Source organism: Siphateles boraxobius, unplaced genomic scaffold (genome assembly GCF_051911475.1).
Source record: "Siphateles boraxobius isolate OS27281-9 unplaced genomic scaffold, OSU_SipBor_1 20, whole genome shotgun sequence".
NCBI classification, from domain to species: domain Eukaryota; kingdom Metazoa; phylum Chordata; class Actinopteri; order Cypriniformes; family Leuciscidae; genus Siphateles; species Siphateles boraxobius.
Genome location: NW_027508811.1, coordinates 12,794,576 through 12,902,144, shown reverse-complemented (window position 1 = coordinate 12,902,144; position 107,569 = coordinate 12,794,576). Strand labels below are relative to the sequence as shown.

Sequence of the window (107,569 nt, the reverse complement as noted above, 5' to 3'; positions counted from 1 at the left end):
TTTGGCATATCTTTAGAAATGATCCTGGTCTCTAGTGCTCCTAGTTTTCAACATCAATTCATAATGTCTTAATCCCAAAATGGGAAACTTCACAAACAAAAACTGGTTATGAAAAACATTAATTGTTGCAAAAAAAATGTGCAATAAACAAGCATTAAATTAAACATTTCTTGTGTATTCAGCATATACAATTTGGATCCAAGTACTATCAGATAAAATTAAATCAAATAAAAATTATAAATTAAAACAGCATACCTTTAGAATTAGTAATTTCTTTAAATTATAATGACATAACACAAGAACCTAGTAAATAATATTAAAGAACAGCATATATGCATTTAATATGTAATAATTTCCTGTAGCAGGTTATTATACACATTATTGTTAGCCCTACCTCATGCAGTATGTGTAATATGAACACTGAAGTCTAAAATCTTCACTCAAAATTGTTGTATAGAAATATGAATGTGGCATTTCTTTTTCCACATTATATTAAAGTAGCATTCAAAACATTCTAGAATGACAAAGGTACAAAGACATTTTAGGTGTCAGAGATATGAATTGTCATTCCCATGTCTCATTTTATTTGTAAACTGATCTAAATAAATAAATAAATACATTCATGCATTAATTCCCACAAAGAATAAGAACTTTTACCAAAGATATTTTAGGTATTTTTGCAACAAATTTTTTTTCCCGCATGGTACGTTTTTTTTTATCTTCAAACATTTTGTATCTTTGTCTTCAGCCAACAAAGTTTAAATCCCTTCAGGCTAGAGTGCTTCCTATTATGTTTACGCGTTAAATCAGAGGGTGGGGAGTAGGTGGTCTTTTGTGGCTGATCGAACGCATTTGACCACGAGCGATCAGACAACGAAAACAATCGGGTCGAATGCGTTTTTAACTACCTCTGGAAGTGGTTGAAAGTGGACAACCTCAAAACGTTTTAGACTCCATTTACACCTGTATTTGGCGCTGTCAACTTGTGATCAGATCGACAAAAACTTATCTTAATAGCCTACCAGGTGTTAACGGGGCCTGTGTGTTCTTTAAAAACATGACCAAACACAATCGCAATCAACAATATCAATGATAAACTTTGTTCAAATGAGTTTTCTGAGCCTTTATAGAAGCCTAGTGTATGCACATAAACATCTTCGTTCTCGGATCAGCCATGGGAATGTAAGCTCATCCGATTTGCTCCAGCAGGTGGGAACTGCTGGCCTCAGCATTTTCCCCAACTGAGACTCACTTTCTTGGGCACAATCCCTCAAAGCGTGTTCACTGCACCACACGCATACACAGACACGCCAACTCTCGCACGCCCACAGATTTTGTCCTCCTGAAGAACGCTTTCTCTCATGCAAAATGTCTCGCTGTCTGTGCTAAGCACCCCACAAGGACAGACCACACATTTTTAACACATCAACAGGAACAGAAATTTGCTCCAGACTTATGCAGTCATTTCAACAAGCCAAGCATGACCGGCTCTGAATGTGCTGCAGTCGGACCATATCATGTTCAATTGACACCTCAGATCCCAATGACGAACCAATTTCGGAATTTCTTATATTCAAAAGTTGCTCTGATCAACCCTTCTGTTGACACCCAACATTTGGTTACCTTAAATTTTAGTGTTCTAAAATTCTTGATCATGATTGGTCATGTGTGGCATTTAGCGGTCTGATATTTCCTACGATTCACTCTAGTTTCATACAAGCACATGTGGCGCCATCTTGCATCTCATTTATCGACGATTGTAGTGAACGTGACCTCATCTTCATTGCATTGTTTTGTAAATAATGGAGTATTTTCGAGATTTTGTCAGGTTAGCGCCAATCTTTTTAATTCTTTTTTTTGACAGGAATGAAAACGAGGCTGTGAGGGATAAAATACAGTATGTTCACTGGATTATAGTACTGTTATTTAACAACATACCGATTGTTCAGCTAACGGAACATCTTTATGAAAAAAAAAGAATTCAGTAGACAAAAACTCCATAAATAGTTTTGAAAGTTGTGGGTCGTGGAAATTACATGATAGGACCTTTATACAGTGTGTGCAATTGTAAAGACTGCAAGTCTATTCCTCACAGCCTTAGTTTCATCCATGTTAAATTGAATATGGTGTCTACCCTAACTAAACTAAAAAAAAATGATATGTTGGCTTTAATTTTTTTTTGTCAACAGGTTCCACATAACTGGGTTACGTTAAACAAACATAATTTGTTCATGTAACTTCAACATCATGGAATTAAGTCATTTTAAGCGACCCAATTTAAGTAGTCTCAGAGTGAAATTTTAAAGACTTCCTGACATGATTTAGGTATTTTATATATTCATTCATTCATTTATATTTAATTTATTTTTGTGACACATAATTAAATTGATAGACTATAGCTAGCTATTTGCTAGCAGCAGCACATATTAGCATCTTAAATGCTAAGAATTACATGCTTCTTCAACCAAAGCAGTAAATATTTTTAAATCAGTCCAAAGTCAAACAAACTGCTCCACTCTTCTCCACAATGGTAACCCACTGTCATTTAAATGGTTCTAATAATTCCAATGTAATTGAACATTAAACACAATTACACAAGTAATTATCAAGTCTTCCCATTTCCTCAAAAAAACATAAAATAACAGTTAATTTTAACATTTATTCTCTCTCGATTCAACCATATGCAAAGCATGCTGGGAACTAACAAGCACAGCCCAGTTTCAGTTAATCAAACACAAATCAATCATGTAATCCAACACAAACGGATTAAGTAAACTTAAATTTTGCATATATACAAGCAGATTGAACACAATCAAATTAAGTTAGGGCAAAATGGAAGTTGGCGTCGCACTATACTGCCACCCTCTGGATGTAAGAGTTTTTTACTTAAAGGTCCCATATTGTACAACTTTCTGAAGTTTTATTTTAGTTTTTTTATGTCCTTAAGAATATACATTTGCAGTATAAGTACCAAAAATCATCTCAATATATTTTTACAGCTCCTTTCTCAGGAGCTCTGTCAAGAACAGGTCGATTTTGACCTGTCTACTTAATATTCATGAGCCTCTCTTCTGATTGGCCTGTTGTTTTCTGAGTGACCCACCATTGGAGGGGAAGGTGACTGAAGGCGGTGACTGAGTAGTTCTGACATCCAATTTATACAGAAGTCACAACAGCTAGTGAAAAGGCTCAGCTACTTTATGCAGGCTGTGTGCATTTGTTTGTGGATCGACTGTTTTGAAACTTATATGGTAGTTTCATAGCCCCTAGACCTCTGTTATCATGAAAATAGTCAGGAAATTTTAGTTTTGACAATATGGGACCTTTAAACATAAATGGTTTGTGTTTAGACAACGCGTTAGGATTTTGTACTGTTAAGTTGAGACATAATTACGTGGACCTTAATAGAAAAAAAAAATGTCAAGTCAAAAAACACAATTATTATAAGTAAACTATAATTAAATATATTATGTAAATTGCACAACCTTCCTCGTTCATTTTTTTGAGTGAGACTATTCTTAGCGAAAGCTTTAAGGTAATAAATATGTGAGTAAGTGGTATAATACACAAGTATTTTTTGTCATTCCCTAATTAAATTAAATTTAAATAAAACTCTAGAACTGAAACTACACATTCAAGAAATCTGCTAGGTTTTTCCTTCCCGGCATGCACAAATCAATAGTCTAATTGCTTAGAAAAAAACAGTAATAGGACATCCTACTACTAACAATGATTACCTTCACTTTTAAAAATAAAGGTTCCAGGTTTTTAGTAGCGAATTTTTTTCATTTATGGTTCCCCTAAAGAACCTTTCAGTGAACAGTTCAGTTCAGTACAACAACTTTTTAAAAATCGAAATAATGTTTTTCCCCAAATAAATAACCTTCAGTGCAATGGAGTTACTATGGTTGTTGAAGGTTCTTGGAACCATAGATGACAATACAGAACCTTTATTTTCAAGATTGTTGTTATTTTCAAAGGTCCTGGTGGAGCACATAGAGATCTGTGAAGTGGGACATTGTTCTCTCTTTCCCAAATATGCACGTCAAACTGGTGCCGTTGAAACACATAGCAAGTAATAGTAATACACAAACAAACAAGTGCTACAACAGTCAAATGCACACTTAAACCCCTCATTAGCCATTCGAATCCGATGAGAGCAAAGAATCAGGGGTAAACAGGTGACGCAAACTGCTGACTGTGATCTCTAGGATGGTGAACAATGTAAAACTCGGCCTGCAGTGAGACACACTCTCTCTAATTACACCAACCCAGGATTTTCTGATGGGCTTTATTTAACACACACTTTGATGTTGTGAATTCCATGTGCAGAGTTTAACATTACATGTATTACTTACGTATGTTGTTGTTTAAATCACCAGAAAATTCAGACAAACTAGAATTAAACAGCTGGAATATTTCGTCCATAAGTATGCAGCAGCGCAGTAATGTTACTGTAACATTAAAGTGCTGGAATCTATTTGTCTGCGCCATCGCTCTCTATGGCTGAAGGGTAATGGGATAAGGGTTAATCAATGCATCTTCATCTGACAGACGCTGGGCTGGTCAAGCAGGCATTACCCGGACTCATCACTAACATAATGAGCCATTTCCACTTCAGGATTTACCTCTTGCTGCGTGCCTTTTTTTCTTCTCTTCTTTCAATCTTTCTCCTCTTCCACAGAGCAATTTATTCATAAATATGAAAATCCTCTTCAGAGTCAGCACTTTTCTTGTACAGTAATTTTGAGGCATGTCCATGGGAGTTCCTCTTTAAATGATGCAGTGTTCTCCTCAGTGGCAGAAGCTCTGACTTGGCACTGTGGTTTCAGCTGATTAGGGGGAAACGACTGTGGCTAGTGTCATACTATTTACGGTCTCATCTTTATTTCTATAGCAGTACCCAAGTCCTGTTGGTGCGTGAATTCATGCTGTGCAAATACAGGAGCGCACAAAGTGACAAACTTGGGGGTAGTTAATTAGTTAAAGGGATAGTTTACTCAACATTTACTCACCCTCATGTAGTTATGAATTTATTTCTTCTGAAGAGCATGCAAGTTGTTTAGCAAAATGTTATTGCTTCTCTTTTCCAAGCAGCAGAAATGAATTGGGAAGGACGATGTCAAGCTGCAAATATGGCACAAAAAAGGATATTAAAAGAGTCTTCTGAAGCTATATGATACAGTAGCTCTCACAACTAAAACTATCCTTTTAAAATTTTCATCAAAACACTCTCAGCTGTGTTACCCATAAGATGAAAAAAACTCCATCAGAGCAAAACACATTACCATTCAAATGTTTGGGGTCATTAATACTTAAAAAAAAAATGTTTATTATGTAAGAATGCATTACATTTATCAAAATTGACAGTAAAAACGTTTTATAATACAGCAGTTGTTTTTTTGAAAAGAATCCAGAAATAATGTATCACTGATCCACAAAAATATTTAGCAGCACAACTGTTTTCAACATTTATTATTACGCTAAAAAAAATTTACTTGACCACCAAATCAGAATATTAAAGTAATTTCTGAAGGATTTTTTTGTGAAGCTAGTAAAGATTCAGCTTAATCATCACAGAAATAAATGAGATTTTAAAATATTTTAAACTAGAAAAGTTATTTTAAATTGCAATATTTCACACAATATTACTTTTGAATAGTAGTGTTCATGACACTAAAAACAAACATTTATCAAGCCAAAAAATCCAACATAAAACTTTTTTAAATATACATAACTGAAAACAAAAGAAGAAACAATATAACAGAAACAACATGTTATCAAATTGTATGCTCTTCACAGGGAGAACTGGGAGTGAACTGTATTATCCTGTTGAATACAATTTTAGATTTTGGCTAAATTATGTGTTAATTTAGATTTTTTACTTGCAAAAACATAACTTTTATAGTATTTTACTTTATCCAGTTAAATCTAAGCTTTTCCACAGTATGTATGGTAATCTACAGTCAAAGCAATGAACATAATTAAACTGTATATTTAAACTGTATAATTAAAAAAAAATCAATTTAAATTCAGAGGGGGAGAATGGAACAATTTTACACAACTTGTTAGCATCTCAAAAACTATGAATAACGTAATTATAAAGTCCACTGAGGTCAATGGAGTTGTTATTTGCATAAACCTCATGAAAATGGGCATCAAATTTTTTTTTACTGCACTGCACACATGGCCAAGTACGCAGTCCTAAACTCCAGGCTAAGTTTATAGTGTTCTGTTCAGCAGATGAAGTGGCATTCAGGCAGGCCTGTTTCTCTTCTTCAGTGCTGAACTAAAAGTGAACTCACTCTGCTATATATAAATACAGCTTTGCAGCCAATCAGTGGCGTGGCTCCGGGGCATCATCTTGCTGCGCTGACTTTCCCATTACGATAATGTGAATCTCTCGCTCAGCCTCATAATACTGGCAAGCGTGGATAAAATACTGTCTCCCCTCTGCTCCACGCCGGCCTGCTCTCGCTCCTGCCACACACACACTGAGAGACTGTCTGTGCATACTAATGAATTTGTGCTTCAGGGCCTTGGGACTGGCAGCGCACGGCACTGTGCAGGTGTTTCCTGTAGGGGGCGCAATATTAACCTGACATGGTGACAAGTTGCATTCAGCAGTGGGATGTGGATACATTTTTTTTTTTTTTTACAGTGTATAAGTGCAAAACTTGCTTCTGGGTGCTCTTTGAATGGTGCACCAAACATTGTAAACGTCATTTTCTTAATCAGTACTTTTGGTCCTGTTTTCAGTAAAACACCAAAACATCATTAGTAGAAGATTAATTTACTTGCATATGATAAAGATTTAATTCAAGAAGTGTTTATTTTTCTTCCTGAAATTGGCACATATTTTTCTTCTTTTAGGCGTAAGTCATTGTTATATTTTTGTTTTTTTAAAAATCAAGAAAAAATTTGTGATATATTCTCTGAAAAAAAAACTTAATATGCAATTTTGATTATCTTGTTTAAGAATATTTAGGTGTTTGTACTAGAAGATAAGTACAATAATTCTTAAGTGTAAATGAAATGAAAAGGATGAATAATACTTTTTTTGTTCACTAACAATTCAATACAGTAACTAATCATCTCCATAGCATTGTCAGCAGTTAGGTTACATTTTGCTAAATTTACATATAGTTTAGAATCATAATAATCCTACATATTTGTTATATAGAATATATAATCCTACCTATATTACCTGCACATTTATTTATTGCAAGTTGCTAGAAAGTCGTCAGAAGTGCAGTTAATCTACCAAATCTGTTTTAACACACAGAAAACCTGAGCTTCAGTTCTCATTCTACTCCATAATCTTCCAGAAATCTGAAAGCCAAGACAAAAGTGTCCATTACCTGGTCACCTGTACCAACCCATACACACACACAGGTAAACTCACGCACAGAGAACCCCAAACACATACACACACTGCAGTGGGGGTGGAGTTGGGGGACTCGTAGAGCATGAACGGAAAACATGAAAAGAGCGTTTTGATGGGGACACTCTGTTTGCCATTTCTAATTTGTAGGCGGGGGACGAGAATGGGGCGATCACAGCGTGATTCATATTAAAAGTCAATTGGCCTTCAAATTCCTCGGGTCCCCCAAAGTCACTACTGGTGAGAAGGAAATGAGTCTTAATGGAGTGGCAGTGCCACAGTAAAATATCGGAAATTGAATCTGACCACAAAACTCAATGGTCCAGACACAGCACCTGAACGACTGACCATTACAGATATGAGAATCTTTCTTTTCTGACCATTTTTTCCTTATCTATTATTTGGCTATATGGATGTCCTCCGATTCTCTAAAAGTCCTTTAGTGTCCACCTTTCCTCTCTCGCCTGAACATCGGAGCACTTAGCAGTAATCTGTTTCGGCCTCACTTTTAATTTCTCGCATGTCTGCCTGCGCTCTGAGTGCAGGGGTAACTGGGTAGGCAATACAAAGCAAAAGGCCATAAAACCCTCCTGCTGTGTGAGATATATTAACTTTAACCTCATGGTAATTACCAAAAACTATTTAAAACCAACTTTTCCATTTAGGCTTCTTTCCGCTAGGTTACTCGTGACAACTGCCCACATTTTAAATGACTATAAACTGACAGGATCAAGAAATTGCAAAGATTCATAAGCGCACATGCAGATGATCATTTTTAACTGTTAGATTAATGTCATATAACTTCGCTAGTGTATTTTATTTTGGAGAATATAATGACACAGTCCTTCAAATATGAATATACTAAAGGAAATTTTATGTTATTGAAGTCAGAGAACTTTCAAGCCTATAAAGCCTAATGTATATCTAAATTGACATCATGATCAAAACTTTTAAACATTTCGGTTGTACTGATATAAAAATGTCATCTCTCTTTCTGACCATATACATAACATCTGCAGAAAAATAATTTTTTTTGCTCAGTATTTTTTTTCTACGATTGTGAACTCCATATTCTAATATTCATATTTTATCCAACGGTTCACTAAACTGTTCTATTTTTTTTTACTGACTTTTCTGAGTGTTATTTTATGCCAGGCTTTAAAGTGTATAACTTATGGAAGAAAATGAATGCCTTGTTGAATTGCACTACTTGAAAAAATATGCTTTGCATTAACATTTTTAGGGCTTGCATTTTTATGGGCTGAAATTTAAACATGGCCGTATTTTAAGCTGTGAATATTTCAATTCAAAATATTTCACACACATTTTCATTATTCAAAATTCAATAATCCATATTTCACCTTTCAGATTTAACTTCCAAAATATTAATTCTGTATAAAAATGCATCTAAATCTAAAAGGTGTGCATCATGCCTGACACCTACATGAACACTTTACAGTTCGTTTTATGACTAAATCATTCTCTTTAAATGCTATAGAGCTTTAAATTAGTGTATGAGCCCATACGGAACTGAAAAATAGCAATATTCACACAAGATTTGACAGTTTATTATTTGATTAAATATCAAGAATCCAAAAAGTGTGGATCATGTATGACACTTACATGAACGCTTTACAGTTGGATTTAAGTCATTCTCTTCAAATGCTATTGAAGATAGAAACGTGTATACCAATATCGTTTGTAACTTTGGAAATGGTCCCTAAATTTGCAAATATCAAACTTCCAACGTCCAGCCAACTTTATGCCAGTATTTCACTGGGAAACGCTTAGCGCCAAACTTTGCGCGTTATGTTTATATTCTAAGTCTGCTTGCCTTTAGCCTATTTAGTATTGCCAACATTCCCAGTAAGGTGAAAGTTTTGGTCTTTTTCCTCACTGTATTTGTCCATTAAGCTATGTTAAACAATCCTGGAGTATGACGTATTGAGGGAACCACTATGTAAAGTTAAGAAAACAAAACAACCGAGATGAATAAATGTCAGATTTAACGTTTGATCTGTACATCAGCATCGGAGAATAACGTTATAATTTCCTTCACGGTTGAGAAAGCTGCTTGAAATTAACTGTTCTCTAACTGTTGCTTTGGTATTCATCAACACGTGCTTGCATCCCCTGCTGGGGAGGACGACTAACAGCAGATCGAGATTATGCATCGGTAATCTACTGCTATTCCTGGATGTGAAATGTTGCATTTTCTGTCGAATTTGAACCACTGAATTTGTGGAAGCGAATTTGTAAAGCAAAATAAAACAGACCGAAAATTGCCTGTCGAATATTATAGGTTGTATATTAAAACAGAATGAATATTTTGGAAGTGAAATCTGAGAGCTGAATATGGATTATTGAATTTGTAATAAAATGTGTGTGAAATATTTTTAATTGAAATATTCACGGCTTAAATATACGACCATGTTGAATTTCAGCCCAGAAAAATACAATGCATTAATGCAAGACCGGTTAATGCAATGCATATTTTTTCCAAGTAGTGCATTCCTTCAAGCTTATGGTTTCAAAAACATTTGGCATTAATTTTCTTCCATATAAACTTAATTTTGAATATCTGCTTAGCAATTATATTTTAGAGCACTTGCATGTTAAACCGTCGGCAAAGAGGATAGAGGAAGGTCTGTAAAGATCAGATTCACAGAAGTGAATTATTGAATAGGCTGAAAATTAGGAATAAATTTGTTTAGAATCCATTTGCAGTCATTTAGGGAAAAGGTGTGAGAAACATGCCTAATCCTGACACGAGCACATATTGCCCTCTTCAGGCCTGGCTGTGTAAGATGACCCGGCTCATTTGTCACCCTGGCTGGAGGAAATCCAAACAGCTCAATATCATGTTTAACTAATCAGACAAGAGAATCTATTTAATGACAGCCTTGAGACATGAGATAAATGTTAGCCACTCACTCAGTCAATTCAAACTGCCTGAACACTCAATCAGGATATAATCTACGATTCGGAACTAATAGCCAGAATATAGTGGCTTATTTTGTAAACACGGTACTCATTTTGCTAAGCTTGTTAAGCCATCTCATTTTAAGTCTAAAATGGCTTTGGCTTTAGCTACATGTGTAAAGATAACTCGCCATCCCTCTGTGCCACTCTGTTCTCCCCCCTCCTTCCTTTTCTCTGTATTCATCTCCATGACAGATGCAGAGTGAGGCCTGAGGCTGCAGTTAAGAATATGTGATGCAGAGATTCTTTATTAACATTTCATTCCCATTCCCTACACGACATAAATTAGATGGGACGTTAAAGGCTGTCAGCTGTGGCGATCTGTCACAGAGCCTTGGCTCCGTCCGTCGGCTGTCCCCTGACTTCTGCAATGTCTGCCACCACCAAGCCGATCACAGTCACAGCTCACAAGTCTTCATTGTGGCTACACACAGAGCTGCCAATGAAACAATCCGAACTGCAGAATCACACTCACTACGAATGAGATCTAATTCTGGACCCTGTACACAAATTCAGCCCCCTCACCTTTGCCTGTGCGTGCAAGCTGTACTCTAGCATGATGACGGCACTGGTGTGACTCGATTATAAGCGGTCTCTATTCAGCGTGTGCTCATGGCGAGAGATCTGAAATGTGTCTTATGGCTAGCTCAACACTAATGTATTCATCATTAATCTTATCAGCACTTCCTTTCCACATCATTTCAGGGCAGTAGCACGATTTTTATCTCTAATTTGATGGTAATGAACCCATCAGCATGGAGTGGTTGATGAATGTGATGAAAAATGGTATTCATATTCACTTTGGACAAGCCACATCTTCTTATCTCATTAGAAAAACTGATATTAGAATAACTCTTTATTTATGAAAATGTACATTAATCGTGTAAGGTCTCTTGGTCAAGACACTTTTTAAAAACTAACAAACAATATAAAATACCAGAAAAATGTGTAGTTATTAAGGCACTTGTACTGGGAATTCGCTCTGATGAAAATTCTGCACAAAAGAAAAAAATACTTCATACTAAAACTACTAATAGACATACAAGATTAGCACTTAAAACCTACTGTATGCTTGTGCCTTTTGCTGGTGTGCAGATTTTCAAGCCTGGCCAGACAAACCATTCCACCGTCTACAAACACACTAGAAAAACATTTCCAAAATTGAACATTGAACAATGATGGCCCATCCTAGCCAATTTTGAGAGGTTACCTCAAACTTTACTTAGGCCAGACTGCTGGCATTTCAGTGTGGTACCAGCATTTGCTTGAGTTTATTGAGTTTTCAATATGGTGTGATGCTTTTTTCGGTCTCACCGGTTTGTTGGGGGCGACACTGAGGACATATTTACAAACCAGGCATCTGCAAACAGCAAATAGTTGTAATGAGAGACATTTATTAGTGCAATTATTAGAGAGGAGTAATTATTGCATTCCAAATTTCATGCATCAAGTCATTAAGGCAGGTGAGTTCACTAGGGACATCTGGACCTTTTGTCCCAGGCCAGGGCTTGAGGGGGGCTCAGACTTGATAGTGAAGGGGGACCCCCGAAAAGTTATCATGATTTCAACTGAGAGATAAATGTATTGTAACAAAAAAATTAAATGGTCTGTTACACATGCTTAAGCTAAATGACTGTTTAGTGTACTGGTTCACACCATGATTCAGTTTCAAAGTCATACTGACTTAAGCTGCTCGCCCCATCTTAGTAATTCCACTATCAAAGGTAGCTGACCTCCGTTTTCTCAGTGCTTCTGAGTGTTATCCTAGTGCTGTGAGGTGTGTGTAGATTTTGTTGTTTAAATTGATAGCTCAGTGGTACACACAGTAGATGAAATGTCAGCACTGAGAGGGGCAGCACTGCCCCGGGGTCTCCACGGACTCCCCTCTCCCTCAGATAGGAACACAAATTGGATATGAGGTTTGATCACCAAGTCCAAATGTTACATTGCCATTTTTTACACATGGACAGAAATGGGGGGAGGGGGCACTCTGTGTGACCATAAATGACATATGTTTGTCACCTTTAAATGAAATGACCTATTTTGTGGAAACAGCTATAAGCCTACTTGTGCTCTTTCAGGAGAGGAGGACTGCAATATGTAGTAAAAGATTGGCTTTCTTTTCTGTCCGAGCAAAACACAGAAACACCCTCAGGGTATGTCATTTCCCTCTCCGGGAAGGTTAACATTAAGCTTGCACTCAAAAGAGTTACTCAAGCAAAAGTAATGCAACTAAATTCAAAAAATCATCCATACAAAAATAAACAACAAAAGCCTCTTTGTGTGCCACTAACAGTAGCGGTCTTCCGCTAAACGGACGAGTTTGTGGTCCTCCAACCCATATTGAGTTCTGGAAGTCTTACAATGACTGCTCACACGCTGCCCATATTAGCGAGTTAACTACTGTATGGTTTGCCTCCCTGCTGGTTCTTGAGTGGCGAGCGCTGATGAGCTCTTTGTCGCCTGTGCCTTTCTAAAGAGGAGAGGCAGCCGCTTCTGTCGAGTTGACTAGGTGCCAGGCCTTCCAGTTTGGCCCAATCCCTCAAGCATGAGCCTCACATATTCAAGCTGTTTCAACAGCCTGTCAGCTAATGGGATTTGGGAGAGGTACATTAAGCTTGTATGAATTTGTGAGGGAGAGCAGGACTCTGGATGCTCATATTGTTGTGCCATATTAAAGGGCTGGAAAAGTGCTTTCCTGCTCCATGTCTTCCTGTTAAATGTCAGGCCACATATGCTAGGAGAGGAGTAGCAATGGATCCGATATGTTGTGCTTATGCTGCATTAAACCCATAGAAACCTTGATTTGTCCAATCTTCCCTGGGGGTGACAATTTGTTCACCATGTTAGATCTAGTTTCTATGTAATGTGGTGAGGCCACTGCAGAGGCCTCTGTGAGTGTTGACTGTGTTTTGTGTCAGTGGTCACCATTTCACTCCAGTCAGACAATCACTCCTAGTGGATATTTCCAAATCTTGAGGAACATGGTTTCTATGCAGATTGTAAAAGATTAAAATAAATAGTTTGTATTTGAGTTTATTGCCATATTAGCTTGAAAGGCTATTTCATGGCAGATATAAGATGATAAATAAACATTCGATAAAAGTCAGCTTATAATTCAGTAAAATTGAGTAAAAAATTTAGTAAAACTAAAAGAAAAAGTGAAAGGTAAAAATAAAAAGGATTAAATACAAAAATAATATAAAAATATGAGAAATAAAATAAATAAATGCATTTAAATTATAATTTTTTACTCACCCTCATGTTGTTCCAAACCTGCAGGTATGCATAACTTCTATTAGATTCCTTATCCCCATTCATTATATGGACACAGGCAGCCGGGATATTCTTCAAAATTTTATATTTTGTAATCCATGCAAAAAATGCGTTATTGCTTTAAAAGCCCATTTCACCTACAGTTCTGTCATTTGGAGGTTTGTGAATTGTGTTAGGTGAAAGCGAAAGCCAATGATATTTATTAATGAACATAATAAAGTAAAGTGCCAAGCAGTGATTTGCTAAAGGATTGTCTGGACAGCAGTACGAGTGGCATAATAAAGGCCGTTTCTCCAGCTGGGTATAAAATAAGAAATATACATCACCCATATTCCATCTAACAGCACGGCCCAGTCCGTGCTGCAAATGCAAAGATGGCAGAAGGATGATAAATTTCAGCAATGCCTTGAGTACTATAGACTAATCTGTGTGAGCAATCACAGGAATAATTGATAAACCAGATAAGATTTAATGTTCCTGGCCATCACCGTGGGACCGGGACCCTCTGACACTTTGACGTGTACGGTGTGCGCGCGCGTGGGGATGAAGTGTGTGCGTGACTGATGGATCTGTGTTTGGGAGAATGACAGCCGCGGTGCTAAAGCGAGCTGTTTAATTAACCCTACGGCGAGTGGCTTGTCACAAACGCCCATTTCTTCCTGACTGAGACCTCAGCAGATCTAAGGGAAAGGCAGGGATGAAGAGGAGGAGGGGAAAATAGTAATAATGTGGATCCACAGCGCAAGATGGCTTTTTTTTATTCTATTTTATGGGTCAGTAATCTGCATTCATTACAGGGACGTGAAGACATTCGGTTGTAAGACTAATGCCTCCTTCCTACGGACTGAGAGTAGTTTGTAGATTAATATGTGACACATTAATATGTGACGTCTTAAGGTGGATTTTAAATCGTAAATAAGCTGGGGGTGTTAATTTAACGAAAATTATGCGATCATCGGTTCCTTTTTCCATTAGATCAATTGAATTATAATCAATTAAAACCCCGATTGTTCCATCAGCTTTGATCTATTCCTCTCCTGGCATTTCACTTAGTCAGGCACCAGCAAAGCGTTTGTGATTTTAGCACAGGACAGTGAAGGTGTAGATTAGCTCTGGGAAAGTTCAAGCAGAAACCTTAAATCAAGGTTGAGTTTAACCCCCATTCATCTTGCATATTGATGGCCACATTCCCTCCCTCCCCTTGTCTTCCATAGGGATAATGCATTCTCCAGCCTGGAATTCTATCAGAGCGGTCTGCTTCGTCAGTTAAATCAATAGGCAGCGTATGGCGGCGGGTCAGCAGTCACGTTCTGCACTGCGTCTCCAGGCAGCAGGCTGATAGTTTGAGTGTAGGAAATTTGCTTAAAGCCCACACCAATTAACTTCAGGATGATGAATGCTAGGGGTGGGCAGGGAAGGACTGAGGGGTTCTGCGCTCTTTTTTTGTGTGAGAGTGTGAGAGTCTCAGCTGCTTTGGAAAAGAATGGGGAGAAGAAGTGGGAGGGGCCACTTTCAAATAGATAAAACCAGGCGCATTGAGTCTGGGTCAACCCACCCCCTAATGATTATGTCAATCTGTGTAAGTGAGCCAACATTGGAGCTGTCAGGACATAATCAGTCAAAGCTGGATTTGTAAAAGGCGCTGGGGAGACGCACAAGGCTGTGCACAAGACATTTGCATGGGGAATTGCCCTGATCTGTGGAGAGAAGGCGGCGCAGGGGTCAGACTCTTTTGTTGAGGTTGACAGTCAGCCCTGTTGAAATGAAGTGAGCAGCGTGTGTCTCATCACATAGTTCATAAAGAGAGAAAGGATCTGCTGGAGGAGGGATGCCAAACAATAGTGAGAAATCAGCACCAGGTTTTCACAATATGGAGACTATTGATCAAGCCCTTCAATGGAAGGAACACTTCATAAAACACTCCATTTCCAGCTATCTTCAAAAGAACAACAACAAAAGCACTTGAACACTGAATTATTATTATTATCAACAAACCATTAGGAATTTAATTATTCATGAACAATACTAAATTCTTTTGGGGAACTATTATAAACTATGATTAAACCATATTTGACAACACTATTACAAAAACGAATTATGGCAACATTTTTAAAAGTATATTTGAGAATCACTAAAGTGTGTATAGTATATTTATTGACGCAAATAAATAAAACGTTTTTCTGTGTTAATAATAATATTATACTCTATATTCAGCAAAGATGGAGTAAAATAATCAACAGTGAAAGCAAAAACATGTTACATAAAATTTGAATTTCAAATAAATGCTGTTATTTTGAACATTCATCAAATAATAAGAAATGTTTCTTAAGCACCAAATAAGCTTATTGTAAGTTTTTTTTTTTTTACATTTTTATAAGGCTAATTCGAAAACGAATAATTTAATTCAGCTTTGGCTTCACATGAATACACTTCATTTTAAAATATATTAAAATTGAAAGCTATAATTTTAAATAATAAAATCTAAAATATTTAAGAATGTTTTCACAACAGTTTTTACTGCATTTTTGATCAAATAAAAGCATTAAAAAAATTATGCTTGGAGAGCATAAAAAATACAGACTCAAGCTTTTGAACGGTATATGAGTTTAAAAATACACATTAGAAACAGAGTTTTGTTTATATAAATGTAAATAAGCATTTAATATATAGAAAATGTAAGCATCCCGCAGTATTTCTCTGATTTACTGTAAAGTCTATCAAATTACAACTTAAAACAGTCATAATTCTTGGTTTGTTTTGTGTCAGATCACATTCAGAACTGTATTATCAAAAGTCAGTTAAAACAATTGTTTTGCAAATTCAAGCATGGCAGGAAAGAGTATTTTAGTATAGAGGTGATAGAATGCCACTTCATGAAAATCATTTAGCTCCAGATTATTATTCTTTTTGAATAAGAACTGGTTCTAGATTCATTATTCAACATCTAAAACCAAAAGAGCTGACCTCTAAAACACAGCAGAATAAGCTTTATATACACAAAAACATTAGTTAACTATATATTCTTCTCTAAGACTAAAGAACAGCCTACTTGGTTTATGACCCTATAAAATAAAGGTCAAAGCACTTCCTGAGATACAGACTTGGTAAGTGACAGCTCAAAGAGTTTTTGAGAATCTGGAGTGGAGACAAGAACATTTAAAGTGTCACATGGCTGTGAGGAAGATGAACGTCATCATGGGGAGCAACAGCTGCTACACTTTGAACAGTCAGGGACCAGATGTCACCCAAATACCACAATCTATTCACTATACTGAGAACAACCATAAAGGGAGATATGTTTATGACTGAACAGCTCACATATTCTAAAGAGTGCTACAGCACTACAGGATGTAAATATTGTATATTAAATTACTGCCAGTGGACCAGAGAAAGCCAAACCTTAGTCCTCACGCAAACTTTCCTCCACTAATTAGCTTTCTTTCTGAAATGCTCAAATAGCACCCACAGTTGTCACTGCTTCATTGAAATAAGAAGCCCTTCACATAAGGATATAAACATCTGTGCATCCAAATACAATCAGTGGTTGCGTGTTTTGGTGACAGTTGTTGACACCCATATTCCCAAGAAATTTACACATAAAGCACTTCAGAAACACAGCTGTTCAGCTTTCAGCAGAAAAAGATACCGTAAATGCACTATTCCTCAGCAGAGCGTGTTATTGTGTGTATAATTATGATATTGCAATGATTACATCATGATGCTACGTCTTAAATTATGCATTAGGCTCTGTGCTTTTACATTAGACTATTTTCAAAAATGACAAGAACACAAGAACCTAAGCTGATTACCATTTTAAACATCCTACTTTCAACATAAAAAAAATTGCTTTGTTTTGCTTAAATGGTCATAAATGTAGAACAAGATGTGTAAAGAAAAGCCTACGATGATCAGAATTATCCTCGTGTTTTAAAGGACTAAAAAGTCCCATGATGCTTCAGCCGTTTCCACACTGCAAGAGCTCCCGCTGCGACAACAGCCTGTGATATCTCATTTAAGATCATTTACATGGAGTCATCGTTCACTCCCCCTTTAGACAAAGCTTATCCATCGTTATAAATCAGCTCAACGTCAGACAAAAAAAGCACAGGTCAGCAGTTTCTTCCCTTCAGTCTCTCTCTTCCCTGCCTTCAGCTCTTTAATATATATTTTTTTCTGCAAGGATAAGTATGCCCTCTATTTAACAAGCTTTTCAGCTACCTTTGGTATAGACTTTCTCATAAAATGAGAAAATTCATCTAATCAATCCCTTTTAGTATGTTATCTGTTTCTCCTGACAACTTAAGTCCCTATTGATTTGCCATTACTATGTTGGATAATCTCTTGTCAGGGGAACATTATCAAAATTAAGCCATTTTCAGTCTTCATATACCTTACAGACAGGATCGATTCTCTTTATTTGTTTTTATGTATGTAGAAGAAACTGACCTGCTTAGTACAATTTGCCTACAAAAAAATACCATACAGACTTACTATTGTGTTCCTGTAACTTAACTACTAGAGCATGAGGTTAAAAACAAATTGTAATAAAATACTGTTTAAATTCACTCCAGATTGATTTAGATAAAATCGTCCTGTAAATAACAGTAAATTTTGATATAGTATTTGTATAGTCTAAAAAAGGGGTTCTCAAACTGGAGTCCAGCCCGGGAGCTATTTTTAGCATTTTAAGTTAACTTTAAAGCCGCAGTCCGTAACTTTAGGTTAAAAATTATCCAAAATAAATGGAGCAAGTACATAACCAGTACTATCCGGTTGTTCTAGCTCAATTCAAAACGGTAAGCTTGTAATAATGTTTTCAATTCCAGTGGTACTGGTGGATTTCTGCGAGCATGTCTTTGCGTCATTACGTCACATCTGTACACATAAAGAAGGTGTCTCGGCTAGTAGGCTATGTTGCGTATGAGGATGTTGGAGGTGGAGATATATAGCGACAACGACAATCACCAGTGACAACTTGAGATTCACCCATTGTAAAATGCAAAAAGAATTTGGACTTCGGAGTGGCTACAGAAAAAAAAAAGAGACTGCAACCCATGCGAAAAAAAAAGAGACTGCAACCCATGCGAAAACAAGGATAAATATCTGAAGGGCATTAAATGTAGTCATGCAATGCTGATGTTAACATTAACAATTTGAGAACAAACTACAATTTGCATAGTTTCAGGTGATATGATAAGCGATCATTAGATTTAATAAGCGTGATTTACTGCAATGCCTTTTTCCCCTTAGTTGGTCAGAACAAAAGTGGATGTTTCTTACTTGTTCAGATTACATTTTCCAGTGAAAATTCTTATGTTGGTCATACTTCCAAAAAGTATAATCTGTGATTCCAAATGACAGTATCCACACCGCGCGGTGACTGACAGCCACACATTCTCCTCAAAACATTGGATTCATCCGCGCTGTGCCGATAATTCTGCGAATAACTGCAATTGCAGATTTCGAACAGAGATGGCAACAAAGAGGAAAAACTACGGACTGTAGCTTTAACTTAAAATATTTATTTATAATGTTAAAACAATTTAATACACTACTATGGAACTACATTCATCATTAAAAGCACTTATAATAAATAATAAATAATTGAATTAAAAATGTTAATCTTTTTGTTAGATTCATACAATGATTATTTTAGTTTTAGATTTATACATCAAAATTACAAATAGTGAGCAGAAAAAATTATATGCTGTCAAATTAATACAAGTCAAATATTTTCCAAATAATAATGTAAAAATGTTCCATGATTTCAGTGTAGTCACAATATAAAAGCCAATTAATTATTTATAATATTACAGCTAAAAACTTTTGTAACATTATACACTACTGTTCAAAAGTTTGGTTTCAGTTAAGGGAAAAGGGTAAAGACATTTTTCTGTCATTTTTTACGGGCAGGCTGTGTTTAGTAAATTGAACATTTTGTTTTATTCTGTAAACTACTGACAACAAATACTGAGGGCATTAATTTGCAGAAAATGACAACATATCAAAATAACAAAAAAGATGCCATGTTTTTAGACCCTGAATAATGCAAATAAGTTATTTTTATTTTTTATTCATTAACACTAAAGTTTCAACTTAGGAAGAGTTCAGAAATCAATATTTGGTGGAAAAACATTGATTTCCAATCACAGCAAGTTGTCTTCCAGGATAACCTTGGACATGGCTTGATTTACACGTCCTTCACAAATGCGTATCTGCCTGTTTTAAAAAATTTCATATGTGTATATTTTCACATGCATCTCATCGCCAGGGTCCGAAATTAACTTTTTGGCTCACCTGCCACGGGGACTGGTAGATGAACAAAATCCACCAGCCAAGCATATTTTTTACCGGCCAAAATAATAAACAGCCTTTTTGTGTCAAATATACATCAATTTCAGTACATTTAATTGAGATAAGGTATTATGTTGAATGAATAAGAGTACATAGAAGTCAAAACAGAGCAACCAATAGTCAGCCATGGAAGATGTGAGCATGGAACTAGTGCTCATAACAGTACATTTGAAGGTTTTGTAAAATTATCAGACACTTTACCGAAAGTAAATCAAATTACCGATTAATACTATCAGTTAAATGGTTTAAAAGTAAAAAAAAAAAAATATATATATATATTTAGCTTTTTTGTTTGTTTGCTGCATGGTTAAAAAAAAAAACAGTATATAGCCTATATTTGTTAAATCAAGGGGTGCGTCGACACGTGCAACCACACACGCCTAAAAATATATTTCGCTGAGCAAGCAAAATGAAGCAAGCGAAAAGAAGTAGCTACTGTGTGGGACCATTTCAACAGAAAGGGCGACGAAGTTACTTGCAAAATATGCTACGCGGTATTAAAATAAAGCAGTAGGCCTAGTGCAAGTACATTAGCCGCGATTCCACTGTCGGGCCAGGGCTAACAGCGAGCCGAGCCAGTGGCCTCAGGCCTTAAGCAACGTGCCGGGCCAGTTTCCACTGCAAGGCTAGTAGCCCCGCAACACTGCCCTAAACCCCGCCCCTAACACGCCTTTCTGGATCAAACGTCATATAACCCAACCCATTTCAGCGGGTATTATGAATTTATTTACTTTTTAAGTTAGGAAGATAGCATGTATATTAACTCACCGGCCGTGGCTGCAATAATGTCCCGACTTGTCTCGCGAGTCGCCACTAACAGAGGGACGGTCACCCAGCACACCGTCCATCAAGTCGAACCATGGAAAGTTTCTTCTCTGAGCTCCGCTTTGTCCATTGTGCGTTTTAATCTCCTTGTACAATACTGCGCCCGCAACTTTTTTATTTTTTCCCGAACTTGAAGCGTTGCTCGCTGAATGCTTAGCTTAGAAAATTCAGCAACGATGTATTTTATAACGTCCTTGTTTCTTCAAACACCGTCATATTGACGTTGTACCCTTTCTTCTGCCCAAATGCTCAGAAGAGCTTTGGTATCTTCGACAGACCAGTACAGGCGATTCTCCATTTCGAGCAGCGATTATTTTGCGCGATATAAAAAAGTGGAATGTGCATCTTGCCGGCTTTGCCGCAGACCATAACTTTCCCTAACACCGATACACTCCGCCTTTTACCTTGCCCACGCCTCTAGCCCGAGCTGGCCCGCTTTGGCCCAAGGTATTCGACGGGCCAGAAATCCTGGCCGTTGGCCCTGAGTAAGCCCCGATCAAGCCCCGGAAGTGACAGTGGAAACGCGACTGGCCCTGGCACGCACTAGCACGGCTCGGCCCTGGCCTGGCAGTGGAAACGCGGCTAATGCAATATCACTCGCGAAGCAAACATCCACAAGCAAATGAAAGGCGCTTTCTGAAGTTGGCCACTCCAGCCAGACGTTATCTCTGTATTCCCGGGACATCTGTGCCATAGGAGACCCAGGCTAACCCCACATCATGTAGACTTGTTACTTTTTTTAAGTAAAAACTAGACAAGCTGTGGATTGAGGTAGGCCTGCTATTTTTATTTGGCGAAAAAAACGTAGTCTGATGAAAAAAAAGCATTTTTTTCAAAGCTTCAAACTGATTCAGTGTTTTCTTTTTGTCATCTTAATTTGTTAATTATTTATGTTAAAAAAATATATTTAGTGTAGGTCTATTTTAGTTTTTTTATATACATATATATTATTTCATTGTCTTTTTCTCTGTTTTCACTGTCAGAAATGCTGCAGGTGCGTGGACATTTGATGTGAATCCAGGTTTTGTTGTTGATCTGTTCTGCATGCTGCTGTTTCCAGAACTTTCCACGTTAAAATAAACCCGTGATTTTTTTTTAATATTTTTTTTTTTTTTTAACAGGTCACAGACTAGGGATGGGCATGTTTAATCGACGATCGATTATTGATCATTAAGAATTTCGTCGATCACGTTAATTTGTTATCGATTATCATTAAACTAATGCTGCTGCGGAAAGTGAACGTGTTCCCCGGGCTGGTCAAGTTAGCGCGGAGGTACCTGTGCATCCCGGCAACGTCAGTCTCCTCAGAGCAGGTGTTTTCAGCGGCTGGACTGAAGCCTTGTTTACACTCGAGGCGTCCGCACGAGCGCGAAGGTTAGCGCGGCAAAAATGACGTCATTGCGGTATTCGGTGTTTCACAGGCGAGCGCGTCGAGTATAAACGCCTCGTCTGTTTGGGGAGGTGCGCGCGCAGTCTGCGGAGACTCGCGCTGCAGAGCCAGGCGAAAGTGTAAACGAGGCTTGACGGTCAAGTTGCGGTCGCGTCTGACCCCAGATCATGTCATCAACATGCTTATCTTTCTCAACAAAAATCAGTAGACTGGTGTAGAAGTTGTATGTGAGTTACTAGTTATTTTTTATGAGGCTTTAAGTAGCCTAGCCTAATTGATTGTTACAGTAATCTCTCTCACCCTCTTTCTCGACTTCGTTCTTGGATAGTTTTGAGTTACATTTTGACAAAACCTGTCAGATCTAAGTATTATGTTTTTGGTTAAGTTATTGTTTAACATGATTTTTTATTATTATTTATTATTTTGGAACAAACAAGGGTCTCTGTTTAAGAACGCCAACTCGCAGCTGCAGGTTCCGTTGCTTTCGAGCACCGCAGCGCATATATATCTTCAAGTTTAGCCTAACCGAACGTCCAGTTTTACTGCCACAAGTTGATCATCTTGTAATAAAGATCTAATCGAGGAAAAACACGCTGTTTTTTGTATTTTCATTGCGTTTTTAATTTATAAAAAGTTAAATAAATAATGAATTTGAATAAAAAAATATTAATGATTAATCGATAGTCGATCGTTAATTCTCCCGACGATCGACTAAGAAAATTTAATCGAATGCCCATCCCTATCACAGACACTCGTTAATTTAATTTTTATTCAATGCCAATTCAATATTAAAAACTTATCAGTTAACGATTAATAATCGGATAACGAGGGGTGGTTGTCGTCGGGAAAATTAAACGAAATGAGCATCCCTAAGAGACATCATGCCAGATATTTTATAACATTACAAAATGCAATTGTAATAAACATGATTACATTACTATTTTGGTATGAACATTCACACGCCAGTGTGGCGGATAGCCTTTTGAGATTTACTCGCCAAACAGATAATCTACCCGCACTTGGCGCTTGGTGGGTGTTAATTTCGGACCCTGCTCATCACTGATAGAAATGCCTCTCTTCACTGATATAAAACTTTTAAAAATGTAGCATCCTATCCTGTAGTCAAGCCATACCATATAATCTACTTTGTAACATACACACACATACACAACTACACTCATTTGGAGCATGTGTAGTAGCCTGACCCCTAACAACAGTTCCTCTCCTGTGTGTGGGTGCCTGGGGCTTCTTTTTCGGCCCCCGAGGAGCCCCTTCATTAATCGGCCTCGTTCTGGGGGAGGTACTTAATGCACACACACGACAATCGGCAGGGCTGTAATTGCGTTGTCAGGGGCCAAAAAACAAGCCCGCTCCTTCAAACAGACATCTGGCAAGGAGGCAGAGAAAGCCATGTTGTTAGGAGAGGGAGAGCGAGGCAAGACAAATAAAATTACTGCTTGGATTGTGAGATCGGTGGGAGCCCAGCCTGCCTAATCTCACCAATGGGAGAGCACGCCTGTTGTAACCCAATTACAGGAGCATAAGCAATTTGTTAGACACTTCACATAATGTAACAATTTCCCAATAAACTCTGACTTGTAATAACATTGCTGAGTGAGTGCATAAATTCTAAAGGAACGAAGGAGGGTTGGATGCCACAGCTGCGGGCAGAGAGTTAGCAACATCAGCAAGATCTCTCACATTTACACTCAGACCTGCTTCCAGTTTTTGTGCTTTTTAGATAGGATGAGGATGGGGTAAACAGAATTATGGTTTTCAGCCGCATACCGTAAAAGACAGTGTCTCTGGAGGGTTGTGTATTAACACCTGATAGATACACCAATCGAGTGCCATTCCATAAAGTACTGTAGGAAGCGTAATAAATACAGTCCGGAGAAAATTGTAAATGGATTAGGTAAAACGTGTAAATACAGTAAAATTTACCCATCAGACATTACTCACCACCTTAGGACTACATGAGGCTAAACTAGATATGATGAAAAGACGCTGGTGGACGCCATTGTTTTTATTCAGCTTAATTGGCCCTCAAGAGCAGTTACTTGACAGTCGAGCAGGGTCAAAGTTCACAAAATACATTACAATGCCATGATGGTGGGTTAGGTTATACAATAGTTAGGGTTTTACTGCAAAGTAATCAAACAAATTTAGTGTTATTGTTAAACGACTATCACTAAATACACGCCATATGACAAACAATATGACTAATATTAGTTTAATATTGATACTACTACTAATAATAATAATAATAATATTGCATTTTTGTATATAAATACACAGACAGTATTTTATCGAACATTTACTACTGTTCAAACGTTTGGGATTGGTATGATTTTTTAAATGTTTTTAAAAGTAGTTTCTTATTTCTTAGGCTTCATTTATTTGATCAAAAATACAGTAATATTATGAAATTAACAGCATTTATTTGAAATAGTTTTTTTGGTTTTAATGCATCCTTGCCAAATAAAATAATTAATTTCTTCTTTTTTTTTATCTTACTAACCCCATACTTTTGAACAGTAGGCCTACGTTTATACGTATTTATTTAGGTATATGAAATAATATCATGCTTAATTTCCCATATTCATAACTCAAGGTCATAGAGAACTCACAAACATTAAATTCATAAACATTAAATAAAAGCAAAGTGTAAAGTGAAGCTGCTCCTATTGAAATATCCCCTGCTCAGTCTGTAGGGAGCAGTGCAGGATCCATACGAATCAGGAGACTGCTATTGTAACTCCTCACCGGCTACACACACACTATTTATACAATTACATGCAGGCTATTTTATGCACATAAACAGAAAGAGGACTATACATGTTCAGAATTCTATTACATTTGCAAAACATTTTACTTCCGTAATGTAACATTTCAGAGTGAAACAGGATTTCAATAAAATCTTGAGAGTGGTATTTGATGTTATCCACTGAGAATTGACTGTTATGTGGGCATTATGTCCACTGTACTAGAACAGTGGTTCTCAACATTTTTTACTTCAATGCCACATTTGTCCAAGACAATATTTAAATATTCCAGTCTGCTATATGTACCTGGTACTTCTGTTGTAATAGGCTAAATAAACTCAATGATGCAAGTTTAATGTTGTACATCTAAAAGTGTTTTGTTTTTAGCATTTTAATTAAGATTGTTATTATAACTGAATGTAAATAATTTTTAGACTTATTGGGCCCCCCCCCTGAACGTTTGCTGAGGTCCCCTAGTTGAAAAACCACTGTACTAGAATGAAGGAAGAACAAACGAGAGTTTGTTAAATCAATGCCACAATATATTTTCGGTAACTGGTAAACTATTCAATTGCCCGAATGGCCAAAGTGACCTCAGTGTAGAAGCAGGGCTCGACATGAGCAATGGCCCGATGGCCCGCGGGGCCAGTAAAAGAGTATGTCGGGCTAGTTGATTGGCCCGTCACTGGCCCGCGCGGGCCATCAGCAAAACATCAACGTCATACACGGTGGCGCGAAGAGTGTCAATGTTACTTCAGGTTATTTAACGTGTTAAAATGTCAAAGAACTACGAGTCTGATACGAGAAAGACTAAAGAGGACATTCCTAGTAGGGCTGTGCAGCATATCGAGTTTGTACAATATATCGATTTTTTTTAAACAATATGGAATGAGGCAATAGACTACCGTTTATATCGATACAGTATACGAGCACATCTGAAAAATATAGCGGAGTACGCAGTGTGAGCTCCTGCAGTGAAAGAACATACAATTGTCCTAAACATGACACAAGCTAGTATTAAGCGCTTCAAAATAACTGGTAAGATATAGTTAACAAGTTTAAAGCAGCTTGCCCTGCAGATGCTCTGACAGATATTGTTGCTGACTGACAGATAAATACTTGCGCTGTTTAATGCGTTTGAGACGTGGTGCTTTCCTCAGTGCTTAACTTACATTTCACTGGTATATTCTCCATTTGTAAATGTTAGAAAGTCAAACAAATATATGTCCATTTCACTGTCAGGAGAGGTCGAGCTTCTGCAAGTGAATCTCCGCTAAAATTCAAGCTTCCGTTAAGCGCCACCGCGCACGCGCGCCAAACAGACGAGCAATAATTCTGACTAAAATATAGATGTTGCTAAAATACTTGTTGTTGGAGACAATAAATGTGCCATATGTGGAATTTTAAACCTACAAGTATATTTTTATGAAAGTGACCATTATAATGGGGTAATCAAATGCAGGCTAAAATAATTAGTGTTTGCTTTTGTTTTTATTTTCATTTTTAGTTTAGCCTTTCGTCCTTTTTCCATATCCTTCAATTTCAACATTGTTTTGTTCTTCATTTTTAAATTTTTTTTTTAATTGACAGCTTTTTAAGGTCATAAATGTTAAATGAATGACAAAAATAATCAGGCAAACTAATATACTTTCGTCTAATTTCGCCATTTTGAAGTGAAAATAGGCCTATGTAACGTTACTCATCACTCATGTATCAATAATTAGTTAGTCATTGTGAGGGGACAAGAAAAATTAATCCTAATGTATACAATAAATACAGTTTAATGGAAAAGTGTTTTTCCTTCTATTTCTTTCAGGGCCAGTAAAAATATAGAAGGGGCCAGTAAAACTGTGATCTACTGGCCCTGGGGGCCAGTGGGGATTTTTTTTTATGTTGAGCCCTGGTAGAAGGGAAAGTTAATTCAGTGGAAGCGTGAGCCAAGAACATCAAAACAAACTAGAGATGCACTGATTTCAAATTTCTTGGCCTGGTGTTACCTGCCGGTACCGATTGTTGCCACATTCAATATTATGGAAAAGGACAACCATGACAGAAATTCACAAACGTATAAATTGTAAGAAATAAAAAAAGATAAAATTTGAGATCAGAAAAGCATCACATGTAAGAATAATAAAAATAAAAAACGTATGTTCTTGTTTGTAAGGAAGGTTGGGAATTGTTGTACCCAACACAGCTGTCAGTCAAATCATGTAATAAAAGAATCCACGACTTAGACCCGAAGACTCAGGAGGTGAATTAATAATTTCTGTTTCCTGTACAGAACCTGATGCTGCGCATGCGCAGTCAACACAAAATGAACGAATCACTCTCTGAGACAACGCGTTGTTCTCGAGTCATTAAAAAAAATTTCATAACCAACCCATCACTAACTGTTACACAACATGCGTTATCTTTTTAAGTTTTTTGGAACTATTTAAGTTCCAAAACTGACTGTGTTTAACTGAATACTTGCCAAGACAGGTATTTTGATATAATTTTGTGAGTATTTGAACGTTTAAGAGCAGTCATTTGGTACTCACTTATATAGATCAATGGTGTGTGCACTAATGACATCAGTGCCTGCGAGAATTAGCCTAGTAAAATGATGGACAATACAAGCACTATTTAACCGGAGCGAATGAGACGAGTGAGTGAGAGGAGGTGGGAGTGTATCCCTTCGCCATTGGAGAGAAGAGAGAGAGAACACGCAGCTGATATTATTGCCTGTGCCTCTGGCAACAAAACGGACCAGATCGGAATCGGAAGGACGTGAAACTGACCGGCCGGTCACCGGTCCGGGCCAATCATGCGGAAAATCGCCTGATTCCGGTCACTGGCCGGTCGATCAGTGCAAACAAACGATTGTTTTCTTCAGAATAAAATGCAGATCTATTGTTCACAGTAAGTCCAGCCGGCCTAATTTACAGGCATTGGGTTCATTTTAATGTTTATATGGCATCTGTGACAAAGTCACATCTGAGCAATTTATATACATTTTCACACAAAATCTCACGATATAGCATTAGCTAAAAGCCCATGGTTCTGTGGGTGACATATGTACTGGCTGCAGCTCAACACAGTTTGGCACAACGTAAGAGAGAAAGCAGGATAGAGAGAGAGACCATTCCCCTGTGAGTGAAAGCAAGCAGTCAAGGTCGGAGGAGATCAGGATGGGGTTAATGAAATGATGACAGCAGGGGTTAGGGGGAAAACTCCAGTGGTAATTTACAAGCCTCTCCCCTGTAGGGCTGAAGGTTACACTAGGCCCTGTTGGGGAAAAGCAGGAGAATGGGACAACGCGATGGATCTACACCATGGTTCTTGCCCTACAGGCTGACACACACACACACACACGCATGCCCATATCAAACAACTCAAATGAATTTAAAATAGTCAGGAAAGAAACTTTTACTGTAACTATGACTTTTGAAATAAATTAGGGTGTTCATAAATTAGAGACAGGCTTTAACCTTCTAAAGCCTGACATAAATAATTGTCAGAAAAATCTAAATTTTTGGAATAGAACAGATTATTATACCTATAAAAAAATATTATTAAAAAAATTGAAGTGTGCAAATGTCTTTAATGGCTCATATACTGTACTATGACATATGAGATGAGATTATGGACCTTATACTAGAGGAGGAAATACAATTTTATTAAGAGGTCCAAAGTTATCAAAAATATGGATTTTGGTGCAGTTGCTGATATTTATATGGCCCAAGCAAGATGAAATTGCGATAGCTTTGTAATGTGACTATTGCATATGCATATATAAATATTAGTTGATTGCCACACTATATCTCCTAATAATATGTTTTAGTGAGATGATATATAAATGATTCGTTTTATGATCAAAGCTCTGTAGTTTTCATTGTGGGGGCAAAACTTATAATGCAATGATGATTGAAAGATGTACAAATAAAGGCTACTCAAAAGCCTCATGTACCAGTTGGTCCTCACATTATAACATGATGTTTCTAAAAATTGTTTTATTATCAAGTAAACCTAAAGTTGCTTCTGTCAAGTGTTTATCTTAATAAATTACTATCAATATAAAAGTTACTTAAAGCCAAAGTTTACTTCACAGATGCCAGTAAAGATTTCACAGCAAAAAGACGTGCACCATGACCGGAAGTGCGACAATTTTAGAATTATGCCAGAATAGCCTTTTGCTAAAAAAGTATAGGTAAACTATAAATCAGATGACAGAAGACATGTTTTATCAGCAAAGTCTTGATCATGTTGATAATTTAGAGGCCTTAGAAATTCCATGTCAAATATGACACAGTAGGCTTTGGAGGGTTAATACCTTAAAAAAAGCTCTCTACATCCCTGGAAATGACCATTGTGTTCAAATTTCACATAAAACTACATATTTGGCCTGATTTGAAAAAGGGTAGGGGAAGCTATCCACTTGCATTGCTAATCGTATTATGTTGCGACACAAGTAAAAGCCTGGATGTAAGTGATTGTTGTAATTAGAGTGCTTTAAATTACAGCCCTAATTCCAGACGATGTCCCCCACCATTCATATGCTGCTGACCACGCTAGAAATTCCTCCCTGATGGGACTCCTGGCTCTGTCATAAAACTATCTGAGGTGTAATCTTCAACTGATTTACCTGCCGTTTCCTCACCACCGCCCAATAAAAAGGGCGAGACCGTCGAGGTTTTGTGGGGCTAGTTTGTGATTAGGGATGCATAACCATATCCTGCTTTGATCGTTTCCATGCCTTATAACTTCTTGCATATGTAATGCGAGGGACTCGGGAGACAGACAGAGTGCAGTGTAAGCAGGGAGGATTTGGGAGCAGCGCTGGGCTGTGGTCTTAATCTGGCTCTGGAGACAAAGCGTTTATGATGTACATCATTGGCTGAAGTGGAGGAAGGACTAATTATAGTCATCCCGCATGACACATCCTGAGGTATTGACCATTTGTTCTTTTTGGTTAGATGGGGTACTAAGCACCTGAAGAGCAGCTCTCAACTGTCCGAGGAAAGCTGATGAGTGCGTTAAAAACAACAAAGAACTCTTATGAGAGACGAGCGGATGAAGTTGCTGACTTCAGCGAAGTCGACAAATTAAACTCCATTTTTTTACTCATTTGTTTCCAGGGTAATAGTTTTCAACCTGGCTAGAGCCTGATGTTGTTTTCCGCTCTGCCATTTGAAATCGGCAATCGCTACTGTTCTTGTTCACGGAAAGTTCAAGGCATTATTCACGAAGTAAAACTGTGACACTGACATTAAAGAATAAATGAATGTGTACTCTCTTCCACCACTCTCTGAGGTGGAGATAATGAGATGCTATATCACCATGATGGAGGGAGGGGAAATCTGATTAAGATGGGTTTGCATCCAACGTCTCAACTAACTGCGAAACTCATAAAACGCATTTGCTGTCTCCCCCATAACTAATGGCTGGTTTTCACGGCTTTGACAGCGAGCCGTGTGTGTTATTTTGTCCGGGTATTATAATAATAATGAGAGCAAATTAGAACAATCAATTTCCATGGGTGGTTCTTGATTGGGGATGATGGGCAATATGGCACCGGGTAATCCATCTTCCCGGCCCTGTCTCATTAATGGCTGCGTCGCCGCGACAACAGCCAATGGCTGTGCGGCAGTATGGAACACATGGGGGGACCATTCTGTGAGCCTATGTTCAATTAGTGGTGGCAGCGATAAACAGAGTGATGTATGCAGGCTCACAGATGCGGTTGCTCGAGTTTAGAGCCTTTTAAAGCCCCTGTATCTATCCTCTGTGCCTCGACACACTCACATGAGCTTGTGTGATGCCCTCACTGAATGTGTGCTAAACAGCAGTCAGCCAACAGTACTTCTAATACAGTGAGCACTCAAAAATACAGCTTCTTGCATTACACCAAGAGTAGGCGAATCCCATTTGCCATCCATTTTCAGTGATTTTTGTAACTGGGAGCTTTTTAGGTAAATGAGATTGCCACAAGAGGGCTTCGATTGTTTGACTAACAGGTCTATACTAACAAGGATGTTACTTTTTTTCCTCAAAACACAGTTTTGACCTCATATAAATACACACACACTAAAATAAGCATATACACACACATATGTATATATGTGTGTGTGTGTGTGTGTGTGTGTGTGTGTGTGTGTGTGTGTGTGTGTGTGTGTGTGTGTGTGTGTGTGTGTGTGTGTGTGTGTATGTATGTATGTATATATATATACACAGAACAAAATTATAAACGCAACTCTTGTTTTTGCCCCCATTTTTCATGAGGTGAACTCAAAGATCTAAGACTTTTTCTATGTACACAAAAGTCCTATTTCTCTCAAATATTAACAAATCAGTCTAAATCTGTGTAAGTGAGCATTTCTACTTTGCAGAGATAATCCATCCACTTGTGGCATATCAAGATGCTGATTAGACAGCATGATTATCGCACAGATGTGCCTTAGGCTGGCCACAACAAAAGGCCACTCTAAAATGTGCAGTTTTACTGTATTGGGGGGGGGGGGTCTGAAAACCAGTCAGTATCTGGTGTGACCACCATTTGCCTCACGCAGTGCAACACATCTCCTTTGCATAGAGTTCATCAGGTTGTTGATTGTGTCCTGTGGAATGTTGGTCAACTCCTCTTCAATGGCTGTGCGAAGTTGCTGGATATTGGCAGGACCTGGAACACGCTGTCGTATACGCTGATCCAGAGCATCCCAAACATGCTCAATGGGTGACATGTCCGGTGAGTATGCTGACCATGCAAGAACTGGGATGTTTTCAGCTTCCAGGAATTGTGTACAGATCCTTGCAACATGGGGCCGTGCATTATCATGCTGCAACATGAGGTGATGGTCGTGGATGAATGGCACAACAATGACCCTCAGGATCTCGTCACGGTATCTATGTATTCAAAATGCCATCAATAAAATGCACCCGTGTTCGTAGTCCATAACATAAGCCTGCTGACTCAGCATGTACATGGACCCACACATAATCGTGGACACACTCTAGATTTACTTATCAGTAAGGGTCTAAACATTTCATCAATTGTTATTAAGGATGTAGCACTGTTTGATCATTTTTGTATTTTCTTTGATATATTGATCTCTCCTGCCATTGAAGCTAGATCTGTGTCTGTCAAGAAGAGATGCTTAAATGAGAACACTAGTGTACTATTTATGAAGGCTATATCTTTAACACCAAGCATATCTGCTGACTCTGTTGATTTTCTCCTTGATTCTTTTAACTCAAAAGTTAAGAGTGCAATTGATGATATTGCTCCTGTGAAAGTCAGGAAGAAGAGTGGCAGACAAAAAGCACCTTGGAGAAACTCAACAGCAGTGCAAAATATGAAAAGACAGTGCAGAAAAGCAGAGCGCATGTGGCGGAAGACAAAACTTGTAGTCCATTATAACATCTACAAAGACAGCATCCATGCTTTCAATAAGGAACTAGGCAAAGCTAGACAGACTTTCTTCTCGAATATTATAAACAGCAATATAAACAAAACGCGCACTCTTTTTGCTACTGTAGAGAGACTGACAAACCCCCCAAGCCAGATTCCCAGTGAAATGCTCTCAGTGAGAAAGTGCAGTGAGTTTGCTTCTTTCTTCTCTGAGAAAATCAATAATATCAGAAAGGTGATCAGCTCATCCTTGAGTTGCGCTGGGGTCAGGCAGATCAGACAACAGCCTGAGAAAGTAGCCACTATGTCTGATTTCGAAGAAATTGATGGCAAAATTTTGGAAGAAACCGTACAGCACCTAAAAACATCAACCTTGACGCACTTCCCACATCTTTTTTCAAAAATGTGTTACACAGCTTAGAAGCAGATCTCCTAGAAGTGGTAAATGCCTCACTTCTCTCTGGGAGTTTTCCGACCTCCCTGAAAACTGCTGTTGTCAAGCCCCTCCTGAAAAAGAGCAATCTGGATAAGACAATATTAAACAACTATAGACCGATCTCAAATCTTCCTTCCATAGGCAAGATCATTGAAAAAGTTGTCTTCAATCAGCTGAACAAATTCTTAAGCTAGAATGGATACTTTGACAATTTTCAATCTGGTTTCCAACCGCACCACAGCACAGAGACCGCGCTCATAAAGATAATAAATGATATTCGCTTAAATACTGATACAGGCAAATTATCAGTGCTGGTACTACTCGACCTCAGTGCTGCATTTGACACTGTCGATCACAACATACTTCTTGACAGGCTGGAAAACTGGGTCGGGCTTTCTGAGATAGTCCTAAAATGGTTCAGGTCATACTTAGGAGGCAGAGGTTATTATGTGAGTATAGGAGACCATAAGTCTGAGTGGACATCCATGACATGCGGAGTCCCTCAAGGCTCAATTCTTGCGCCACTCCTATTCAACCTGTACATGCTCCCAATGAGCCAAATAATGAGAAAGAACCAAATCGCTTACCATAGCCATGCAGACGACACACAGCTCTACTTATCCCTATCGCCTAACGATTACAGCCCCATTGACTCCCTTTGCCAATGCATTGATGAAGTAAACAATTGGATGTGCCAAAACTTTCTTTAGTTAAACAAAGACAAAACTGAAGTCATTGCGTTTGGAAACAAAGATGAAGTTCTCAAGGTGAACGCATACCTTCAGTCTAGGGGTCAAACAACTAAAAATCAAGTCAGGAATCTGGGTGTGTCTCTAGAGTCAGACCTTAGTTTCAGTAGTCATGTCAAAGCAATAACTAAATCAGCATACTATCGTCTGAAAAATATTGCAAGAATTAGATGCTTTGTTTCCAGTCAAGACTTAGAAAAACTTGTGCATGCTTTCATCACCAGTAGGGTGGATGATTGTAATGGACTTCTCACTGGCCTTCCCAAAAAGACCATAAGACAGTTGCAGCTCATACAGAACGCTGCTGCTAGGATTCTGAGCAGAACCAGAAAATATGAACACATCACACCAGTCCTCAGGTCTTTACACTGGCTGCCAGTTACATTTAGGATTGATTTTAAAGTATTATTACTGGCATATAAATCATTCAATGGCCTAGGACCTCAATACATTGCAGATATTCTCACTGAATATAAACCCAATAGATCACTCAGATCATTAGGATCACATCGGCTAGAAATACCAAGGGTTCACTCTAAGCATGGTGAGTCCGCTTTTAGCTACTATGCCATTCGCAGCTGGAACCAGCTTCCAGAAGAGATCAGATGTGCTCCTACAGTAGTCACATTCAAATCCAGACTCAAAACACATCTGTTTAGCTGTACATTTACTGAATGAGCACTGTGCCACTGTTCGTCTGAGCCACTTTGGTTATGCAAACCGATTGTTGCAGCAGTTGTCCGGGTAGCTGGTCTCAGAGGATCTTGGAGGTGAAGATACTGAATGTGGAGGTCCTGGGCTGGTGTGGTTTCACGTCAGGGTTTTTCCTGGCTCAAAACGAGGCGGAGGTGGTAAAATCCTGATCATGTACATTTTGTTCGAAAGTTTTGTTCATTTTAAAGATAAATTCATTAATCTGGTGCACTTTGAGTCACCCGAATCCACTGATAAAAATAAATAATCCACAAGCCAACCACCCGAACCTATGATATTCTCTGATTTAGATAATCTGCATCTGATCATCACATTACAATTAGGCCTATTCAAATTCTCAGTGTTAAAGGACAAGTTCGGTATTTTACACTTAAAGCCCTGTTTTAAGATCGTTTCTGATGAAGTAGGACGGTTAAGATTGAAATTTTGACAAATGCTGCTGTCTCGAGAATTTTCGGTTTCTGTGTTACCACCCACCCACCTCGACAATGGTTTCATATGGGCACTGGAAGAATCATTCATAAAACGCATTAAACTTTAGTTTACAAAGACGTGAAACTCACCAGGTGGTCTGGGGTGTTCACTGATATGCTCACACAAAAATCACTGCAAAAGATGCTTTCCAACAGGTTTTATCGTAGTTTTTGTCCAACTCCATTGACTTGTATTGGATGTTCTGTGAGGTACGGTATTACTCCGCCGCCGGAAACGGAAATGGGGTTGTTTGTATTATTTCTGTAGCTATGCAGTAGCGGTATAGTAGGCTACGCTATCCAAACATTGGCAAAGCTGCATTATCGCCACCAACTGGGCTGGAGTGTCTATTATTCAAGCTCTCAACGGAAGAATGTCCGGTTGTGAGGTGTTTGGAAAAATAGGTCCACAGTTTTACAACGAATGGTAAAACACCTGTTGGAAAGCATCTTTTGTTAGTCTAAAGTTAGTCTTAGTTAGTCTAAACAGAGGCTTTACTCTCTTCAAACTTAAATTGTCAATGTTTCATTACATCACTGTTGGAAAATACTCCTATCAAATTTTTTTTTTTTTTACCTTTATAAAGGGCATTTTTTCCCTAATTTTATTAAATGTATGCTCCATCTTTCATTTCAAATTCTTAAATTTGATCAATACAGTAAGATTGGAAAAACTAGTTGAGGAACGATCACTCAACGGTAGGGCTGGACGATATGGTCAAATTTTCTATCACAATATATTTCTTAATTTCGGTCGATATGATATAATTCCGATATCGATATGAACAATATAAAAGCCTCAGAAAAACTGCCAAGAATGCCCACAACAGATGTCTGTACCTACAATCTTATGAAAAATGAATTGGCCAAGTCTATGAAACCTGCTGGAGTCTTTTGGTACTGCACCATAACAAACTACATGAACCAATGAAATAACCCATCATAACAATAATATTCTCTTGTCAATACCTGCTACAAGACTATGAAAGCATTTGGGTAGCAATATTCAATTTGAAATGTAATATGCAATATGTTTTAAATTTACATTTGCCATTACGTTTGGTGCAAAATTAAAATTCAATTATATAATTTACAATTGCCATTTCATACACTAGTTTTAATATGTAAATTTAATACATATTTTAACGCTTTATAAGTTGCAAAATTAAAATGTATTACAGATATGATTAGATATGTTTAACATTTTCAAGTAAAAACTATAGGAAAATGATCATTTAAATTTTATTTTTCTTAATTGCATTTACACTGACAGTTAAGACACTTGCGATTGCATTTTCATTAAATGTCCCGCAATGAATGTAGCAAAATTCAATGTGCAAATTGAAAATACATTCCTAGCCGATCACGCCCCCTCCCGCCCTGTCAATCACTGCGTGAAGTTTCGGTTTCTTAGATATTAAAATCATATGTATTGGTCATTCTGAGGTCATTCAGCATCCCCACATGCTCCAAATTCACGCAAAAAAGTCTGGTTTGTTTGTGCTGGTTAAAGTGTTGTTTGTGCTGCTTCTATCGGGTGGAACTGCTATAGATGGTGGAACAGATTTTATGTGTTCCCGCTGCTAGTCGGCACCACTCTTCTCCAGCAGCACATTTTGTAGCGCGCTGAAACCTGGAGTTTTGAGATCTCAGCCGAAACACCACTGAATTTATACCACTGAATTAGTCTTTCCTCTCTTATCAACTATTTCGTCTGCTTTCTCCTCACTTGTGGAAGCTCGTTAAGTCACATTTGTATTGCGGTCAGGGGCGCTCATTCTGTAGCTGTTGCCGCGTTGGAGATTAGCCTACAGTGCTGAGCACTGGCTGCGTGTCTGTGGTGTACATCATCATGAAAGTAGCCAACTGTGTTCTATTCTTTCTGAGGGCTGCGCGCCTAACATCAGAAACTGACAAATGCTGTATATCGAAATATTGAAAAAGTGTTTAAAAATCATATCACCATTATCGGAAAAAAAAACATTGCGATATATATTGATATTGAATTATTGTCCAGCCCTAACAAAGGCCCTTTCTGAAAATTACCATTTGAACTCACTCTCGTGCATTCGGGACACAAGTCTCACCACAGAATCATTCTAATCTACATCTTTAACCTTGACCCCCCATTCTCCCCCCACCTCTTTTCCCTCATGTTGAAATCATCTTGGTTTTAATGTGAACTATTATCATACAGTTTTATACATGTTTGGTATCAATTGAAATGTCTCAGTGCGACTGGTACAAATGTCTCATTCCCAAAGAAGTAAACCAAAAGGTAACAAAGTTCTTAATAGTTTAGAAATATCTTGCACACAGAAGGGTGTATCTGCCAGGCAAATGGCCCTCTGTTCTCAGAAGGTGTTAACAGTGTCCCAATGTTAGCAAATAGTTACCCCCAGTAAGTCTGGGACAGTAATTAAGGTGAATTTCCACTGTGAACTCATGTTTACATTTGAAATGAGGTCTGTCTATGTAATGAAATGCAACCAGAGCTCAGGGCCTTTTCTGTATCTCAGATCAGCCCGTGAGGCTGAGAGTTGGCGAAACTCTCAGCTTCATGTATTTCTTAAATGTCGGGTTAACATTTCTCTTCTTTATTCAAGAGCATTTGAAGTTTTGTATTGATTATCTTTGAACTCATTATGAAATTGTTATGATACATTTACCTGACATAATAAATTGTTACATTTGTTTATTCTAACTGACTTTGACATTATTTACATTAGAGTTAAAATGAATAGTCAAACATTCACTCACATTTAATGATGCACTGATATCATTAAAACATTTTCATTTATGGAGTCAGATGAAATAATGAGTTATTACATATGAGAAAATGTATTGAATTTAATCAAAAATACTTTGCCACGAGAAAAGACAATAACACGTAGAGGCTTTCCGTGCTGGTTGGATGCCGGACTTTGGGCGGACCGAGCGCGAGTTTACAATACCTTCATTTATAAATCACTTTTAACAATATGGACCGTTTCAAAGCAGCCTTACAATGATAATAGGAAATTAAAGTAACAGACACTGTTTTGAATACAATACATTAAATTAGAATAATAAGACACTATAGGGCTGTTACCAATCAAATTAAATCATTTATATGGAAAATTACAGGTATTAAATGAGATTATGAGATTGTTTTAAATATTTTTTGAATATACAAATAAATGTTGAAATGAATGACACTTTGAAACTAAACCACCAGTAGGTGGCGGCAGGCGACCGTCTTAATGAATGAGTCATTGAGACATTCATTTTAACCCTTCGGAGTCTTGGGCTATTTTGGACGTTTTTGAGTACTTTTATTTTTTTTAAATTTTGCAACATAAACAAATGTTTACCATACCAATGTTTGGTATAATTTTTTTCAGCACAACATCACCTATATGATCAGACAATTAGTTTTTCACTTTGATGTACTCTATCAACATACTGGACCCAAAATCACACAAAAAACACAAAATCCAAATAGAAAAATTATAGCTTTTCTACTACAAAAAACACAAACATGCTCAATGAAGCATTTTAAAAGGTTTAAAATGTAAACACAAGTTGTAAATGTCAACATATACAGGTACAATTCAGATATAATCAACCTATATACAAAAAAAATATGATTTACAAAAAAAAGCGGGTGTAGCCATAGGCTTTTTTTCTTTCTTATTAGCTCAGCCACTTTTTAAAAAAATGTTGTCCACACAATTATTCAGAGAGCTATATTTAAGGCCTTGCATTCCCAGAATATGAGGGTTCGCAAATAGTGCAAAAACAACATAAAAAAATGTAAAATTGAGATAAAATTAAACTAAATGCAGCAAAAAGCAGGTGTGGCAATAGGCGTTTTTTCTTTTCTTTTTTGCTTAGAAACTCTACAAAACACTTCATGTACAATTACACAGATAGCTACATTACAGGGATTTCATTCCTTGAGTAAGAGGGGTTCCTCAATAGTGCAAATATACCATACAAAAGGTAAAATTAACACAAAATCAAATTATACATACAACTATTTACAACAAATATCAGTTTTTTTTTTTATTTTTATTCTTTATCTGTGCCTCTCCTCAAAACAGTTTATCTAAATCTACTCCTAAACTACCTAAACTACTCCTAAACTATCTACACTACTCCTAAACTACTCTCAAAATCTACTCAAACTCTTCCAAAAACTAGCAATAATCTCTCTCTCTATGCATAACGTATATATGTCTCTCTTTATCAACTCCGTAAATCCTCTGCCTTTCAATTTTGCGTCTTAGCTCAGTTGGCTCCTCCTCCATTCCCTAAAATGTGCAGCCTGAAGAGCAGAGTCAGCAGATTCACACATTTTTCTCCGTTTTGTTTTATGACAAAAACCGACGAAGTTATTAGAATAAATGCAACGCCTGTCGCATCCCATCTTGCGTTCTTTTACGAACGCGTCAGTATTTTTTTATATAAAGTTTAAATGATCATATCTCCGTTTTTACTTGGTCTATCAACACAAAACAAAAAGTAAAATATAATTTCAAGCCAGCACTTTCGACAGAAGTGGACGGCAGCGCTCAACGTGACTTTGTTTTTATGCTTCGACGTCTTAAACTGGTCATGTAACTTGATCACGCCGGCGTGATCGGCGACCCCGAAGAGTTAACGATTCGTTCAAACAGCTGATTTATACAGAATGAGGCGGTTTATGAATGGGTAATTAAATCTTTGACACAACCGATTTGTTCATAACGCTGAATCATTCAGTAATGAAAAACAACTGAGTGTTCCTGTGAGATGCTTATTTGGTTATGCTGTGATCTTTGTTTGGAACTATTTTCGCTGCTGAAAAAGAACAAAAACAGTTATTAGATTTTAGACCCAATGACTGTTTTTGTTCTTTTTCAGCAGTGAAAATAGTGAACTTATGAAATTAGTGTCTCATTTTCAATCGTGATGGTATTCAGGAAAACAGCACTCTGGTCGTGTGATGTTTCTTAACTGTATAGGCTAATATGTTATAATAAATGCACAAGCCTCAACAGCGCAACTGTGTTACCGTCAATAGCCTACATTAGGTAGGCCTATATATTATTATCAACTATGTTATCAATTGCCACTTAGGCAACATTAAATGAAATAAAACCAAAATCATCCTCGCGTTTTCTGTAATTCCCTAGTTAAATTTAAAAATAAATTCTGATATTGACGTTTTAAATCAGGCCATTTGTCCGGTTGGGCAAGTAAAATTCTCTTTCACTTGTCCCGTCAAAAAAAACACGTGTGTAATGCAGAGGCTAAGGCAGGGGGATCCATGTTTAAGACACAGGTAACCATTAACACAGGTACATTTAACACAGGTAAGGAACACGGTCAGGCAGTAATCAAAGGGACAATCCAAAACTCAAGGTCAGACACAAGCAGAGGTCGGGGCGGGCAGCAAAGGTACACAGAGTCCGGGGTACAGGCAGAGATCAAGGTACAGAAATATACGGTAAGACAGAGAGTATGCTTGGTAATGTTAGTAGATCGAAACAAGACTTCGCACGGAGCAACGGAAGACACAGTTCATATAAAGGGGATGATGATGATGAACAGGTGACGGTGATAAGGGTGATCAGAGACATCAGGCAGGGATGGAAGGTGATGATGACAGAGGGAGTGTCGGGAAGTGAAGTGCTAATATTCAGGCTAGAGGGATCGGGTGAAACCAGAGGGTGGCATAAGTGAGCGTTCCGTGACAACGTGTCCCAGACCAGCATTAATGTCGAGCCCTGGCATGTGTTTTCCTTGATTGGTTTTCCCTGAAGAGAATTAGCCTTAAGTTGTTGGAAACGTGACGCACGTTCATTGCGTTTTACCATGATGTGAGTTCCGTGTCTTTATTAAACTCAACACATTAGGCTATAATAATTCATCTCTCATCCACCCTTGATTAATTGGAATGTTATTTTTTTATTACTTGGCCCGTCTGAGCTGCGGATATAACCGCAATCTGTGCATCACTATCGGCAAAATATACGGTTTGATAGTGGACCCAGGCCGGGAACCTGCAAAACAGCTCTGGTGGACATTCCTGCAGTCAGCATGCCAATTGCACGCTCCCTCAAAACTTGTGATATCTGTGGCATTGTGCTTTGTGATAAAACTGCACATTTTAGAGTGGTCTTTTATTGTGGCCAGCCTAAGGCACACCTGTGCAATAATCATGCTGTCTAATCAGCATCTTGATATGCCACAACTGTGAGGTGAATGGATTATCTTGGCAAAGGAAAAGTGCTCACTAACACAGATTTAGACAGATTTGTAAACAATATTTGAGAATAAATAGGCCTTTTGTGTATATAGAAAAAGTCTTAGATCTTTGAGTTCAGCACATGAAAAATGGGGGCAAAAACAAAAGTGTTGCATTTATAATTATATATATATATATATATATATATATATATATATATATATATATATATATATATATATATATATATATATGTTCTTTTTAATTTTATATTCAAAGGATCCTGAAAATAAGTATCAAAAATAATAAACAGCATAACAGTTTCCATCCGATAAAAAGAGAATAAAATGATTTCTGAAGGATCATGTTGTTACATGCAGCAGAAGCAGAGGCAAAAGCAGGATCCAGGTGCAGCAGTGTTTTATTTAAATAAACTCAAAACTAAACAGACTTGATAACCAGACTCAGGAACAGGACAGCGTGCATACAGCATTACAACAATACAAGAACTCACAAAGACTGGACTGAAACACAGGGCTAAATACAAGGGCCAACGATCTAATCAGGATAACAAGGGGGCGTGGTTAACGGGAAACACCTGGGAAGACTTAAACAATCAACCAATGACACAACAGACAGGGGAACACAAGGCAAGATCACATGACTAGAACAGGGGATCACATGACAGACAAGAACCAGGGACAAGAAACAAAACCCAAACCGTGACATAGCCCCCCCTCTATGGGCGGCTCCCGACGCCTATCAAAACAAAAAAAACACAAGTTCAGGAGGGTGGTGAGTGGAGGCGGTCTTGGGGGAGGGACGGAGGGTCAAGTCTGTGCAGGGGGCAAGGCAGTTCAGGCGGCCAGGGTGGACCAGGCAGTGAAGACCCCTCGGGCGGCCAGGGCGGTGAAGACCCCTCGGGCGGCCAGGGCGGTGAAGACCCCTCGGGCGGCCAGGGCGGTGAAGACCCCTCGGGCGGCCATGGCGGAGAAGACCCTTCGGGCGGCCAGGGCGGTGAAGACCCCTCGGGCGGCCTGGGCGGTGAAGACCCCTCGGGCGGCCAGGGCGGTGAAGACCCCTCGGGCGGCCAGGGCGGTTACTCAGGCGCAGGAACAGCAGACACCGGCTCAGGAACAGCAGACACCGGCTCAGGAACAGTAGACACCGGCTCAGGAACAGTAGACACCGGCTCAGGAACAGACGACACCGACTCAGGAACAGACGACACCGACTCAGGAACAGACGACACCGACTCAGGAACAGACGACACCGACTCAGGAACAGACGACACCGACTCAGGAACAGACGACACCGGCTCAGGAAAAGACGACAACGGCTCAGGAACAGACGACAACGGCTCAGGAACAGACGACAACGGCTCAGGAACAGACGACAACGGTTCAGGAACAGACGACACCGGCTCAGGGACAGCAGACACCGGCTCAGGAACAGCAGACACCGGCTCAGGAACAGCAGACACCGGCTCAGGAACAGCAGACACCGGCTCAGGAACAGCAGACACCGGCTCAGGAACAGATGACAGCGGCTCAGGAACAGACAATACACACACTGGCTCGGGAACAGACAACACACACACTGGTTCTGGCTCGGGAACAGAGAACACACAGACTGGCTCTGGCTCGGGAACAGACAACACACACTCGGGCTCGGGAACAGACCACACACACACTGGCTCGGGAACAGACAACACACACACTGGCTCGGGCTCGGGAACAGACAACACACACACTGGCTCGGGCTCGGGAACAGACAACACACACTCGGGCTCGGGAACAGACCACACACACACTGGCTCGGGAACAGACAACACACACACTGGCTCGGGAACAGACAACACACACACTGGCTCGGGCTCAGGAACAGACAACACACACACTGGCTCGAGAACAAATAACACAAACACTGGCTCTGGCTCGGGAACAGACAACACACACACTGGCTCGGGCTCGGGAACAGACAACACACACTCAGGCTCGGGAACAGACCACACACACACTGGCTCGGGAACAGACAACACACACACTGGCTCGGGCTCAGGAACAGACAACACACGCACTGGCTCGGGCTCAGGAACAGACAACACACGCACTGGCTCGGGAACAGACAACACACGCACTGGCTCGGGAACAGACAACACACGCACTGGCTCGGGAACAGACAACACACACACTGGCTCGGGAACAGACAACACACACACTGGCTCGGGAACAGACAACACACACACTGGCTCGGGCTCAGGAACAGACAACACACGCACTGGCTCGGGAACAGACAACATACGCACTGGCTCGGGAACAGACAACACACACACTGGCTCAGGAATAGACAACACACACACTGGCTCGGGAACAGACAACACACACACTGGCTCGGGAACAGACAACACACACACTGGCTCGGGCTCGGGAACAGACAACACACACTCGGGCTCGGGAACAGACCACACACACACTGGCTCGGGAACAGACACTGGCTCCGGTTCTGGAACAGACACCAGAACAGAAACAGCCACAAGGACAGACGTAAACACAGAAACAAACATAGAGCGATCAGGTTCAGGCGTGACTTGAACAGTCTCTGGATCGGCAGACGTGACTTGAACAGTCTCTGGATCGGCAGACGTGACTTGAACAGTCTCTTGATCGGCAGACGTGACTTGAACAGTCTCTTGATCGGCAGACGTGACTTGAACAGTCTCTGGATCGGCAGACGTGACTTGAACAGTCTCTGGATCGGCAGACGTGACTTGAACAGTCTCTGGATCGGACCGAAACACAGGGCTAAATACAGGGGCAAACGATCTAAACAGGATAACAAGGGGGCGTGGTTAACGGGAAACACCTGGGAAGACTTAATCAACCAATGACACAACAGACAGGGGAACACAAGGCAAGATCACATGACTAGAACAGGGGATCACATGACAGACAAGAACCAGGGACAAGAAACAAAACCCAAACCGTGACACATGTGATAGTGAAGACTGGAGTAATGAAAATTCAGCTTCAAAAGGTAGGGTAGACAATGTCGGACAGGCTAGCAATAGCAAGCTAGCTTTGAAAGCATGAAATCCCACCCTCCCTTCAGAGCCTCTCCAAAGCCACGCCTCCTTCAAAACAAGAACATAATGCACAAAGCAGCGTCTGCAAAGTGTCACGAGACGACGTTAAATTACCTCATGTCTCAAAGCAAATAACATTACATTAATAATAAATGTAAACAACTTACAGAGCTCAAGTTGTACCACCGACTGTTGCGGTTTCATCTGGGCGTTGATAGTCTTTAGATAAAAACGCATAAATTAGAGTCTGAGGACGTGAACAGCTGTGGGTAGAACGTCACAGGTTGCCATCTTCTAATTATGGTTACAACATGGCGTGAACCCAGCATAAGCTTGTTGTTTTGGTTCAGGAGAAACTGTAAAAGGTGGCTGCTGTTTCTTTGTGGCGCTCTGTGACTGTGTGACTCTCCATAGCCTTATGACGTGTGATGCATGCGCGAGCGTGAGAGGAGTTATGGAAAGACATATGCTGACAGGTAGGTAGAACATCATGTGTAGTTTACATCGACTTATTTGAATGAAAATCGGGTTTCTCTATTTAACATCCGCCGACGCTCCCCTCTGGGCTCCTGTAGTTCCGAATGGGCTCAGCCCTCCCCCCGCACGTTTGCCATGGAGATACACAAACAACATGGCAGCAAGCAGGGAAGTACTCGTTCCTAAGAAAGGCACAGTGTCATCCGTAAATTGGAATTTGTTCGGTTTTGCGGCGTCAGACGTGGAACAAACAACATCCCGCTGCAAAGTGTGTTTGAAGTCTGTTGCTAGCAAAGGTAGCAGTATGACCAATTTACTGCAGAACCTCAAACAGAGGCATGCTGCAAAGTGGGAGAGATGTTCCGCCCTACGAAATGAACAAGTCCGCAGCAGCACAAACACAGTCACCAAAAAACAACCTAGTCTTACAAACATTTACAAACTGTATACGGTATGATAAGCATGGGGATCGGTGGAAAGCAATCACGGATGCAGTCGCAATGTATACTATACGGAGGTAGTAGACAGGCTTGTCTTCCTTGCTAAGAATGTTTAGAAAAGAAGAAAGGATGTTCAAACTAAAAACAGCACAACAAATAAGCAACTTATGCTCTCATGCACTGATATTTAATACTGTTGAATGTTTTGTTTGCACTTTATCAGAACTACCTCCTATCTACTGATTAGCAAGATGTTAAACTTGGGTTTAAAGAAAACTATATCAAAAAGGGTAACATAATTTTATGTTTTATGCTATGTTATGTCTTTTTGGCCTGTCTTTTTGGCTTGTTGTTTCTGATTGCACTTTAACCCCAAGGCGGAAATCAAATCCCAGAAGGGAAAATAAAAACAAAATAAAGTTAAAACTAGTTTTGAACAATTTTGTTGTCATCTGCAGATTGATTTTAAGTAGGGGGGAAAGAAATCTATTTAAATCGGATTTTTTGTGAAAAGAATCTGGGATTTTTTTTTAATGCCGTATCGCCCAGCCCTACCCCTTTTATTATTGATTGCTATCAGGATGTGAAGAGAGTTTCAACCAGCATAACCAAACATGTCTACACTACCTTTAAATTACATTTTATAAAAGATCAAAATTATTATTATTTTTACATTGTAATAATATATTTCACAATATTACTATTTTATTATATCGATCATAAATCAAAAACAGCTCAAGTTCTTCTAAATCAATAAATACAGCTGAGTGAATGAGGTGTGATTTTTAACAACGACTGGCTATAAAGAAAGACTCTAAAAGACAGAGGACATTGCCATTGATCTGGAGAAATCTAACCTGCTGTCAGCTTGTGAGTAGCTGTCCCTGATTACATTCATCAGAGAATAGAGGGAAAGGATATTAGGTTTCAGGGGCAGCCATCAATCTAAGTCATTCTTAACCTGATCAAGTACACAACACCCTCCAACCCAACATTACAAGAACACACCAACAGCAATCAACTAGACCGGCTCAATCTATACTCCAGGGTCACATGTGCTAGCAAGGATTGAAGAGTGAAGGAGGAATGATGAGCCTGTGAAGAGCAAGTTTCTTTACGTTTACTCTATCGTGCCATAATAAAACCAGGTTTGAATCAACATGGAAACAGAGAACAAAATACTTGACTTTACCTAGTCAAACTTCTCAAATCAAAGTGATGTCAGGCCACAAGGTCAGCTTTCTCTAAAAAAAAAAAAAGAAAAGAATTCAGTTACATTTTAATTAGGGCTGCAGGATATTAAAGAGGAGTGTGATATGTGATACGATAATGTCCAAAACAGAAATTGAACAAGCAAATGTAAAAATAAAAGTCTTCACTGTATGAATTAAATAAACACTGATTCTTATTAAAGCTATAAAAGTTATTCAGTCAAGAGTAGGCTTGCTGCGATAGTCGTTACCAGTGTGCACTAGCTGCACACAGATTACATCATTTGCCCACCGCCACCCACCGTCATTTAGATTTTTTATACTATTGTAATAAAAATCATTTAGTTCAATTAGAGAACAGACACTACAAATAAAAAAGTAACGTGTTCTGCTCAATTCAGCGTGAACCTAATGAGAGTCGCAGCACAGATCAGCAGCAGGATTCAGATTTCATTTATCAAGTGACGAGTGTAATGGTTCTCTGTAAAAATTTTAACCGTACTTTTCTCCATCCGCAGTTAAGCACGCACTTCCGCGGTGAAAGTGCGTGATGAACTACAGGTGGAGAACGGTACAGTAAAACAGACAGATTAGGCTAATGTATATTTCTGTCGATGGTATTGCATTCTGGCTTCCCCTAAACTTTGATCAATGCGAGTGCTGTATGCTCTATATGATCAGTCATTTAAGCCGTCATCACCCAGGTGTTGATAACGCGCAAGCACAGGTGAGACCTGAACAGCACATGTTGCTATCTGTGTTTAAACTAAACTCATTTAAGCCTTACCAATTTAAACATTCAAGCGCAAGAAGACGTGAATGAGAACTCACGCACACGCTGTGAGAAGATTTGTGTGTGCATACGGAAAGTCTTGCGCTTGAATGGACAAATAAATAAAAAAATGTCAACATTATCTCTGACCTCACGATTCAATTCAATTCGATTATGATTGTCATGTCAACGATTCGATATCATAATACATTACGATGTGTTGCAATATTACTGCTATATTATATGGCTACATTTTCGTAAATGAATACCAGCAGTCAGATGATATATGAACTGAACTCGCTTTTTATTTTATCTGCTCCAAGAATGTACACTTCCTGAATGTAGACAAACAAAACATAAGTCTGAACACAGCAGACACAAGAACTAATAAACACTACCAAAAGCGCATGATACTGTCAAGTAATGTACTTAAGTTATAATAACGCTTGCACGCACGCACACACGCTCGCACACACACACACACTCACGCGCTCACACAATGTAAATGTTAAAATAGTTGGTGCATTATTTATTACTCGCTTTTGTGTTTCGCCGCTGCCATTTTATGCTACCAGTACAAGTGCATATGCGACGTAAGACGTCAGAGAAACGTCAGTAAACAGCAAACCACTAAACATTGGACGTCGGATAGACGTGCAGATCATGTCTATATTGGGTCCGTCAGTCCATGACCAATTCTGGACATCTATTCGACGTCCAAACTAGGTCCACTATTTGGGCGTCCAACCATGACCCAACTTGGACGTCATATTGACGTTCAACATTTAACCTTTGAACAGGGTCATTTTTTTTACCTCATTTGGACGTCTATTACAGGTGCAGGAAATTTACATGATTAATATGCAATATTGTTTTTATCTACAAATATCAACATTGTTGTTATCAACATGATTAATACATATGAATACAGATTATTTATAATTATTTAAGATAATTTTCCAAAAACTCCATTTGATCGTCTCAGCAGCAGCTGATAACTGGAGACGCATTTGAAGGTGTAATGCCGTAGCTTAAACAGAAGAGCGTTGGCGCTTGCAATGCCAAGATGGGCTCAATTCCCAGGGAAAGCAAGAACTGATAGGAATGTAAATGTGTAATGCAATTAGGGCTGCAACTAACGATTATTTTGATAATCGATTAATCGGACGATTATTTTTTCGATTAATCGATTAATCGGATAGAAATTAAATTAGATTTTTTTTTATTATAACTAAATAAAACCGTAAATCAGGGTATTTATGTGTAAAAGTGTACTTTAAAAAGTGCAAAAGCCACACATTGAGTTTTACTAATATCAATATTTGCATTGTTTTTAATGATAATTGCTGATGGCAAGTTGACAAACATGATTATTGTTAAAAAAATGATATCCAACATATTATGTTTTAACACAATTTTTGTTAAAACAAATTTACACAGACATGTTGTTCAGATGTGAATATCTGAACTAAAAACAAACTAAAAACATCTAAAATATATAATTCATTTAATTTTTATTTAAAATTAATTATATATAAGGAATATAAGGATAAAGAATATAATATATATTATATATAATATATAAAAGAATAATATAAGGATAAATTGATTAAATAAATATAGAAAGACTGAAAACAATTGTGTGAATGTAGAGCCGCAGTAGATCGCGTTTGAAAAACAATTAAAACTTAGTAGACAAATGCTATAAAAAGAGAACGGAATGGAGGTAACGTTACCAGGCTTGAGTAAAGGACAGGAGAAATTATGCATTAGTGCACAAGCATTCGCTGAAAACCACTGAGTACAGTGACTAAAAAACAATATTTTACTGCTGCTGTTATTAACTGCCTTTATATTTAGTGCTTCGCTTTGTAAAGACCGTTTTAATTGAACCTATTTCTGCGGTAGCGCTATTTTAATCCATCACTTACGTTGCGAGCGAACTGATTGCGCAACCTGATGCTCGAGACAAAATACAGACATCCCAAGATCCCGGAAGTCCCGGGAGTCTCCCGCATATTGATTGCGGCTCCCTGATGCCCGCGAATTAGTTCAAACTCCCGAAATCGCGCAAGCGAGACAGAAGAGACTGCTCCAAACCGTGTAGCGCGCGCGCTCGGCAGAGCGCCTGAGGGAGAGAGACCTTGCGTGTGTGTGCGTACCAGTAAACGCTCCCCGTGACGTAAGCAGACCAACTAATCGATAATGACATTCGTTGACAACGATTTTCATAATCGATTATAATCGATTTTATCGATTAGTTGTTGCAGCCCTAAATGCAATGTAAGTCACTGTGGATAAAAGCGTCTGCCAAATACATAAACGTAAATACATGGTACAGAAAACATGTCCTCCACCCTTTTGAAACATGGGACTACAGTTATAGAAGTTGTATAGAAACAACGTCTAAAATTAGTCCAAATTTTATTTTGAACAGACATCCACAAAAGACCAAATTTGGTCCCACGGATGTCAACATTAGACGTGCAGAAGACGTTGAATAAAGACGTCGCCCGGCGTTACAAAACAACCCCTTCAGTGGACCGAAATTGGACGTCCAAAAATTCCATAGAAAAGACGTCACTCTTACGTCACATTGCTCAGTCGGAATAATCGATTATGGTTTATTACTGCATCGATGCAGAATCGTCCACGTCCGCATCGCGATGCATCATAGAAACGATTAATTTCAACACTATTCAACATGCCTGTCTTGTCGTGTATCCTAGCAATTAGCAAACATAGTAGGTTATGTCCTAAGTGAACGTAAACAGTCGAGAGAGACAATGCACGTGTATCAGTAGGCCAACATTTTGTCTTAAAGTGACGGCAGCCGGTCTTATTTTAATGTTAATCAAACCACAAAAGAAAAGGAAATCACTCACTGCTCTTAACTGAATAGCTTTTGTAACTTTAATGATTAATTTTTATTTAATACAGTCAGTGAAGATTATATGCAGCGCTGTCTTACATTCGATTGCTTTATTTAATTTCTGTACATGAAAACTACTGTTAGATACCTGAAAAACACTTTTTTATTTGTATCTTTGCTCTATTGTATTTATTTGTGCTGTTGCTTGTAGTTTGATAATTTGTTCTTATTTTCTATATTTTTATTTGACAGTAGTTATTTTTCCCCTGAACATAGCATACCGAACCGTACCGAAACAGTGACCCTAAAACAGTGATAAAAACCGAATCGTGAGTAATTTGAACCGTTACACCCTTAGTGACGAGAGTGAGGAGTGTTGACTTGACAGAAGTGAGACGAGCTGACTTTTGTTAAAAAAGCAGTCAATTTGTTGAAAGTTCTATTTAATAAAAGCAAGTTTGTCATTTTGTTGTTGTGCTTTTCATTAAGAATAATAATGAACCCACCATTCAAGCAATTGCTGCCCCTGAATTGCTGCTAATCTGAAAGCAAAAATAAAACTTGCAAAGCCACACGGGCATTGATAAGCGATTTAAAAGCGAGGTGGAAAAGAGGGGAAAACTCCAAAGTTGTTGTTTGATTAACATTAATGATAAACAGCAGAGGGTTAGGGTTAGGGTTAGTTAACCCTAACCCTATTACATGAACACTCACCAAGACCGGCATTTTGACATGTATTTGGCCAGCTATAAGCTGCAGAACAGAATTGAATTCAGGATTGCACGCTGTCTGAGAGGTACGTGCGAGTACTGCATTTGTGTTCTTTTCTGTGGCTTATTGCCCTTAACTCTTTTTATCATTATGTAAATCACACGTAGGCTATGTAACAGTCATGTGTCCAGTGTATTCTTTACTATCTGCGTCAAGTTTGTCAACCTAAAAATAAACAAATCAGGAACAGATCCTTGTAGATTCAGCCCGATTGTTCAGAAATTGTAATTTACCATGTTACACTCATTACTGTAGTGTTCAGTGTTAAAATAATTAATAAATAAGTTTAAATGTTATGCTGACTTTAATACAACGAACAACGTGAATTGAAAGATTTCACTTCTCCTGAGTTATACTGGATGAATAAGAAAACAAAATACATGCAATGCAATAGTGGGGAGTCTGCGGACATCACAAAAACAGCAAACCTGTCATCTCTCAAACACCAGAATTAATGCTGATAGCAGACCCTGGTCCAAGCAAGCATTAAAAAGATGCTACAACCAAGCTAGCAGTTCATATTCATAAAGAGAAGAGCCTTTACATATTACATTTCAAGTTTAGATATCTTCCTATTTGGGTTGCCCCTAAGACACATGTTCTTTCTATGCATGGAGTATTATTTTAAAACTTGATTTTCGCAAAGCAGCATGAAGTTGTTGATATGAGTCTTATGACAGATCAGTCCTGATGTAGGCCCTGAGGCAGCCAAAGGTCAGTGACGAAGATCTCTGGAACTTTCTTTGAGGTTCATGCATCAAAACGTGTCATCATCATCACCACACTTCAACTAATAATGATCATATCAGTGTTAACTCGTGGCTCAAACTCTACTTGTAACTTTGTTTGAATCCATTCAAACTGATTATAAATAAACACGTAAGAGACAGGAACAGTATGTGAGCCAAGAAGCGAATTCATCATAGTATTCATAAAAGTGTAGGCGAAAAGTTTCCAGATGGCACAATTTTTTGTGAGATTTTGAAGAGCGTATACACTGGACACTTAACTATCCCGTAATGCCACGGGAGAGGATTTGTAAATGGCAGTGAAGCCATGTCTGACACATGAGAACATGATTCTACATCTGAATTTCATTCATAGGCCTACACATTCACACTATATAAAATATACTTGTTTTAACTGTTGCAAATAGACTCATAGACAACACTTATTACTAATGTAAAACATTCAGGAAGTTGCTATAATCAAAGAGAGACATTTACACGGTCACCAATACTTTCTTTCACCTCAGAGTTAAAGTCAAAATGAATTGTCATTCACATAAATCTCAACGATTAAGCATATTTGACAAAAAAGGATTATAGGACAGGACTTAAAGTCGCTATGAAATGACAATAGTGACAGATCTTTTTGTCAAATTTGACAGATCGTTGTCAACTATTTGTTGTACACCCACCCAACACATAATTGAAAGCGAAAAAATGTAGATTAGGAACTTCTATGTATCGTGTTAATTGGATTTTGAAATATGGCATTTATACTCAAAATGGATGCGGATCAATGAGAGCTTCCTTGCCGTGCCAAGGTTTCAGCAGTCATTTTCACTGGAAGTCCCAATAGCTGCTAATGACATTTCGTTTTTAGCCAACATTACTCCACCCCCAAAAAAGAGAGAGAGAAAAACATGTTGAAAAATATGCACATATATGATATGAATTGTTCAATATCTATAACATGCTTTTTACAAAATAGATAGGTGAATTTTCATTTCATTCCGAAATAAACTTTATTCATCAGGATTGCATCCGAAAGTGGCCGTCACATATGCCTGCCAGAACAAACACAAGTTTAAAATACCTAAAGATAAAATATATAGCTATATACGTTTAAAACTAACTATCTCCTCGTTGAGTTCACTGAATTGACACTAGTGGCATTCAATAACGCTTATGTAGCCTACTCATCTATTCTAAATCGATTGATACACCAAACCGTTTATGAATAAGTTAGGCCTCGCCTTTTTGCTCCCCGTGCTGTCTTTTTGGATTACTTACTATTATGATTCTCCGTAGTTCCCTCATTCTACTGAGCGCAGACCTCGTAAATTCACTTAGCTAATTGATTTCAGCAGGAATCACGTTGCTGACTGTCATGTGATTGTACAAGGTTGGCCTTGTTAAGAGACCCACGCCTTCAGGTCGCAAGTGCAGCGCGGGAAGCGCGCGTGCTGGACAGGACTGATGAGACGAGAGGCCACCTCGCTGTCAATCATATGATGTTTTGGCTGTCAATCCAGTGTGACCACACCCTCATTTCCAAAGATGAAGTCGGGGGAGAAGCCGGTAGCACTAAAAGACGGCCAGTAGTAACTTAACTAACTAAACTTAACTCACGGTTTATCTCAAGAAGTCTTGTAGCCTATAAACAAGTTTAAAATGGCCGAAGAAGTGTTAATTACAAATCCAGGCAAAATAACATCGGTAAGTAGACTATTTTATCACTTTAAATTGTGTTATTTTGTTATAAATATGAGTAACGTTAGGCCTATGTTTTGTAACTTATCCTATTCGTTTTCGTTCTAGTTGTCTTATCATCCTCTTAAACCGTATTCTGATTGTCATATATGCTAAATAGCAGACTACTTTATTAAAGTTTATTTTAGTTGGTCGTTGAAATTTGGTTGATTAAGGTTTTGTAATAACGTTAATAGTTTTTAAAATGTATTGTAATATCAGTAATATTTAATCTTTAATGTCACATTTTTCTTTTGTAAGAAATAGTGTGTAGAACAAAGACAAACCATTAAGTTAATGTCACAAGACATTTTCTCAACAACTTCCCTCACATGTAGGACTATACATAAGTAACTGTATCTGACCACTTAGTGGAACAAATTAAGTTTTCCACTCATGATCTGAAGTGTAACGACCACTGAAGTCACAACATGACTTATTCTCTCCTCATCTGACCTAAACTATTGCTCCAACATTTTAAGATAGACTAGAATAGAATTTTTATAAACTTAAATATATTTGTTTATAAAACTAAACATGTTTATAAACATTTGTATGTGTCCCATGCATATTAATGTAATTATTATTTATGTAATTAGCAATATATATCTGAATTTAAAGAAAAGTCGATAATTGTTTCATTTCTGATTTAGTTCTTCCAAAACACACTAAGAATGTCTGAGATTTCTGAATGTGATTCTATAACATCAGGTCCACATGATGTGCTCATAGTTTCTTTCAAAGCTTCTTTTTTTTTAAGAAAAAAGAAAGAAAGAAAGAAAGAACAGAGATAGTCTGCTGCTTTAAGAAAAAAATGAGGAAAATTACAGCTCATGGTCCATAGATATTTGCTCTTTTCTTTTTAATAGCATCTTACCTCATCTCTGCTGGCAGTGGCTTTCCTGACCTCCTTTGGTAGCTCAATGCTCTATGGATACAACTTAGCTGTGGTCAACTCTCCTGCTGGGGTAAGGGCTCTTTTACACTTACTCAATACCTTGATTGCCAAAACTGCTCATAAAAAAAGGTAATCAGTAGACAACATAACAATACATTTCCATTCATCACAAACAAAAGTGGCTTCCAGTGGAGAGATGCATGTCATGTTAGAATAAACAAATTGGCCTGAAGTCTCTACTTGCGCACGATCTCAGAAAATGTTGCTTTAACACTATTCTATGCATTCTAGACATTTTTGTTGTAGTGTGTAAAATTTAATTGAAGGAATTCCGGGATAATATAAATACTAATATAACGGTATATTTAATATAAAATATAAGTGTGTGTCTATATATATATATATATATATATATATATATATATCCTTGGTCTTTCTCCATAGACTTGAAGAAACAAAAGTGTTGATGCCTTATTTTAATATTTTGTAGATGACTCAGTTAGATGTTATTTGTTCATCTTGGCTTGTCAGGCATTTTGTTCAGCAGTGGTTGCCTCTAGCAGCTCTTCATGTATATAAGTAGGGACCTATTTGCCCTGCCCCATTAGCCTGTTAATGATGAAAATATTTAAATGTTCCTGTCTGGTTTCCTGACTGGCTGCTGTTATATACCCTATTTAAGTGGCTTTGTTTTGTGCTGTTTTTCTTGGAACATCATAATGAAGAGGATTCAAACAGAAATCCAAAAATTACTGCTGAAATGGTTATTGGTTAATAATTTTTTTTTTTTTTTTTTTTGTGAAGCAGAAGCTCGATCAGTGTTATCGGTAATTTAGATTTTTGTTAAACTCCGTTTTAGTTCAGTTGAGAAAAATTTTAATACTGGAGTTCTCCCAAGTCTATTAAATGCTACTGGAGTGTTCCAGCTTGAGTTAATTTGGAATGGAAAAGAGAAGGTACATAAACTGTAATTAAATTAGACTGTGACCTTAAAGTAGGCCTATGCAGAAAAGTGAGTGAGTGACAGAATGAAAAGAGAGAGGAGAGCTTTTTACGAGACAGAGGCTTGTAAGTCCATGTAGATAGATGTGTCTTACTGAACAGAAGCTTGAAATATGAAAAGTTGTTGAAATTTGGAATGGCTGGTCATGATGCATCTCTGTACATGAATTGAATCTGACAGTGATATTGTCATGATTCCTGTCTTATGTTTTCCTTGTCTTGTGTTGACTTTTGTTATTTCCTGTCCTGTGCCATGTTTTGTTGTCCTTTGTAGTTTTTCTTGTTTATTAGTCTCTCCAGGTGTTTCTAATTAGCCCCGCCCCCTTGTTATCTTGTTTGCCTGTGTATTTAAACCCCTGTGCTTCAGTTGTGTTTTGTCGGTCGTTGTTTTGATGTTGCTGGTAGCTGTTCCGTGTTCCTGTCCTGAGTCCATTGGATTTCCTGTTTGTTTTATTAAAGTGCTTGCATTTGGATTCTCTCTCCGCTTCATTTCTACCACATCGTAACAGAACGACCGACCATAAATATGAATCCAGCAGCATGGATCTCGCCTGATCTACACAGGCTGGACCGGGAGTTCGCTGGACAGATCGCGGCCTTGGCCCTGGAAAGCCTTGATCTGTTCCAGTACACCTGGGGGTTTGTTCCCCTCGCTGCCTCCTGCTCTCTGGGTGATGAGGCGATTAAGATGTGTTACCGGCTGGGGGCTAAGGAGGTCGACCCGAGGGAGCTCCCCGATCTCTCCGGTCTGGACTGGAGAGAGGCACTCTCCAGATATCTGGAGAGCTTCCTCCCGTGGCACGCCACGTCATCACCTGTTCTTCACGTTCACCACGACATGCCTGAGCTTCACCACGACATGCCTGAGCTTCACCACGACATGCCTGAGCTTCACCACGACATGCCTGCGCTTCACCACGACATGCCTGAGCTTCACGTCAGCCACGTCCGGCCAGAGCTTCACGTCAGCCACGTCCGGCCAGAGCTTCACGTCAGCCACGTCCGGCCAGAGCTTCACGTCAGCCACGTCCGGCCAGAGCTTCACGTCAGCCACGTCCGGCCAGAGCTTCACGTCAGCCACGTCCGGCCAGAGCTTCACGTCAGCCACGTCCGGCCAGAGCTTCACGTCAGCCACGTCCGGCCAGAGCTTCACGTCAGCCACGTCCGGCCAGAGCCTTCACCGCTGGTCCCGTCCAGCACAGAGCCTTCACCGCTGGTCCCGTCCAGCACAGAGCCTTCACCGCTGGTCCCGTCCAGCACAGAGCCTTCACCGCTGGTCCCGTCCAGCAAAGAGCCTTCACCGCTGGTCCCGTCCAGCACAGATCCTTCACCGCTGGTCCCGTCCAGCACAGATCCTTCACCGCTGGTCCCGTCCAGCACAGATCCTACACCGCTGGTCAAGTCCAGCACAGCGCCCTCACCGCTGGTCCCGTCCAGCACAGCGCCCTCACCGCTGGTCCCGTCCAGCACAGCGCCCTCACCGCTGGTCCCGTCCAGCACAGCGCCCTCACCGCTGGTCCCGTCCAGCACAGCGCCCTCACCGCTGGTCCCGTCCAGCACAGCGCCCTCACCGCTGGTCCCGTCCAGCACAGCGCCCTCACCGCTGGTCCCGTCCAGCACAGCGCCCTCACCGCTGGTCCCGTCCAGCACAGCGCCCTCACCGCTGGTCCCGTCCAGCACAGCGCCCTCACCGCTGGTCCCGTCCAGCACAGCGCCCTCACCGCTGGTCCCGTCCAGCACAGCGCCCTCACCGCTGGTCCCGTCCAGCACAGCGCCCTCACCGCTGGTCCCGTCCAGCACAGCGCCCTCACCGCTGGTTCCGTCCAGCCCAGCGCCCTCTCGCTCTCGGAGACGGAAGAGGAAGAGGACTTCCCGCGTCCCGCAATGCCCGCAATGTTCTGGTGTCTGTTCCAGAACCGGAGCCAGTGTCTGTTCCCGAGCCATTCTGTGTGTTGTCTGTTCCCGAGCCAGTGTGTGTGTTGTCTGTTCCCGAGCCAGAGCCAGTGTTTGTGTTGTCTGTTCCCGAGCCAGAGCCAGTGTGTGTGTTGTCTGTTCCCGAGCCAGAGCCAGTGTGTGTGTTGTCTGTTCCCGAGCCAGTGTGTGTGTTGTCTGTTCCCGAGCCAGAGCCAGTGTGTGTGTTGTCTGTTCCCGAGCAAGTGTGTGTGTTGTCTGTTCCCGAGCCAGTGTGTGTGTTGTCTGTTCCCGAGCCCGAGTGTTTGTCTGTGCCAGAGCCAGAGCCAGTGTTTGTGTTGTCTGTTCCCGAGCCAGAGCCAGTGTGTGTGTTGTCTGTTCCCGAGCCAGAGCCAGTGTGTGTGTTGTCTGTTCCCGAGCCAGAGCCAGTGTGTGTGTTGTCTGTTCCCGAGCCAGTGTGTGTGTTGTCTGTTCCTGAGCCCGAGCCAGTGCGTGTGTTGTCTGTTCCCGAGCCAGTGTGTGTGTGGTCTGTTCCCGAGCCCGAGTGTGTGTTGTCTGTTCCTGAGGCCAAGCCAGTGTGTGTGTGTTGTCTGTTCCCGAGCCCGAGCCAGTGTGTGTGTTGTCTGTTCCTGAGCCTGAGCCAGTGTGTGTGTTGTCTGTTCCCGAGCCAGTGTGTGTGTGGTCTGTTCCCGAGCCCGAGTGTGTGTTGTCTGTTCCCGAGCCAGAGCCAGTGTTTGTGTTGTTTGTGCCCGAGCCAGTGTGTGTATTGTCTGTTCCTGAGCCCGAGCCAGTGTGTGTGTTGTCTGATCCTGAGCCCGAGCCAGTGTGTGTGTTGTCTGTTCCTGAGCCCGAGCCAGTGTGTGTGTTGTCTGATCCTGAGCCCGAGCCAGTGTGTGTGTTGTCTGTTCCTGAGCCCGAGCCAGTGTGTGTGTTGTCTGTTCCTGAGCCCGAGCCAGTGTGTGTGTTGTCTGTTCCTGAGCCCGAGCCAGTGTGTGTGTTGTCTGTTCCTGAGCCTGAGCCAGTGTGTGTGTTGTCTGTTCCCGAGCCAGTGTGTTTGTGGACTGTTCCCGAGCCAGTGTGTGTGTTGTCTGTTCCCGAGCCAGTGTGTGTGTTGTCTGTTCCCGAACCAGAGCCAGTGTGTGTGTTGTCTGTTCCCGAGCCAGAGCCAGTGTGTCTGGTGTCCGTTCCTGAGCCGGTGTATGTTCCTGAGTCATTGTCTGTTCCTGAGCCGGAGCCGGTGTCTGTTCCTGAGCCGGTGTCTGTTCCTGAGCCGGTGTCTGTTCCTGAGCCGGTGTCTGTTCCTGAGCCGGTGTCTGTTCCTGAGCCGGTGTCTGTTCCTGAGCCGGTGTCTGTTCCTGAGCCGGTGTCTGTTCCTGAGCCGGTGTCTGTTCCTGAGCCGGTGTCTGTTCCTGAGCCGGTGTCTGTTCCTGAGCCGGTGTCTGTTCCTGAGCCGGTGTCTGTTCCTGAGCCGGTGTCTGTTCCTGAGCCGGTGTCTGTTCCGGAGCCGGTGTCTGTTCCGGAGCCGGTGTCTGTTCCGGAGCCGGTGCCTGTTCCGGAGCCGGTGCCTGTTCCGGAGCCGGTGCCTGCTCCGGAGCCGGTGCCTGCTCCTGAGCCGGTGCCTGCTCCTGAGCCGGTGCCTGCTCCTGAGCCGGTGCCTGCTCCTGAGCCGGTGCCTGCTCCTGAGCCGGTGCCTGCTCCTGAGCCGGTGCCTGCTCCTGAGCCGGTGCCTGCTCCTGAGCCGGTGCCTGCTCCTGAGCCGGTGCCTGCTCCTGAGCCGGTGCCTGCTCCTGAGCCGGTGCCTGCTCCTGAGCCGGTGCCTGCTCCTGAGCCGGTGCCTGCTCCTGAGCCGGTGCCTGCTCCTGAGCCGGTGCCTGCTCCTGAGCCGGTGCCTGCTCCTGAGCCGGTGCCTGCTCCTGAGCCGGTGCCTGCTCCTGAGCCGGTGCCTGCTCCTGAGCCGGTGCCTGCTCCTGAGCCGGTGCCTGCTCCTGAGCCGGTGCCTGCTCCTGAGCCGGTGCCTGCTCCTGAGCCGGTGCCTGCTCCTGAGCCGGTGTCTGCTCCTGAGCCGTGGCCGCCCAATGGGTCTTCACCGCCCTGGCCGCCCGATGGGTCTTCACCGCCCTGGCCGCCCGAGGGGTCTTCACCGCCCTGGCCGCCCGATGGGTCGTCTGCTTCGCCCTGGCCGCCCGATGGGTCGTCTGCTTCGCCCTGGCCGCCCGATGGGTCGTCTGCTTCGCCCTGGCCGCCCGATGGGTCGTCTGCTCCGCCCTGGCCGCCTGAACTGCCTGCTCCGCCCTGGCCGCCTGAACTGCCTGCTCCGCCCTGGCCGCCTGAACTGCCTGCTCCACCCTGGCCGCCTGCACATCCTGCTCCACCCTGGCCTTCCGTCCTGCCGCAGTCTCCAGGTCCTCTTCCGCTCCATGGGCCTGGCCCTCCATCCCGCCCCCGGGTCCGCCTCTGCTCCACCTCCCTCCTGGACTGTTCATGAGGAGCGTCTGGAATCCGCTCCTTAAGTGGGGGGCTATGTCACGATTCCTGTCTTATGTTTTCCTTGTCTTGTGTTGACTTTTGTTATTTCCTGTCCTGTGCCATGTTTTGTAGTCCTTTGTAGTTTTTCTTGTTTATTAGTCTCTCCAGGTGTTTCTAATTAGCCCCGCCCCCTTGTCATCTTGTTTGCCTGTGTATTTAAACCCCTGTGCTTCAGTTGTGTTTTGTCGGTCGTTGTTTTGATGTTGCTGGTAGCTGTTCCGTGTTCCTGTCCTGAGTCCATTGGATTTCCTGTTTGTTTTATTAAAGTGCTTGCATTTGGATTCTCTCTCCGCTTCATTTCTACCACATCGTAACCGATATATATGTATATAATAATTTACAGAATAGTTCACCTTCACCCAAAAGTAAAATCACTATCATGACATTCGAAACATACTTGCTTTCTTCAGGCGATGAAGTTCTTCTCACGGGACATTTTTATTTTGTAGCGTTAAAATCCTTTTAACTTACAATACACAGGGCCGGATCTACCATACGGGCAATCTGGGCACGTGCCCAGGGGCCCTTGCGCAGAGAGGGGCCCTCCGTGATCGGAGTTTGTATTTTTGTTTTTTTTCCGCTACATAAAAATAGTATACACAAGGCTTGGCCTCGCTCTTGATAATTATCCAATCAGAATTTTTAAAAAGTTGTTTACAAAAGATTCTGTTCAAAGACTTAATCAAACAAGTTGGCAGAACTGTCTAAATCGGTTCGCGAATCAGTTTGTATGATTTGTTCAGTTTCCTGCATGCACTGAATCGTCTGAAGCGCTTTCACACTAGGCTATATCAGTCGTAACAGGAAGATTTAAGAACCTCATTCATGAGCGTTGGATGAAGTGGCCGTGTTTAGTAGCTGTCCGTGAGACCTACGGTTATAGTTGAACACCGTCATTAGAACTCTATAACTGCGTTAATAAAATATCTAGCAGATAAGGTTATATAGGCTACTAATATCAGTGTTGGGGTGTAACGGAATACATGTAGGCCTACCGGCATTACGTATTCAGAATACAAATTATGAATAGCCTAACTATAGTCTCCACAGAACATAAGGCTTATTCATTTTATTTTATTTTTCGTATTCGCATTTATGAGAAAAAAAATAATGTTACGGACGTGACCGCTCTGAAAGCGGCACTAAAAGATGCTTTAAAACTTTCACAGAGACATCAAACAGAAAGCACAAAGCCTTTCTTTAAAGTGAATTTCGTTTTGTATTAATTGTGTCTAAATTTTAATCAATGTTTCATCAACCAATTGCCTGGATTTAATAAATAAGAAGTTAGGGCTGGGCGGTATATCGAGTTTGTACAATATATCGATATTTTTTATCCTCACGATATAGAATGAAGCAATACCGTTTATATCGATGCAGTAGTTTGATACGAGCACATCTGAAAAATAGCGGAGGACGCAGTGTGAGCTCATGCAGTGAAAGTACATGGTAGCCTACAATTTGTCCTAAACATGACACAAGCTTATATTAAGCGCTTTAAAATAACTGGTAAGATATAGTTAACAAGTTTAAAGCAGCTTGACCTGTCAGATGCTCTGACAGAGACTGTTGCTGACTGACAGATACTTGCGCTGTTTAATGCGTTTGAGACATGGTGCTTTCCTCAGTGCTTAACTTACATTTCACTGGTATATTCTCCATCTGTAAATGTTAGAAAATCAAACAAATATGTCCATTTCACTGGCAGGAGAGGTCGAGCTTCTGCAAGTAAATCTCCGCTAAAATTCAAGCTTCCGTTATTGAGCGCTTCCGCGCGCATGCGCGCCAAACAGACAAGCACAATAGCGCAATAATTCTGACTAAAATATACATAGGCTATTGGTAAAATATTTGTTGTTGGAGACAATAAATGTGCCATATGTGGAATTTTAAACCTACAAGTATATTTTTATGAAAGTGACCATTATAATGTGGTAATCAAATGCAGGCTAATATAATTAGTTTGTGCTTTTGTTTTTATTTTCATTTTTAGTTTAGCCTTAAGTCATTTTAAAAACAAAAGTAATATATTTGTTTTTAGTTTGTAATGTTACAATGTAATGTGATTTTAACCACCTTTTTGCAAATAATATATTGCATAGCCTACATTATATTCACTATATTTGTTTCCATATCCTTCAATATCAACATTGTTTGGAAATCATTGAGCAGGATGTGGAATATTTTTTTTTTAAATAAATACAGATTTTCTTTATCCAAATCGAAAAACGTAGAAAGTACAGAGATATATATCGTATATCGCCATTTAACCAAAAAATACCGAGATTTTTTGGCCATATCGCCCAGCCCTATAAGAAGTAAATATAGCAGATGATAGATAATCATGAAACGGAGGCGCCGGCTAGTGAACTGGAGCTCGTCTCATAAATGAACCGAAACTCGGCGTAGGCCTATAAGGTAGCCTACTTGCCTCACAGACATGTCTACTTTTAAACAGAACAATTCAAAACGAAAGAAAACAGACTACAGACTATAAGGTAGCCTACTTGCCTCACAGACATGTCTACTTTTAAACAGAACAATTCAAAACGAAAGAAAACAGACTACAGACTGCTCTCTGCTTATGTAATATGTAGGCTATGAAATGTGCATTTCTCTCTGGCGCGTTCACTACTGCGAAGATCGCGAGTCAGCATCGTCAACTTCATCTTTGGCCGACACTGACAAAGAAAACACTTGTTTATTAATAAACAATTAAAGTAATTGTTAATTACTCTCCTTGCTATATTTTACATATTCATAATCATTACTTTTGCCGGTTCTTTGTGACAGATTTTAGGTGCTTTATTGGCAGCGCCACCCTTACATGTTACATGAACATGAACATGTTACACCACCGCATCCACCAGAATAGGCCTGTTTTTTTTTTTTTTTAAGGATTTGTTAACTGTGTGTGATTCATTTAATGGAAAGCACATTCAATGCTAGTTGTCTTGCTGTTAATTTTAAATAAACGTAGAGCAAGTAGTTAATCACTGCTCGTTTATTCAAACCAAGTTGTCCTATAACAGACGAACGTCTACTTTATTTCGACAGTGATTTAATAATTCAAGTGTAGTTGTAATAAGTTACTATTATACAAACCAAAGGACGTGTGTGTGTGTTTTTTCTTTATTCGTGTTTTTTGGTGTTTGGAGCGATAATGCCGAATGTCACTTGTCACAGTATGAACGTATGGAAGCGATCTTAATTGCGGACACAATTTTATTCCACTTGTATTTATCTTTTTACACTTACCTTTATGATCATTAGGATGAGGTTTTATAATCATTGCCAGTTTGTGCATATACAACAGAATAACACGTACATTATGTTATTCCTTTATTGCTTTTGAAGTTATTAGAAAATCGAATTTGCTGGTTGTCACACTATTTTTTATTGTGGTGTGGTTGTCAGGTAAGGGAGGGGGCCCCTTGAGCCTCAGTGCCCAGGGCTCCCTGGGGGTACTAATCCGGCTCTGACAATACATGGTAAAAACCAAAATAGTCTTCAAAAATTCTACGGAAAAGGAAGCCCAAAAGTATGGTGAAGAGTAAATGCTAATAGAATTTTTTTGGGAAATATTTGCTTTAATTTCTCTGTCTCTCTCTTTCTCTCCATTTCCCTGTCTCTCACAGTACATTAAAGACTTCTATAACCGTACAGTGGTAAGTCGTAATGGAACTGGACTAAATGAAGAGGCCCTGACGCTCATGTATTCTCTCACCGTTTCTGTGTTTGCGATTGGAGGCCTGGTCGGCTCTTTGATGGTGGGCACGCTGGTCACCAAATTTGGAAGGTAAGTCAGGAGGAGACCCATAACATCTGGCATAGTGTGGTCATTGGTCACTCTACCAGAAATTCCTCTGAGTGTCAAGGCCACCGAGGTATATTCTTCCTCATCTGTCACCCCACCTGACCTCTCTGACAGCACCGAATGACTTTACCTTGTAAATGGTTTGTACTCTGGAAAAGAGCAGACATTTTGTTCAGTCCACTAGGCTCCGAATATCTTTGAACATCATCATTTACTCAAAATGTTGTTGGAGGACTTACTTATTCCATGGAACACTAATTTTGAATAACACACTGGTCGTTTTTTTCCATTCAATTACAGTGAATGGAGAACATAGAGCTTAAAAAATAAGACAAAAGCACAATGAAAGTATCATTAAAGTTGTCCTTGTGATTTATATTCCAAGTCTTCTGATGCCAAACAATAGCTCTGTCTTGGGACCACTTTTATGGTACTTTATGATGCTTTCTGTCCTTTTTGAAGCTTGAATGCTTTTGTCTGCATTCTTTGTAATTGTATGGAAACAAGCTAATAGTACATTATTCAAATCCAGACATCCCACCCCCCACCCCCCTCTTCCTTTTTTTGTTTCTTTAAAGAAAAAAGTCAGATTGGTATGGAACAAAATCAGGAGGAGTATATAATGACAAAAAAAAATTTATGGCCACAGCGAGAATTTTTATATCTGTGGCAGCATGTAGTATTATTGTATAGTGACAAAACTGTTAAATTAGCCAGTTTCTAACTATGTGCGTTATGTTAGCCATAGCTTACACTTCTATTTTGTGCTCTCCAAGGACTCTGATAGTCCTCCTCTCTAGTCTTTTCTGAGTGTCTATGAGTGGCGCCACAAGATTTGACTGCAGACATTTAAATGCAAATGAAAGACGATGATTCATGATCCTATTTATTGTTCTAATCAATTTCAGTCCAGCAAAATGTTTTATAGCAGTAAGGTGATCATAACGCAGAACACGGGGCAGCCGTCTGTAAATCAGGGGGAAAGTTTACAACTTGATCGAACTAATCAAGGAATGCAGCTATTTCACCCAGCAGCACTGTCATGGAACATCAGTTATCTGGTTTTGATAGTTAAACTCCCAGGTGTCCGGATATCAAGCATGACTGTCCTAGCTTAATGAGCAGTGCCAGAGCAGGACTTCACAAAGTTTACTTTTGCAGGAAAGGAACAGTGGTAAACTCCACTGTACTGGTGTTCTTAGCAGCATCTTTCATGGGGTTCAGCAGGATCTGCAGCTCGCCCGAAATGGTCATCTTTGGTCGTTTTGTCACAGGAATACATTCAGGTATGTCCCAGCTGAAAAAAAAGCATGTAAGCAAAGTAAGACATGAATGGAGTCTGATATGCTTTCCTCTTCTCCATCTTCCAGGTATCTCTCTTAGTGTGGTGCCCATGTACCTTGGAGAGATCGCTCCCAAAAACCTGAGAGGCTTCCTGGGGCTCATGCCCAGCATTTTCATTTGTGCTGGGGTTTTCTCAGCTCAAATCTTGGGCCTGCATGAACTTTTGGGGAAGGTGCAACAGCATACTTAACTTGAATAATCTATTTAACATCATACAGTTACATTTTCAAAAAGTTGTGAAATAGAGTTCAGCATTCTGTTTTAATTTGTTGTTTTTTTCTTGACAGGAGGAGCACTGGCCACTGTTTCTCTCTCTTGTTGTTGTCCCTACCTTTATCCAGCTGATGTTGTTACCGTGGTTTCCAGAAAGTCCACGTTACCTGTTGATTGAGAAGCACAATGTTCATGCCACTATCACTGGTGAGAGAAATGATTTCGAGTAAGAGCTTGAGGCATTTATGTATATTTCAAAAAATGAATCTCTCTATTGATGGCGTAAATCCTATTTAACTATCGAATCGACCATGAATTTTAAAAAAGAATACATTATATGCAATAGATCAATTTATTAATCAGTATTTTTGTCTTGATTTTGAACTAAGTTTATTTTTCTTACTACGTTGGCATTTTTTTAAAGCATAAATCTAATAAGATATATTGAAAATATATTCATTATATATTTTTATATATTATCATTATACTTTTTTTATTTAATTTTTTTGCTTAAAGAACAAACAATGGGATAAAATAAACTTAGGCAAGGCAAGGCAAGGCAAGTTTATTTATATAGCACATTTCATACACAATGGTAATTCAAAGTGCTTTACATAGAAGAAATTAAAATAATCAAAAGAAATCAGAATAATTAAAACAGTTTAGAATAAAAGATAAAATACAGAAATCAGAATAATTAAAACATAAAATAAAATACAGTGCAAACAGTCGGACGAACAGTGGCACAGTGCTCATTCAGTAAATGCACAGCTAAACAGATGTGTTTTGAGTCTGGATTTGAATGTGACTACTGTAGGAGCACATCTGATCTCTTCTGGAAGCTGGTTCCAGCTGCGGCTGGCATAGTAGCTAAAAGCAGACTCGCCATGCTTAGAGTGAACCCTTGGTATTTCTAGCCGATGTGATCCTAATGATCTGAGTGATCTGTTGGGTTTATATTCACTGAGCATATCTGCAATGTATTGAGGTCCTAGGCCATTGAATGATTTATATACCAGTAATAATACTTTAAAATCAATCCTAAATGTAACTGGCAGCCAGTGTAAAGACCTGAGGACTGGTGTGATGTGTTCATATTTTCTGGTTCTGCTCAGAATCCTAGCAGCAGCGTTCTGTATGAGCTGCAACTGTCTTATGGTCTTTTTGGGAAGGCCAGTGAGAAGTCCATTACAATCATCCACCCTACTGGTGATGAAAGCATGCACAAGTTTTTCTAAGTCTTGACTGGAAACAAAGCATCTAATTCTTGCAATATTTTTCAGGTGATAATATGCTGATTTAGTTATTGCTTTGACATGACTACTGAAACTAAGGTCTGACTCCAGAGACACACCCAGATTCCTGACTTGATTTTTAGTTGTTTGACCCCTAGACTGAAGGTATGCGTTCACCTTGAGAACTTCATCTTTGTTTCCAAACGCAATGACTTCAGTTTTGTCTTTGTTTAACTGAAGAAAGTTTTGGCACATCCAATTGTTTACTTCATCAATGCATTGGCAAAGGGAGTCAATGGGGCTGTAATCGTTAGGCGATAGGGATAAGTAGAGCTGTGTGTCGTCTGCATAGCTATGGTAAGCGATTTGGTTCTTTCTCATTATTTGGCTCATTGGGAGCATGTACAGGTTGAATAGGAGTGGCGCAAGAATTGAGCCTTGAGGGACTCCGCATGTCATGGATGTCCACTCAGACTTATGGTCTCCTATACTCACATAATAACCTCTGCCTCCTAAGTATGACCTGAACCATTTTAGGACTATCCCAGAAAGCCCGACCCAGTTTTCCAGCCTGTCAAGAAGTATTTTGTGATCGACAGTGTCAAATGCAGCACTGAGGTCGAGTAGTACCAGCACTGATAATTTGCCTGTATCAGTATTTAAGCGAATATCATTTATTATCTTTATGAGCGCGGTCTCTGTACTGTGGTGCGGTCGGAAACCAGATTGAAAATGGTCAAAGTATCCATTGGAGCTTAAGAATTTGTTCAGCTGATTGAAGACAACTTTTTCAATGATCTTGCCTATGAAAGGAAGATTTGAGATCGGTCTATAGTTCAAGAAACTTAAATCAACATGTTCTGATGGTCTTAATATCTTAAGTAAATTTTTTTTTTTAAGGGTGATTTAGATATTTTTACTGGGAAACAAGACTAAATTCTGATTAAAAAATGATTATTTTGCAGTATAGGCACACATTCTTTCCTCGACATGTAGGAGGGTGATTGTTGCCATGAGATGAGTATTACAGTATATGTTATTTGTTTTATTTTGTTCATGGGTGATGCTTAAGTTGGGTATGTGGTGGGAATGGAATGACTGGGATATGGTACAGTGACAAAAAAGGCACCTCATGTTAAATCTTTGCCGACCCCTGATATAATAAAGATTAAACCAATATCTTGTGTTCTATTTGTTGGTGCAGCCTTGAAATGGTACAGAGCCAAATGCAACATCCAAGCAGAGATAGAGGAGATGCAGGAGGAGCAACGCTCTCTCTCCTCAGTTGAGACCGTGTCTGTCTGGCAGCTACTACTGGACCATACAGTTCGCTGGCAGGTCCTGTCTGTTGTGGTCATCAACATTGGTATGCAGCTGTCTGGCATTGATGCGGTAAGGTTAACATCCTGGTTTACATATAGAGCTGACTACACTGCATGTTTTGCGATTGCTTATTGTACCTGCTCCTTCCGTGTAACAGAAAGGTGATGATATGAACACAGTGAACAGTGATGGGATCTGGGTATGGCGAGTATTTAGCCTCCAAAGCCTCACAAAATTTCTTCCAACATCGTTTACACGACAACGATATGCTTTAAATGGAGAAGTTTTTCCTTCGAGTTTTCCGCTTACGACACCATTGTCCATACAATACCCATTCACACGGATCCGCGAGAAAGACCAAAAACGCTGTATCCTGCTCCCAGGCCATTAGATGGCGATGAAACACTACAGACAGAACATGTAATGCGCATGTGCATGACGTCATCATTTTCACAGATTCACGTTTTTATTGTTTACACGGAGACCATTTTCAAAAATGTGCACTTTGAAAACCGTTTTCAAAAGTTTGCGTTTTCAGCCACCCAAAATGCTGTTGTCGTGTAAACGAACGGCTAAAACGCATAAAAAGTTTTACGTTTTTAGTTGAAAAACAGTCCCTAAAGTGAGTTCAACCTGCGCAGCAGAGCATTGGCTATGGGCTAGAATTTAAAACGGCTAAAGAGCCCTCATTTCTTTATTCGTCAGAAAAGGCGAATTACCTTTTTAAAATACTTAACTGCAGATTAATTATTCAGATGATTAAGAGGACAGAGCTGACATAAACCTCACTCTTTATCCATCAGAGCTTAACAAATTACAATCTTCTTTTTTTCAAAGTGTTTATTGAATCTAATTTGCACTACTCTGCTACAGCAATAAATATAAGTGATTATTCAAGCAAATTAATGTATTTTTTAATTGTTACATCGTTAAAAGGGTGATTATGGTGATTTGGCAGATCTTTTTTGATCTATAAATGTTTCCCTTTAAATCATAGCTAACAATTTAACTATTAGCTTGTGATTCCAGAAAAGGATAGCTTTTCTTTTTCTAGTAGTAGTAGTTTGATGGTATAGTTTTGAAGTTGACACCTGTCAGCTGACATCGTCCCTTTAACCTTGCCTCTGTATTTCTCTTTTATGGCATCTGTATTTTGACCAGGATCAGGGTTAGGAATAAGAATTCTGGAGCATCTCAGCAAAAACACAATGTGCTGTTAAAGATCTTCTCCCGAAGGAACTGTACAAATCTTTCTAGCATCACATTTAAAGGTTTTACCAGTGTGACATGCTGTAGAATTATTAGTTTTTATTTTTTTTTTTTAAAAATGTCTTTAATTGTATTATTGCCCTAAAAATATTGTTGGTGGCAGACTAATTGTTCATGTAATAATGAGGATAATGACCGATAGAGAGCTCATTACCAGGCCCATACAGAATCTGTGAGCCCAGAACTCATTCGAAAAGTTATACATATTCCTCACTCCTTGCTTTTTGTTCATTAAATCATTAATTTGATGTTGGCTAATTTGACTCTTCTCAGCTCTGTTTAACACATCAGATTCTGCAGAATTCCACAGATTATCTCCCAAAATCAGTAGAAAAAATGCTGAAAAAAAGTCTGACGATTCCATCTGGACTTTGTCAAATTGCAATTTCTATTTCTGCCATGTGTTCATCTCATCTAATTTTAAAACCTCACAAAGGCTATAAATTAAAGCTACCAGTGGTGATTCATCAATTTAACTTATTTACTGACATTGACATTCATTCCACTGATTCTGGAAGAATTTTTTTTTTTTTTGAGGACTTCCAGACCATGACAATGTGTGTGACTTGCATTATTCATTTAGCCTGGCCTTTACAGAGGTTATTATGAAATAAATAAATAAATAAAAATTGCTGGCTGGACGACAGAACAGCATATCCTTAGAGTTTCATATGGCTGCAAAGCTGCAATCTCAGTAATGTCTTTTGAACTATTGTACTTAAAAACTTTCTGAGACTCTTTTGTAAATTCAATGTAACTTTAATTCCCAAAAACATAGTCTTGAGCTGCTGATGTCAAATCAAAGTAGGACTATCCAGGTTTGCCCTATGGGGTTTTGATATCAAATTTGAATATTAAATGACATTGACTGTAGGGCCCTTAGGTGGCAGGTGACCCTGTGAGCGTCTGTGTGTGTGTGTTCAGTGTAAATGGGGCTGACAGGTGGTGAGTCTTGGCTGACTTCAGCATGAGCAGCAGGAGAGAGGCAGGCCGTGAGTGTCCTCTACAGTCCCAGCAGCTCTCAAACCGTCTGTGTTCCCTCTGATTACCCCCCTGCCTAACCTCACACAGCCCTCCAGCTCTCAAATTGAATCTAAAGTGTTGTATGCCGTAACCGCTCGCAGTCACGATATGCCACCTGTACAAACCAAAATCACTATCTTTCCACTTACCTTCTCATGTTCTCCCCAGATCTGGTTTTACACCAACGACATCTTTGAGAATGCTGGAATCCCAACCCCTGAGATCCAGTACACCACTGTAGGAACTGGAGCTATAGAAATCGTTGCAGGCCTCATAGGGGTGAGTTTTCATATTTAGCCAATCCTTTCATAGAGTTGAATGTGAAAATTGTCTTTCAGTTATTGATAGTGGTAAAAGACTATCTGACAGGGTTTTAGTGATGCAAAATAGTTTATTTGACATCACTTGGTCTATTACTTAATAAGATTTGACAAAAAAATTGTAAAAATTCTTAAAATTAATTAAGTTTATTTTTCATATCCCATTGGCAATTTTTCTGTTTTGTTTTAAGAATTAATCTAACAAAATATATTGATAATAGCTTAATAAAATAAAATGCTTTGGCTTAAAAAAAGAAAAAAGGAGCCAAAGGGATAAAATAAACTTAAATCACCATATTATTATATCAATCATATATCATACAACAGTCTCTAAATATCTTGTATGATTTTGCTTCTCGTGTAAATTTATTTTGTTTTAAGAATGATTAGATATAGTACACCACTGTAGGAACTGAAGCTATAGAGATTGTTGAAGGCCCCATAGGGGTGAGTTTTCATATTCTACCGATGTGTTCAGACTCGAATGTGAAAATTATCTGTTTCAATTATTGATAGTGGTGAAAGACTATCTGACAAGGTTATATAGTGACGCAAAATAGTTTATTAGACATCACTTGGTCTATTACTACACTAGAGTTGCTACATTTGAGAAAGAAACTCTTTTAATATCTCAATCATTTTCATTTAGCTTTGCCCTCAATCTTTCTCAGCTCACGTTGTGTATTTTTCTGCTTTGACACTCATAAAAAAACACTGTATAAGATGAGCGTTAGAGAGAGTGATGTGTCTTGTTTTTGCCGCCTCCTTCCTTGGGTCACATCTCAGAGCTGTAATGAAGGCCAGATACCGTCCTCTTGCTCTCTCCCAGTTGCGTCGCTTAGCCGGGATTTAGTGATGCACCAGCAGCAACCGGAGAGAAAGAGGCACGCTGTTAGTCAGAAGAACTCATTGCTGTCAGTGTCAATTGGCCCTCACTCGGGAGGCGAATGGCACACGAGAGGAACGCTAGAGATTGGTTATAAAATTACAGCTATTCATTCTTATGTCAGCTTCACCCGCCTTTAAGTCAACAGTGCACCGATTTAGCGCTCAATTTTAGCAGCATTTAATGAAAAAACAGGGTTCCACTTTATGCTTTTACAACATTTGCTTTCAAAAAATCACCAAAAGCCATCCTTTTAAGACAGCAGTTACTGATTAATCTGATCAAGACAAAAAGGAAGTGCCTTTTGTGAACATCCACATTGCATCTCTCGTTTTTCCTTCAGTGTTTCACCATTGAGCGTCTTGGACGAAGGCCATTGATAATTGGAGGTTTTGGTGTCATGGGAATTTGTTGTGCTGGGATAACACTGTCTCTCATTCTTCAAGTAAGTAAAACATAATTAAGAAAGTGAAAGATACTTAAATCTAACCTGAATCAAATTTAAATTGTACTGCCCTTATAACTCTTAGCAAATAATTGGGCAAGCTAGAGTGTCGTTATTTTGCATGTGATTGTAATTTATCACACTTTTATTATCATCTTTACATCATTTAATCACCATTTCCTATTATCATATTTTCAGACACATTTGCCTTTCATGAAATATGTGAGTGTGGGGTGTGTGGTGGGTATAATCGCTGGGTTCTGTATTGGACCAGGTGAGCTTTTTTGTGTCTCTCACCCTTTCTTCTTTTAATCTAAATCTAAAGTAATCTGCATGGCTACATCACTTTAAGTCATGCTCAGACCTATTCAGTAAAGCACTGCTTCAATTGGATGAGTAGTTGCCTGCTCTTTGACCCTAAATTCCCAGATGACGTCTTCAAATAGTGAAATAGCGACACCTGGGGGAAGAATTTTGAAAAGCAAGAGCTTAGACCTCAATATATGTTTGAGAATTAGATGGTGTTGTCAAATACAGGATATTCATTTAACAAAGACATTATATTTTGTCTATATTTTCCATATGGTTACATTTGATCTGTTCAGAATAGTTTAAAGACTTTCAAACTTTCAGAAATAAGTGGTTTCAAGTATCTATCTATCTATATATATATATATATTATATATATATTATACTTGTTATTTATGTATTTCAATAAACACTAAGTATTTAATCAACATTGTTCACCCAAATTCACTAGGATTAATGCTATCTAGCATTATTAAAATCCGTTAAGAGATTTTCTTTTACATTGTATTTTACATATTTTTCATAATTTTTTTAATTAGATTGAAATTATATATATATATATATATATTATTTTTTATTTTATTTTTTAAACAATACTAACTTATTTATGAAAATATACTTTTCTGTAAGCACACATAATCAGAAGATACATTGTTCCAATACAGATTTATTGAGTTTGTTAGTTTACACAAAAATGTGTGATCGTGAACCACATTTTATCATATTAAAATATTTGGTAATTGTTAGACAGAACAGATAATAGTGTACAGATATCTTAGAAATCTAGACCAAATTACGTTCAATTTATATAGTGCTAATAAATTGTACTGTTGATGAGAAGATATTGGCATTTTAAAGTGTTTCGAAGATCAAAGTATGAAAGTTAAAGTGTGTACTTCCCTCTATTAGTGCTGAATGAGCATGAGACTCATAGTTTATGCGCACAATAAGAACAGAGAGGAGTAGCTCTGCTACAGTGATGAATGAGACTAGAAGTGCTTTACTGAGTTGATGCATTATCCAACCCAACTCCAAAATCTATAATTCATTCTCAGGCCCCAGTCTCAATCGGTGTAATTACGTCTTTAATTAGGATTTTTTATGGCTCATTGTTCATAAACAATGATGAATATGGCTTTTTAAGACAAAATCTTGCATGAACAATGAATTACAAGCCGAGTTCCTTATCAATTTAACTGCAGCATGCCTCCTGCTGCAATTATCACGCACAAATAATGAAGCCATCGCTTGGCTTGTTCCTGAATTCATTACATTTGAAATAACACCTTGTGCCTCCTTATTTTTCACTTGTAACCAAAAGGGATTAGAACTTAAGCAGTGGAACAATCTCTGCTTCCTGCATATTGAGATAACGAGCTCTTCATAAAGCTAGTTTATTATCCTCCCTCCAAGAACTGTTGCACTACAGTAGAGCAGAGCCTACATGCATGTGTATAAAAGTCAATTCATAATATTATGCCTTTATGCATTGTATTAGGCTAAAAAAATGACAGTTCTAGGTTTCACTGTACGTTTTCTCTGAGATGAAGTATGGTTATTAAACATGAAAAATAAACATGCTGTCATGATATTCCATTAATACGGATGTGCCTGTTTTAGCGGGTGTTCCGTTCCTGATCACGGCTGAGCTTTTCAAGCAATCCCATCGTCCTGCCGCATACACCGTGGGAGGGTCTCTTAACTGGATGTCGAACTTCACCATCGGCTTCATGTTTCCGTTCCTTCAGGTATCGTATTCATATAGCGCAGTTGAAGCTAAGGGTACACAGCGTATAATCAGAAAAGGGTTTTCCAGGATTGAGGTCACCTTGTGCATTGAAAACATTTGTCAAAGTCAATCAGTGTGAAATTCAATCATCTTCATTTAATTCAGCTGCTTTAAAAAGGAATAACTTAGTTTGCATTCCATCCTATTTCTCTGCTACAGATGTCTGCTGGGTCCTACTGCTATCTGGTGTTCTGTTCCGTGTGTCTGGCAGTGGCCATCTACGTGTACTTTGTTATTCCTGAAACTAAAAATAAGACGTTTGTAGAGATTAGTCAGATGTTTGCTACTAAAGAGGCTGTTGAAGAGAGCCAGGCACTCACTCACCCAGACCAGCTCAAGCTGAAAAAGATGAATGGATATGGTTCACTTGAGAATGGTTCACTTGAATTCGACAGCTCTTCTTCCTGTCCTTGAACTCAGATGAAAGCAAAAGATGCATAAGAAAAGTTTGAGTATTAGAACAACTCTAATCATATCGATTATCACCCATGCAATAAAAGCCTGACTGAAAGGCATGGTTATGCAGCTAGTGAATATTACTTTTGTGCGCAATGGGCTCAGACTGCAAGAAGGTCCATTCATCCCTATAACAAAACCTGAGCTGAAATTAGTTTTCAGATTTAGTTTTGTAATGATACTTAAACATCCTGAGCTTTGTGATACCTTGTGTGCAAGGACAGTGACATATATCTGTATTGCAACGTGTATATTGTTCTTGAATACTTTTGAAATCACAAGCTAGATATCTTTTTTGGACTATTTTTCATGTTTATGAAATTTCTTCATGTATATGGTTCTTATACATATGTTTATCGTATATTTTTGATCTCTTGATATAATGATCTCTTGCACACATTGTGAGTGTTAAATGGCCTTGGATCATTTAGAAATGCTCAGGTGCTAACATTCCACCTCATCAGAGACTGCTGTAGCAACTTGAAATGCACTGAGATCAAACTTGCACAGGTATTTTACATAAAACTTTGTTTTAATTATGTTGAATTCCATTTACAGTCATTTTGAATACTGCTACAGCTGATGTTTATTAGTACGTACTGTATACACTACCATTAAAAAATGTAACGTCAGTAAGGTTTTTTTAAAAGAAATTAAAATGTTTATTCAACAAGAATGCATTAAATTGATCAAAAGTGACAGACATTTATGACGCTACAAAAGATTTCTATTTTAAATAAATTCTGTTTATTTGAAATCCCTAAAAAAATATAAATTAAAAAAATATATTAAGCAGCATGTTTTCAGCATTGATAATAATAAGAAAGGTTACTTGATCACCAAATCAGCATATTATAAGGATTTCTGAATTATCAAGGGACACAGAAGACTGGATTAATGGCTGAAAATTCAGATTTGTCAAAACATGAATACATTTCTATTTAAATTTTTTTTTTAAAGGTTATTTTAATATTACATTTTTTTACTGTATTTTTGATCAAATGAATGCCAATTTGGGCCAAAGAGACTTCTTTCAAAAACATTAAACAATCTTACAGTCCCACACTTTTGAAGGGTAGTGTATTAGGATAATATAGTATATTAAGGATATATATATTATCTTATATGTTATCTATATATTATATCTGAGTTTCAATCTAATTTATATGGATATAACTATATTTGACCTCACATGTACTAAAAATATTTTTATAGTATTCAAAACTTTATAACACACCAAATAAAAGTGTTTTAAATGAGCCTGTGGTAACCCATTTATTGAGAACATCAGGGTGTGGAATGAAAAAAGCTTACAAAGCAGGATCTGAGTACAGACACCATTGGACAGTCAGAGAAGAGCTTCATTAAGTCACTGAAGAGGCAGATTTAATGCTTAATTAAAAAGAAGTCTCTCACCTTCCCCTATGGACCAAACAGCTGTATGGCAGTTTATATTCAGATACATATATAGTACTCTTGGAGGGTACTACATTACTGCATTTAAGGTATGTATCAGATTATGGATATGTATCTATATAGTGAGCTTTGTGCTTGTTATAGTGCTGTCTTTTCTGTCTTATCCCAGGCTTGTGCGAGTATGAATGGGTTTCTCAGGTCTATCAAGCCCCTGGGCGCTGCTCTCCATCTGTGTGAGCCTCTCCAGATCTCTCCAGAAGAAAACCACACAAACTAATGATATCATACGCCTGCGTCTCCTGCTCCAAGTAGAGAAATTGTGAGCTGAATTGTGTCTGGCTTTCTGTTTGGGCAGTCTTCAAAAACCGAGCTCAAGGTCACTGGTTAAACAGGTTCTCGATGGACCATTGTGCACAGCTGTACTGTCCCAAGTCATTTTAAGAGAAATTACAGTGCCGGCAAGGTTTTGAAATACATCATACTTTTTTTTCTTCAGCTTCTACTAAACAATGTTCTGCTATTTTTGATTCAAATGTCATTTTAATATACACACACAAATATGTGTATATATATATATATATATATATATATATATAGTGTGTGTGTGTGTGTGTGTGTGTCGGTCTGTCTGCCTGTCTGTCTATCTATCAAGATGGGACAAGCTCATGATTGGGTGGTCCGGGGCCACCATGGCCCTATTGGTCCAGATCTGTTTTATTCCCAGAAGGCAGAGCTTCGGTATTTTCCTCGGATAAGACTTTGAAGAACCTGCACCACCGACTTCAGGTAGCGCTGACATTTTGGCTGTTATGCACTGATTTTCAGTTATTGGAGAGAGAGAGCATGGATAATAATGCCCGCTGAATCTAGTTTTGTAGAATAAAGTCACTCTTAAATCGCCACCCACACAGCGCAGCTCTAAATACGGCAGCTCATATTTCACTGTGAATTGACTCCCCTGATGGAATGAGTGTCTGTGTCCTGTAGGTCAGCAGGAGGAGAGGATGCTGGTCTAATTAGCAGCAGAGGAATCTACTGTCGGCCCAACACCTGTCATCACAGGCACAACTCTGCCCCCTGCTGTCTGAAAAAGGAAGGCAATCAAGGTGACTACAGCAAGTGAATGTGAAGGTATGCTGTATTTATAGGCACATGATCCTCTTCTGTGTTACGAATGCATATATTAGACATTAAACCATATATGTATTAGCAAAATGTTTCAATATGCATGCACCGTATGAATGTGTCAAGATGTGGTAGCAGAATATCCACTTTCGAGCAAGACATTTTGTCATAATGACAATGGCAGGAAGCGGGAGAATATTTCAACACTCCCACTCCCACTGTCACCTCATAAAGAAACAAACACACACAGTACCCTCACACAGAAGACCTGCTGCTCGCTCCAACATTTTAATTAATGACAACAGATTTTCTTCTCATAAGTGCTTTAATGTGGCTTATTGCTGTAGCAGTCCCCTTGGCCGTGGAAATATTATGTTGACGGATGTGCTGTGTCGCTGGGACTCCCTGGATGGAGGCAGCTGTCAAGCCCGAGATGATAACATTAAGGCGAGGGAAAGTGATGACAAATGCCTGTTATCAGCGAACGAGGCCAGTGACAAATCGAATTGCGGCTCCCAAGAACCCCCATTACACCGTAATAAAAAAAGATTGATGGCCCTCTCTGTCAGGACCTCTGTTAATGCGATTTCGACTGGTCTCTCCGGCTTCCAATTAAGATGGCGAGGAGAAGGAGGGAGAGAGAAGCGACTACACACAACCGACTAATTGGATCTGAGAAGCCAAAGGCGTTCTCTCATTCTTTTACTCTTTCTTTCCCCTCTCTCTCTCTCTCTTCAGCTGTTACGCATTCTTTCTCTCTCACTCGTGGCAGCGCAGTCTGGAGCGAATGCTCTTGCATTCCGTTATTTCGGGATTTATGGCTGAAAGATGGGGATGCAGACTGCGCTGCCGGTGATGGGGAGCGCTGTCTCACTGCCAGCTCCCGCATACAGACGGGCACAGATGGGAGTGGAGACGTAAACCCAGCCAGTGATGAAACGTCCTGACAAACAGTGGGACAGACAGAGAGACAAATAGCTCCATGTGAGCTGCTTGCCATGCAATTAAGTAAATAAGGATTGACTGTGTGTCAGTGGTGGGCTCCGAGTACGTCATTCTTCACTGATGTCTGTGTGCCCACTGATTTCATTACCACTGAATGCTTGTTATGCTCCTCTAGGACTTTTTGAAGATGAGGTGGTGAACAACACCGTGGTGGTTAAGCAAAGAGATTCACGCACCTTATAAAAAGATGCTCGTGATCGTTTTGCAATCACATTAGGTAGACCACAGAATTGATGGACCTATATTTGATTATTGCTGATTTGAACGTTTGTAACTAGGTCACGTTCGTGCCGGTGACAATATCAGATCTTGAAGCCTGTGCAGTGGCATCTGAAAATTGTAGACTGACCTATAAAAGAAGGCACTGTCCATCAGCTCATCCTCCAGAGAAGCCTCCATGGCTCCTCTGTGACCTGAGGATTCATTGAATGATATAGGAGGTTTTATTGTGCCAAGCTTGTAGTTTTCGTCTGAGCTGTGCAGCCAGAGGGGAGCCGTTTTGTCATTTTGACAGAACCTTCAGAACTTGGTGACATGAAAAGGGGGATGTAACCAACCAATATTTCCTCAGCCATTTTACTTTAAGTATTTGACTTTATTGTATTAAACCTTGGCCTGGCTTCACAGACAGGGCTTAAATTTAGCCAGGATTCGGCCTTAGTTCAAAAAGGGCATTTAAGTAGCTTTTATAAACGTCTATAAACCTTAGAAAAATAACATTTATTGTTGTGCCTCTTCAGACTAAACAATATCATTGACATATTTAGTGATTGTGATTGGCTTAAACTTTGTCTTTTTAATTATTTAAATTTTAATTATTTTAATTGTATTATACATTTATTTTTTAAAGGTTAGAATCAAGTTTTTAATGTATATGTCTATGTGGTGTTTTTAATATGAATTTGCGTAAGTCAGCCCCATTGCTGAGTATTTTCTCCTTAAAACTGCAGTGAACCAAAGACAGTATCAAAATCGTGGTTTGAAATCGCTAGTGTTTCTGACGTCACAATCTACCTTGTAACCAATCACGTCAACGAGTGATCGTAAACAAGTGGATCCCTGAGCTGGTGTGAGTAAGTTGAGACGGGGATAATTTACATATTCATAGAACCTCGTATACTAAATGAGACAAGGTTGTAGAGTTGCGTTCAGACTATTTTAAGGCATGAAGAAATTTTTTTCAATAAATGTTTCATTTTGGTGATCAAAGATCTACAGGGGGACTTTAAGAGAACTGTCAAATTGGAGTTGGGTTATTCAATTAAAATATTAAAATGTATATGTTCACCCAAAAAAAAAAATAAAAAAAAATAGCAACTCTTTAGAGTTTCATTTTTACAAAAGCAAAGACGAGGTTTAGTAGACTAAAATCGTTCATTTAGAATTTTGGTTTGAAAAAAATGCTGTCAAGCTACAATTGGCAAATATTTTTATCCAAAGCAACTTACAGTGAATTTACTGTGAATGCATGCGCTATATATATAGTGCATGTATCTCCTGGGAATCAACCCATGACCTTGGCGTTGCAAGCACTTTACCGGCTATATGTCGCAAAGCTGCAAGAAACCACAGAAATCCACCACGCGATCATTGAGCCTTTCTTCTGTATAGTTGTGTCAAATATGCCTGCACACAAGAGTATTTTGCACACAATTGTTTATCAGGAAATGCAGGTTTGTGATTCATTCTGTGTCGAGAGAATGAGTTTCACTGAGCAACGTGTGCTAGTTTGATGAATCTGGCCTGTTGAGTTTATGATGATCTAATAAGCTCATTTTGTGGCGTAGCTTTCATCACTTGGGCACTGCTCAGAGCAGAGCTGTGAATCCAGGGCTAGGGAGGTGTGTGATGAATGGCCACAGTCTGGCCCCTACCTCGCCCCCGTCTGGCTGGAGCTCCTGACAGCCAGGCCGAGGTTAGGGAGACAGAGGAAAGAGATCAATTCTTTGAGCACAGGGAGAAATAAGGCATGAAATTAAAGCGAGCTACTGCTGACCGCCGCCTGATCCTTACTGCAGTTAAGCCTTTATCTCATACTTTCTATATGATGGCCTCAAAAGCAGGGGGCCACTCATGTCCATTTGGCAATGCCCGGGGTAGAGGCTACACCGAGAAATAGAGACAAAAGCAACAGACGAGCCCTGCCTAAGATGGCTGCCAGATTCAGCGCTGATGACCCACCATTACTTATACTGCTTGAGACCAAGTGCAAGGTCAGTTCAATCTAGCCCCACCATAAATCAATGCACTAGTGGAGAAGCCAAGGTTATGGCCCTGACAGCCATCACTGAGGAGAGGGTATTTATAGACAAGGAGCGAGGAGGGCTGTGTGTGCGTTTCTTTATCTGTCTGCATGTTTTTTCGAATCATTGTGCGCATACCTGACTTAAACATGTTTATGTAAGTATGTTTCGGTCTGTTGGTTTATCAGTCAATTGGGGGGGGGGGGGGGGGAATGGAAGCAAACTGCTTGAATTGTGGAAAGATTTCTGTGTTATGTTTGCTACAAAATCAATACTGCTGCTTGAATTTGAAAAATAAGAATGAAGCACAATGTGTTACAAATGTGCATTTGCATTTAGATACATATGCAAAAAAACAGTACACAGGCAGTGCAGTTCTTAATTGCAGTCCCAGAAAAAAGTGTAGAAGTCTTTTGGGGAGAAACGAAACACAAAGGCTGTCTGGTGTGCCACCTAGAGTCTGCTGTCAATGGCAGCACCAAGGTGTTGTTTCTTTGGTTTGGCACTAAAGACGACACCTAGAGCTACTGTTTTTCCTATAGAGATGAGATGTAGAACAATAAATTAATTCTAAACTGATAACAGCCTTCGAAAACTATAATACTCAATATTAAAATTGCTTATTGATGCATCACCACTGAATGTCAGTACTTTAGGCATGAACTAGAAGAATTTTGGTTGATTAAAGTCAAGGACAAACATCCTGACATACAAACATTATTTTATTTAAGATTAAAAGTCAAAATGGAGTTACATTTTTAAATTAAAACATATGAATAGAAGATAGAAAGAATCACCTTTATTGCCAAGTACCGTGGGTTTACGTGTACAAGTAATTTGTCTTGGTGAACTGGTAAAATAATATTAGTAAGATGTAACATTGTTGGTAAGATAAGAAAGTGACGCATAAATATAAAGAAACTAAGTTATGAAAACTATGAGCATAAATATAAAAATATGAACAATTTATGAAAAATAAAAATAGAGATATATTAGTGTAGGATGTGCAAAAGTAGGCTATTGCAAATGCTCACAGTTTGAAGAAAAGAAGGTGCAGTTGTTGTTGTAGTAGTAGTTGTGTCCGTTAATGTAATGAGGTTTTGTTTTTTGTTTTGTTAATGAAATGTGTAATGTCCATGGAGGCAGATAAGAGACCGTGGTTGCTCCTGAGTCTTGTTGAGCAGACCAGTTGTGGATGGAAAAAAACTGTTTTTGTGGCGTGAGGTTTTAGTCTTGATGGACCACAGCCTCCTGCTGGAGGGGAGTGACTCAAAGTTTGTGTCCAGGGTTAGAGGGGCAGAGGTGTCAAGTCCAGGTTCAGAAAGTAAAATTCCTCCTCAGTATTTTGTTCCAATCACTTGGATTTGCTAATTAGCACAGTTTTTCAGCCAGGAGATAGAACTAATTAGTGAAATCAGCTGGCTGAGTTAATGGGTGGAATAAACATATGGCAGGACTTTTACTTTCTGGCCCCTGGAATTGACACCTCTGAAGAGGGGTCAGCCACAATCTTAACTGCCCAATTCACAGTCCTGGAAGTGTACAGGTCCTGAAGAGGTGGCATATTGGCCAATCAGCTTCTCAGCAGAGTGAATGACACGCTGCTGCAGTCTGCTTTTGGCTTTGGCAGCAGCGTATCAGATGGTGATGGAGGAGGTGAATATGGAAGTGTAGAACAACATTGTCTTTGTAAATTTAAAAACATTGTAAATTTAACAACAAAATTTAACATTGTCTGGCTAAATTTAACTTATTCATCAAAATATATTAGATATTGTCTAATATTGCCTATCACATTAATCTGACATTGCTAGCTTTTATCTAAATCATTATCGCTAGCACAACACGCTAGTATCTCGCTAGCCTGTTAACCTGCCATCCGTACTTGACGTCTTTTTTTTTCTCTCGCACGCTCGCGCCTTTTACGAGTCTGTAACAATGTTCAGGGAAGAAGGAGGCGGGAACCGGCGAACATTTAACAAACTTTATTTAAAATAAAATAAACAAACTAAAATACCGCCAGCAGCCCCTCGCGGACGACTGCTGGCTTACTCAAAATAAACATAACGGCCAGCAGCCCCTCGCGGACGACTGCTGGCTAAAATAAAACACAAATACAAAAACCAGAACAACTAAAATCAGGCCTGTTCCTCTCTCGATTATTAATGTCGTCGCTCCCCCTTTATGCTTCCGCTCCTCCGTGAGAGATGCGAGACCGGTGTGCTATACAGGTGTTGCTCATTAGCAATCGCACCACCGGCCTCGCGCCGTTCTCTCACGTCCCTCGGCCGTCCCTCGCCACAGAGTCTATCGAGCAACTAAGGTAAGTAGAATCAGTCAACAAACACGGTGAGAAATGTCTTCTGTTATTGTCACTTGCACTTCGTGTCACATGTATAGTGTAGCATTCTCTGTCAGCATTGAAGGATTTACATGTGATAAATGCAGGGAGACAGTCAGGCTGACGGAGAAGATTTCAGAACTAGAGATGCGTCCAAACTTTAATCGAGGATAGTAAGAGTGCAAGGGCTTTAGATACTGCTTTGGATGCGACAAGCTTAGTGAACTCTGTACATTGTTTGGTTCCGGCTGTGGAGCCCGTGCAGCAGAGCAACTGGGTGACCGTGAGATGCTGTAGTCGCGGGACAAAACACCGCTCTTCCGTTCTGATTTCAACATTAAACAGGTTCTCCCCTCTCAGTGAAACACCCACTGAGAATCCTGTTGAATGTGCCCTAGTTATTGGCGATTCCATAGACCGTATGTAGCCACGCCCCTTTTCAGCGATGAGCTTGTTGTCTTTTGACTTCCGGTCTGTATATTCACAGCAATTGCCTAGTTATGAATGAACGTCTCGTTTAAAAAAATTCCAAGGTCCATTTGTTAAGACATATGCTTTACAATGCTTATGATAAACATTACAATGCTCATGATAATTTTCGTTAACTCTACAATAAGTAAATCAACTTCACCAGCAAATTACTCCTGGACAGCGATGCCATAGAAATATACAGAGCGACCGCAAAACATAAGTTCAAAGACAATATTCTAAAGATGGCGGCGCCCTCGTTTCTCTGGCTCATAAGGTCTATTACACGGAACGTGAAAATAGAGACACCAGCCTCCATAGTCTGCCAGGAGCCAGAGCGCCTGACATGAAAGCAAATTTAAAAGTGCTGGCTAATGCTAATTGTAAATTCTCTAAGATCATTATTCACGTCGGCACTAATGATGTTTGACCTCGCCAGTCGGAGATCACCAAAATGAATGTTAAAGAGGTGTGTGAACTCGCAAGTACGATGCCAGGCACTGTAATTTGCACTGGCCCCCTTCCTGTTCGCAGGAGTGATGAGATACTTATGGCGCTTTTCCATTACCAGTATCAGCTCAGCTCGCGTTTCGCTCCGTTTTCCATTACAGATAGTACCTCCACAACAGTACCTGGTCGTCATAGCGACGCCACATGAACTACGCAACACACACACAGGACAATGGAGGAAATCGAGTCTATGCTGTTTTTGATCCTCGGGATGTGGCTATTTCCCACAGCAAGAAGACAAACGTTGTTTCAGGAGAGGCTGAGGGCAGCAAAACGAAACACTGCTGAAAAACATAGCTCCGTCTGGCGCATGCAATGCTGACGTGGTGAATAGTGACGATTCTCTCTGACCAATCAGCAGTCTGTAGTGTTTTCACGTCACATTTTAGTATCGCCTCAGCTCGCTTAGAACCTTGCCAGAGGCGATACGGAAAAAAAGTACCCGAAAGCAGGTACAGGTACAACTTTTACACTGTGGAAAACCAAACAAAGGCGAGTCAAGCTGGTACTGTGTAGTGGAAAGGCGCCATTAGTAGACTGTTCTCACTTAATGGCTGGCTGTCTAAGTGGTGTCCGCAAAATAATATAGAATTCATAGACAATTGGAAAAGTTTTTGGGGCAGACCTAACCTGTTGAAAAGAGATGGTATTCATCCCTCCTAGGATGGTGCTGCTCTTCTATCTAGTAATATAGCACATAGTCTTAGAGCTCAAACATGACAATCTGGGGCTCAGGTCAGGAAGCAGACAGACTGGCTAAACCGACCGTCTGCTAGCTGTATCACATCACTGAGGTATCATCATTAGAGACTGTGTCTGTTCCCCGAACATACTGGAACATAGAACATACAAAAAACTCCCAAACCCATTTAAAGGTTAAAAAATTTATTGATGTTCAACATATAAAAAGCAGATATAATACGGATGAACAAATGATAAAGCTCGGGTTGCTGAATACTCGATCCCTTACTTCAAAAGCACTTATTGTTAATGATATGATTACAGATTATAACCTAGATGTGCTGTGTTTGACAGAAACCTGTCTAAAACCAGATGATTACATTACTTTAAATGAATCCACCCCGCAAGATTACTGTTATAAACATGAGCCTCATCTGGAAGGCAAAGGGGGAGGTGTTGCTGTAATTTATTGTAATATCTTCAGAATTACTGAAGTCTAGTGTTGGTGCTTAATGTAACACTACCTAGTGTAAATGATAAATCACGTTTGATATTTGTGCTGGCTACTGTTTACAGGCCACCAAGGCAACATACAGACTTTTTGAATACAGAATTTGCTGATTTTCTATCAGAGTTACTACTGGCTACAGATAAAGTCCTAATTGTTGGTGATTTTAATATACATGTAGATAGCGAAAAAGATGCATTGGGATTGGCATTTAAAGACATTCTGAACTCTATTGGAGTGTCAGGACCTGTTCATTGTCGTAATCATACTCTAGATCTAGATCTAATATTATCACATGGAATCAATGTTGATGCCGTTGAAATTCTACAGTAGAGCGATGACATCTCAGATCATTATCTAGTCTCGTGTATACTTAATTTAGCCAAGGCTGCAAAGTCGACTCCGTGCTACAAATATGTTAGACTTATCACTTCTGCCACTAAAGATTGCTTTATTAATAATATTCCTGATCAGTTACATCTCCTAAGCATCCCAGATAGCTTAGAAGAACTCAATATTGTGACAGAAACTTTTGACTCTCTTTTCCAGCACTTTAAAACAGTTGCTCCTTTGCGCTTAAAGAAGATTAAAGAAAATAGTCCAACGGCGTGGTACAATGAGCACACTCGGGCCCTTAAGAGAGCAGCCAGAAAAATGGAGCACAACTGTAAGAAAACAAAACTAGAATTTTTGTCACATTTCATGGAAAGAGAGCTCGACTGCGTACAAAGAGGCCTTAAAAGCTGCTAGATCTGCTTATTTTTCAACCATATTAGAAGAAAATAAACAAAATCCTAGGTATTTATTTGAAACAGTGGCTAAATTAATGCAAAAATAAAGCTTCAACCCCAGACGTTTCCAAGCAGCACAGCAGCAAGGACTTTATGGACTTTTTATTTATTTATTTATTTGACATGGACATACAATTACATTGGACGAACCATATGCATTTGTTTAAGTGTTTTAGCACAAATGCTAATTTTCAACACCTGTCCACGGGAGGCTTTTGGAAATAAAATACAATAACAAAACTAGTAAGCAAAATAATACTAAAAATACTAACAGAAAAGGATAGCTAAAATATATTCAGTTTCCAATAATCAATCTTCTTTATTTACAAGAGTGATAATATCAGGGAGAAAATTATAACTATGCAACCGTCTACTACAGCATCTCATCAGGCAGTGCATTGTAGTCTCCCTGATTCCAAATGAAATTTGATTCATTCATTGCTTTAGGAGAGGAAGAATTTTCTAAACTCATTAAATCTAAATCGACAACATGTATGTACCCTATACCGACTAAGCTATTGAAAAAGTTGCTTCCATTAGGATGTGTACCAAAAACATTTAAGCTGGCTATGATTAAACCTCTTGTTAAAAAACACAACTTAATCCTACAGAATTAGAAAAGGTAGACTTGAGATCGGCCTGTAATTGACTGTCAAAGATACTAGAAAAGGTTCCTTTTTAGAAATAAATAGTATCTGCAAGGATTTTCAGTCAGGATTTAGACTGTACCATAGTACTGAGACTGCTCTCATCAGAGTCACAAATGATTTGCTTTTATTATCCGATCGTGGTTGTATCTCTCTATTAGTGTTACTCGATCTTAGTGCTGCATTTGATACCATTGACCACAACATTCTTTTAAATAGACTTGAAAATTATGTTGGCATTAGTGGAATTGCATTAGCATGGTTTAAATCATACTTATCTGACCGTTATCAGTTTGTAGCAGTAAATGAAGAGATGTCTTATTGATTGCTCAGTATGGCATACCACAAGGCTCAGGACTAGGACCGTTGCTGTTCACTCTGTACATCCTTAGGAGATATCATTAGGAAGCATGGCATTACTTTTCACTGTTATGTTGATGATACTCACAGCTCTATATTTCTTCGCGCCCTGACAAAACCTACCAATTCACAAAATTAACAGAATGCATAGCTGAAATAAAAAACTGGATGGCTAGTAATTTCCTACTACTTAATTATTGGACAAAAAACTTCCTCACATACTAACCTACAATACTGTCTAACACTTGATGGCTATTCTGTCTAGTCTTCGTTGTCGGTTAGGAACCTGGGTGTGCTCTTTGATACCAATCTTTCATTTGAAAGTCACATGTCTAGTATCTGTAAAACCGCAGTTTCCATCTTAAAAATATATCTAAATTACGTCATATGCTCTCAACGACAAATGCGGAACAGTTAGTTCATGCATTCATGACATCAAGGCTAGATTATTGTAATGCTATTATGGGTGGTTGCCCTACACGCTTAATAAACAAACTACAGCTGGTCCAAAACACAGCAGCTAGTGTTCTTACCAGAACCAGGAAGTATGACCATATTAGCCCGGTTCTGTCAACACTGCATTGGCTCCCTATTAAACATCGTATACATTTTTAAATATTGCTGATTACTTACAAAGCACTAAATGGTTTAGCGCCCCAGTACTTGACCGAGCTCTTAACGCATTATAGTCCCTCACATCTATTGAAATATCAAAATTCCGGCCAGTTGATAATACCTAAAATATCAAAATCGACTGCTGGCGGTAGATCCTTTTCCTATTTAGCACCAAAACTTTGGAACAGTCTTCCTAACATTTTCCGGGAAGCAGACACACTCTGTAAGTTCAAATCTAAACTAAAAACACATCTCTTTGACCTACAGTAGCATACACAACATTCTATTATTCAATGTTAGACTGCATAGATTAGGTCAGCCGGAACTGAGAACACTTCCCATGTACTTGTTACATCATAAGAAGGATGGCGTCTACGCTAATATTAGTCTCTCTGTTTATCCCTAGGTTTAAAGGGACACGACGACAACACAGTCCTGAAGTATCAACTAGTCTCTCCCCTGTGAAGGCCTCCTTCCCTTTACCTCTGTACTGATAAAACGTTGTCGGGATAATTCCGGTTCACGTGGCTACGCGGAAGCGATATATTGTAAATTTTTTAAGGCCTTTATCTTGAAACTTATTTCAAGGGATGCTTTCCCGAGCCACCAGACACTGTTTTGTGCAAATGAGCGCATTAAGTGTTTTCTGTTAGAACGGTGTCGTGTAAGCGACCCCTAAGTTAATAACTAATGATCGTTGCGACGGAAGAGAATCAATCAAAACTAAATTTAGCTGGATAATAACTTTATTCTAGAGCTACTGTAAAGCCAAAACAATCTCTGTTACTTAAATTTCATATTATCACTGTGAAGCTGCTTTGAAACAACTTATATTGTTAAAAACGCTATATAAATGAAGGTGACTTGACTCGACTTGTAGGTTGAACTTCTTCAGCTGCCACAGGAAGTACATCCACTTGTGTCCAAAACAAAGACAAATGGCTGTGGTTTGCTCAAACTTTGTCTTTTTGAATTCTTGAATTTGCTGTACAAATTTACCATACTACTTTCTTTCTTACTTACTTACTTATAAATAACAGCCTTAGAAAACTATATTCATAATATTAATTTGCATATCGCTGAATTTCTATTGACTATTAAATATTAGCAATACGTATTGCTTTTTATTTCTCACACTGAACCGTAGGCGTGATTTGTTAAAGCAAGGACAAACATCAAAGATCTGATTGTTTAAAATTAAACCTATTATTTATAATTAGATTTATAGCCAACTGTGAATAACAAAAATACAATGAAATGTATGAATCTTCTGCCCCAACAAACTCAAAGTACTGCATCCGTTACTCAAGTTACAACATTACTACGCATAACTACATTTTTACATTTTCTGAAGAAAATGTGACTGAAGGCATGTCTTACTTGTCACAATGCTTCTTCCTCCAGTGTAAATCTATGTAACACGTAAAATTGTGTTGCCTATAAAGTACAATTTGAAGTGTGCTTCATGTCTGTAGCACAAGAAAGCAGAATGAGTTATACAAATTATTTTAATGCTTAAGGTTGGTGCGTTTAAAACCCTAAAATCAAGTACGAGCAAATAGTACTGTTGATGAATGTGTAACTAATGAATGTGTAAAATTACACTCAAAACTACATGAACATCCACACAGAGAGTGTTACGTCCCTCTTTCTCTGTCTCGCTCATTCATTTGCATGTTTTAAAACTCAATCCTCCACCATTCTTTTTGTCAACATGCCAGCAGATAGCTGTCAAATATGACACGTTCCTGCTACTTAGCTGCTAAGTCTCTTAAACGACTCACTGACAACTCTCAAATCAGTGTGAGGAACACCAGGTCTTTAACTGAGACACCAAGAGACATCATTTCTTGTGTGTATTTCTCTTAAAAATTGTTCTTAGCCCCATAGAGGCTGCATATACATATATTTGTTGATGTGAAATATGCATTTACGTCTGGTTTCCTGCAGATATGTTTGAAAGATAATTTGAATATACATTTGCGACTGGTTTCAGGGAGATGTTGTTTCTTTTCCCCTTTTTAACTGAGAAAGCTTTGCCTTTGTTTTGATCCTGTAGTGATCCAGATCTTAAGATATAAACCGGTTTCTTTGGTGTTTGGTTGTGTATTAGAACTCTGAAACTTATTAGCAATGCAATCAGTCACATCTTGGAAGCATGAACATTTCTTTTCTTTTTCATCTCGGTCTTGATTTTATTTCACGTTTTTCTGTAAAGAATTTTGGATTTGACATGTCTCTGTTTTAATTGGCTTTGTATGTATTGTAGTGCTTGTTTTCACAGTATTATTAGCTTCCTGATCACATTCTGAGAAAAATACCACACGTTGCTTTTAAGAAATAAATTGCAGTAATGCTACCAGATGCTGCTAAATGGTAACATTTTATTCTTATAGATCTGTCTTGTTGTGAATACGAACTTTACTTGTGGTGTCATACACAGTTGAACACTAGAGGGAGCTGAGGACACACTCTTTAAACTAAAGGGAGGTCAAAGGTCAAATGTTTCTCCCTGAAATTCCATGGCTATGTTTGAAATGGAATTCTAATGGACTTAATAATATGCAGTATATATTTATACTAATTAGTATATGAAACAGTACACTGTATGCAATAATTAACATTTAAATGAGTAGTATAATATATTATTGTTTTCACATTGTTTTCATGAACAATCAGTCAAGGGCAAATATTACTTCAATTTCGTCCATTTGTTGCATTAGAAATGGAAGGTCAAGCCTAGTAAATTGCATTGTATAACACATTATTTCATATAATGATTTCCCCAAATACTTTTTTACTCTGTTGTATTTGTATTAGCAAATGTAGTAGATACTCTGGGTATTCAGCAGTAGTGGCTCCTGCCCTTAAATTTAGATTCTGTGTCTTACTGCTTGTTAATGTTACAAATTTTGTAAGGTTTATGTTCTAATCGCTGAACACATGCAGACAAACCTTTGGCAGAGGTCTAGTTTCCTTTCATTATTCAGCCTGAGGGTGGTGCTCTTATGTTGATTGACAAGCTTTAAGTAGCTACACGCATAGAATGCTCTCTTACAATTGCCTCGTAATGGCAGTAGTATACATGCCTGCTGAAGCCATATGTTAAATTTTAATATATCCTGCTTACCTTACGACTTCAAATATTTTTCAGATTTTCTAAATTTTTTGCAAAATTCTAAACACATTTACAATTTAATTATTCAGTTTATATCTGCCCTTACAGATGAGCCGCGGCTGGTATTCAGAATAGCATACCACCATACTACTCTTATTTCTACCTAATTAGCTGCATTTAACTCCACTTTTAGACATACACTTGCGAACTTCCCTTAGCACTTCCCCTCGGGGGAATTCTTGCCGCCATTTTGAAGTGTGTTCAACTTCGTCAAATGGATAAGGGAAACTTATTTGAACATACCCTCGGCCCCTCGATTTTGAAAGAGGGAGCTATTCTACTAATATGTACACTAATTTACCCACAAGTGATCAAAGGCTTAGGGAGTTCCATTTAAACTCATTGGAATGGTGTCGCCAGTAGTGGGCACTTATGCAACATAAGCATGACGTACATTTGAGTGAACGACACGGAGGGAAGTTGGCGAGGAAAGGGCAAAAAAAGTGAACATTTAAATGCCGCCATCTTTGTATGTTAGAATTAGTAGTATTTTAGCAGACTGTTGCTAATTCAGCCATGCATAAAATAATTTTGCATATTGCTTACTTTATGGCCTACATATTTCATATAAATGAAATAAGAGTATTAAGCTATTCTGAACATAACCTATAGATAAAGCTGTCAGATACTACATTGAAAATAATAATTCTGAAAAAAGCTCAAACATCACAAATTTTTACTGTCTTCTTATAGGTTTAACAACAGTTGTCGTATCTGCTGGTTTTATTTTTAAAAACTAGACTTCTTAAATTTTAGGGGAAATGTTAATATTACAAAATTCTTGTTAAGCTTTAGCTTTCCCTGGGATGGGCTCATGAAAAAAACAGTGATGCCCAACCTTTATTCATTCACAAATGCCGGAAGACATTTTACTGTCCTAATTTACAACGTCAAAACAATAAGCCAATACACAGCTAGAATACGCAAGGTACATGTGTCTGAGTACAGTCTTCTCTTTTATACGGCTCTAAAGGGAGTTTACCTAGAAACCTATTTGAAGTCATTGTACTTCCATTCTTTTTGTGTAGTGGGCCTAAATTTCAACAAGTGGTGATAGGTCACAACTACCTGTAACGGCGGAGTATAACCAAAGAAAAAAGAGCCTTGAATGTCTGCCTTCTACGAATGACAATAAGCACAATTTCCCAGTTTGCATTGTGGCCTGTAGTCAGCAAGTGTGAGCTAGATTCTTTCTCAATCAGACAGGGAATTTCTTTCACCCCTTAGGTGGCACTTTACAGCTCTTTAAAGTGAAAACAATGAGAAGCTGTAATCAGCCAGGAGTTATTAGTGTTCTTGAAGGCTAGTGCTGTAACCTTTAACGGTCCGGGTCATCTGCCCAGCAAAAGAAATGCTTTCGTGTAATACCTTATACAGACTCTCCAACACACCTGAAGAGCCATGTTGGTATTAAAGAGACAGTTTACCCAAAAATGAAAAGCCTTAACTCACCCTTAAGTCATTCCAAACCCATATGGCTTTCTTTTTTCTTTCTTGTTTTTGCCTATACAATGAAAGTCAATGGGGTCCAATATTGCATGGACAAAAAACACAGAATGTCTTCTGTCGATTAACACATTTATTTAAAAATAAGGCTTTAAAATGATTTAACGCACATGCTCACAGAGGGGAGTCATAGATTGTGGGTCACATTCAGCGGATATAGACAAAAAAATTGTATATTTGTTTGTGTCTATTTAATGTCAACACACAACCAAAATCAAATCCCTTGAAGCTTGTGAACAGTTTTGTAGTGGCTGCCTTCAGGTGCTGTTAATTCACAAGCCGATAAAATGTGAGAGTCATACTCACAAAGGTAATGTTTAACCCAAAAAAATACAAAACTTTCAAAAACTCATTATTTTTTTTATCAAAAACAATAATGTGATTTTATTGAGTGATAGGCAGTGGGTTTAATCAGTGATATTATTAATAGATTTGCTATACGGCATCTTCTCGTCACTCCCTTTACCTGCTTCTCTTAGTGTTTTTACTCATACAAAAGGCAAAAAAACGTATGACATAGTCCCGTTTTCACCCTGAACGAGGATGTGAGTTAGTACGGCAATTTTCGATGCAGCATTAATGACCTACAATGGTGAAATTTTTGACAATCATGAAGAGAAAATCAAAACACAGCCTTAACTTCTCTAGCAGAAATACAGGTCGATCCTCCTAATATGGCGGGTAAACAATACTGTTAGCCAGAACTCAACGCGGTGTGACGTCAGCTTCACATTCACTATAGCACAGTGCAAATATGATATTCATTTTAAACAAAAGTTCAATTAATAAGAAACTATTATTGTATTTTAAACACAATATTGTCTCTTTTTGCTCAATTTTGCTAACCTGTGAAGCCAGAGCAGAAATGTGTCTCCACAGTGGTTTCATTTCTGAATGAATCTGCGTTTTGGGCGAATCTATCAGGTGAACCAATGAATCAATGGTCCATTTAAAAAGAGAGCCATTTACTTAATTCCTGAATGAATCAGCCTTTTGAACGAATTGAATGAATGACTTACTCAATAACTTATTAATTTAGTCATTTACCGCCACCTACTGGCAGTTTTAGTTTCTTGTTTAGTATATCATTTCTTTAAAAAAAAAAAAATTAATGTTTTGGGGATAGTTTGCCCAAAATTTTCTCACTCTCATGTAGTTTTAAACCTGTATTTTTAAACCTTGCGGGACATAAAAGAAGATATTTTGTATAATGTTGGCCTTCCAAACTTTTTTGGTCTGTAAAAATATCAAAATACCTATTCAGATGCAGCTCCTGAAAAAAGAATCATGCAGCCTAACGCCCGTTTCACACATACTCCGTGTGCGGTGCGTATTGCGGTGCATATACGGTATAGGAGCAGCACGCGCTATAGTGCTTTCACATATGCTGCGTTTGTAGTGCAGTACTGATCCGCAGTTTCTGTGTGCCACAAAATCAAAAATAATTCCCCCCACCCCGCCAAAATATATATCATGTATTTTTTGAGGGGGAAAAAAACATATATGGCATTTTGCAACTTTTGGGACTATAATCATACTTTTTAGTTTTTCTTGACCCTGTAATTTGGTAACTGTATAACACATTAACTGTAATTATGCGTGTGTATATGATGAAATTATTGCAATTTCTTGTCAATCTATGTCTATTTGAATGTGAACAATGTGCTGCCACTTTAATTCAGTGCGGTGCAGCACAGCAAAAATAGACTCGGTGCGGAAACGATCTCTGCACTGCTGTATACGCACCGCACCTGGAACGGATCACCGGACCGCATCCGCGTGCAGTGTGAACGCTCTAACCTGTTAACGTGGGGACGTAAAAAAATACGCACCGCATACGCACTGCAAACGGAGTATGTGTGAAACGGGCGTTAACGTTTATGTGTAATAAATGTGTGTAAATTTGATGTGGAATCAAATAAAATATTTCTTTCTTTCTGAAGCTACTTTTTGTTATGTCTATTTGATACTTTTCTCACTTAACACAATAACGACTTATTAATAAAAAATATCTTTTGGGGGTAATTTCTCTTCCTTGTTTGATGTGTGATTAAATTGCACATCATGTAGGCTAATTAATTCAATTAAAATATTTAATTGCTTGACAGCTCTGTGTTCCACAAATTCACACAGGTTTGAAACAATGTGAGGTTTTGGTAAATGGTGAGATAAAAAATGTTTGGGTGAGCTATCCCTTTAAGACGTTATTGTTTTGGGACAATCAAGAAGTATGCTGTGATTGTTTCCCTCCTGAGGTTGAGGTATTAGATGCATGATCACACGTAAGTGGCAGTGATAAGTGTTTGCGACATGGTGGTTAGGATTGCATCTCTGAACATGTTCTCAGAGAGGAGCAGTGAAGTCTGGCTCTCATTAACACAGGCAAACGGGCATTCCCTCTGCAGCAGGTGCTAAAAAATGCCCTAATTGTGTGACGATGAATGGCTTGTGTCAAAAGGGACATCATCTGCTGGATAAGTACGTGTGTGTTTGTGGGTGTATGTGTCATAGTGAACACTTCTCACTGCATAGCACATTATAGGATGACTTTTTGGGGAATTGAGTGGATGGCTGGGAAAGCTGTTGCTGTTCTGTTCACCACCCAGAATGCTTTTTAGTCCCCAGAAAGTGACTGTATTAACAGAAACATACACTTAGCTAGACTTACAAACATCTCTGTAAATCAGTCCCACGCATACAGTAATATGCACCGCAGGGAGACGTGCCTAAGAAAAAAGTAGTTAAGTATTTGTGAAAAATTCATTTTCACATGCACGACTTCCACCTGGGAGGCTTGGCAGCTGCTCAACTTGTTTAACATCCCACCATATAGATCTTTATTATTTTTATGCTCTACAAGTATAGTGTAAAACTTGTTTGATATGAGTGTCGGCTACAGCGAACTGAAGTCACTTCAGTAAGCCATAAAGGGGTGTGGAGAACACATATTTTTGGCCTTGTGTTCCAGATGTTTGTCATCCTCTACATGTCAGAGGAACCTCTGAACAATTTGTCAAATATATATTTTTTGGACATTCAACACTTGAAAGGCATGAGGCAGGTTGTTTTTAGGACAGTTGTGACAGTGGCTTTCATGTTGAGATAATATCCACCGTTCTACATCTGGAGCAAGCTGGGAATGCAATCCCACAATAAAAAAAGACCTCAGAATTGTCGGTTTTCCTCCCTTTACTCATCTAAATCATTTTAATCGTTCCAGGTTTGGACACAGCTGACAAAGGCAGAGAGACAAACCCTCAGGTTCTGTTGAGATTGACTGTTTTGAGTTCCTGTGAGCTATGAATTATGTATAAAAAGAATATTGTACTTTTAAAAATAAGCTCTTATTTTTCCTACAAATCCTTTTAATACGTTTTTTCTAACCAAATCAAAACCAAGCAGATTTTAAGCTGTACCCCTGTTTTTTTGTTGTTGTTTTTTACCATGGAGTAGGCATAAGCTTTTCAGAAATATGACTAGTATCTATTCTAGTAACTTTGTTTGTCATGTAGTAAAAACATATACATTTTAATCAGAAAATAAGCCCCCAAACATTGAAATGTTTCATGGAGGACATTTGAAGCATGTTATCAATTTTAAATTTTGTTTATGATCAGTTCTCGTATGTTGAGGATCAACCTATAACTACTTTTTGAAAATGGCCCTTGGGCTCTCTTAGACCCCGAACAGCAAATGAGGGTTGAGTTTCACACTGATCTCTCTGTTCTGCAAGTGAAAACAACCCAGTAGTAGATGGAAAACATTATTTCCCCCATATTTGTACTAAACAATCTACCAAATTATCACTTCTTTCCTCTCCTTAATTTAATGATCTGTCCCCATTGTGTGGCCGAGGACATGTCCCCAATGAATATATAGTCTCATTGTAATACTCCCAGTTGTCTTTTTCAAAGTCAGGCTAATAACATGTCTTTATACCCAGCAGGAGCCTTTTCATGTTGTATTTATGAGCTAGCTGCACTTTACATATTCATTCTGCTGGTGTTAAACAATTGCCGGCGGGCTGCCGGGACTCTCTGTCCCTAAAGCTTTTCCAAAGCCACCTACCATTCTGGTTCACAGCTGTGGGACCAAACCCTCTCATCTTTCACGTAAAGCATGAGAACCGGCTAGAAATACGCAATTGGACTTTCTTTATACTTACTCCAATGAATCAAGTGGAATTTGGTTCATACATATCAATACATCAACATGTCTCACCCCACTTCACAGCAGCACTCCACTGGAGAGGCTAAACTTAGTGCAGTGAACCGCCGCGTTGACAGTGCAGACATCAGACGTTTTGCTCAGCCCTACTGGGTCAGAAAGAGACTCTGAAGTGACGTGAGAGTGACATACACAAACACGGGAGAGCGGAGGCCAGGACTTGCTCTATTACACCTTACCCAGTTGCAGAATGAAGCGTGGGAGCTGGGGAGGGGGTGGCGGGGTTACTGTAACAGCACAGCCCTCGACTCTACAGGCCTCGTTCAACACAAACAGGGCATCCCCAGGCTCTGGGAGACAGGCAGGCCAGATAGAAGGCCAGTGATTGATTAGCCTCCCCTGCCAGCACATTGACAGCTCGTGTCGAGGATCCAGTGAGTCCCGTATCAAATGTATCAACTGCTCGCCAAAACAGTTCTTATTTCAGTCAGCCCCCCTCCCGCCCAGTTCCCTCCTCCTTCTTGCCACTGCCAATACATCAACTTTTAAAGAGTCTCATTCAGTGATGCTTCCAGGTATAATCCACATCTATTTCCTCTCAATTAAGTCTCTTTTTTTATTCATGTAATTAGTCGTTTTAATGGTTTGTTTTGATATTACACACTCTGAAAGCAGCCAAACACAACAATGCTGAAATTTAACAAATACTGCTGTCTTGTTGCAAAATCACAATTATTTATTTTTTATGGCCACCTATGAGACTGTCAAAATGTGTGTGTGTGTGTGTGTGTGTGTGTGTGTGTGTGTATATATATATATATATATATTTGTAGTGACAACGCAACCCTGTTTCTCTGAGGTGGCCACAAAGTAAGTGGCAGCAAAGATTCTCATTGACCCCTCTAGTCTATTTCTGGGGGCTTTGATAAGGAGTTCTCAGAGTGTTTTGGTTGGGGGTGGAGGTGGAAACGGGAGAAAGCTTTGAGATCCAGAGACAGGGCAGTGAGAGAGAGAAATGGAGAGAAGGACATGGAGGTCCTACACAGGGTTATCAGGACGTCAAAATATCTGGGTCCTTCTGTCAGCAGTGCAGGGTGATTAACACATCGACGGCCACGAACGGGAAAGCAGGCAGGCACAGGGGTGAGACCAAGGAGATAACAAGGCTGATTGACATATGAAGGGTGAGAGAGAGAGAGGGAATGCTTGTGGAATGCCGTGTTGTTAGCCCTCCTGTCCTTCCAATATCTTGAATTTTCCCCCTTTCTAGTGGCATTTCTGATGGTAGTTTTACCATAACGAGTATATATATACCATATATATATATTCTAAATAATAAAATGTGTAAATATATGTATTAAATATTTTATACTAAATAATTTTCTTCTATTTACTTTACCACTATTTATTGAGATAAATACTGATAAATAATTCCATGGATAAATGACAAAAATGTATTTAAAATAAATGGATAAAGAAGAACTTTTTTGTATTAAATTAAAAAAAAAAATGAAAGAATGGTAAAGCTGTTTAAATGGGGGGTGGTTTTGATGGTATACATTTAATAATATTATGATTTTTATCAGCTATTTATCTATATGCATGAGCAAACATACAAACCCTTATATGATCCTTATAACTAATCTGGATTAGCAGCTAGATTTAAAAATACTTCAATGAAAACAGGACACAAAGGTACTGAAGCATAAAGTAGCAGTTCTTATTCATCTATGGTCATGTTGACACTTTTAACAAGTCCTTGTTGAATTTAACAAGCTCTCTGTTCAGTAGGCAATCCAACAGCACTTGATCTCCGGCCTCTATGAATGAGCTAGTTAAGCATATCACTTAATTGGGCCTAATGGAACACGCATCATATCCAGCTTTATCACACACAGTATGGCTGCTCAGGAGATAAGAGCTCTTTGGTGATCACTAACAGCAGATTACAGGCACTAAATAGTCAGAGACCCCTTACACGCTTTTACTCGTTTATTCAGATCTCATTGTGCTGTATGAACAAGAGTGCAACCAGCTGACTGCTGTAGGGAGTCCACTTAAAGACCATTTGTCACAAAGCACAGCAAATAAAAACAACAGGCTATAATAATAAGTACAATAACAGTCACAGTAGTCATTATTTACTGAATTGTAGTTAAACATTCTACAGTGTGACTGTTAGTTTGCATTGTATGGTCTTATTTAGATATTCCTGTAAGTAGTAGCTACTCTGTTCTCAGCCAGCTCAAAGCAGGACCTCATATTATTCTAGCGCTTAAGGCAGAGTCCAGTGGATTATTCTGAGCAAGGCCTGCACAGCGTCTAATTGGTTCCCCAGGTTGTCTGTATAGGTAACATCTTGTTTCCATGCTAATGATGCTGTAGTGTGGTTTTACAGCTGCAGAGGGACAGCAGAGGTTACGGGGTCAAGGAAGGCGTGAGGGTGGCAGGGGATCCATGTGCTTGTGTGAGACTGACCCCAGAACAGCGTATATACACTGGAGGTTTTACAGCCGAAACATTTGGGTTATCTGGTGTTAGTTGCACGTGGTGTTATGTTAACCTGACTTATGACTTGAAATGACATGAGAGAATTTGGCCATTCTCTCATCTGAGCGCACTTTTGCAGACCCAAGCACAGTCGCTTTATGATTATTTCTTTGCTCCAGATGCAAAAGCAGATATATATTCTCATGGCTTCTAGATGAACGTATGTCATTGTGGCCACAAATGTGTTCTTTTCTCAACCACACTGTGGATTACATACTGCATCCAGTGTGCATCAGATGTGCTGAATCGCTCACAAACATACTGCATCCAAATGTGCATATGGACCTAACATACTTTGTATGGAAAAATAATTACGACATCCTTTGAAGAGGACTATATAAACACAAGCACTCTCTACATGCCGTTTTCTCCTTTCAACTCTGCCTTTCCTTAAAATTCCAGCAAGATTTGCACCTTCTCTGCTTTTTCAATCTGTTCATTCTTTGAGTCTGCCCTCATTTTGCTTCCCTCTCTTTCTGTCCTTCTTGCTTATGGCCAAACTCTGCTGGTTGCTTTCTTTTAGCTTCATTCTTTTATTTTAGTGGCCTTATCTGGAGTCCTAATCCCCTTGTCTTTGTTTTCGTTTTTGACAGAGACATCTATGGTGTTGTCTTGTGAATATGGGATGACACACCAGTTAATTTAAATGTCTCCACTGCAGCCATGTCTGCAAATAATTTTATCTTGTAAGTATAGTTACTTAATTTTAATTGTTGATTTGAATGCTTGACATCAGTTAGAATCAGGATAGTCACCAATTAGCCAAAAACATACTCATTTTCCTGATTTGAATAAATGTTTTATTTTAAAAATAGATAAATATCTATTTTTATGGTGTTTTTTTAATTAATAATGATTTGATTTTATTCTAAACTATTTTAATCATCTTGATAATGTTTATACACACACACACACATAAAAAATCTCTCTCTCTCTCTCTCTCTCTATATATATATATATATATATTGATATATATATATATATTTTTATATATATATATATAATTGGTGTAATATTGAGATTGCACCAATCTCATGCTAACATGTAACCAAAACTTGCAAATACAATTTATATAACCCTCTATTCAAAGGAATCAAACTTTAGAAAGGTGAAAAAATTCTCACAAAGTCAAACAGTCTACACTCCTTTTCTCAGGCAGAGAAAGAACTTTAGTGAGCAAATGTAAAGTAAATGTCATAATTCTTGCATATTTGTAATTTAAAAAAATTTGTGTTAGAATTTCCCCCGGTATCCCCTACTGTAGGTATTTTGGCCTCATAAAGCTTTCAAGAATTTCGAAGAGATCTGACACGGTGAGATCCTGGATCTGTTATCGACCTTGGTGTTTATAGTCCTAAGAAAACACGGCAGTATCTCTTCTTGTATCTTGAGGTTTGTGTATTGTGAACGGTCTGTATTTCTCAGCCTTTATCTGTGTATGTTAGACTTTCCAGATATGTGCTGAAGAGTGTGTCAGACAAGACACTATGAGAAGAGGCCTCCAGCGGAAACATGATCCAGCATAAGGGAATCTCTCTCTCACTCTGTCATCCTGGCTGGAGAAGATTGAGAGATGAGTCAGATTCCCTGTGGGACACTGAAATCTCTTTCTTCTTTGGCCCTGCCTTTTCCCTCTCTTTCTCAATTCTGCAGTAGTCACCCTCGCCCTAACCCTGTCCCCACTTAAAAAGACACGATTTTTTAATAGCGCAGCAGAACGGCTGTTAAATGCATTGATGTATGACGGGGAGAAAAAGAGAAAGAGGCGGACAAAACAGAGGGATGAAGGAACAGAACAATAGAGAGCAGGTAACTAGGGAGAGATTAAATGGGTGTTTAAAAAAAGATAAAGAGTTTAAGATTATTGGATTGTGAAGAGGGATAGTGAGAAAAGAGTAAAAAGCAATAAAGATGTGATGTGAGATTGCCAGTTTGACGTCTTTTTTTCCGAGGGAACACATCCAAATAACAAAAAAAGGCATCCACATTGTCTGACTTCAAATTGGACAAAATTTTTCATAAACACACGAGGGAACTTTGTGAATGACAAGCGTTCCAGTTCTGCAGAGATCTGTGGAGTTCGTGTGGGCCTGCTTATGTGTTTACAAGACTGCAAATCACGTTTTGCTCAAGAGATAGCGGCCATGCAACAGTTCGAAGAGAGGAGAGCCGAGAGGACAATAAATACCATTCTACCATGGGGTTGTGTTCAGATGTTCTCAAGGACATGTCTTTTTTTTTCAATGCATAGTCTTACCATTTGTTGAAGGCAGTGTTGGAGAAAGTTACTTTGAAAAGTAATGCGTTACACTATTGCGTTAGTAATTTGGTTACTCATTTGAGTCTGGAAAAACCGGTTAAGTTCCATCCACTTCCAACAGTGACCCTAAAGAACGGAGACATAACGTTCGGAATTTGTACCGAGTCACCATTGGTGAAAGTCGTTACAGACTCTCTTTACATATGAGTCTTTGACAATTGTAGTTATAGCTTTGTTTATTATTTTCTGCAACAATGAACAGCCTTGAGCCGTGATGTACAATTTGAACCTATGAACCGGCTCTTTTTAATGATTCAGACAGATTCCCAAAGTAAGCTGTGTCCCAATTCAAAGGCTGCATCCTTCAAGATCCTCATCGTTGATGAGGGACAGTAATGTTTGTACTAGACCTTTTGAAGGTTATATAAAACAGTTTGTGATCCCTTTTTTGTTTTTAGACAGTATAAATATGTTCATTATGGTCCATAATTGCATCTAAGTACGATATGTCAACATTTGAACCTCTTTGAAGTTTCTTTTTGTTTGTTTTTACATTTGTATCATTAGATATTTGAGCAAGTTGAAACCCAATACTAGTGTTTAAAACTGCAATTTGGCAAGGCCGCGAAGGATCCATCTGTATCCTTAATTTCACAGGAAACGAATGATGCATTTGGAGGCCGCATTTGAAGGAGCCTTCGAATTGGGACATTCTTCGTCCTGTCGTGATGACGCAATCGGCCTTCAAATGCGCCCTTCGAAGGATGCAGCCTCTGAATTGGGACGCAGCAACCGCCTTAAACTCCCTTCATGAGTGAATCGTTCAGAGCAGTCATTGACTTCACAACTGACTCCCTCAGTGAACCATGTCATTTTCGGTCCAATTCTATATATATATATTTATATATATATTTTTTTTTTTCATTGTTTATCATAGTGAGGTGAAGTAATTGAATTGACTGTAAGGGAAACTTTGGAGTAATATTTGAAATATTACAGAATTATTGTTACAAAACAGACTGACAGAATGCACAAATATAATCAGGATCACTACTCGTTAGTAATTTTCCAACTAAGAAAGTAATTTGGCTACTGAATGTTCAAACTTAGGGGCCAATGGTTCCCAGGTCATTTTTTAGTATGCAGCCCTGTTTATGAAATCTTGAAGAAGAATGTATGCAGAAAAAAATGTACTAAGGTTTGTCCATCTCTCCCTTTCAGCATTCTTTGATGCTGTTTTAATTGACGGATTTTACCAAAAATCCTGTTCGTGGTTGACAACTGATTCCTGATCCAACAACACTCTGTAGCTGTACTCCAGAGTCAAAACCCGGAAAAGGCTACGGAACTGAAAACCAAAACATCATGACCACATTTCCTTTCCGGACAGCAGTCGGACAGTCATCTGCCCCATCGCCGGATCTTACAGGAATACTTGGCAAACCACACAGGCAGACCACACGGTCATTCTGCATTCAAAACTTACACGGTTCCTTTGTTTTATTGTGTTATGCTGTGGTAAGTGGTGGCAGCTTTAACAACGGTAACAAAAACACTGATATAGTCTACACTCAGAGTCAAAATTCTATTGTCAAAACGTCTGCTCTACACCTTAGTGTTAAGGTCCAAACACATTTCTAACCAGGTTTTTAAACAGACATGTAGAAAAGTAAGTGATTAACTGAATATTCAGACACATTTGTGAATTTAATCAATGAAATATGCAGCACTACCTCATATTGGAGACCTGTGCTGGCCTAAAATACATTTGGAAAAGTGAAAAACTTCAGTCACTCTGTGGCTTTAAACCCACGCAAGGCTCTGCAATGACATTTGCCAGCCAGCCAGGAACAATTTCCCACGCTTTTACCCCTCTTCATCTACAGAAAAAGTAGCCGTCAGCTTTGCCTGAACAGCCTTCCTGAATCCTTGCTCTCCTGCGACAGCGTGTCGTTTTATGTCTAGCTTAAGCCGGCAGTTATGCTGCCGTAAATTTAGCCATTTCAGACATTCAGTCACTTCTCTCTGCTATCGAGCAGCAGTGACCCGCCAGTGCTTTTACAGCCTCTTTGCTATGTGTGTGTGTGTGTGTGCTGATCATGTATTGTAATAGCAGAACAAAATGTAAAAAGCAGTCCGCAAGAAGGGCAAGGGGAATGGATGGTAGATGAAGAACATGAATGTGCCCGGAGCAGGGCAATGTTTGGAATGAGTCCAACGTAACTTTCTCACAAATGGAGGCCAGACACCAGCACAAGGTGTGTGAAAAGTAATGAAATGGTAACATGGGAATCACAGCTTTATTCTGTATGGCTGCGTTCAAAGCAGCAGAATCAATTAGGTTATGAGAGCAGTAAAACCTTGTTCGGTAACTGATGTGACTACCTGTCAAAAACTAATTTTGAGAACAAGTTTGGTTGATGTGTGCGTTTATAAACCGAACTGCAGTCGACGTCATTAACTGTTTCCATCTACGTTACAAATGATGAACAATCGGGATATTGCAAAACCAATTTGCAAATAAAAGCAGTGTTTCCATCCCATATGTTCAAGAGAATGAGCTGAGCAACCTTTTATGTGATGTTAATGGTCTTATATTTCTTCTCTAAGTGAATTATTCAGTCACATGAGGTGAAGTCACATCCCTTTTATTTTAATGCACATCTAGGAATTTATTTGGTAATTTCGTTTTCAATATACTTTATGTGCATGTCTTCTTACCAAATTAAATTTTTATTAGTTTGAACACACCTGAATAATTGTTTCTTCGGATCCATAAGACAAATAAGCAAATCCAAACTTTTAATTGATAGTATTATCATGGATTCCACAAAAATAAGCAGCAGTATAACTGTTTTCAACATTGATAATAAGAAGAAATGTTTCTTGAGCACCAAATCAATATATTAGAATTAGTGCCGTCAAATCGATTAATCGTGATGAAATGAGTAATGACTGTTGAAAATTCAGCTTTGCCATCACAGAAAAAAAAAGGAAACAGTTGTTTTGATTGTAATAATATTACTGTTTTTACTTCTATGTCACTTTTGATCAAATAATCTTGATGACCATAAGAGACAAAAACAAAACTTACTGACCCTGAACTTTTAAACAGTAGTGTTTAATGAACATATTTATGACATTAGTGTGTTATGCAAAAATACCACATTCGGCAGAGAATTTCATCTTGGTAAATCATAAGGTCTAAGCCCTGGTTTCACAGACAAGGCTTAAATCTATAGTCCCAGACTAAAATGCATGTTTGAGCTAAATTCAACTGAAATTAACTTAAAATATGTCAGTGTACTTAAATGTCCTGATTATTCTAAGGCCTAATCCTGGATTAATCTAACCCCTGTCTGTGAAACCAGTCTTAAATGTTCAGTTTGTGTTCCTCTATTACTATCCAGGGCGTAAAATGTGTAAAAGCTTTTCTTCGGTTGTGATCTGGGAGTCCAGTCTGCATGTGTGTGGTGTGCCCAGTGACAACCCAAACCTGTTTTTTGGATGACTGTTGACCTTCACCTCTCTACCAACCCAGGCTCTTAAACGGGGCGTGACACGGCTCTTTAAGTTACCACCCAGGAACCAATGTTGCCTGCAGCTCAGCCTGGCTGATGGATCTGAGAGTGGCCGCCAACCTGCAATCACCCCAGACACAAGCCCCAGGACCCCACACACCACCCCAAGGTACAGCTCTGTCACACACACACACACACACACACACACACAAATCATTTAAAGTGACATGCAAAAAGTCTGTGAAATGCAAATGGTAAGATGTCTCTGTACTCAGTCCATGCAGCGGATCAGACCTGATATACCTCGATACAAACAGCTGGCACACGATCAGTATGTGTGGGCAGAGTGCTAGATGCTGATACCAAATTGTTCAGCATGTTCGTATGGAATATATATTACTAACATATGTTCAATGAGAAAAAAAAGTATATCAGTTCAAACACAATGGGACTGTGAAACAACCACTGGCTGTAAGTATGCAATAAACTCCTGTAGTATCTGCTGGTAGATATTTTCATAAGCAGATGCCAGTAAAATGCCTTCTTCCGTATGGATATATATTCAAGAAGGATTTTGTTTAACAAACTCCGTAAATGTGTGTGGGGGGGGGGGGGGGGATACCCAAAGAAAACTTGAATGCACATAGTGGGTCAGAATGATCATACTGGATTCAGTGGTTTTCTACAAAGAAAATGGAATGATTTCTGAAGGATCGTGTGACACTGAAGACTGGTGCTGAAAATTCAGCTTTTCCATCGCAGGAATATATTACATTAAAGTATTTTTGATCAAATAAATGCAGCCTTGGTGAGCTTAAGAGACTAAAACATTATTAAAATTAACGACCCTAAACTATAGCGTATATACTTAATATAACTATAATATCTCTGTTCATGAGAGAGTTTTTGTCCAGAAAGTATAACACAAAATGTTTTCCCCTTTTTCGCTGATTTTACTTCCTGATCACTTCCTTTTGGATTTGTTTACTTGTTGTCATTTTTTGGATCAGAAGAAACAATTATTCAGGGGTGTCCACATTTTTGATCGATAGTGTATTAAGAAAAATAGCTTATCAAGTGAAGAAAGCCCTTTTTAAACATAGTGAAGAAGAATTTAAAAAAAAAAGAATTAAAAAAAGCCGTTTTCAAACCATTTGACAGGTTTGCAATCTTATTCAAATAGTTGCACTAATTTTACATTATTCATGATTTGTTTTTGCATCAGTCATATCACATATTGTATACTTCTCCTCCCTTATCAGCAGGATTGTTGTGGTGGTATGATAAGATAATGAGGCAATGATATATGCCGGAGGGGAGGGGGGGGGGGGGGTCGATTGCGTATTTGCGCTTTAACCCACCTTGTGCGGTTTCGAGCCCGCCGACACAAATGCAAACATATGTGACGGTCTGTGTCGAATGCGATCACTTTGACATTAGTCTTTGGAGATCATTAGCTGGTGTTGGGCCAATTACATTCTTTGCATACTGAACTAATCTGTAGCTCTGCTGTCGAGGTTCCTCACCATTAGTGTGTTTGCTTATCCATTTCCTTCCCTCCCTCCAATTAACATGTCCCTCACTCTGGGTTTGTTCTGCCGGTGTGTGTTGCAGTGACGCCTGTCCATCACCCTGAGTCCCTCTGAAAGAACACTTTAAAAGTGAGAACAATGCTGCCACCTCTCAATCACCGCTGAGTGGTATTGGTACTCAAATGAGTGTTCTTCCCTGGGGTGTGTTTTGTCTTGCTGTTTTTTTTTTTTTGGCCTGATCTGTGATGAATCTTGACTGTAAGCGGGGCTGTCGCATGTTACCGTGGCGAGGGGTGAGGCGAGACAGGCATCCGGCGTCATCGATGACGCGGTTGAAAGCCAGGCAGATTGACAAGCGCTGGGTTCCAGTACGGGGAGTCTCTCATCCACCACTCTGCCCCTCCTGCACTCTTCTCTAGGCCCTCTGGAAGAGCCATCAGGCCCCAGAGGCTCCCAGCAGGTTGCCTACTCCCTGCAGCCAGGCACAGGGCCTGCCTGCCCTCCTCTTAACCCCAGGAGCATCGACAGCCATCCCAACCACCGCAGGGGTCCTCTGGCCCAGCCCCCTGCTCTTCTCTCTCTTCTCTGCTTTTTCTTTCCCTCCTTCTTTGACTTTATATCTTTTTTCTTCTTCTTCTGTCTTAACTAAAGCTCTGACACTTGTTCTTTGCCTCTCAGACCCCCAGCGCTCTCATTTTCTCTCTCTCTTATTTTCTTCTCCCGAAAAGCCACTGGGGATTCTTGCCACTGAATATCACAAATACGTTATGGAAAACATAACTTGATCTGGGTTTTCTTGCAAAAAAAGGGCATTTGTGTACAATGCAAAAAACCCACCTAAAATGTATTTTAAAAAAGCATGTAAAAGACAAAAAAATCAAAAGAACTTTATTACAAATCCATAAATATCGTTTTTTATTATTATTTTAATTTTGCAATGTAAGAAACATTTTTTAGCACAACCTTAAAGAGATGGTTCAAATTCCGCAATCAAGTACTCACAATAGTACAGTTTTGGTGTCCATTGACTTCCATTGTATGGACAAAAAAAACAAAAAAAATTTTTTTTGACAAAAATATCTTTTTATATTCAACAGAAGGAAGAAAGTCATTCAAGTTTGGAACAACATGAGGGTGAGTAAATTATGGGGTTTTTTTTACTTTTTTTAGTGGACTATCCCTTTAAGCTGTATCTATATTTCTTTTTACATATTTTTCTCATTTAAAAAAAATACTTTGGAAATGTACAAGTAACAATGACAGAAAAAAAATTGTACAACGGCAGTTGTACAAGTCTAAAAAAATTTCAGTTATTCCAGTAATTCCACTCTGGCACCTTGCCCACATCAGACATGGTTGTCAACACTTCGGGAGAGCTATGTGCTTTCCAGGAGTTCCATTCCATCCTCCACATATCTCTCTCTCTCTCTCTTTCTTTTCTCTCTCTTTCTTTACAGATCCAACCCATCAAAAGAGATACATTTTTAAGAGCCAAATCGTTTTTTAGAAAGGTTTGGTTATATGAAACTAATCAAAAGTGTAATTTTTTCCAGTGAATATTTAATACAAGAAGATAGCTATCGACTAAATTGTTGGCAGAGGCCTTCCATTAGGGACATTTCAAATTCAATTTAGAATGAATTAGCATCATCCTCTGCTGCTTTAATAGTGATTACTGCATTGAAAAGTCTCAAATGAAATCCATGCTACACTTAAGAGGGATATTATGAGATATTTATTATAAATCCTTCTGCAAAAGTGCATGTTTTTTCCTTTAGCTCTGTGCTTGTATTAAGGTGTTTTGAACAAATGTGTGCAGCAGGTTGACACCAGCTCATCCTCAGATAAGTCATCTTGCAGTTGATTAGGCAATGAGCAACAGACAGTTAGACACGAAGTTAACCAGGAGCCCAGCTCTGCCTCAAGGCCATGCTGAAGTACTCAGCCATGGAATGAGATGGTTGACTTTTCAATGCTCCATTAATATCGGTCCACTTAAACACCAAGCCTAATGTATACAAAAAAAAGAAAGAAAGAAAACATGTCATGTCCCAAGACACCAGAAGAAAGCATGAGGAAGTGTCTCCATTAAAAGCAGATATATGAGTCTTACTGCACAGATCAATTGCTCATCTCATTTCCACAAATTAACATGAAAACACAACCACAGAGAATTGTTGACGGGCATAATGGACATACACATATGATATAATGCTTTATTCTTACTGACAAGACACATTTTAGGCATTAAAAGTGACATTATAGAGCTTATCAATAAAATGCATCTTTATATTATTTTGTCTGTATTACTTTATAATATTTTGT

At 39.2% G+C, this 107,569-nt stretch overlaps 1 protein-coding gene and 1 long non-coding RNA gene across 3 annotated transcripts; one reads left to right on the top strand and one right to left on the bottom strand.

Annotated features, from left to right (window-relative positions):
* Nucleotides 1–5,028: 5,028 nt before the first annotated feature.
* LOC143745065 (uncharacterized) lies at nt 5,029–52,731 on the bottom strand. Its single transcript, XR_013205938.1, has 3 exons — nt 52,596–52,731; nt 46,144–46,195; nt 5,029–5,127 (listed from the first exon to the last, which is right to left on the bottom strand). It is a non-coding gene; the product is annotated as an uncharacterized LOC143745065 (long non-coding RNA).
* slc2a15a (solute carrier family 2 member 15a) lies at nt 52,714–74,215 on the top strand. Of its 2 annotated transcripts, none has more exons than XM_077236885.1 (12): nt 52,714–53,021; nt 53,924–54,022; nt 63,030–63,190; nt 64,370–64,494; nt 64,579–64,724; nt 64,840–64,972; nt 67,205–67,392; nt 69,784–69,894; nt 71,165–71,266; nt 71,465–71,540; nt 73,196–73,323; nt 73,524–74,215. In XM_077236885.1, exons 1-12 carry the CDS (start codon nt 52,977–52,979, stop codon nt 73,776–73,778), a joined length of 1,569 nt encoding a protein of 522 aa, XP_077093000.1. In that variant the 5' UTR covers nt 52,714–52,976; the 3' UTR covers nt 73,779–74,215. The 2 variants fall into 2 exon arrangements, with proteins under 2 accessions (XP_077093000.1, XP_077093001.1); XM_077236886.1 differs by having other exon boundaries at nt 52,933–53,021; nt 53,899–54,022; nt 73,524–73,904.
* Nucleotides 74,216–107,569: the final 33,354 nt, after the last annotated feature.

Excerpts from the sequence above, each read along its gene's own strand:
- slc2a15a (XM_077236885.1), top strand. The coding sequence starts at position 52,977 with ATGGCCGAAGAAGTGTTAATTACAAATCCAGGCAAAATAACATCG. Across the intron at positions 64,495-64,578 it reads TGTCACAGGAATACATTCAG|GTATCTCTCTTAGTGTGGTG; the intron begins GTATGTCCCAGC and ends TCCATCTTCCAG. Across the intron at positions 64,725-64,839 it reads TGCATGAACTTTTGGGGAAG|GAGGAGCACTGGCCACTGTT; the intron begins GTGCAACAGCAT and ends TTTTCTTGACAG.